The 121,896-nt window shown below is 39.5% G+C and overlaps 3 protein-coding genes across 6 annotated transcripts; 1 reads left to right on the top strand and 2 right to left on the bottom strand.

Moving 5' to 3' along the window:
• The first annotated feature begins 14,812 nt into the window (after positions 1-14,812).
• On the top strand, positions 14,813-23,763 carry btbd10b (BTB (POZ) domain containing 10b). 2 transcript variants are annotated; one of them, XM_084060705.1, is made up of 9 exons: positions 14,813-14,919; positions 17,702-17,837; positions 18,995-19,188; positions 19,488-19,803; positions 19,924-20,026; positions 20,842-20,962; positions 21,594-21,791; positions 21,925-22,035; positions 22,647-23,763. In XM_084060705.1, exons 2-9 carry the CDS (start codon positions 17,734-17,736, stop codon positions 22,976-22,978), a joined length of 1,479 nt encoding a protein of 492 aa, XP_083916831.1. In that variant the 5' UTR covers positions 14,813-14,919; positions 17,702-17,733; the 3' UTR covers positions 22,979-23,763. The 2 variants fall into 2 exon arrangements, with proteins under 2 accessions (XP_083916831.1, XP_083916832.1); XM_084060706.1 differs by lacking the exon at positions 17,702-17,837 and having other exon boundaries at positions 14,832-14,919.
• Positions 23,764-50,564: 26,801 nt separating this feature from the next.
• Positions 50,565-52,311, bottom strand: rassf10b (Ras association domain family member 10b). Its single transcript, XM_084053317.1, has one exon. It carries the CDS (start codon positions 52,287-52,289, stop codon positions 50,811-50,813), a length of 1,479 nt encoding a protein of 492 aa, XP_083909443.1. The 5' UTR covers positions 52,290-52,311; the 3' UTR covers positions 50,565-50,810.
• A 5,132-nt stretch (positions 52,312-57,443) lies between these two features.
• tead1b (TEA domain family member 1b) lies at positions 57,444-117,667 on the bottom strand. 3 transcript variants are annotated; one of them, XM_084052215.1, is made up of 15 exons: positions 117,488-117,667; positions 116,899-117,034; positions 100,213-100,258; positions 99,516-99,768; positions 79,662-79,726; positions 77,715-77,777; positions 70,711-70,722; positions 69,335-69,466; positions 69,003-69,049; positions 68,487-68,548; positions 67,443-67,567; positions 63,662-63,835; positions 61,337-61,477; positions 60,914-61,066; positions 57,444-59,727 (listed from the first exon to the last, which is right to left on the bottom strand). In XM_084052215.1, exons 4-15 carry the CDS (start codon positions 99,715-99,717, stop codon positions 59,614-59,616), a joined length of 1,290 nt encoding a protein of 429 aa, XP_083908341.1. In that variant the 5' UTR covers positions 99,718-99,768; positions 100,213-100,258; positions 116,899-117,034; positions 117,488-117,667; the 3' UTR covers positions 57,444-59,613. The 3 variants fall into 3 exon arrangements, with proteins under 3 accessions (XP_083908341.1, XP_083908339.1, XP_083908340.1); XM_084052213.1 differs by lacking the exon at positions 100,213-100,258; XM_084052214.1 differs by lacking the exons at positions 100,213-100,258; positions 117,488-117,667 and having other exon boundaries at positions 116,899-117,153.
• Between the last annotated feature and the right edge of the window lie 4,229 nt (positions 117,668-121,896).

Raw genomic sequence — 121,896 nt, forward strand, 5'->3', positions numbered from 1 at the left:
GCCACCCCGGGTGGCGGCACTTTCAATGTTAAATTCCAATATGGCCGCTGTGTGAATATGGTCTATAGCGTTGATTTATGGGAAAAAAAGAAGGAGAAAAAAAGCTGAAAATGGAGTTAGCTGGTTCCTGCCGGAAAACAACGATATACAAATTCAATATGAAGACCATAATCTGTACATAATACAGATCATCAACATGCACAGTCCTCTGTCTGTGTGTGTGTGTGTGTGTGTGTGTGTGTGTGTGTGTGTGTGTGTGTGTGTGTGTGTGTGTGTGTGTGTGTGTGTGTGTGTGTGTGTGTGTGTGTGTGTGTGTTATAAATATGTAACCAATATAAAGTATTAATAATAGCTTGTGTTGTGACACAAACTACATTGGATCCGCTGGAACACAGGTTATTTTTCCCATTTCCTGATAAGTAACTAGAAAAAGTGCTCCTCGGAGCACAGGTCTCCGCCAGGTCAGGTACAGTACGTTATTGTGGCCTCCTGGTGGCGCTATAATAGGCCAATGTGAAAAGGGTGCCATTTCTTCTTAGGCCTTTCATGGCAATCAGACACTGTATTCATGATTTGAGGCATTTTGTTACAAAAATGTGTTTTGCTAAATTAGACCTGCTGGTGGCGCTATAACAGGCCAATGTGAAATGGGTGGCATTTCTTCCTCGGCCTAGTGGCAATGTGCGCGTGAAATTTCATGGAAATTGCAAGCTGCGTTCATGATTTGAGGCATTTTGTTCAAAACGGACAAATCCTGCAAACTTTGGAAGCCAACCTTAGCCAATCAGGATGGAATATGGAAATCGGACAGATCCGGGTTGATCACATGACTATAGAGATACTGTGTACTAATTTGCATGACGTTTGGATAAAATCTGTAGGAGTAATGTCAAAAAATAGGTTTTGCACAAATCGGCCTCCTGGTGGCGCTATAACAGGCCCATGTGAAAGATTTGGGGCAGAGGTTCTGAATTGGCATTGAGGGAGTGTGTCTGCACAGTTTCGCAGCGAGCGGGACAACGTGCCGGAGATTAGCTGTAACACACGGACAGGACACACACACACGGACACACACACACACACACACACGGACGGACGGACGAACGGACAGGGGGTAAAACATACTCTCTTGCCAGGCCGACAAAAACAGTTTTGAACATACATGGTTTCAGCACAACAGTGACTTTATTCTGAATAGCCAAACGGCATGGCCTTTGCCATACCATTGCTTTTGAAATTATCTTAATTACTGTTTAATTATTGGGGAGCTGCACAGTAAAGTCCTTATTTCTAATTTAACGCTGAGAGTGTACAAATGGAACCAAATGGAGAGTTACGGGTCCCTTGGTTCGATTCCATTTGTACACTCCCGAGTTAAAAAAACACTCTCGATTTTACTGTGTGGTGTTTACTTTTAGTGAATTGGATTTTTCTTTTGTTTGAGCTCACCTATACCAGATCTTATGTGCACAAACTATTGGGATGCACAAGCAAGATCACTGCAACCACAATGTAGGTGTGCAGTTAGCAGCATGTTTGTTCACTATACCATAATACACGGTTAGAGAATGTCCTTTAATTGAGAAAGATAAAACACACCCCTCAGAACTGAGAGAAGAGTTTCATGCATGCTCAAGCGCAGCATTTAGATCTGCTTATTGCTTTGAGGTTTAGCCCAGACAATGCAGTGCAAAGCCGTAGTGAAATCAGGGCACATGGTAGTCTTAATTATGGATTTAATTAAGTAATAATTAACTCAGTCATGAATTAACTAATAGCATGCACTCTAGGGGGTAAATCTGTTCAGAAATAGTGACATGTAATTGTCATGGACATCACATTTAATTTTGAATTAATAATATTTGCCCAAAGCCAGGAACAGGAGAACAAAGGACTCCTGCTATGCTTTCACATGAACCTCACCAATACCCGCATTTCAGGTACCACCATAAGATTAGGTCCACTGCTTAAATAAATCAATGGCCACTTGACAGCATGGTATTAAATTTCAGTGGCCATAGAGGTTATGGTTGTCCCTGAGGCTGCCAGGATATGAAAAACAGGAATCTCGACTAGAAGTGTAATATCGAACTATTACATCAGACACTTTCTGGTTCATAAATGTCAGTTTAAAGAATTGTTAATTTTTTCAAGGATTAGCAAACACAATCTCAAGAAGGCAAGGATGGTAAAGACAGACAACAACATGCAGAAGTGAATTCTTTCTCGGAATAATTTTCATTCAGTATGTTTAGGCCTCCGAGAAGTGATAGTAAATCTCCCTCACCCTTATGTGCCCTTGATTGGATAGGCCTTTACTCTCATGGATTTATTCATTGTGTATCCTTTAGTCGAGAAAGATTAAGCACTCTACATCTCTCAGTGGTGACAGAAGAATTTCTTACAAACTCAAGACATCCAGTGCTTCCAGTCTGGTATTTGTCTTGCTTAAGAGATTAGCCTCAACATGTTACACTATTGTAGTACAAACGATCTGAAAGGCATTCAAGGATTTTGTGTGGATTTAGTGTAAGTGATAGTCTGTTATCATCTTTGTGAATTGGCATAGTCTTGCAGGAATGGAGGTCTTCTTTTTTTAATATTTTTGAATTGCCTCTTATCAAATGAACGCAGTAATAGAGACATTACATTATTTTTCCAGGATGTGGAAAGATGAGTCATTCTGTCAGTTCAATGACATGCCATTATAATGGAGTTTTAATCTCCACCTGCAGGCTGTTGCCCATCAGAGGGCCTGTTTTACAAATTACAATCATTGATTCAATACATGCCAGCCTCTGCCCTAAAGAAGCGCTTCACCTATTTTCAACCTTATCTTCATATAATTGGTCCTCTATTGGATGCATGCACAATATGTATTTCAGTGTACTATCATTCCAGAAAGAGAAAGGCTGTAGTTTCTTTTAGATTGGAATCTCCATCGATGATGTCATTGGTAGGCAGGCTACTGAACTGTCCATAGCCCACCTCTGAGACACAGAGCGGGTAAATATTTTGCAGATGCTTGTCTAATTTTTAAGGTTCTAAATGGGCTTGCACCTCCTCCACTGAAAGAGCGAAGGGAAAGTGGTGGCAGAGCATCAAGGGCAACTACCAGAGGGGACTCACAGTACTATTCAGACGTAATGCGTTTGGTAAAACAGTCTTCTCTGTTAGAACCTTCCATTACTGGAATGGAATAGTCTCCCTACCGAAGTAAGAGAGACCAAATATTTGACCTTTAAATTCAATTAAGGGATGGCTTAAAGCAAACCAAACTTGTAATCATGCAATTGTCAGCTCTATTTGTCACTGGTGTCATTTATCATATTTTACTGTAAACTGTTCTGTCTCCTGAACTGTTTACTTGTCTTGTACTGCATTGAATTGATATGTCTGTTTTTGTATAGTTATATCACTTTTAACAGCCTACAGGGACTACAGATGAAAATGTGTTTTTGGCTAACTCTGGCTCATTTGTATGTGAAAACTGACATGTTGATTAATGTGCACTGTCCCTGGTAAATAAATAAATATTGTGCCATCTAATAATGAGCCTCAATGAGGACCAATAATACAACAATATGGTTGAAAATGGGTGATGCGCACCTTTCATAAACGTTATGCCCTCATAATGCAAACGTTAACACATGAAATATTATTTTAACATAATGTATATGTTGAATATGTTAACATGAATATAAAGGTTTTTAAAATAATGGCTTTGTCAAACAAATATTTCATTTTTAACTAAACTTTACTTTGGATCCCCTAAAGTGTGTATATCAATTGTTTGGTGAAGACAATTTAGGGTTAAAGCAGCACTATGTAACTTTTTAACAACTATGTAGCATATTATGTCTCACAAAATTATGACATTACATGTTTAAGCAATCATCCTTCCATAAATGTATAGACTCAGGGGGGTCCCTGCTATGGGCTTGACTGTATTACTACGTAGAATATAGGGACTCTAGGGAGACAATAGTTTCATCCTGGCATTTGCCAAGGCACCAAGGCAGAGCTGCCAGTCAAAGCGAAGACTGGCCAATCACAGCCCGTCCTCGCTGGACATGCTTACAGAGACTCTTGGATAATGAAGTCAAAGACGTTGGCTGCCATATTATTTGTGTCAAAAGTAGCCACTGATACCCCAAACTACATAGTGCTGCATGCTTTAACATTGGACTTGAAAGCTGAGTGATGGTCGGGCTGCAGCACACCATATGATATACAATATGAGTATTACATATATTTAAAATATTAATGTCATCATCACAATGTTTTAAGGGGCCTGGATTGGTATACTTTCATGGGACCTATAGACCCATAAAACTGCAATGAACTTAAACAATGCAAGCCAATGTATTCATCCCAATTTCAATAATTTGTAGATATCTTTAAATTATTATTATCACCTCCCATCACCTTGTACTTAATATACATTCGCAATCAAATCTAGAATTTAATACTTGTTCAAAGGAGAGCGCTCATGTATTTGAGTATGTCATGGTAACAGTAAGACATGAGTCTGTAGGCTCATACTGACCTCTAGTGGAGAAAATATGAATCTATAACGGATAGTCATCAGTAAAGGTCACAAGGCACAAAGACAATTGCATGAATTGATTTGTCAGTGATGCTTAATTCACAAATTAAAATCTTTTTAATTTGTGAATTATCTTTGTAGTTATTTGTGGTCTTTGATTTTCTCTATTTCTTAGGCCTAATGAACCAAATAAACTTAAAGGAAGCAAAATATTGACCTCTAAAAGGTCTAAATGTGTAGGCTATATAGAAGTTAACTGAGTGATAATGCAACTTATGACTAAAGGCCCTCTCTCCTGTTTTGGGTAAGGTGGTTATAGGCTACTATACCCACTGCCGTAATATTACTATAGTGTACTGTAGTGTTGAGAGCAGAGACATTTCCCATAGCATACCTCCCCAAGCACAGCTGCTAAAAGCCTCATTTTCAGATTTGAATTTCTCTTCTGTTCTACATCTCATCTGAATATTTTGGTCTCTCACTTAGGCATAATTTCCTCTTTTCTGTTTCCCATACCTTGGTTTGTATGCATGCAAACTATAAGTTATCGTGACCCAACCACATAGTGCTATTACAGCCCAAGTGAAAAAAAAATATACTAAATATATTTTTCTGAAGTATACTTAATCTATTATTTTTGTACTTTATAAATTACATTTAAATTGTGTTATTTTGGAACCACTTAAGTAGTACTTAGTATATTAAAAGTTGAACTAAAGATATGCTAAAACATATCTTTAATATACTTTTATGTACTTTCCCCCCCCAAAAAAATACAATTTAATTACAACTTTACTTAACTGAAGTACAATTGCTGAAGTATACTATCATTACATTTATAGTGCATTACAAATACATATCAAGTACTAAATAAATATATATAGAGTATATAGCAATTATGCTTAAAATATGCAATCAATGTATTACAAATATACTTGGAGTATAAAATAAATGAATGTGAAGTATATTTCTAATAGTTTCAAGTATACTATCAATGTAATAATAAAGTATTTAAACTACAATCCAAATGTGCTAAAATATACTTTCAATGTAATAATAATGTATTTCAACTACAACTCAATTTAACTAAATGTACACAGTTAGTTAATTTAGAATATACTATTATTACATTGAAAGTATATTTTAAGCATAATTGCTATGTACTCTATATTTATTTATTTAGTACTTGATATGTATTGGTAATACACTATAAATTGAATGATAGTACACTTTAATGACATCAGCAAAACTGTACTTCAGATACTATAAGTATATTTGTAATTAAATTGTATTTTTTGTGGGGGAGAAAGTACATAAAAGTATATTAAAGATATGTTTTAGCTTATCTTTAGTGCAACTTTTAGTATATTAAGTACAACTTAAATGTTTCCAATCAACATAATTTAAATTGAATTTTATAAAAAAGTACAAATGAGTATATTCAATATTCTTCTGTGAAATGTAATTTAATATTTTTTCAAAATAAACCTACACGAATGGAAGAGCAATGTAACGTGAAGGCTTGAGATTTAGTTGTCTGTAAGAGCCATGACAACTCTCAATTGATACAACCTTCAACAACACACTCATGCTATATTTAATGATGTGAAAAGGGGAGAGAGACTGACCAAACAAACAGACATTTACACTCATGGTTTTACTAACAAATTACATAAAATACCATAAATCACCATATAGCACCACAACAAAACACTAAACTCAATAACCCATAACATAACCGCACTACGCATTCCCATATTCAAATAATAACACAAATAAGAACAATAACACAAATTTCCCAGCATGCACTGCGCTTCAGTGCATGCTGGGAAATGGACTCCCTCTAGCCACCATAAATGTAATGATAGTATACTTTAATGACATCAGCAAAAGTGTCCTTCAGATAGATACTGTAAGTATATTTGTAATTAAAGTATATATATATTTAATTGAATAAAAATGTGCTTTTCAAAAGTGTATTCATATAATGTTTATTTTTTGTTTAACTTAAGTACATTTAATGTTAAATATATTTAAATGATTATAGTAAGTGCTTTTACAGTATATTTATAGTAGATTATCCTCAATATGCATTTATTTTAAGATATACTATAATATGCTTATTAAAAGTATACTTTTCACAAAAACTATTTAAAATATGTTCAAGTATATATTTTTGTAAGTATATTAATGTCTATTTTATTGAAGTTTCACTTAAGTACTACTTCCTAAAAGTACACTTTTCTTCAGTGCATTTATAGTATAAGGCTGACAAAAATATACTGAAAAAGCATTATACTTAAAGTTTGCTTTAGTATACTTTTTAAGTATACTATTTTGAATATTTTCCTGGATGCTATTAGTAATATACTTCTTAACATTATACTTGTAATATACTTGTAAAAATATACCGAAAAAGCATTATACTTAAAGTTTGCTTTAGTATACTTTTTAAGTATACTATTTATCAATATGTTCCTGGATGCTATTAGTAATATACTTCTTAACATTATACTTGTAATATACTTGTTTTAAAGTGCATTCAATATATATTTCTACGAAGCACATTAAATACTAACATAAATGAATTTGTAATATAGCAAATTTCTTTTTAAGTTTACTAATGTGCTTTGTAGAAGTATATATTGAATGCATTTTAAAACAAGTATATCACAAGTATAATGTTAAGAAGTATATTACTAATAGCATCCAGGAGTAATATACTTCTTAAAAGTATACTTGTAATATAATTGTTTTAAAGTGCATTCAAAATATAGTTGTACAAAGCACATTAGTAAACTTTTTTGCTAAATTACATATTAATTTATGTTAGTATTTAATGTGCTTCGTAGAAATATATATTGAATGCACTTTAAAACAAGTATATTACAAGTATAATGTTAAGAAGTATATTACTAATAGCATCCAGGAACATATTGATAAATAGTATACTTAAAAAGTATACTAAAGCAAACTTTAAGTATAATGCTTTTTCAGTATATTTTTACAAGTATATTACAAGTATAATGTTAAGAAGTATATTACTAATAGCATCCGGGAACATATTCATAAATAGCATACTTATAAAGTATACTAAAGCAAACTTTAAGTATAATGCTTTTTCAGTATATTTTTTTCAGCCTTATACTATAAATACACTGATGAAAAGTGTACTTTTACAAATTAGTACTTAAGTGAAACTTCAATAGAATAGGCATTAACATACTTAAAAAAATATATACTTGAACATATTTTAAATAGTTTTTGTGAAAAGTATACTTTTAATAAGCATATTATAGTATATCTTAAATTAAGTGCATATTGAGGATAATTTGCTATGAATATACTGTAAAAGCACTTAAAATATAATAATTTAAAAATAAATTTAACATTAAATGTACTTAAGTTGAACAAAAATTAAACATTATATGAATAGACTTTTGAAAAGTACATTTTTATTTAATTAAATATATTTTTAGTTTAGTACACTTTTAACAAATGTGCTAAATTACAAATTCATTCATGTTGACATTAAATGTGCTTTGTAGAAATATATTTTGAATGCACTCTGATTATATTTGCTAAAATATATTTTACCAAAAAATGCACTGTTAGTATGCTTTGACAAAAGTTCAAATTGACAATTAACATACTTTTTGTGCTAAAAGTATACTTTAGCACAAAAAAAATACATTTTTTTTTCACTTGGGAGAACATAGCTTAATAGTTTAATTCGTTTTCCTCTATCCTATATGCTTTTGAACAGGTTGTAAATTGCATCTACCCAGTTACTATTTGTGTTTACAACAGAGTAAAGAGAATAATGCCGCCATGGTTCTGATTGCAAATTACCAATGGAAAGGAAATAAGAAAATAACAATACAATCTTTTACAGATCAACACATTTTATGACTTCTGAGCCTCACCACATATGTTTGACAATTGAGACATTAATTGGTATGATTTATGTCGTAGAACCAACAAACCATGAAGCTCTCTTAGGCTTAGGTTAACAACAGACTATATTTCCTGCCTAAATCATAAACCCTATATGGTAAAAAGCATTGAAATTAGGCGAGGGAACCGGTCCTATAGGCCAACTCATGGGTAATAGGACTAGGCCTCTGGCCTATAAACTGTAGCCTACCACTCTAGAAGGACTCCATCTCTCTTGCCCCCCACACATGCACATGCACATACAGTATGCATGAGTGCATGTGCACACACGCACGCACGCACAAACGCATGCACGCCCCCCCTCTCTCTCTCATCAATCATCAAGTATGTGTCTGCCATCCAGTCATTATTTCTAAGCCTCTTTTAAGAGCATGCATATCTAGAATAGTGATACTGAGGCAGCTCACTCTGAGCTGATTGTATGTTCTGTACAATGTTTTTCTTTGGTTTCGTAATTTTTTCCCACAAAGTGAACATTAATTAATTATACAATGGCCTTGTTGTACTTGTACACCATGCATGCATGCACCGGTAGGTACACAAAGATTCTAATATGACACCAATGCCACCTGTGCAGGCTAGTCAGCGGGGCATCGCAAAAGTACCGTATGTGATAGATTGATGTTGGTGTAGATACATTACGTTATGACATTTATGAGACTAGTGTTTGAGTCGGGTTAGTCATGACATGCTGTTGCCTCAGGGGGTAATACCGCCACATTCACATGATTTATTGTTACAATGGTCATTCATTCTAACTGGGGCTAAAGCAATAAATATTTAAATAATATCATTTAGATATGTATTCCATGTGTTTGTTTGATGACAGATAAGGTGAGATGATGAAGACAATCTAAAAATATCCTATTTTGTTACATGATACTACGTATATTCAAGTCGACCTCATTTCATGATAATAAGTAAACTCCATTTATAGATTTCAAGGAAAGCATTGCAGCTGTGACCTTCCATACTTTAGAACACACAAACCGGGTTAAAGTAGTGCATTCTACTTGTGCAACATATGACAATACAACAGTAAGAAATATGAAAGAATATTGAAAATACAGATAAACTGACAAGTAACTTTGCAGACCAAGTCCCTAAGGTAGCTAAATAGAATAACTGTGTGTGTGTGTGTGTGTGTGTGTGTGTGTGTGTGTGTGTGTGTGTGTGTGTGTGTGTGTGTGTGTGTGTGTATACATATATATATATATATATATATATATATATATATATATATATATATATATATATATATATACACTGTATTTTAAAAGAACAAACGCAAATACATAGCATACACCAGAAAACCATAACGTGCATAATAACAATTATCTCATTATGCCTATTTAGTTTAAAGAGACATGTATTATTTTTATGTGCATTGCTTACATTATGACATGGGGGTGACCCATGTAAATGATTTGTAAGCAATTCCTCACATGAACCTGTCGAGTTCCCCTGGCACCCTAGCAACATACCATTAGTGAGATGGTTAACATTGTGACCACATGAGATAATAAGTGTGACTTAGTTGAGCATGCTACAGTACGTGCATGCAAACCTCTTTGTCCAGCATAAGCCACAGGTGGTGCAAACTCCTGTTTACATCATGCATGATTAATAGGACTGAGAGACAGACGAGTCAGCATTGGCAAACTATATTCATAGGCACGTCTTATTTTGCATATATTTCTTCCATTATCAGCTTGACCTGCTCCAAGAGTGCTGCACAATTGGACAACCTTTCACTCTGACCTCTAGATTTGCATATGTGCAGTGCTTAATGTATGTATTTGCATTTATACTGACCTTTCAGCTTTGAGTCAAATATAAAATATTCAAGTGTCAGAAAAGTAAAAAGGCATTTGGATTGATGATTTAGGGACTGTGTGGCATCTTCCCTGCCTATTCTATGTAAACATAAGGTTAACATTGTAGAAACAAACCCTGTTTAAAGGGATGTTAAAGGGCAGAAGACACTGTAAAAACATAGCATGTAATGTTGGGGCCCTTTATGACAGCAAGATGTAGGTCCCTCTGTGGGACATATTCCTTCAGTCATGGCATAGCCATTCCTCTGCCGCATTTAGAAAACGCATCTCATGGTTACCTCATGCATCTTGTGACAGTATGACAGGGTTGTCCACTACTCATACATCATCTAAAGAACAGGTAGGCCAAAATGTAATGCTTCTAATACAGACACAAATGGTGTCTGTATTAGAAATAAAAAACATAATGGTATCTGCTTCATGTTTTCAAGTGGTGGTGATTAAGTTGTCTCCACTGACATAATGATGAGTGAAACTTGATGAAACCACAGCAGAAGGCTCAATGCACACTTGCAAGTTTGTCACACAGGTTCCTTGTTTGGAAATATGAAGCACTCTACAATTAGATTAGATATCCAGTTGCACTGCTGCTGAACTATAGCAATATGCATGACAGTACTTCAACAATTTATCCAATGTAAGTGAATGCTGTGGTACACATTTTTGCCATCATTGCCTAGAAATTTGGAGAAAGTGATGGCACACTGAGATAACCCTTGATTCAGAGAGTAATTTTGATGTCTAGAATCTCATCTATTAAAGACTAGGCCTAAATATCATCTCCAATGTGAAGTTCTCTGGTCAATGGTAATGATAAATCCTAACTTTCCCTTTCAGTTGGACCAATGGCACTTCTTCAATGCCTTACACTGTATATTTGGCACGCTTGCAGGACACGAACAATGAAATCAACAGCAATGTTATTGAATTGAAGTTCACTGAATTTCTTTTACAAGTATTGTAGTATGACAATTTCAAATCCCACCATCGAGTATGGTGAATGAAAATGGAATCAGTTAAAAAAAACACCGTGCCAGGAGCCCTGTTGTTCTCCTGGCTGAGGTGATGAAAGCTGAATTAGTAGTGAGTTGTGGTAGAGGTGCCGTCATGCACATGCTTGTCCCCATCGAAGCATTGAAAGGGTGACATCACCATCAATAATGAAAGTTTCTCATCGATGACCAGGGGAGGGCTATGCCATATAAAAAGGAAGGAGACTTTCTCAAAGTGCTCACACAAAAGTCTGATCAACAAGACTGACTCCACTTCTACATCCAAGCGACATTATTCCCAATAAAACCATCTGCAACTTTGTGGAAGTAAGGACGGAAAAATCTGGTAAGAATACTGTAGTATATATCCTATATATTGTTTTGTGTGTGGAAATCTTTGTAAATGCATATAGTAGCATAGAACTGACAATATGTACTGGATTATACCAAAACAGATTAGCTTCTTACATCATCCTTTATTTTGCAGCTGATCAACATGTTTTGTGCAAGATACTGGAGAACACTCCTTTTTATTGTCTTCCTGTCCAGTTTTCACATGGAGGCAAAACCAACGAGGTAAATTCCCTTGTTTGTGAAACATATCATACACAGTAAAATACTCAGTGTTGATTTACCCATTTGTACATTCTCAGAGTTAAATTAATGTGAATGATTTTAAAGTGTAACCTATCATAAAATAGATTAACTTCAGTCATGTTGTATAGTAGTATATTGAGTATGACATGTTTTGTTTGTTAGTCCCAGTGCGTGTTATTAAGTGTTTTGTCTATTTGGCTTACAGAAAGAGGTCAATCAGTGAGGTGCAGCTGATGCACAATGTTCGGGAACACAAGCAAGTGGGGGAAAGACAAGAGTGGCTTCAAGAAAAGTTAAAGGACATAACTGTCACACATGTCAAATCACAACACGAACAATCGAGGAAGATAAGAGACCTGTTTCCCTTTGATCGTTCAGGACCTGACGTTTAGTGAGGTTGAACACAACCATGGTTATCTGCCATTATGTCTTACACACAAGAGAAGCTGCTAACAAACCTGACTGTGATGAGATGAGCTGTTTGTCTTGATGCATTGAATATGTCTTTGTCTCATTTTTGTCAAAGTATTTTATTTTATTTATTTATGTATTTATTTATTCAAATTCGTTTTGACTTTTCTATTCACTTTTTATTTACCTTTTAATGTGTGATTTATTTAATCTGTTTTTCTTAGTTTTGTGTTTCTTTTATACATTTGGCAATTTATCTTTTTTTTAAGTTTACATTGTTGTTTGGTCTATTACACAGGCCAAAAGCAAGAAGTAGCTTACAGTATACATGTTGCTCTTTTGCACTGACTACAGATAAGGTCCAGCTAAGTCACGTCATAGTGTTTGTTTCCAATATTATTTATTCCTGGGGTTTTTTTCTTTCTTTTTATAAGTATCACTCCCCATGTTGTACTGTGTAATGTTTTGAAATAAGGACCAATTTTAATAACATATAGTCTTACAGTAAATGTGCCTGTTCTTCACTTGTACATCATCTTTGAATTAATCATATCATTATTGTTTAATACTGCAATTTGAAAAGGAAAAAATAACAAATAAACTCTTATTTTTAATGACAGCATCGACACTTTTACTTTATTTACCAATATTAATAATTGTCAAAGGTAACTTTTACTGAATAATCGATATAATGAAATGAGTATGTATTATTATATAGGCAAACTATTTCACAACATTTTCACAAATGCAAAAATAGATCTACAAGCTCACAGCAGGTGCCATCAATGCGTTTGATGCGTTGTGGAGCTAGATCAGCTATTTACGATGTGATTAATTATTATAATGATAATGTATAAATTATACATTATAATTAATTATTATTATACTGTATTATTATACAGTATAATAATTATTATTATTATTATTGTTATTATTAATTATTAATATTATTATCGCCATATTTGTAAAGGAAAGAATTGGAAGGAAGCAGCCAATCCCAAAAGAAATACTAGAAGAAGAATGGAAGCCCGGTTCATTCATACTTCGTCGCACAACGGTGTCGCGCGCCAAAAATAGCAGATCCACAAGCTCACTACGAGTAGTGGATGCGACGCGTGGTGAGCTTGTAGGTCAGCTATTTTCGACACCGTCGTGCGAGTGAAGCATAAATCAGGCTTTATCCGGCAGTAACCTCGCATCACCAGTCTTTCCACCTCGGAGGAAAGCCTGGTCTGCGTTCCAGAAGACAACATATGATCCGGTCTAGACCACGCCTACTGAAAAAAAGAAAAGAAAAAAGAATCCTCTTTCCGGTTCTGCCTATCCGGTTTTGCGGTTTAAATGGAATAGAATTTCCCCGTGGGATAATACCGACGCTAAATAGTCTCCGGATAGTGCACGCACATTTACATTTAAAAAATAAGCTAAACAATGCCGTATCAAGGATTTTATTAGCACGGACCTATTTTGGGGTGAGACGTCTTTCCGGTTCTGCCTATCCGGCCACTTTTTCTTTTTTTTCGACCGGATCATATACCCGAAAATGGAATGCTGCCCAGGCTAATCCGGCAGGAAGTTGGAACCAAACAAGCCAGGTAAACAACTATCGCGAGATAAACCGAGAACATTGTTGCCATGTCTGTTTTTATAAGCGACTTTGGGCTTGTTTTCTTCACCAAAGTTGCTGGTAAATATTGGTGCTTATTTGGGCCACTTTCCTAAGTGTTGTTTTAAATCAAATCAGTAACATTTCCACATCAGGACCCCCCCCCCCCCCCAATTAATGTACTTGCCACAGATCTGAAAAAGAAAAAAGACAAATATTTTGTGCCAGGGCAGCAGGGGCAGGGAGTCAGGTAGCCCTAGAATGTATGTGATCTTAACATACTTTCATGTATTTCAAATACACAGCCATAGATCGGACTTACCCACTCGCGGTTAGCAGCGCGATCTGCGCGGCATTAAAGTGCTCTAAACTGCGTGTGTACTCACCCAATAATGAATTCCTAAAACTTTGAGTCAGATATTGTCCTCTAGTTTCATGTCCAATTGAAAGTTCTGCCAGAAAATGTGTATTTGGTAAAATATCTACACTTTTCCTCCTTTTCCACGAGCTGCACACGGACGACTTTCTGTACGGGCGAGGGGCCCGATTTGAGTGAAGGACCTTTATCAAAACTTCCTTTGATCACCACAAACGTGTCATCACAAATTGACAGGGAAGCACAAATGAATGGGGCAAACAATTGACAGGTACGTTGTCATTGGTGCGGGGTAATGAATCACACACCACATGCCAATTGTGTGCCCCAAACATTTGTGCTTCCCAAAGGAAGTTTAGATATATTCAGTCCTGCACTCATTCGGGTCCCTCGCCCGGACAGTATACATACAGTGTATGGTTGAAAGTGTTCATGTGGCTTCTTTTGGGCTTGTTATCCTAGATCTGGTTGCTTGTTTCTCTCACTAAATATGGCAACACTGGCAGTGAAGCAGCTGCAGCTACTAACAGTAATGTCCTTTTTTGGACTCAACTAAAAGGACCCGTCTTGCTTGCTGTTACGTCCACAGACAGGTATTTATTTACACACTGTATATCCCTACACTTGTATTTATTTTAGCCTAAGTTATTGTAGTTATTTTGTGACTGTTTTGCTTGAATTGTAGTTTGTTAGACGTCAGCTGGGTAGTGGGTAGCTCCATAAAGAACCTCTCACTCATAGCGGAGTGAGAGGTTCTTTATGGAGCTAGGTAGTGGGTGTTAGCTAGCCTGGCTAACATTCGCCCAGTGTTTAGCAGGTTGTTTTTTAACATCAGAGTGAGTTGTGTTTATTAGTGTTGCCATATGAAACGTTCTAACAACACAAATGCTCCCTGGGCACGAAACACTTTATAATATTTGAGAACCACTGGTTTTAAATAATAATTAAAACATTTGGAAGGAAGCAAGCCTAATTAAGCAAGTACACTTTAGAAACGAGCCCAAAAACGGCAACCACCAATATTTACAAGCAGTGGCGTAAAGTAACTAAGTACATTTACTCAAGTAATGTTGAGGTACTTTTACTTTACTGGAGTATTTCCAATCTTCAATATTTTTACTTCTACTCTGTTACGACTCCCACCCTAGGGGTGATGGGAGTGCAACATATATGACTCTTTGAAACCAGTTTGCAAAAAGAATAGATATTTATTACAAAGTTCACGGTCAAAAAGTCATTAAATGTCCAAAATGTCCTTAGTCTATTCACAGGTTACCTTTTACCTTTTAACAATGTCAAAATGTGCCTTTCCTGGAAGGCTGAATGTGATTGTGGCTCAGGTAAATAAGCAAAACAAAAGGAAACAAAAACAAGTTAACTGGCCAACTGGAAAGGAAACAAAAGAAATAAAGAGACTGTTAAATCACTCAAAAGGGTTATCAAAACATTATGTCAAAGTCAGCCTTTCCTAAGGGCTCAAACCATACTTTAACAAACCAAACAAACGAGGGGTCAGTGGTGGAGAGGACAGGGAAGGTCTCATCTCCATGAGTTAGCAGCACTGCAGTGCTTTTATAGACATCACATGATGGGTGATCAAGTCCACCTGTGGAGCAGGCAGCCCATGAGCCAATTGCACCTCTCTAGTCAATCACAGTGGGATTTAGAGCCTTCCCTCACTCCTCCTCACCCATGACAGACACCTCCTGCATGATAGGGAAGAAACATGCAGTCAGTCACCTCTTCCTCATACATGTCAATAATATATTACTCATACATCATAATAATACATAATCATAAGGTCACCTGACCGTAACATGCTCCACATCTCAGAGGCAAATATTGTACTTTTACTCCGCTACAATTTTTTGACAACTTTAGTTGATAGTTACTTTGCAGATATAAAGTATTATATTATAAAACATGGTATTTGATACTTTTACTCAAGTAAAAAAATGTGAGTACTTTTTCCACCACTGTTTAGAAGCAACTTTTCAGAAAAAGAAGACCAAAGTAGCTTATAATAAGCCGACATGGCAACACTATTTATGTGTCGAGTTGTGTGTGGTAAATAACGTCTGACTGTAACTGACTGCCCGCCTTCACTGTTTTGTAACGAAGCGTCAGCCGTTATAGCTAACATGACTCAGTAAGGCCAGTGGTGGAAAAGGTTCCTGCATTTTTTGCACAAGTAAAGGCATAAATGGCAATGTAGAAATACTCCGTTACAAGTAAAAGTCCGGAATTGAAAATGTACTTGAGTAAAAGTACAAAAAGTATCAAATAAATGTAGAAAGTACCCATTATGCAGAATGTCCCGTTTCACAACTTTTCAACTGTATGAAATCTGAATGAAAATCGGCTATTTTCAAATGGCCGACATGTAGGGCTGAAGTGAAGTGTATGTTTTGTAATAATAATCAAAGCCTACAAAGTAACTAGTAACTAAAGTCTCCAAATAATTGTAGTGGAGTAAAAAGTACAGTATTTGCCTCTGAGATGTAGTGAAGTAAAAGTACTGACATTTTAAAATACTTCAGTAAAGTAAAAAAAAAATCCTCAGATTTTCACTTAGCCCAACGTTAATTGCATTAGTTAAAGTGTAGGGGTTGGGGTTATACTGGTATAGTCATATCAGTCAATGATATTTTAACGTTAATTGCATTAGTTAAGTAACTAAATGTATATTTTCTCTTTAGATGTTCTATCATTCATGTTTGCTACCCAACCCATGTCGTTTATATTGAAAGGGGTAGTTGGCATTAACTTATTGTAGTTGTGTTTTGATATGAAATAATGCTGGAAAGGATTAAGTGACTTAGTTGAAGAAGTACTCAGATATACCTAAGTAAAAGTAGCAATACCACAGGGTGAAAGTAATATAAAGTCCATTCAAAATCTTACTTAAATCAAAGTACAAAAGTATTGCCATCTAAATAGACTCAAAGAAACACAAGTAAAAGTACTCATTATGCAGAATGCCTGTTTCAGAAATCATATACATTTTATTGGACTATAATTATTATCTGCCACTTAATTTCTATTTTATACTTTGGCTATTCAAACATAGCTGATCTACAAGCTCACAATGCTGTTGATCACAACACATTGTGAAATTGTTGATCTGGCATTTTATTACGAATCTGATAAATCTACATCTGAAAAGTAATTTACTAATATACATACTAATATATATCAAATACAGTGGAATAAAAAGTACAACATTTGCCTCTGAGATGTAGTGGAGTTGAAGTAAAAAGTATGAAGAAATTGTAATGCTCAAAGTAAAAGTGCCTTGAACATTTTGCTCAAGTGCAGTACTTGAGTAAATGTACTTAGTTGCTTCACATCACTGCTTGTTGATGTTGCTGGTAGATGATGAAGGGTGAAAGATCCAGACTGGACTGATGGCAGAACGTCTACAGTTATATGACAGCAACTCCAGTGACACTGAGAACTGGACTGAACACAAAACAACCAGCCGACCTCGCAAACTCTGCAAGCATTCGAGGTGAGCCAACCAAACATATGATCTTGGCTTGGAGTAGTAGTAACCAGTGGTGGAAAAAGTACTCACATTTGTTACTGAAGTAAAAGTATCAATACTGCAATGGAGAAGTACTCTGTTACAAGCAAAAGTTTGGAATTCAAAATTTACTTGAGTAAAAGTACAAAAGTATTAGCATCAAAATGTACTTAAAGTACCAAAAGTAAAATTACTAAAATGTTTGAAAATAGCCTAGGTATAAAATAGGGCTAAAGTGGTAAATGCATGTTTTATAATGATGCAAAGTAACTGGTAACTAAAGTTTTCAAATAATTGTAAGTAAGAGTAAAAGTACTGATAATTGGAAATACTCCAGTATAAGTAAGTATACAGTAAGTACCTCAAAATTGTCAAGTACAGTATATTGCATTCTTGCAACCACAACATAATACTGTTTGCCACTGACAGAGTAATAACTGTTTTGTCAAAAGTGGGTCCCACCTGGTCATGACAACAAATTCTGGGTATTGACTGCAAAGAGTCATGTTCAGGACAAACAATGAGTTTTCGCAACTTGTATTGCATGTATTCACCATGAGGTGGCCATGGTCCATCTCGGTGGAAGAACGACATAGCAAGGATAGAAGTCCAACCCTGCGGTGCTTCGAAAGCAGACTTTAATCGGATGATGATGTAATCGCATCAATCAGCACTGTTGATGTCACAAATTGACTAAACATCCACACATTTGACTGTGGAATATTCATTAAGGGTAGGTTATCCTGTTGGCTGTCACACTGGTGGAACAGTGTACTGTATATCATGATATTGCTACTAGCATTTTGATGAAGCTTCACATCATTACATGCTTTTTATTCAGGTAATGCCTAAAGCTAACCAGTGATTCACTCTGTAGAGGGAGTGTAGGTTTGACATACTTAGAGTTGATTGCTCAAAGTCTTTGTAATTGCTCATATTTTGTTTGTATGACGTCCAATTGTCCATCCCTGGATGGTTATGTACCCCTCGACATCAAAAGTGGGTGTGCCATGCCAATAGGGTGGCTTCATTGCTGTTGAGCAGAACAATGAAATTAAAATTGAAATGCTCAGTGGGGCCTATCTCTCAGTAAGTATGTTAAGTATATCCACAGTTAATATTGAGTATGTCCTTCTAAACAGTGCTCAGGCCCGTGCATCTCGAGTGGAGGAAGACCAGGAGAAGATGAGCCTGCATGGTGCCAGCGGTGGCTGTGACCGCTCACGTGATCGCCGGCGCTCCAGTGACCGTTCCCGGGACTCCTCACACGAAAGAGAAGGCCAGCTCACTCCCTGCATTCGGAATGTCACCTCACCCACCCGCCAACACAACAGCGGTGAGTATATCAAAATAGCAGAAATAGCTGATCTACAAACTTACGACGCGTCACAACGCGTCAGGAAGTGACTTGTAACAACAACGCGAACAATCCGAATGAGCTTATTGCGCAAGAACATTGACACATTGAAGGAATTTGGCTTGGTATGATTCTCTCTCTCCATTTTCACAAAACGTCAAACAGTTGTAAGAAATATGAATATGATATGTTACGTGTTACATTGGATGTACACTTCTTTTTGTTTGAAGGTGAAAATTGTCCTCCGTAACCTTATGGTTTTGCTCGTTTGTGCCCAGACCGTGACAGTGGCCCACCGTCCAGACCCAGCAGCCCACGGCCTCAGAGAGTCTCTCCCAGCGGTTCCAGCAGCAGTGGGGTGGTCAGCAGTCGGAACAGCAGCCTGTCCAGTTCAGAGGGCACCGCCTTCAAGAGCTTAGGGGTTGGAGAGATGGTTTTTGTATATGAGAATGCTAAGGACGCAGGAGGAGGGAGCGCTGCTGTTGGAACCCGAAGTATTAGGACCTCAGAGAGGGTCACTCTCATTGTTGACAACACACGCTTTGTGGTAGACCCTTCCATCTTCACTGCGCAACCCAACACTATGCTGGGGAGGTATAATGCACTTAAACATCATCATTCTTCTTCATTCATTGATACTGTTGCTACTATAGCAGAAAACATTGCAGAATCAAATGACATAAATTATACTATACCCTGCTTTACCTTTAACAGAATGTTTGGATCTGGAAGAGAACATAATTTCACACGGCCCAATGAGAAAGGGGAATATGAGGTCGCCGAGGGCATCAGCTCCACAGTATTCCGTGCCATTTTGGTCAGTCCTCCACTATATTGCCTTCTACGTATTACCACTGATCATCATTATTTATTTTTCTACTAGGGGGACTCAAGATTAGAGTGCATGTTGAAATTCTGCAGATATTTGTGGTTTATATGTTAAACCACAAATAAGAGACAAGGTGGCCCATTGTAACATGAGGGGGGGGGGAGATTTTGTGTATGTAGGGGATGCCAGGGTAAAAAAGAATTCAGCAGGACATAAAAGGATGGGCTACTGAAATGCAATACGTCTTCCATACAGTATGTACACACTGTCTGCAAACTCACAATACCTCAGCACATATACAGTACACATTATGCAATTTAATAGGAAATGCATGTCAATGAACTGTTACAATATCCAGTGTTCAGCGGAACTGCGCTTGGCTATTCTTATTCAGTTCAGCAAACTAGTACATTACAGTAGACTTCGCACAATTATCACAATAAAATGTTGACTTTATGTTAAGTTTGAATCAATCTGGGAACTCATTCGGTAATTTAAAAAAAATGTATCCTTAGTTTTTGCTTCTGGGGGCACAACCTTAAACATTGGCCATTCATCCACAAAAGAACATTTTAGTTTATCAAAATGTGATGTTGACCTACAGCATAAATAAAACGTAATAATTGATATGTCACAGTTCTTCGAGTTTGGAGTAACTCTTACAAGGACATAAGTACTGAAAATGATGTTATATGAAATTGTTACCAGTAAATTAGATTGAAAGCTAATGCGGTGGTGTAGGTTTAAGCTAACAATGGCATGTTTATACTTTGAGTCATTTTGTAACTTTGTGCAATTGGCAGGATTACTACAAATCTGGAATGATCCGCTGCCCTGATGGAATCTCCATACCGGAATTACGAGAGGCATGTGACTATCTGTGCATCTCATTTGACTACGGCACCATCAAGTGTAGAGACCTTAGTGAGTATCCCTTCTGCATCACTTTGTTTTCAATGGATGTCATTTTATTTAAAAAGACAAAATTACTTATGAAGCAAGTTCAGTAAAGTCATTTTGTATAATGGGTGCTTGTCCCTGTTATGTTCCTCCAAACAACTAATTTTAGTTGTCTTTCTACCCAGTCAAGTATAATTTACAGCCAACAGATTAGGCTACTGAAAGTCTCTGTAGGTGCAGTCAGTAGGTGCAGTCATGTCTTAGAATGCAATGACAGTCGAGGTGTAGAGTAGACACGGATGTTGCACAAAATTAACATCAAATGTTCTTTACATGGCTTGTACATCATATTAAACAGGTGTTGGTAAACAAATACCAAATGTGGGTGATTAAAAGACAGCCACAGTCGCTGAGCAGTGTTTACAAGTGTGTGATTAAAAGATGGTCACATTCAGTGAGCAATGTTTACAAATGTGTGAATAAAAGGCAGTCGCATTCAGTGAGCAATGTTTACTAAAGAGCCAGCCTGGCATGAAAATGCACAAAACAAAACGTATAATGACTCTGCTAATTTGGCAGCCTTCTTGCTATGGTTTCCATAATTTTGCGGGATTCATAGTGGCATCCTTCCTGATAAAATCTGTTCTTTTATCAGGTGCCCTGATGCATGAACTGTCTAACGATGGTGCGCGTCAGCAATTTGAGTTTTACCTGGAAGAGATGGTTCTACCTCTGATGGTGGCTAGTGCCCAGAGTGGAGAAAGGGAGTGTCACATTGTAGTGCTTACTGATGACGATGTGGTGGACTGGGATGAAGAGTATCCACCACAGATGGGCGAAGAGTACTCACAGAGTAAGCATGCTTTTTTTTGCCCCTTTTTTGTATTCTATATCCCCCCCCCCCAGTTTGATAGAAACTGTAGAATGCTGACAATGAATAGCAAGTTTTAATGTCCGACTGCAACCTTTTCTTTATCTTTTTGCAGTTATATACAGCACAAAACTGTACAGGTTTTTCAAGTATATTGAAAATCGTGATGTTGCCAAATCAGTCTTGAAGGAGAGGGGACTGAAGAAAATAAGATTGGGCATTGAAGGTGAGTTGCACCATTAAATAACCATACACTACTTTTGTTCCTTGGACAGAGTCGTTTCTGTTGAAATGTTAAATGCCGTAACACATTCACCGCTAGAGTTTATTCATAATGTACTCACCCACTGCCAGCGATTTGAGTTTTTATAGCCTTCTGAACTGGTCACAAAAATGTTATATCCATCAAAGACGACGGACGTACGAGCCCTCATAGGGTTTAGGTTTCGCTTTCTTCTTCTTCTGTGATTTCAGCGGCTCAAACAGGCTGCAAACGTATCCGTTTGGCTGTGATGTGATTTCTGCTCTTCCCCACCGGCCATCTTAGATTAGCTTAGCATCCGATCATCTATCAGATCGGAAAGTACACTGTGTTGGATTACTTATCTCTCAAGGAAGTAATCCAACACAGTGTACTTATGTTTTGAAAGTAAAGTTTTGTATATGCGGTCAAACATGCACTACTACTGGTATGGTGACTTAATATCAATTGCCATGTCCTTGTTTACATGATCTAAAATAACTGTTCTCTAAACTAGACTCTTAAAATGTGGTGGTCACACAGTGGAATGCCTATTGTTCCTCTCCCCGATCACAAATCGTATGTCCTCTCCACAGGCTACCCCACTTACAAAGAGAAAGTCAAAAAGCGTCCCGGAGGTCGTCCAGAGGTAATTTATAACTATGTCCAGAGGCCCTTCATTCGCATGTCTTGGGAGAAGGAAGAGGGTAAGAGTCGTCATGTGGACTTCCAGTGCGTCAAGTCCAAGTCGATCACCAACCTGGCAGCGGCAGCAGCGGACATCCCCCAAGATCAGCTGGTGGTGATGCACCCCGGCCCCCAGGTGGACGAACTGGACATCCTGCCCAACCACCCCCCCACTGGGAATCACTACAGCAACAATTATGGCAACGAGCCTGACCCTGACGCCCCCTCCCCTGCTCTCTGAGAACAGACTACGGCTTGATCCATACAAAGTCGAGCGTGGTGTCACGTGCAGAAAAATGGCAGATCTACATGCAACAAAGTATAGATCAGGCTTACTCTTTCAATGCCTCTTGCCCATTTACTTTCCCACTTATTCGCCACTCCCAGCATGCTGCAGCATGGAGCGCCAGGGGCAGCATAACCATATTGCCTTGACACCTCCTTTGCAGCCTTAGAGCCTCAACAACCAGGTGGACTGTACAGAATAAAGAGGGACACAAGACTGGTAAAGGAAGATTTCTCTGTTTTCCTTTTCTTTTTTTTACTTGACCAAAGGAATTTATTTTTCTGTTCATTATTTGAATTAAACTGAGAAAACACAATTTGTTATTAATATTATTATTATCATTATTAACAAAGGCTATTGTTATTTTTTTGGTGAGATTGAGCAGTGAACTTTGTGGTCACACTGTATTTTCTCCCTGGTTTTTATTTACCGTAACTTGCGAGACTGGACATGATTCTGGGAGGCCTAACTGGTGAATTGTGATGAGTGCTTTGAGAGTAACATCAGAGATTTCTGGCCATAGAGTAAAGCCTCTGGTATTGCTATCAGCCTTCGGTGTCGTGATTTCCAATCAAACTCTCCTGAGATAAACAGGGGAGATAGTCATTTGCCGGGTCTGATGCAGTGTTGCGCTTTTCTCATAGCCAAGTACTTCAGGAGAAAACAGGATGTTGTGGTCAGAATTGCTTGAAATCAGTTTGAAATGAAAAATGCTAAAATAAAGAGACAGAAATGATGGATTCTTGTGGTTTCTTTCATCATTAATCTAAAACCTCTTATCAGTTAATTTACATAAAAACTATATCAGAAGTTTCCCACTGCTTGCAATAACGGTAGTTTTAAAGGTAGGGTAAGTGATATTCTTTGGTTAAAAAGAAAAAATGGTCAAGGTTAAAGCACTATTTTCTGATGGTAATCATTGCTATAGATTGTTTGTTCCGTAACAGGAATCCCCCACCCCATCTCTACAGTTATGAACATAACATCCGAATTTGTATTTTGTTTTTAAATGACCAACACAATATTGTGACCTGTCATGAGCTGATTATTAAATTAAAGACAATTAACTGCAATATAATACTGCCTTTAAAAATATATAGAGGCTCCTTTGTTAAGCCACAAACGTCTTTCGGTTTCATTTAACCAATGGTAAACTCTGCCATTTACTAAATCATAACTCAGCAGCTGTTTTTAATTATCAATAAATACAGGAAATGTATTAACCCCTGAGCTGATGCAATGCAAAATGTAAGGCAGAAATGTAGTCTGTACTGTACATCTTTAATTGGTCACTGAGATTTTAACAAGCTGAGGACTCGGTTGATCAAATTCATGCTTCTGGTTCTGGAATCAAAATTGTGTCTACACGTGAAGTCTGTACACTAAATTGGCTTACATATGTTGCATGTAAACGTGTTTAAAGGCATTTTTATTACTTTGGCCTTCAATACCCACCATTCGTCAAAATATCTAGATGTACTGTTACTCTGTGTGAGGAAATGCAATTATGCATTTCTAGATCATTCTTGGACATCCTAACCATCAATGTGTATCCAAGCCATGTATTGCTGCCACTTTATATGAAGTTATGTGGTCAAGCCATGCATGTCAAGTAGCCATGTACTGTAGCTTTTAATGTACGGTATAGTGTGGATAGTGCGACCACATTGCAAACACCTGCCACCTTTTAAGACCTAATGCAATGATTGATTATTTCAGACTTGTACTTTTAACATTTTAAAGTGTCTCATACTGCACCTTATCCTAACTGGACATTACAGCAGCTGTTAGAAGCAGAGATGTGTAAGCTTCAGAAAACTGCTCTGTTTGAAGTCTCACACGCGCACACACAGTCTAGCTATCCTTATACCCTATTGAAGTATCATTTTTTAAACCTTGGAGAACATAGTCCACTGGAGCCTGTCAGGTCAGCATATCCCAAACACAGGCTCTCCCTCCAAGTGGCCATAATGTACTCCATAACCCTATTCAGTATGATTTATTGCAGCATCAGACAAAATATGCACTTGTCCTTGCTTGCCAGCTTTCTGAAATTCACAATGCGAGCAAAGAAGCATCGATTGGATCTAGGTTAGACTGTAACGGTATACAGTAGTTCAGCATTTTATTGAGTAAATGTGTACAAAAACAAATATAATATGCACATCACTTGGCTGAGGTGCTGGGTTGGAAAGTATCATGAATAAAAAGAATAAAGCCTCTTCATCAGGTTTGACCCGATGAAGAGCCTATTGGCTCGAAACGTTGTCATTAAATTACATTGGAGCAGATGAGTGTGCAGGTTTATTATTTTCTTTATTGAGTAAATGTCCCATCAAAAGTGTTTTCTTATTTTACAGAAGACCATGGACCAGAATAATGTAGTTGGGAATGTGTCCCCCTTAGTTAAAGATGCCTACATGACCTTAATTAAGCGGCCTCAATGTAGGGAGCCCTGTACTAGCCGTTTATTTGCCACCTGCCACCTCTGTGGCTTATGGGTTCCTCTGACACCAGAAGGTTCAAACTTCAAACACATTTATTGTGGAGGTGGAAATGGTCTATCTTGAGTATGTGGGGATGGCTGATTTATCCTGTGTGTTTCCATTCGATCACACCACTCTGCTCACACCCAGCTCAGAGTCTAAGTTGTTTGACTCAGGCCACATGTGACCGTTTGGACCGTCCCAAGGAAGTTTTTGCAAATGACCAGGGATAGGGGAGCAGTGGAGGTCAAAAGTAAGACATGCCTATGATGCCTCCAAGCAAATGGCTGTGACCATCTTCTCATAGTCAGCTCCTGCCTTCTGGTGCACAGAGATTTCCACTGTATTGATATCAAGCATTTTCATGTCAAGGACCCTCTAATTGATATATATTAAGTTGTGGACCCCCATCTGAAAATATTTTTTGCCAAGAACTCCCATAAGAGAAGATTTGTGTTAATAACGTCCAAAATCATTCCAAAATGTTCACGTATAAAAAATAGAGAACACATTGTGATAAGTACTGTATAAAACAGGGTTAAAGTACCTAGAGTACCTAATTTAGCAATGGACTCCACATCTGCCCTTTGTTTCCAGTCATCTTCTGAGGGGTCCTCTGACAGTATTCCACTGAATGAGCAGCAGTGCTCTGGCTTTCCTCAAAGTATGCTCTCAGACAGGCCCTACAATAAATACTGGCCAAATGTATATAACTATAAGTTCGGGCCGCTACATGGGCCGAACGTCTAGCGCCCACACAGTGCCCACTTGGCAGCACCGATCACTGGCGTAGCGTCATGAGGGCCAGTGGGGCAACGGCCCGGTTAGTGAAGGGGACACACACACACAATCGCTTTTGGGGTGGGGTTTAGCGAAGGGTGACCCTTCGCTAAACCCCACCCCAAAAGCGATTGTCCAATGCCAGCTTATACCGTTGTTAGCCTGGCATAGGTCTGGCAAGCTTTCGTCACCTGCCATAGCTGTCAATGTTATTTCGCCCGCACACAGAATACAGAATGTCATACAATCCTACGTTTCTTCCTACAGTGGAGGAGCTTCACATTGATTGATTGATTAATTGATGTACTTTATTTAGTAAGACATGAGAACAACAGTACATGGAAGCACAAATTCACAATACAAGGTCTACTAAACTGGAAGACTCATTAAGCACTGAACTTGTTTAAGATGAGATCCCCATTCACAAAAATCATGACAACATATACAGTAAGAGACAGATATACACACTACTATACAGAATGTCATACAATCAGCTTACAGGTTACTGGTATGAAGAGTGACAGTGATGTACAAGAGAAGAAAAAGAAAATGGGGGGGGGGGGGTAGGGGGGTAGGTTAAGACTTAGACAGGAGCCATTTTCGAATTGCAGCCTCCTGAAGGTGTATCTTTAGGGCAGTTTTGAAAGTGAGTAGGGTTTTACACTCCTTTACTCCTTTTGGTAGGGCATTCCACATTTTTGATGAATAGCATGAGAACAAGTTCATTCCCTTTGTTGAACCCTTTATATTTTTTCATAAATGAATGCCCTACTTTGTCATATAAGAGTGTCACGCAAAAGTAGCAAAAATAGCTAATCTACAAGCTCACAACGCACGTTGTAAGCTTGTTGATCGGCTATTTTTTTAGATTAAACAAGTGAAATGGACCCTTCAAGGGTCCATTTCACTTATTTAATCTGTATCCTGTCTGTATCCTTAATAAAGAGCTGGAGAGACGTGGAGACTCCTGTTACTGCACAAACAATCAAAGCAATGAATACTATCTCAGAATATAGAGCTATTTAACACTTATTTTAACCAAGGAAAATCACTTACCCTACCTTTAAATATGTATAAAACCCTCAGACAAACTTAATCACTTTAGCTTTCAAACATTAAAAAAAATAGCCGATCGACAAGCTTACAACGTGCGTTGTGAGCTTGTAGATTAGCTATTTTTGCTACTTTTGCGTGACACTCTTAAATGACAAAGTAGGGCATTCATTTATTAAAAAATATAAAGGGTTCAACGAAGGGAATGAACTTGTTCTCATGCTATTCATCAAAAATGTGGAATGCCCTACCAAAAGGAGTAAAGGAGTGTAAAACCCTACTCACTTTCAAAACTGCCCTAAAGATATACCTTCAGGAGGCTGCAATTCGAAAATGGCCCCCTGTCTAAGTCTTAACCTATACCCCCCATGTTTTGACTTAAACACTGCTGATAAACCTACAATGTAGGCGCATATTATCACCTACAGTGACTGGCCAATGGCCACCATTTGACATCCATGCATGTGACTAATAATATTGGAGCAAAGTTCCAAGTTCTTATAATCAAAAATAATGCGGTCACCTTTCATAAAAGATGTATGAAAATGTTAATGTGTAATTACCATTATTCCCCAGTACATCACAACAACAACAACAACAACAACAACAACAACAACAACAAGAATGGTAGGTTTCAGAGAGCTCTCAATCAAACAAAAGTGTGAATCAGTAATCACTAATGCATATTACATTATAGTCTACTCTAAAATAAGCTTCTGTTTATGCAACAACAACAAAAAACGTTTAACATTTTTCTAGTTGCTCTTCATATTCTTGTTTGTTCCTTTTAACTGCACATATTTGTATGTATTGTACAGTATAGGGCAGGCTTTGTATAGAGTGAGAGCTGCCAGACATTTTCTGGATCAAAGCAAAACAAAAATGTCTTCAACAATTGTACTTCTCACCACAGGTTGGCAGTAGAGTACAACAGAAAGCAGTTGACATAGATTGTCCTACTACACAGTAGCTCATATTTGTGATTATTAGGCTACTATGTGGTTTTAAACAAAAAAAAAGTGAGCAATAGTCATTCTGAATCTGTTGCAAATCAGTCGTGTGCAAATATTTTTTTAAGTTTAGCCCGGTTAATTTGGTAGGATGAGGGAGAGGTTATTATGAAAAATTGATGAATGTTATGTCTGAGAGATTCCAACACATTTCTTTTGATAGTCTAACTATCAATTAATTTACATTTACAGTATGCATTTTGACCTATCCACAAGTTTCCTAGGCCATGGTGGACATCACTTCCTGTCGATTTGATCAGCTATCAGGGATCGAATCGACAGGAAGTGATGCCCACCATGCCCTAGGAAACTTGTGGATACTCAGAATTTACTTAGAAATTAATGATAAGTATAAGTTGAAGTCTTTAGGCCATACACATGAACAAAAGGGTAAGCTGGAAGGAAATTGTGCTCATCTACCATGACAGTTTAAGACTGTCTAATGAGGTTGTTGGTCGGTGGATGATATTTCGAGCTTTGAACGTAAATGTGACAATCATTAGTCTAGCTTATGCCCCTGGTTCCTGTCCTTTGCTGATTGACAGCCTCATAAGAGAGTTAAGCCTAATTGAGCTGTTCTTTTTTTCACAAGCGACACCCTTGCACGAGTATAAATTCATGCTCTTTATCCATCATCAGCCATGATTCAGCATGCCTCTGAAGGCAAGGCAAAATTTAGCCTGGGGGCTTTTCTTCCCAAATGGTTTAGGAAGACTTATGTTGATGGATTACCTGATTAATGCCTTAATGTTAGCATGTATTCTCTATTTTAAGCTCCCCTCTACCGCTCTGTCCCATGTCCACACCCATACCCTAAACCACACACACTCACTTGCACGCGCACACAAACACATACAGATAGTGCATGTGTGAACGTGCCGCAATATCTGTGAAGTGAAGCAATAGGATGTGTTTACACTGTCGATAAAACAATAACGAAGGATGGGTGATGGATCCAAAACTATCTAGCAAAATGTAGACAGAAACATCTGTACATCAAATAGCACCCCTTAAAATCTGCAGGATTAGTGACATTTCGAGCAGTGAGACTTTCTGAAGTCTGAGGAAGAGCCTGGTTGCTCAAAACATTAAAATGATTCTGTCTCACTTTTACACTGCACCATCTGCATCAGTTTATGATAGGAAAGACATGAAAACATTTTTAAAATCTTTCTTCTTTTTCTTTGCATGTGGGCTTTATTCCAGACAGCACAGTGTAGAGAGACAGAAGAGTAAGGGTTGCTGTATGTTACTTATTGATAAAATGCAGTATGTATATGATATGGACAATGGTCAAATTACTCTTAAAAGATATAGACTAAAGAAGAATAGTGTACTAAAAACAACTAATATTTATATTCTCTCTCTGTGTCTCTCTGGGTGTCTCTCTCTCTCTCTCTCTCTCTCTCTCTCTCTCTCTCTCTCTATGTCTCTCTATGTCTCTCTATGTCTCTCTATGTCTCTCTCTCTCTCTCTCTCTCTCTCTCTCTCTCTCTCTCTCAACAGCTGGGAAATCACAGGCTCTTGTATCTTCTAATTTAATATTTTCTCAGCCATATTGGTGTGAACAGGTAACATAATACCATACCTAACTGTTGGCTATTTACCCATCTGCTCTTTTTATGAGATAATGTTTCATTCTACCACTCTCCTGCAAGGGTGAAATCCAGTTAAAAATGTGGAGCTTCTGTCAATATAGGATTAGCTATATCCTCGAATAACTCTATGATATATGAAAATAACACTAACAGTTGTGTTTTGTAAAAACATTAGTGCATTCCCTCACCCCAAAGAAATGTGCAGATGAGGTCCAGTCGTTATAAAAGACATCAATGTCTAAATCAACCTGACAATAGCCCTATTTCAAAAATAGCAACCGTAGCTGATCTACAAGCTCACAATTTACTATTTTCGATTTAGGCATTTAGCAAACGCTCTTAATCCAGAGCGATTTACAGTAAGCAAGGTAAACAATGGATCATGTTGTGAGCTTGAGGATCTGCAATTGTTTAGATTTTTAAAACTATTTTACCTATAATGACATGCCCAAAATAGGGATGACAGTGTTAAAGTGGTTAAAGAAAGGTCATTTTTGCAGTCCCTCAACAATCTTCATGTGATCCAAGAGTAGGCAAACTGTTGTTAGAGGCAGTCATTGTTGTCAATAAAATCATCGCAGCGCTGCACAACATGTAACTAGAGAAGAGGCAGGAGCAGAGAAGGTCAAGTGTTAAAATTTGACAATGGTAATCTGAGACAGATTCTCCTGTCTAGAATGGTCGTCTTTGCAGAGAATGAGTTGACAAAGTCAAACATGTTGAGCATTCAGGATGTCCTTTCTCTTCTCTATAAGGTTGTTTTCATGAAAAGAAGAGAATGCCTTTTGGCCTAGCCTCTAGAGGGACAGACACAAAGATGTCTCTGTGTGCACGTTTATTTGGTAACACCCAAATCTGAATAAAGGCTTGGCATAGTGTTGCATCAAATTAATTAATATCCATATTGTTGATATCATTTAGTTGACGTCACTCTCTGCATCATGTTTCAAGTGGACTCAACTAAAATACATTATTTTAAAAGCCTTTTTTATATATATAAAACTCACATCTGTATGAAAGTACATAAAATCACCATGGCATTCAGAACTCTCCTTTGTTCAGTTTTGATAGAATAGATAGAATTTGTGTGCCTACACATGCATGTATGTACGTACGTACATACATATATACATACACACATACGTACGTGCTTGCATGTGTGCACTGAACAAGCAGGCTCCCAGCCAACAGGAATTATCAAGTGGTTTCTCCAGAGCCCTGAGTTGGTGTCTCATACTGCGAGAGCATGTTGATTGATAGAACATTTTATTAGGCAAAAGAATGTAAAACAACGGTTACATTTATAATGCTTTTGTCTAAAAGGTCCGGCCAAAAAAGTCCTTGCGGGCTTGTTTCCGTTGAGGTCCTTGATGTGCAGTGCTTTAGTGTGTCTCAAAGACTAAACTGTCTCTCTTGTTGCAAAGAAATATTGTTGGCGTTCAAATCAGGCGACAAGCATGTCGTCTTGAAAATTAAGCCAATGAGGGAGTCGATAGGAAATTCCAAGATGGTGGATTTGACTTCATGGCTCCCTTCAATTCTTTTTTACAGTCTATGCTACAAACATGTGTTGTTGGCCTACTTACTTATATATCAGCACTTCTGATGTATAATAATCAGTTAATGACCACATCAAACCTCCTCATGGGTATCAAAACTAAACACAACCGTATGATGCAATATGACCAAGTAAAGTAGGGCACAGTATATACTTATTAACCTTACCATCACTTACAGATATAGATTTCAATAATTTCTCGTACAATTAAGGCATCAAATGCAAGAGTCACTAATGACAAATCAGGCTGTATCAACACACATGCATGCACGTTGAGTTGAAGCGGGCCATATCAAGTTTATGATATTCTGCCACCATGCTTTAATGGTGATGGCAAGAATAGACACTGGATACATGCCGGTATGGTATCTTTATTAAAGCGAATTAGTGATGAATCGCCCTCATTCATGAATCATACTGTGCATCAATAATAGCCTAATTTTATGCATGATCCATATGATGAAGAGATACAGTAAAATAGAAATGCATGGCAAAAATAGCATATTGTCAATATTTTAGAGACAAACCTACATTTCACAATTCACATTTTCAGGGGAGCTCATGTCTAACTAGAAAAAGTGCTCCTCGGACCACAAGTCTCCGCCAGGTCAGGTAGGTTATTATGGCCTCCTGGTGGCGCTATAATAGGCCAATGTGAAAAGGGTGCCATTTCGTCTTAGGCCTTGCACGGCAATCGGACACTGCATTCATGATTTGAAGCAAAAATGTGGTTTGCTAAATTAGACCAGCAGGTGGCGCTATAACAGGCCAATGTGAAGAGGGTGGCATTTCTTCCTCGGCCTAGTGGGAATGTGCGTGCAAAAGTTCACGGAAATCGCACACTGCGTTCATGATTTGAGGAATTTTGTTCAAAACGGACCTATCCTGCAAACTTTAGAAGCCAATGTTAGCCAAGTAGGATCCTAGATAGTAGGATATATGAAATATCGGACACATCCATCTTGATCACATGACAATAGAGATACTGTGTACCGATTTGCGTGATTTTTGAACAGCATCTGAAGGAGTAAGAGCAAAAAGTGTGTTTTACAAAACTCAGCCTCCTGGTGGCCGTGGCGCTCTAAAAGGCATATGTGAAAAATGCAGGGCAAAGGTTTTTCCTTGGCCTCTAAGGACTGGGCATGCGAAGTTGCACGCAGATCGGTGCAGTTATAGCTAAAAATGTGAATCGGCCTGTTATAGCGCCACCATGAGGCTGATTTGAAATTTTAAGTGACATTTCTTCCTAGGCCAAGTGGGAATGTACGTGGAAAATTGCACGTACACACGGACTGTGTCTTGTGTGACATTGCAGCACTGTATAAAGTATGCAATACAGCCATTTGCTTGCCGTATAGAATGACATGAAAAGTTAAATTGAGTTATAACATTTTGTGTTTTTGCCAAACCTGTAGTACTCACAGTAACTTTGGCCCATCTTCTGAGGTTGTTTGCACCTTTAGATGACAAATTGATTGTATCTCGTCAACCCAAAGACAAACATTCATTCAGGGAAACCTCCCTCACAGTTTGTGAAAAGGTCATTGTTGAATTACTCCTGATATTATCTTTGCTTAATCTCTAGCACGACTGCCAGTGCACGCATTTTCTGGCTGCAGTGAGTCATTATCAGACTCTTATTTTGGGAATATCCAAGGACATGTTGGGATTTTAAGAGTCTGTAGATGAATCCCATGGAAGCACTTTAAAGCTGCACTATGTAACTTTCCTGTTCTACCCTGAATTTGAACCCTGGTCTCCTGTACAAGTGTTAAATTGAGTTACAGCCTGCCTGCTTGCTCGGGGCAGGAATTGAATTTTGACCTTCAAACCAGAAATAGGATTGTGTCAAAGGCCGTGTCAAACCAGACACAGGATCTAAATGTCTCAATAGAAGAGCAGGGAGACCAACTACAACCACCCCAATTGTATATGTAAAATGTCTTTAGCTTTGGTAGAGTTCACTGCATGGCTAAATTATACACCCGACACCAGTATGCCGGCAAGAGCATTTGGACCAGACCAGGATTGAGAGTTGAAAGTGGTTTTATTGCCAGTCTGTGTACAACACATATGATGATGATGATGATGATAATATGGTGCTGATGATGTTGATTTTAAACTATAATAGAAACAAACAAGGGGAACCAATCAAACAAAGTACACAACAATAAACTTAGGCAAGGTGACTTAACAAGTGATAAAAACTAAGGCATAAATGTCAAATAAACAAATAATCAAAAGGAACATTATGTACTAATAAACAGGAAACAAGCATACTAATAATCAAAAGGAACATATGTACTAATAAACAGGAAACAAACATACAAATAATCAAAAGGAACATATGTACTAATAAAACAGGAAGCAAACATACTAATAATCAAAAGGAACATATGTACTAATAAAAAGGAAACAAACAGAACTTACTTATAATGCATCAAGTGGACATACAACATGGGAGCACTAGCCAGCAGCACCTCTTCCCCCTTCAGACAAATGTTTGGTCTGACACTACTACCTGGGCCTATATAGACCTACCTCAGGTGTGCCAAATTAGGCTACAACCAGACTACGCCCACCACTAAGTGAAATGATTAGAACCACAGGGTCCAACTCCACCCACTCCCAGCAAGAGAGTGAGAGGATTTTCTACAGTATAAATTACAATGTATTAACCTACTCTGCCATACAGATTAGACAAAATAACATTTTATTCACAAAAATGCTACATAATACAGTTTTAATAAACACCCCTAAAATCAATTATAAATGCTGCAACTGAACATAATGAGGACATGAGCATGTGGTCTTTTTCTTCTTCAGTCAAAGGATACAAAATAAGATTGCACAATTATCTATTATAATACTTTTCAGATCAGCATATTCTTTCAAAATACTGCCCAGTCATTAGAATCTGCAGCTCCAGCCTCTTGAAGGTCCTATAATCTGGGATTAATCTCTCTTTTGATTAATTGGACGGCAGTGGCTCAGGGGTAGAGTAGCTGGTAGAGCGGCCGGATAGGTAACGCAAGGTTCCCAGTTCGATCCCGGGCTCCCAAGAGTTGGTGTCGAATTGTCCTTAGGTAAGACACTGAACCCTACATTGCAGTGTGTGAATGTGGGATAAGTGAGGACGCTGGCGTCGACTGTTCGCCGCTTCACCTCCCAATGCCCCCCCCCCCCCTGTATCAATGCATGAACCATTGTAAAGCGCTATGAGCACTTGGAAAAGCGCTATAAAAATGCAATTCATTATCATTATTAATGACAGGTAATACCGGTAAGGTACTGGGTGTCACTTCCACTGTATCCACCTCGGCTGGGGTGAGGGCTTTGACAATCAATTGACAGTGAAATGAATCTCACGGTTAAATGTGTTAACAGTGTACGGCTTTCAGCAATTATGTCAAAGTTATATATATATATTTAATGGATAAGGAAAAGGAATGATCATAACTGGTGGGATAATGCTATGGGCTCCTTACACTTTGGCAAAATGTGAAAGCCACAGGTATGCAGCAATGAATGAGTAAGATTCGTTATTATGTCTAGTTTCAGATCAGATAAGACATACACTTCATTGTTTTTCATCATCAGGTTTCCTAAAGTAGACAAAAACATAGCTCATGGATAATATATATATACAATGTGAAAACCACAAGTGTGCAGCAATGAATGAGTAAGATTTGTCTCAATTATTATGACTAGTTTCAGAGTAGATAAGACATACTCTACAATTCATTGTTTTTCATCTTTAGCCACAAAGGTTTCCTAAAGTAGACAATAACATAACTTATGGTAATTTATACCTTCTCGTAATTATAATGGTTATTTGTCTAAAATACTCCTTAAATGTAATCGGAAATCACTTATGTGTCAGTGAGGTTTTTAACCTCAAAGAATAAAGCAAAGCAAAGAATAAAGTGTTGATGCTGGTTTATTTCCGAGAAGCAATAGCAAACAAGCTAATTGAATTTAGCTTGCCAGGTAAAGCAAGAGCAGAATTTGTGATTTGCACAACCAACAGCAAATCAAATTCAAAACATTTCTATTTATGTATTTCAAAAAAGCTTGTAGACCGGCTATTTGAGCTATTTGTCATATGGCAAAGTATAAAGGGCTTAAGTGGTATAGTTTTATATTTTCTTAGATTGGCATTAAAAACATGTAGCATGTAACATGTTCTTAATTATGCAATGTCTTATGAGGTGAGGTGTCTTCTTCTGTATTTGCTCTATGGCTGGCCCTGATGGCAGCTCATATATTTCTATAACCATACAAGATCGGTTCAGAACATGGGCACTTGTTGTAGAACGGTAATCAAATAATGTAACCTTTTCTCCATTAAGTAATGCTTACATACCATAACGTTTGGCTTGAAAGAGCGTCCTCATCAGATAGAGCAACATGTATTGTAGATTGTATCGAGTCCATCAAAGAACAGGTGTGTAATTACAGTCATATACTGCAGAGGAGTGCCAAAGGGCTTACATTCAACCTTTATTTTTTAAGGTCTATTTTTCGGTTGCTTTCTTTATGTTATTTTTTTCTCTTACTCTCATGGGCATATAAGTATTCACTGGCTACAGTATACGTCAACGCTTTTGAATTGCTATCCCCTTTGTCTTTCTGAAAATACAGGATTTAGGTCAAGATGGCTGTCATTAATGGACTTCCACTGCCAAATACAATACATCCTACCCTCTTATTCAGTCGTTAATAACCAGGTTGTTATTACTATACATCCCTCCCCCTCTAGCTATAATTGCTGAATGCCACAATCATGGTTAAAATTACACAGACACACGCAGATCACTCAGGTTCTCTTTGCAGCAATAAGGACCTAACATCCATCTAGACTTCCTTCCTAGGCCTTATTGGTTTGACAACTTCAATGTGTGCAATGGATGTGCTGATTAATTTCAAGGAACCCCAATTTGATATGCAATAGGCCACAGACCTGCATGCATTTGCTAAACGTTTTTGTCTCTGGGACCCCAATCCACATGGTAATATCCTGAGTGTTAATTTAACTCAGTGTGTACAAATGGAACCAAATGGTTTGGTTCCATTTGTACAATCTCAGAGTTACACAACCGTAATGGCCCTTTTGGTTCCAACTATCAATCATTTAGCTGGGGACTCCTGGGGGTCCCCGACCCCTTGTTGAGAACCAGTGTTTTAAACTTTGTATGTCAAAGGTCCCCAAACATCAGCCATCCTGCATACCTGCAAGACGGCTGGACAAGTGAAGTATAAACCGCTGTGCTCCGCTATCTCGTCCTTCTTTCATCCCGTTAAAATGACAAAGATAAATATTTATATTTTAATGATTAATATGTTTTGATGTTAGGCTAGCTCACTGCTCTATGTAGGGAGTATCATTCCAACGTGATGTCAGATAACTAAATAACACAGGATTACTAGTCTGACAACATGGTAGAATGTGTAATGCAATATGTATCTTTGTTGCCTTTATAGTTTTAGTATATATAAAAGGAACAGCCAGAATCCTTTCCAATCAACAACCTTTATTATTATTTCAGCAAACGGGATAAAAAGGAAGGCAAACATGTATATATTTAAGGTGTTAATAAACTCCACTGGTAATTTATCCATTTGAACTCTGAGAGTGTACAAATGGAACCAAATGGACCTGTAAAGGTCCTCTGGCCTTCCAAACATGCCCAGGGCAGCCATGTTCACATGACTGCTAAGGAGCCTTCAGTCTCCAACAGTGATCTTTGTTACTGGCTCCATCTGTTGCCCTTAAATGTTACTTAGAATACAGTTGTCGAACAGGAACACCCCATCTGTGCGAGACAGAAGGCTTTGGTTTATCATTTCTCTTATCACACTGCAGAGGCCGTAGCTTAGTGGGTAAAGAGGCTGTCTGGTAATCAGAAGGTCCGCCCATGTCCACATGTCAAAGTGTCCCTGACACTTAAGCCCTAAGTGCCCCCACACCCCCCACCCGAGCGCTCATCATGACCATTTGAGCATCATCAGCTGGGTGGAGCTGAAACGGAATTTCCCCCACAGAATTCAACAAAAGGTTCTTCCCTCCTCACCTATCCTGTCCGTATAGCACGATATGGAAACACCTCAATAGAAGGACAGACATTTTCAAAGCCACTTATCTTTCCTAGTACCATTACAGTTTCATAGTTTGTTCATTACTTACATTTAATTAAGAATGTAACTAGCTGGTGATTTAGCCAATTATTTTCATAGGGTGCTGACAAGTCATTTGTTATTCAAACTGTTCCCCAGTGAATGTGGCAGTGGCTGGTCCAAAGAATTGACCAAAGTACTGTTAACAACTAAAATTATTCAAGATGTTCAACGACAATTGCTATTTTAATTTCCCCAAAAATAAATGGCAGAAGCTTAGTGGGGTAAAAGTACATTCGTTGGATACAGCATGTCTCGCAACACTGGTTGACGGACTAGGGAATAATATTGCCATTGAGACTTGCCATTAAAAGATAAAGCAGGCGCCTTTAGTCTGGTCGACAGGAATCTGTGCCCTGCCCTGAGTAAAACCAAGGACAAGGATGACCAGATAAGAAAAGTAATGATGTGGCCTATGACTCATCCACACAGTCACAACTATTTAACATCTTGAGCCTCTTCTACTGCTTTTCTATAGTTGTTTTCTTTTAATGAAATATACTGAAGTATTGAAGTATCGGAAAACTGACGGAAGTTAAGTGCTTTAAGTGTTTATAATAGTAAAATAAATAAATAATATAAAATAATAAAACATAAAAACAACAAAATGCACATAACTATCAACATGGTGAATGTTGAATACTGATTTGGGTAAGACATAGCCGAATCTTTCTTATAATATCACTAATCCACAAATGTGGTCACACGAAAGATTTGTTCAACTGTCGTCTAGTGATGTAGTGATGTGTTCGGCAATATATCTCAATAAATTAGCATAAGTAGCATAACTAATAATGTTTCTTCTCTGCCAAGAGCTGGATTATCTTGCTGCATTGTGTGTGTGTGTGTGTGTGTGTGTGTGTGTGTGTGTGTGTGTGTGTGTGTGTGTGTGTGTGTGTGTGTGTGTGTGTGTGTGTGTGTGTGTGTGTGTGTGTGTGTGTGTGTGTGTGTGTTCAGATCAGGAAAGAGAGTGACCCACAAACTCCTGCAACATGATCTACGTCTATTGTATGTGAAACCAAACTTTCCCATTAAGTGATAAGCAAGGTGCACTGCGGCAATTGTTAAGAAAGCAAGATCTTGTGAGTTTGGCCTCGGGCAGAATCCATTCACTTTTATGGAGAGGAAGATAATTCTATGCGATTCAGAAACACCCAGACATTTTCATGGTGTTTTGTAACTGATCCACCCATTAAATCCTCTGTTATGCATGATAAGAAGAATACCTCAACGTTGTTGAAGGAGATAACTGAGACGCCATGTGCAGCTGTAAAATACTACAGCCATGTCTTTTTTTGTAACTCATGGGTGTGGTAAGTTAGTTTTGTGCATCACTCAACTAATTACACCCCTTCTACAAAATATTTTGTAACGTGCATACCTTCAATAAAACTTCATAGTTTTCTGTTACTGTTCTCACACTAATAGAAGCTTAAGCAAATGAAGACCATCATGCAGACCGTCTCTCACACACAGTGGCGCTAGAGGAAAAAGCCATTGGGTCACCAAAATCAGTTGGCTTCAGCCTTGCTGAGCGCATTTCATGGCACTCTGCCAACTAACCACATGAACCGTAGCATCCCTATTCTGGGGGCGAACACTTGGCAAAAATAGCCGATTTACGTGCTCAATGCGACGCGTTGTGAGCGTGTAGATTGGCAATTTTTTTGTGTTGAGCGAAAACAGGAGTGGTCCTAGTAAGGGCTGGTCAACTAAGAATATAGGTTTTAAGTAGATTTTGAAATATTGTGCGTGCCATTGACACTTTTGGCCTAAGGGTGGGGCTACAGTAAGGCCATTGGGACACCAGAGTGACTAAGGGCCATCCTCTCGGGACCATGAATGCACTCTGCAAGTTTCATGTCCATCTACAGGTATATGACCTTCAGGTTGTTGCGGTGCGAATATCATCAAAGTCGGACAAATTCTTTCGTATGCACTTTCATTTTATTTCCTATACGTTTAACAATATGTGACAATGGTCACTGTCCTATTGTCCATGAAGTGTCCTAAAGTGCTTTAAAAAATTACATTTCATTTTCCACATCTATCTTCAACACAGGCACATGTATGTATTTATGTATATATATAATTTATAAATCACCCAGGATAAATCCTGCATCAAACATGCAGGTATATTTTTTCTTTTTTCTCTGCATTAATCCTCTCACACCACAGCAGAGACACGTCTGTGAATAGAGACTAAACATTCAGAGTGGCCTTTTTTTCTTTTCTTTTCTTTTTTGGTAACGGAGCAACATTCCTGACATGCTTACCCATCCCCATGTCAATGTTTGGGTAGCAGAAATGTCCCAAATGGGATCAGGGGTCAGGGTCAGACGATAATTGCAATTCAACATGAAGATAACAAAGATTTAGCTCCTGTCTAGTTTAATGGTGTATTTACTTTTCAGCATAGTGCCTGTCATCCAGACACACGTATTCGTAGAGTGTAACCATACATTGTTGTAGTGGAGCAGAGTATACTTTTAAAGATAAACTTTTATTGATCCCAGGGGAAATTCAGGTGTCTTAACAGCACCTGTAGGCATGGAAACGCAGATACATAAGATAAGAGTACACATACGTGTAGAGATACAACATAAGTAAGACAATGAATAATTAAAAGTAAGATAAAAATATGAAATAGAAGACAACGTCTGGCATGACCGTCTGCACTTGTACTGACCAGGTTAGCATAATGTAATACAGTGATACATGATACATAAATCCAAACAAATCAGGATAGAGAAGAAGAAGAGTTTCTCACAGTACCCCATACCCTGAGCCGGCATGATGTTGTGCATGGCTTATCCCTATCCCTGTTATATCCCCCCCCCCCCCCCCCATACATAAACAATTAAATAAAAATGTTAGGTTAGGTTTCTGAGGTGAAACATTTATCAATATGATTAGGTCTTACCAAGGGGGACAAAAAAGTTCCCCGAGATCATCAGGTACACTGTACAGTAGCATTTGAGGGTAGCCTATACCCTGTCCATCTCTTGTAATTACAAGAAAAACAACCTCCTCCACTGGGGCCCATGCAAGGGTGATAAGCCTTTTGGTGGCAGGTCTGGGCAGTGCCTGTTAATGAATGTGACAGCCCCTGTGTGGCTGGAAGAGGGGCTGTACAGTACCCCACAGGCAAGGGTCAGGGGTCGCAACCCGGCCGTGAAAGATTAACACACCTGCCGCAAGCACAACAATGTCTAATGAGAACAATCTACTGGTCCCAGTCTGCTACTGGCAGACTAAGTGCTTTCTGAGTGGCTCACACCTCAACGCTGTTATTGGACTTGAACTGAAGGTCCGGCTCTCAATCCAAAACCTTCATTAGTGACTTCATGGCAGAACTCTTTCAGATTCCTGACAAAGGCACCCAAGAGTACAAAGTGACACATTCCCGGGAGGCAGATTGTACCCTTGAAAGATATGCAATTTAGTCTGACATACAAAGAGCTTGCTTCAACAATAGAAAAGTACTATATTTTGATTAATTTGAGGAGACAGCATTTCCCCATTCTACTGCTGTTTAACAAGGTTAAATACGTTACACCACCCTATTGGAATATCAAGTGTTTATGCATACAGTGGAAAACTACCATACTGTAATTTTCAAAGCTCTGTCAAGGAGGTTATTAATGTTCCTGCCCTTGTTTGTCTGTCAATTTGTGAAGGATTTATCTCAAGACAAATAAATGATTCATTTGTAATGGTAATTCCTCCATCACAGCATTATGAGAACATCAGCTATGTTTTATGAATGGATCTTTTTCAGAACACATTTGTGCTGTCTTGACAGAGGTCTGTGCAACTGAGTGACTAGTGTGTGCATGCTTTCTGTCACAGTATCCTCAGTCCTGTCCAGCAGGATGCAGGAACGCAGGAAACCTGTCAGATTAGGGTGTGGTGTGTGAAGTTTACCTTCTCTCCCTCACCTTTGTGTATAGCATCTAGACAAAACAATAGGCTAAATGATAAATTGCCACTTTTATAGATTATGAACAGTGAAAGTCTAAGAGGATATTCTTTAACCACTTAAGCCCTATATACTTGTCATATGACGGATAGTGAAGATAGCTGATTTAAAGGCACACACAACACGTCGCAACTCGGGGGATTAAATAACTTTTATTTCTGAAATATTGAAAATGATTAAATTCTTTGAAATCTTTTGGAGGGTTTTAACTTTTTTTTAAATGTCTCCTATAATGGGAGCCAGGTTAAAAGTAATTAAGTTGAACTTTCCGTTAGACACAGTCACACAGTAGTAGCGCATAATGGTAAGGCTCTCATTGATGGAGTTGATTAAGTCGACATAATGATGTAGTGCCCATGTGGAGACCTGTGGTCCCCAGAGGAGTCAGTGTTCATGCAGCACCACAGGTCATCCATATGCCCAGCCCACAAATAGCCAGGGCGAGGGATAACTGGCCCTGCATCCCAACTGTTGGCCTCTATGACCACTCTGCATAATGAGCCAGAAGGAAGTAATACATCAGTAGCATTAACCTGTGCTAATATGACCCCTGAACCAGTCAATGACCCAAAGAACAAAAGCCTGGGTCATTTCCTTTGTTAATTTCTTCCATGTGTTTGTTTGTGCGATGCACGTTGTGCATGTGTGTTTACTTATAAATGGAAAGTTGGATATCTGAGTTGGTAGATTTTTCCATTTAAGCCTTATGTCGTTTGACAAATAGCTCACAATGCGTATAGCTCACAACACACCCTAACCTTTGTAGATCTTCTATTTTTGCAATTTTGGAACATTTTGAAATCTTTGTGAAATGTTTCAAAACTTTAGTAAGGAGGGAAAACCTTTACTAAAACTTCCCACATTTGACATAAAAGGTTTTCACTGACAGTTCCTGTGAATAGAGCCATGTGAAAGACACTAATACAGAGAGACATATACACTGCAAAATCCTGAGTGTTCATTTAACTCTCAGAGTGTGTAAATGGACCCGTAATGGGCCTGTAACCGGGGTGCATGAAAAAAGGGCCTGCCATACTTCCTCTTTTATCAGCACAAAGAAGACATTTGCCCCAGGCTTTCTGAAAGCCCTGGGGGCAGATTTCTCCCTTGTGCCTTTTAGCACCTCTGCACTTCCTCTCGGTGCTCCTACATTCTGCTGGGTCTAAGGCCTCAGCATCTATATATTTACATATAACAGGCAGGAAAACTGCGATTCAAAGCCTATGTGCAGCAGCCTACAGTACTTCCCATTGTCTGTGTGTGGTGTGGTAAGATATGTAATTTCTTATATCTGTGTCCAGTACACTCAGTTTAACTGCACCCATAGGTGCAGTTTCAGTCTGTTATTGAGGGTGGTAAACTGATGCACCATATATAGTTAAATAGATAGACCTTTATTGATCCCATGGGGAAAATTCCCTTGTCAATGACATTACAGCAGTAAAACAAAACACACAGATGGACAGATGCAGAAAAAGGAGAAACAGTTAAGGGTAGCAGCACCTCCTACTATAATTCTAGTAACCTCTGTCTGTAGTGGTGAGTGAGTGAGTGAGTGAGTGAGTAGGTGAGTGAGTAGGTGAAGATACCCGGTTCTCCTCAGTGGCTGGACCAATTGCTCTGATTTTGCACACAGCCATTGACCATTACCATCTGAACGCAACTGTGAAGCCCGTTTTTCAATTTCATCAAATCTCAGCTTCTTATTAGTGTTTATGTGTCAAACAATGTCGCCATGGTTACGGGCCTGCCCAGCTATGGGACCAACTGCCTCCCGGGTTGCCAGATCATGTGCGCATATCCCCCCACGGATGCGCTGCGCCGACCGGGTATGGTCTAGTACTAATAATAATGATAAAGATGCAAAAAAGGGTCAGCAGGTAGCAACACACTGGGACTAGGAAAATAGTACCAGACCAGGTATATTACAGTAAAGACTTGCCTGGCCTTCAGCACTTGCACTGTATATGTACAGTATTGTCATAAAAATAGAGGCTTTAACAGCAGAGTAATAGAAGGAATAACAGTCTAACCACCACGGACAGAGCGGAGCAACCGTTTGCGTTATTGAATGGCCAACAGGGATGTTGTTGTGACATGATATTGGCTGGGATTTTGGATACTGTAATATTGTAATACAATAAATGTCATAACCCCTGGTTTTAATCACTTATGCCCTATTTTGTAGAAATTAGCAGGTCTGCAAGCTCACATGCAACACTTTATGAGCTTCTAAATCTACTATTTTCGTTATTTTGGAAAATAATTTATTTTATTTTATCGTATTTATCCTTATCGCCGAGTGGGTGTCTCCGCAATATTCACTCACAATTTGCAGGTTTGACTAATGCATAAGCGCCCATGGTGGACATAACGCTGCAAACACATATTATGTCTTTCCCTTCATTTGGAGAACCTCGTAGACTGGATAGGGTGCACAGACTAACTAAAATGCCAACATGAAATGCAATAAACAGCAGTGTTCTTGTCATTTGTTGTTCCTTTTCATTAGGCCAACCTTTTAATCTCTTACTTTGAACAAGAAATATTTGCTCCTCGGAGCACAAGTCTCTGCCGGGCCACGTAGCTTATTGTGGGCCAGCAAAGGTATAATTTTTTAAACTAAACATGGCGGAAGATCTTGTCAGGTGGAAATGGGCGTGGCTTATTTGAGGAGTTACATAATGATCCAAGGTTGTATGACCTATGGTTCAGGAGTTATAGGCCAAAACGTCAATAGGCCTGTTATAGCGCCACCATGAGGCCGATTTGAAAAGGGTATACTTGCATTTCTTCCTTGGCCTAGTGGGAATGTGCTGCAAAGTTTCATGGCAATCGGATGCTGCGTTCATGGTTTGAGACATTGTGTTCAAAACAGGCCACTCCTGTAAACTTTGGAAGCCAATCTTAGCCAATCAGGATGGAATATGAAAAATCGGACAGATCCTTCTTGATCACATGACTATAGAGATAATGTATACTGATTGGCGGAATGTTTGGAAAAAATCACACCCAGTGTGAAGTGGGCGGTGTGTGGTCATCACATGACTCACTTTAAAAAGCAGTATGGACTTTTTTTAAAGTCCATACTGCTATTCATAGGGCTGCACATGTGTCATGTGTTTCGCTAGCCAATCACAGTCCTGAATTTGCAAAGTCAGCCAATCACATTACAGTTAGTGGTGATGACACTAGCTGTAATGTGATTGGCTGACTTTGCAAAAGTATCGATTTGCATTAACAATGGAAGGGTTAGGGGGTATACAAATCTTTTGGTCGGTGTCCAAAACTCACTTATAGGGGGCGGCTACACCGCCCCAAAAATCTGTAGGAGTAATATAAAAGAATATGTTTTGCAAACATCAGCCTCCTGGTGGTGCTATAACAGGGAACAGAGACGTTTGGGGCTGAGGTTTTTACTTGGCCTCCAAGGAGTGGGTGGGCAAAGTTTCAAGCCGATAGGTCCAATGGTGCCAGAGATTAACTGCTCACGGACGGATGGACGGACAGACACACGGACGGACAGGGGCGAAAACATAGTCTCGGCCATGCCTTCGGCCTGGCAGAGACAACAACATGGACGTGTGACTTTAGAATATTACTTTTCAGTTTGTTTATGATCAATGGGTTAACACTAACCATAATAACCTGCTACAGAAGCTACTGTACATCTGACAATTGGCTGCTATGCAAGCAGTGTCCACATTATTACGGAGATTACAGATGGTCAATGAAGAAACTCAGCTTTAGACTGTTTGGAAGATGTCTTGCCTCACTAAGAGAACACGCAAGAACATGTTTAAGTCCACGATGGTGTTCAGCATTTGCACATGCGCCTTTGCAGTTTGTCCTCGGCTGTCAACTGAATTTGGCATAGTGTTCCCGGCCAGCCAGCTAGCCCGCCACCATGGGAAAAACAGAGACACCACATTCCCTCGAAAGGCTAGAGTAAACAACTTTTTCAGAATAATGTTAAACACTTCCCCCATTGACACAAAAGGTGTCCATCATCACTGGGTGTCTTATGTTTGTTCTCAAAAGGTGGGGTGCCTTGGTATGTTCATAGTTATATATAAATCAAGTTTGAGACAGCCAGAGTTGCTTAGTAAAGTAAACTGTATTACTAAGTCGAATGTGAATTCAGTTGAGTTTACAAGCATGAGTGATTACTGTAGCTTTTGTATTATAACTTTTAGCTTCCTTTTAATGATTTGTTCTCTGTCTTTTCAAATCAATACAACTTTGACTGTGGTTGCAGGTTGTTAGAGTATTTGCTGTTGCTGTTCATTGACTGGAAACTGATGAGGAACATGGCCAGGCTTTTCATAGAGAGAAGAGATTGTTGTGCCCTGGCTTGAAGAGAGCCATGTGATCCTCCCTGTGTACGGCTAGTAATTGGGCCCTGACAAAGTGGTTTGAGGACTGGAGCTGACATGATGATGTAATTGCCTTTGTGCTGTTGCCATGAACTACAGTTTTATATGCTGTTTTTTTCGTGTGCCTTTCTTTGAATGTCCCAGCTGACTCAACCAAGCATCAGAGAGATGTACAGAGCATCTTGGTGGCACCATTGAAAGCCTCTGGCTTTCATGCAAGTGTTTACTATCCAGCTCCCTCCACCTTGTACTTGCTCTGCCTTTGCTTTCATAAAGAAAGAGCTGTTTGTACTCAGATATGTTTGTCCTCCCCTTTATAGGTGTTTTAAAGAGAGCTGTCACAAAGACATCAGCTGCCAAGCAAGACATGTTGGAATTTCAACATGTCATAGCTCCTGAAATAGCAGTGTATGGAGCTAGCACAACTAGAGTGTTAGTTTGTCCTAAACCCTGAAGTGAATTAGAAATTAGTTACCTACCAGATTTCCAATGTTATTTTGCACGGTCAGTAACTCAATGATGCTTCAGGCTGAGTGTACTGAATTCAAATGCAGCTGATGCTCATTCACATCTGTCTGAGACTTCTATAAAGCTTTTGGTGTTAAATAGCTCTATATTCTGATAGTAGGCCTACTCATTGCTATAGAGTGTTTGTTCAGTAAAAGGAGTCTCCTTGTCTCTCCAGCTCTTTATAAAACAGAACATTTTCAGTTTCAGTTTCATTTCCAAGTTTATCCAATCAGGATAGAGAACTCCATCAGGATATAGATTAAACAAGTGAAATTGGAAGTGATGACAGTAAGAAATGAGCAGGCAAAATTGGAACTGGAACACTATAAAAATGAAGCTTAAAAATGGGTACTTTCTCCTGATTGGCTGAGATTTTGACACCTACCGGAAAATGTATTTTGTGTTTATTAAAGAGCTGGAGAGACTGGGAGACTCTGTTACTGAACAAACACTCTATAGCAATGATTACTATCAGAATATAGTGCTTAACCTTTTAACAAAATTCTTTTGGTTTTAACCAAAAAATATCACTTTTATCACAATTATTTCTTTTTACCACATGCAATTAAAGCCACTTTGGCTTTGTAGCAGAGGTTATTGATTGCAAAGTACTGAAGACTGACAAGCTAATCAGCGAAGGAGTACACCAAGCTAATACTTGATCAACAATAATAATATTTATAAACATAAAGGGGACACTGTCACAAATGTCAACATTATCTCTATAACATCTGGGCTAATGTTGTATTAGCAGCCATAAAACTGATATCAGTCTTCTGTGTGGCTCTGAAACACTGTTCAGTTGTGTGCTAAAACGTTTACTCCAGTGATGTCACAAGGGTACAACCTATTACTTGCTGTTGTTTAGCTCAGTGGTTCGGTAGGGCCGGGGGACCCCCAGGGGTCCTTGAGGGGGTTCCAGGATTCCCCGCAAAATGAGGAACAGTTAGCCCTATTATATTTTTCAGCCATTTGAAAATAGCAGATCTAGTAGCTCACAACACTTGTTGTGAGCTTGTAGATCTGCTATTTTTGAAAGGTTTTGATACATCTTCTCTTATGGAGGTCCCTGGCACAACATCTTTTCAAATAGGGGTCCACAGCCAAATACATATCAATTTGGGGATCCTTGGCATTGTCCTTGTTCAGTCTTGAGATCAGAAAACGTGAATCAGGTTGATGTAATGGCAGCCATAGACAATGGGCGTGCCAGGCCAACAAAACGCATTGTGGAATGTTAGGAACACGTGCTCGGTCAATTATGGATTGCATCGCACATATTGTTGTTTCTACAGACTTGGAGGATAATTAACTGAAATGCACATCAAAAGTGCTATAGTGTCCCTTTAAGGGACTGTTCTTACATCTGGTTTTGCCTTTCTGCCTGGTCTCAGTGTTGCTTGCTCTTAAAGTATCAGATCTCGTGTATTGTTACACATCTTTTTTATGTTTGACTTTTATAACTACAACTCAAAGGTCATGTTATATGAGAAGGAAACATAAAACTGTTCTGATGTCCCCATCCTTTGATATATATACATTTGAATACCGCTGTAAATTTACTACAGTGAAAAGGTGAGACCAAGGAGAGCACATTAAGATTTTATGAATTGCATTGAGTAAACAGGCAACACCTCAGCCTTTGCGTAATATGGTATGCTTGGGATAGAGTATATGCCCTAAAGCTACTTTTCTATTAATACATCATGTATCTACCCGTCATTGAAAGATTTTGCACCCTCAACTATTATGTCAAGATGTCTCCAACTAAAGTGTCCCTTTGTTTTAATTTGTCCACACATCTAGGTAGGTGAATACTAGATGTATTGATACTTTTACTTAAGTAAAAAAGTACTTTTTCCACCACTGGTGGTGCTACAGTGCTACAGTTTGTAATCCTAAAATCTGGAAGTGAGTTCACAGAGGGTTCCCTAATCCCTTGACAGATTTCCAAAGCTTTTTTCTATTTTGATTAACTACGAGTTTCAGGTTTTGTATAAATTATCCCAATTAATATCTCAATTGTGAATTTTGAAGCTGTTATGTGCTTTAAAAATGTTATATTATTTCTGTTTAAAAAATCCTAGTTGATTTGTGGAAATGATCTTGTTGAACAAGACATGTCAATATCATGTAGTATTTATCAAGTATTTGTTCGCTAAAGACCTTATTTTTGTAATTTGTCTAAAACCCAATGTAAATGACATGCCTGTAAATTGGCCTACAACAAAATAATCTCTCTCAATCCTGCAGCACAATTATTTTCTGTTTCCTGTTTATCTGTATTTGAATAATCTTGGGCTTTGATCCTAAATCAGGTCTCTTTTCCAGATATTTTAGAATACATTTGGGGCGAATTAGATTAAGATTATATGTTTCCAAAAGCAACAAGACTTGTATTATGTTCAAACCCCATACAGCAGCAACAGTATGCAATGGAATGTTGAAATAATGGCGCATGCAATCTCCTCTGCAGAGATTTCAGAGCCCCCCCTCTTCCAACAGCCTTGTTGAAGGTCATCACTATGTCAGAAAACCTATTAGAGAGGGGTTGGGTGGAGCTCAGAGAGAGATTCAAGAGCAATCAAAGAGATGGAATTAATTGTAAGATGAATTGAAGATGAATGACTGTGACTTTGACCCAGTTTTCAGAGTAAGACATGCAATGTCCTCTCAGGTGAAGAAAACAAAAAAACTAAAATGTTCTTACTGGATTCAGTGGTTTACAATTTCTCATAATAGTGAAAAAACAACCATACCAGCCTTTTTGACACGTTTTCTTTGGTAGAATTTCATTCCTCAAAAGCTTTTTCTATTATATCTTTCTGTTATTGAGATATAACGGCTTATTCATGATTGTTATTGAAGTCTGATGCCTCTCAAAACATATCTTAAACAGCTCAAATTGAAATTACATGACACTTGCCACACTTAATCAAAATCCTATTCTGATGTTGATGTTCTCACTTAGATTTTATAATTTAGGTCCATTGTGCCATAGGCTAATCCCCCCTCCCACCAGTCCTATACAGTACATGCATATAGGACTTACATATGGATTACATAATGGTTTCTTGTGATTTCAAAATGTTTAAGATACTGTATTGTTTTGACAGGCATCAGATTTCAATAACAATCATGCGTGCATCTCAATTAATTAAATCCTATCCAAGTTAAGAGTGACAAAGGACCCACATATGAAAAGGTCTGGTATGATCATTTGTTTTTAATAATAATAACAGTAATAGTTTGGTCTGCACTCCTTTGCGGTATTTGTCACTGTATATTTGCATATACAGTGAAATTTGTTCTGCATTTAACACATCCTAAGTGTCAGGAGCAGTTTGCTCAGGGACACTTCGACACATAGACCGGGGCGGGGATGCAAACCGGGGACTTTCTGTTTCCCAGACAGCCTCTCTACCCTCTCTACCCATTCAGCTATGGCCACCCCTCAATGAAGGGTGTGTCCATTAAAAAACACAATTTATCACAAAAATCAGATGATGTACATAGATACTGTTACTCATAAACAACTTTCAAGTATATTTATTTTAAAAAAATATCAAAAACCTTTATACCATACACACTTTCTCCTTTTCTGACTTCTGCCTCAGTCAACAATACTAACATGACAGAAAGGACAACTCATTTGTTGTGCCATGTCATTTCAAACAAACTTAAAGAAAGAGCAGGTAACAATTTCCAAAAGTGCACCTAAATGCATACTATATATGTTGATTAAACCCTTGCATTTAACTTGCTAAATGCCCATTATCCAACCAATGCATAATCAAATCATAACCTATTCCAAATGTAGCCTATAAAACCTACACCAGATCCTGAGAGTAAAATTTCAAATTCTGCAAACCTAAACAATTACCTTTCATCAATACAAAATAATATTTTTTGGTAGTGAAATGCTATTAGGCTCCACTAGTGTAGGGATGGGCGATATAGACAAAATATAGCTCTATTGATATATTATCAATTTTATTTTATTTATTTTAATTCTTTCAGAAATAACGGAAATAGCCAATCTACAAGCTCACAACATGTCCCGAGCTTGAATACTGTCTTTTTTTCGCTATCTATTTATTTTTGTCCCTTTTTGAAAGTATAAAATAAGGCTTAAGTGACAAAACCAGGAAAAGACAACATGTATGCCATATCATGTTATTACGATATACAAAATCCCAGACAAGATCCAGTTTCATATTACGATATTGATATCGCTATAATTGTCCAGCCTTGAGGCTAAACTAGTGACTCGCAAATGGGGAGGTTATCTGAATCCTGACTGTGCAGGGAACTCAAGCCTGTGTCTGAGGAGTCGTCATCATTAACATTACAAGTCTTTGAGAGACCTCTGGCTTGCTCTACCCATTCAGTTTTGGTGTCTAAAGTGCACATAACTTCTGTCTCGGCAGCCAGCAGATTGCCTTTCTCACTCTTCAATGACCCTTCCTGCATATCCAAAGTGGTGACTTTCTCCAGCAACTCCGTTATCTCCCTTTCCTTTTCCCCCCAGATCTCCTGGATCAGGTTTAGATCGTTCCTAATAGCTTCCAAATCTGTATTCAAGCGAAGGCCGATATATAAGCTTGTATCTAGTTGTGTTTTGATCCTCTCTTCTTCCAAAAGCAACTCGTTTTCTGGTGGTGTGTCTGTCCCTGGACTTAGACAGTCAGTGTCTATGCTTTGGACTGATGATGATGATGATGATGATGATGATGATGCCCTCTCACAAGTCTTTTTGCCAGAGAGCTCATTTTGCCTCCTCTCCATCCACCTTTGGTTCAACTCCTCTTGGATCTCCACAGTCACTTTTTCCATGAGTGCTTCATGCTCGGTTAGCTGCTCTTGTAGCTGGACCACCTCCTCACATCTCTGGACATACTCTTCAAATCTGGCAAGACCCCCTACCACCAAGCACAGCTCCTCGCCCTCACCAGTACAGAGCGTGTCAGTGCCAGTGACATCCACACACAAATACGTGTCTTGCACATAATTAACACCATGTCGCTTGATTCTGTCAAAGTGAACTTTTGCCTCACACCTTTCGATCTCTGCATCCAACTCCTGGATTCGCTGGATCTGTTGACGAACAGCGTGGTCTTGGGAAATCACAAGGTGAACTAACGTCTCCATCTTCTCCGCAGACGACGTGTCCCTGGATGTTGTAGCCATGGCCCTCTTCTTCTTGTTGATCTTATCCAACTTTCTGAAAGCTTTCCTGACAATCCGACGTTGCTTCTCTGGTGAGAAGCCACCCATGGTGGCCCTTGCTGTCCCCTCTGTGGTGTCCCTGGCTGTCCCCTCTGATGAGAAGCCACCCATGGTGGCCCTGGCTGTCCCCTTGACAACACTCTCTTTGCTGATGGCATGGTGCTCCTTGCTGAGCACCACGCGCGCCTCTGCGCTCCGAGGTCCATGGTTTGGTAACTTAGACGCCTCATTTTTAACCAGGACAAACCTCACGTTCTCCTGCTCCTCTCCCCATGCGCTCCAAAGGCGCAAGATCTTCGTTTTGTGCGGCAAGATCCTCTCGAAGCCTCTCCACTTCTCCACGATGCAATAACAGGAACGTGGCGATCCTCCAGAGAGGTTCTGTTGGTCCTCCAGAAGAAGCGCTCGCATCACGTCGGCGCAGGTGGTGCGTCTTGACAAACCGGAGACAAGTTTTTCCTCTCGGCAAAACCACACCGAGATATGACTGTCTTCTTCTGATTCCATCTGGAATTAAAGTCCAAATCGTACTTCGTTATGAGTTGTTATGGTGAGAAACGTACGCAGCCATTCTTAAAATAACTTCTTCACGTGTCTGAGAGGCTGAGACTGTTGATTTTACGCACGGATCATGTGTGACCAAAGTGTCCTACAAGCATCCATCATCCTATTGGATGCTGAGACTCGGTGTTGCCATATTGTGCGAGAGAAATAAGCAACCGGGACTATGAAAACAAGCCCAAAATAATCAACTAGCTAGGCCACATGAGCTTTATCGGCTTGAAAATTGCCGATCTACAAGCTCACAAGGCGTCGCGACGCGACGCATTGTGAGCTTGTAGATCTGCTATTTTCAAAAACTCTTGGACCAAAATGTGGAATATGTTTCTTTCAACAGAAATGCCCCTCTGGGGGGGGGGGGGGGGGCACAAAACATGTTCATGAAAATATTTGAGAACCACTGGTTTAAATAATAAAACAAAACATTAGGAAGCAAGCCTAATTAAGCAAGTTTACTTTTGAAACAAGCCCAAAAAAACGCAACCCACAACTAACAATTTTTACAAGCAACAGAAAAAGAAGCCCAAAAAAGTCGTTATAATAAGCGGACATGGCAACCCTGAGACTGCAAGGACAAGACTGCCTCTGCTGTGGTCACGTGACTGCTACTCATATTGTGTACGTGAAGCTTGGAAAAACTTCTATAATATTTTCAAATATTTGACTTAAGTAAAAGTATCGATACCGCAATTTACCTACTAAATATACGTAGGCCTACGTTACGTACAAGTTTGGTGTTCAAAATGTACTTGAGTAAAAGTACTTTTACGTATATTGACATCAAAATAGTTAGGCTACAGTATGAGTAAAAGTTCTCATCATGCACAGTATCCCATTTCACAAGTTTTCAAGTGTATAAAATGTATACAAATCCTTTGAAAATAGCAGATCTACAAGCTCACAACATGTTGCAATGACCTTGTGAGCTTGTACATCGGCTATTTTCAAATTGCCAAAGTTTAAATAGGTCTGAACAAAGTGGTTAGTGTATGTTTTGTAATAATAATCGAAATGTGAGTAACTAGTAACTAAAGTTGTCAAATAATTGAATTGGAGTAAAAAGTACAATATTTTCCTCTGAGATGTAGTAGTGGAGTAGAAGTAAAAGCACTGGAAATTGGAAATACTTCAGTAAAGTAAAAGTACCTCAAAGTTGTACTGAAGTACAGTACTTGAGTAAATGTACTTTGTTACTTTACACCACTGCGTGGTTGATCTTATCATGTTCCAGCTGAGTATTGTCAGTGAGGCCCTAATCCAAAATCAATCTGGAGACACCTCAAATATAGTCCTGCCTACATTTTGGGCTTTCTCCAAAATAGAAGCAACTCACTGCAGGTTAAATATGCCACAGATAGTATTGTTTAATTGTGTAAATTAATGATATTGTCAAAGAAGAAAGAGCACAGGTCTAGTAGACCAGTACATGTCGTTATTTATTTACCACTGGCTCCCTCTGTTGTTGACGTCCAGCACTGCAACTCTGTTCATTAAAATAGGCCAAGATGAGTGAATGGCTCCACCTACTGTTTATATAGTGTTTACACAATCAATGAGATAATGCTTCAGTGTCCATTTGTTAGTCGTTTTAATACACAACTGACACTTCAAGCTATAATTTATATCTATGCTTCACAGGGGCAGTGGCGTTCCCAGAAATTACATTTAGGGCAGGCGAGATTTTTTTTCTCTACCTACCCCCCCCCCCCCCCCCCCCCCCCTCCGGCGGGGGGGGGGGGTAACAAGTTAACAACGCAGCACTGACTACAAAACTGAAAAACGTTAATAAAAACAATATGCAAGTATAATCAATCAATCAATTATTCAGCAGTGGTCTCTTCATGTAGTAGTATAATGGTTCAAGCTGCTCTCATACTCAGAGCCCCTTTTATGCCTGGTGAGTACAGGTGATGGCCCAGAGACCCCCACACCTGGCACTCCTGGCACCCCATGAAGATAAAGGCAAACATTTGCATCACTATAGTATAGGCGACGTCGCTCTGCTGTTTGGATACGGTAGTGATTAGCTGCCTGCCTGCCCGCGTGAATGGACGAGGTCCGACGGCCACTATTCTCTTTGGATTTTTTTCACTGCCTGTTTTTCAGTCTTTTACTTTATTTTCTAGGGGAGGCTAGATTTTAGTTGGGCAGGCGGCCGCCTGCCCTGCCTCTATGGTGGGTACGCCACTGCACAGGGGTCATCAATATCCATACACGAACAAATGTGTCCGTGGCAAAGACTCGGTCTTGTCCCTACGGTGCAAGGACCCCCCCATAACTCTGAGAGTGTAACCAAATGGACACCATTTGAACACTCTCAGAGTTACAGACATGTTGGTCATTCAGGGCTAGTGTTTTTGGTAATAGTATTGTCCACTTATCTTTTATGTCCGTGGCAAAAATTTAATTTTGTAAAAAAAAATGTCCACGAGCCAGCATGGCGATGACCCCTGGATGCATTGTCCATTTGTCATTATGCTTCAGTCAGTCCCATACCTCAAATATATTTGTGGCTGCGTGAATACAACTTTCTTTTCATCTTTGCTTTGCATATCTTTCGTTTTTATAGTGAAAAGACCACAAAAAAGGAGACGGTATTTTCCAGATTTATTAAACTTCAATATTGCATACCTACAAAGTATCTAGAAAGCTACAAAATACCTACTATTATCAAGAAGGCATCATCATGTTACGAAGCCAAAACAATATGCAGTAACACATACACATAGAAGAGCTTTTTTTTCCTCCCTTGCTCCCAGACTTTACTGTCCTTATGGATATGAAAAGATATCACACCTCTGTACCAAGAAAAGCTAGGATATAACTTTGTTTTTACAAAAGCACCTTTTTACATATAATAAAAAGAAATCTGCACACAAAACTCAATAGCATGACACCATCTGAGCTGTGTGAAAGGTCTCTTTAAAGCCAACATCTGAAAATTGTAACAAAAACAAAATATGCTTAATCTATACTCTGTCATATACGACAAAGTATAATTCAGGCTGTAAGGTACCAGTACCTACATTTAGACAGAATTACATTAACAAAAAGAGCTAAACTGCTGGTATATTTCTGTCATGATTCCTTGACTCAGCTGTTTTGTGGAAATTGATTTTTATTCAAACAGTTCCAGTCAAGACGTTCATGAAGTTAAAAGATGTCCACTTGTCCCAAGATTGTGAGAGTCATGTGGAAATGACATTTCCAAATGTACCAGCAGTCTAGCAATAACATCATTACCATCCTCTTGGACTTGCAATATTACAGACAATGTCATCACAAAACCAAGTACAATTGTATACAAATACAATAATAAAACAGGAACATCTCACTAAGTGATCAATAAATGTGAACAGGTACACAGGGTAAACATAACAAGACATACAAGAAAATTACAAAAAATATATACGGTATGCCTATTAAAGTATTGAGTAGCTATGGCCTTGAATGTGAAACATATAGTAAGCCTCTATGCACAGTAAAGTCCTCAGTGTTAATTTAACTGAAAGCGAACCCATTAAAACCGGGAAAGCATCTGTGTCATTTTACATGTTTGCGTTGGCTATTCAAAAATAGCAGATATACAAGCTCACAGCGCGCCACTTCCTGCCGCGCTGCAAGCTTGTAAATCTGCACATTTTTTTACATTTTTGAAAAATCTTGAAAGTGTGAGAACTACTGATTTAGAAGGCATTTGTAGAATCGGCCTCAAGTCTTAACGGGTTAAATGAAAACTGACGATTTTACTGTGGGGCCTCGGACAGTCTAGCAGCTTTTCAAGCTCTGAGAATGACATCAATTCCTTGAACCTGGAAATCTAAAGGGCTTGATTTTGTTGCATGCGGTGTCACACATTAAAAATAAATTATCTACAAGCTTACAACGCATCGCAGTGTGACACATTGTGAGCTTGTAGATCAGCTGTTTTCGCCATGTGCAACTGCAACTAAGTCCGGCTTAAGGGGGGAATGATGCATTGTACTTTCACAAACGTATGGTCTAATTTCATAAAGTATGTTGTAGTACAAAAGCAAAAAACAAAACACTTCATGAAAATAATTTATAATGTATATTTGAAGTGAGAAACAAATTAGGCAGATTAAGTTAATGTGATATTTGATGCCTTATCAGGTCTACATTTTAGGCAAAACTTGTAGTGTTTTCAGCTCAGGGACCAATGAGGAAAGCTTTAAAATGCTGAACCATCTTATGAGTTTGGAACCTCACTGCCGACAGAGCTATATATTGTCAATGGCAATATTCTAGAAGTATGAAATAAAAAAAAATACTGTATATATATATATATAGTTTAGAATTTGCTTCAAACGTTTGAGCAAAACATATGATTTCTTACAGCCCAGTTTGAGTCAACATCTTGCTTGTAGTAACTGTCAGCGTGGCTGTACATACATGCCAACAGGTCGTTCAGACATTGATGTTAAACAAAGAAATAGGTTTTCTTTAAATACTGTAGATTCATTCTCAACATTAAATTATACTGCAGTAAAAAGCAACATGTATAACTTATTTGACCAGTCGCCAGATATCCCCTGCCAACATTACAGACCTTCATAAAAGGCAATGTGGTGATTAGTTTCACGTATGTCAACTTTTTTGGTCTAGCAACATGCAATTTATAATTTTCTGTTTTGAAGCTGGAAATTTAAACCCAAAGGCACTTTCTTGCTACAGTGCAGGACATGACAAGAGATGCAGTTAATCTCTGTATTTTTGGTCTTTTATGATACGAAAGGCAAAGTCAGTTCTTGTACTGTATATAATACACTCTTTAGAAAAACAGATTAGTGCTGTCAAGGGTTAGGGCTAAAAACATTAGTCTGTATGAATCAACATATTACGTCCCTTAGAGGTGTTTAGGAGTTCTGTGGTTGAAAAACTAGTTCAGCAGAATCCCATATTTCTAAGTGTGTACCACGTAAAAGCAAAAGGTAATTCATACTTTGTCATACAACCCCTTTGACAAGGGTCACCCGACAAAAATGACGTATTTACTTGCAATTGTCGAAAGGATCGTGCAACAAAGTCAAAATGAACACTGATGTCTCACAGATGTGGTCAAATGTAACAAGTCATACATTGGTGAGTTGGTTTTTACTTATTTTTCTGTTCTCTCAATGCAACTGATTTTAGACAAAAGAAAACATGGGATACTGTTACATTATACTCTAAGGCACTGTACACTTTGGCAGATTGTGTTGTGAACTTCTTACACAATGCAAACATATCAAGGGTCTTCCAGCAAGGAGATCACAGCTTTAGTGGCAGCTTTTGTTATTCACACAAACTATAAAACAATATATCATGCTTAAGGCTTGGAACTGGTGTAGGCCACAGAAAGACGGGGCAGTGTTAAGCCGGATTTATCCATAGTTGGTTGCTGGAGTCGCGCACCGGAAATCTACTTCTACATGCTCACAATGCATTGCAGCGCTGCTGCGAACGTGTAGATTGTCTATTTTCGGTGCACGACACTCACACACAACTAAGTATAAAGGTCCTTACACACCAGGGGGTGTTTTTTTTCCTTGTTCGATTAATTAATCTGAAAATATAGATTTCAAACTGTTGTTTGTGTCATGATTAGATCCACGCAGAACAAATATTATACGGCAATAGGGATGCGTTTTACTTTTGGAATGAGGTCGACTTTTCACCGCAAATATAGGCTACATTTGCATCAACCTGTATGAATTAGGGATCAACTATATGAAAAGTTATGATGCGAAATTTCTTATTAGTTATTCGTCATTCCCCGGTGTGTAAAGACTAACTCAGGCTTTAACATAAAGGCAGCAAAAACTCTGTCTTGGACTTTTTACAAATTACACTGCAATGACTAGAGGGGGAGGGGGGGATCTGAGATTGAAAAATGCATCATTCAGGGGCAATGCCACTGCATACTGAGCAAGGCCTGCTGTCTACAAGTGATGTATTGTCTCATGATTTATGTATTATATTCTAAAAACCACAGATCTAAAAGAAAGGAAAAAAAAGTTAGCATCACTAATGCATGTCCAAGAAAAGGAAAACAAAGTGCTTTGGACATGCTGACAGTCCAATCAGAGTAGTTTAAATAGTGCTTTCACTATAAAAAATCTCAACAATGTTCTAGTCCAGTGGTTCCCAACCTTTGCTGAGTCAGGGCCCAATTGAAAATCTCGAAAGCGGCCCACCCATATGACCACTTAGGTGGTTAAAGTGGTCACATTAGAATGATCAATCAATTATGTGTTCCGGCTTAAATCAATGGAACTAACATTGCATACTTATCCTATTTATCAGTATTATTTTTTCAATCTATTTTAATATTAATGCAATATTGTCATTAACATCTTTTGCCAATTATTTGGGGGCCCTGGTCCACAGGTTTGGAATCGCTGTTCTAATCATTTGTCACAGGAGAAAGCCTCATTTTGCAGCGCAGGGATGTGTAACAGGTGTTCCCATAATGCAACATGATTCTTCCTAGGATAAAAAAAGAAAAAAGAGATGCAAGTAAAACTACAATCTGTAGTACTTTCACAGTGCAATCCTTCTGTTGTTAGTGTTCAATGGCTAATTTATACGACTGTGTCGCTCACATAAAATAGCTAGTGAGTGACCCTGTTCTACGTCAAAGTATAAATTAGGCTGAAGACGTGGAGTGCTTCAAAGGGCTTGGTGTGTTCCTGAATCTTTTTTTTTTGTATAGTGATGATCACTATAACCTCTTAGTGTTGTTATATTTTTTTGTTTCTTTGGAAAGTCCATTGGCTGTGTGTGTATGTATGTTTGAATATCTACAGCATGTATATACTCACAAATGATCCACTACATACAAAATACACTCATACACATTACATAGACCATGTCAGCCCACGGGGAAAAGGGCCAACATATTTTTTTTTCCTCTTACATAAAGCAGAAAACGTCAACACATATATTTATGTTTACCAAATTAATCTTCACCAATGTACATCCACATGTACTGTATATCCTACAGAGATCGACTCTACATATTTAAAATGAGAAGTTACTCCTGTATTAAAACATAAAACAACTGTACCGCAATTCACAGCTGCAGTCAAATAACATACACATCCATTAAAACAAAAACACAAAATAAACAACTGACATCAGCATAAAACAAAAAGATGATGAAAAAGCATCGCATACGTGATTTTAAGCTAGAGGCACTGCCACTTGTTTTGAGGTTGGTAAGTCTATGAAAAGGGGGATCGGGAGGGTGGGGGGGGGGTTCAGGTGTTCATTCCTTTACGAGTCGGTAGATATGATGCTGGGCGCCGTGCTCACTGTTTGACACTTCAAAGACACACGCCATACATAGCAAAGTCTCCTGGGTGTCCCTGTTTGTCACCACCTGGAAGGTAAAGAGACAGGTTGCGTGTCAACTAGGGCTGGGCAGTTAACAGAAAACGTATTATATCAAAACCAACATTTAGAACATGTAGGTTATTATTATTACTTCATTTAATAGATTTTGTATAATTGACTAAATCGATTAGTCTGATTAACCACTTAAACCCTGTATTAAACTTTGTTGTAGAATGCTGGTGTGCAAAAATAGCAAAGATAGCGAATCTACAAGCTCACAACGCGAGGCATCGTGGCGCATTGCTTGTAGATGTGCTATTTTCACCCTCCCCAAAGAAAAGAAAAAATAATTGAATTCATCGTAATCGAGGCAAAAGTTTGAAATAATCGTGATTATTGAATTGAAGTCATATCGCACAGCCCTAGTGTCAACTCCGTTGCACAAAAGAAGCATGGTGTTGTAATGTCTGATTTACATGTAGTTGTGCGACACTGGCGCACACAGAAAATAGTTGATCTACAAGCTCACAACAGATCGCAGTGCGACGCGTTGTTTTGAGTTTGTAGATATTTTCAGAGTGTGTGTATTTTTGGAGTGCAATCGGGCTCAGGATTAATAGACGTTGCTATGCGTTACACACATCTCACACAGGTTGTCAATCAGAGGGCAGTGCAACATGACTGATTGGAAAAATCTGAAGAATCTCGAGGGGCAAAGAAAAAAAAAAGACAAAGCAACTGAACAAAAGCCTAGGCACTATTTTGAGAGCACACATACCCACATATGATTTAGAGAAAAGGGACATTCTGCTTCTTCCTGCCGCCCTTTCGGCAGCAGAGAATGAGACTTTGAGCCCCCATGTGATGGCTAATAACAGGGGTTCCCGCCCCCTCTTACCCTCCCTCTATGCCTGCCTCCTCCCCTGTAGATAATGAGGCTCCTCGCACTGACTTCCATCCCCTGTGGAATGTAAGGAATGCAGGACCAAGGAGAGGAACTCATCTCATGGCCAGTAACATACCCCCCCCCCCCCCCCCCATTTTTTCTTCTTCTTCTTTTAAAGCAACTACAGCCACCAGGGCCCAGCAATCCACCCTGAAGAAGTAGACAGAAATAATGATGGTTCTGGAGAGGGTCCTGGCCCACTTAGTAGACAAGTGAGGTACGGTGCAGGAGGCTTCCGGAGGGAAGAGTATGTGAGTGTGAGGGAGCACACAAGTGCAGCGATTACCAATAAGATAGTGAAGTTCTCCAGCACACTGTTCATCATGTATTTCTCGGGCAGGTGTTTGAGTTTATGGATGAAGTTGATCATGTATTCGCACATAGGTGACCGGCTTATCCTGTAGACGAAACGTCCATTCTCAAACCGTGCATATTCAGTCTACAGAAAGGGAAAGAATGAAGACAAAACAGAAAATGAGATAAAAACAAACAAAGAAAGAAAACATGTTAAAAGCTCAAATTACCAAATGACATTGCAAATTATAACCACCCTGATTCATGGTTGTTCTGGTGCTATTCACATGGCGGTCATTTCGCTCTAACTTCATACTTAAGGGGGCAGGGGTTCTCACCACCCCAAGTATGAAGTAAGAGCAAAATGGCTGCCGTGTGAATATCACATCTCAACAGGTAAACATGAAGTACTTACTTCCACTTTTTCGACCACCTGCTTGCCAAAGGAGCACACTTTTGTAGAGCAGGTTATGGTCATGTTCTCTGAGCTCTCATACTGGCTGGTCACTCCATAGAACGCTCCTGTGTCATCCTGAATGTTGCAATTCAAGTCCGCCTGTGAACCAGAGGAAATTGGAGCCCTTTCGTTCACCATGTGTTGAAGAACAATTCCAAATAGGGGTAATTGTGATTGATTAAGATAATGTTGCTGTCGGGCAGAAACCTCATATCTCCATATTTCTTCCAACTTCCCCCCACCCCCCGTAAAGTAGTAAAAACAACCAATCTGCAAGTTCACAACACATCATAATGCAACAAGTAAATCTGCTGTTTTTTCTGTAAAACAATAATTTTAAAATAATAATAATATTGTGTGAAATTGGTTAAGTCTGTCAGTGGGTTTTATAATATTGAACCGAGGACGAGCTTGTGGATAGTAACATATTCTTTTTTACTTTTTCTGTAAAGTAACAGTTTTCAACATACAAGGATTCCACCAGACAGTGCTAATATGAAACTTTGCATCCATTCTTATCGCAGGGTTACAGCTATAGCAATGCTGGAACATTACTTATTTTAATAAAATGGCCACACTGCCCTCTGGTGACAAGAAATATTTGCTAGACAATTGGAGCAGGTGTACGTATAAAAATAGCTTCAACTGCTTTGACATAATAACTTTTATTATCCCTCCAAAATAAATTGTGAATCCACATCTGGTGCCATTATTGGTGTATATATTCGGATAGCGTTTGAAAAAAGATGCTGTCAATTACTAAAATGTATTATTAGCTACAAGTCTAACCCATCCATGTAGATCTAATATTAAATTAGAACATCCCTGACACATTTGAATTAGCATGTAAATGTAGCCATTTTTGTAAACGAGATTCTGAGGAGGATAAAATGAAGTTATATTAAAAGGATGATTTGTGCGCATGAAAAGTGTGCTCCCAGAGGGCAGCCTTTCTATGCCCAGAACATGATGTTCATTATGGATACAAAAAGGGGAGACATCCTTCGACAACATTCTCCTCCTTCATTAAGCAAAGCAGTTGTACTTTCATTATTGTGCAGATTCTGCCTCCCATTTGAAATTTAGATTGGTCGGTCACTTCAAAAGGAATTTAAAGGGACTTGGTCCAAGTGCATGCAGCCCCACTTTGTTGACTGCCGCTAGTTAGCATTTTGCATCAGGGAGAAAATACATGCGATGTTTAAACAGCCAATGGGACTGCAACCGGGTCAATCTATTGTTTCGAGATATTACACTGAATTAGAGAGTGCTTTGATCACAAGTTCTCTAGAAATTCTTCTCTCTAAAAATAGCAGGGAACAGTGCAGTGTTCTTTGTTTAGACCAGTGATTCTCAACCTGTGGGCCAGGGCCCACTGGTGGGCCGTTAGGATATTGCAAATGGGCACTCAAAAACAATTGGCAAAACACAAAGATTTTAATGATAATATGACATTATAAAAAAATTACGTAGAAACAATTTCACAGTATTTTTTCTTTAAAACCGTGAAGAAAATTAGTTTTCATTATGATACCGATAAATTGGAGCTTAAAGTATACAGTACTATGCGAGTTCCATTAATCAAAGCCGGAACACAATCAATTGATTGATCATTAAAATAAACATGCTCTGAAAATGCAGGTGAGTAGGCTTTCAAGGTGGGTGGGTGGTCTTTCAAGATTTTCAAGTGGGCCCTGATCCAGAAAAGGTTAAGGACCTCTAATTTAGACCATGATAACATTCATTCTCTGAAGATAAACCTGAACGCTGTTAATTATTTCTATGCTTCTGTAACAACATTTTTGGTCTAGTAGTTGGTAACATTGGGTTTAATAATATAGAATGGAATAAGTACATTGATCAAATATGAGTACAATGATCAAATATAATCAATTTGAAAATGTATGCTTAATCTGTGAGATTTGTAAATTATATTTATAAAAGAATATTCTTCCTGTTTCATCATATTAATGTTCATGAAGAAAGAAACATACTGTACAGCAGTGGTTCCCAAACCTTTTAGCTTGAGACCCAAAAGAGATTTTTTTATGTCTCCCTGGGACCCAAAATTGTGAAAATCTGTAAACTCACAACTGTGACTGTGAGATTGTAGATTGGCTATTTTCAATAGTTCTTTAAAAAAGTTTTTTACATTGGGGGGGGGGGGGGGTATTTCAATAATTTGAAATAATTAACAGAAATAATTAACAGTGGGTCCGGACTCCCGACCCACTGTTTGGGAAACACTGCTGTACAGTACTTTACAGGTACAATGATACTCACCCAGAATTTTATGAGGAAGAAGGAATTCTGGGGACCCTTGCCAAAGAGCTCTTTCAATCCTCCTTTCTTTTCAGGGAATTTGTCATAAATCTGACGAATGTCCACCGCCTCCAACAAGGCATCACTGTAGGAATGGTTTGTCTGCCCAATATGCACAAAGAGGTGCTTGTTGTACTGGAAGAACAAGTACAGTTTTAGAAACATGTTTTAAAAATAGAACTTTTAAAAGGTAAACATACGGTAAGCTGACTACTGAGTTATTATGCATCTACATCTTGGTTTTAATAATACAACTGGCAGGCTTATCTTTGAGGTGAAGTATTTGTTTGGCAGTTGTGCAAAAAATATTTTTGCAAAACAATGAGTTATGGTGTGATTCAAGTTCAAACGTTTTAAATTCCTTTTGCTGTAGATGTGAAATATGTGCCCTTGAAAGAGGATGGAATAAGTCTAAATCTAGAGGTATTTTGAAAAATCGAAAGATATTTTGGTTTATTAATGATGAGAGATCGCTATCCTTTATAATTCAAAAGAAAGATTACGGCAAATAAAGAATGTCAGATAGCCTACATATAAGGCAATGGCAACTTGAAATAAGAACAGGTCCCTTACGAGTGTGAGGGCGGATTCAGACTGGGTCCGATTGCTTCGAACCGTTCCCAAGTACGAATGGCCTCTCGCAGCTGGCCAGTATTCACATTGGCCAAGATTATTCCGCACTCGAGACCATTTAATTTAACAGTAATGGTAAATATGTGCCTCATGGGGGCGCTGTGGACAATGGGGCTTTGGGAGATACAGAATGTCATTCACAGAAGAAGAGTCACTTGTCAGAGTGTAGAGTGAATAATAAAGTTTGACTGTGTTCCTGACGTTGTCTTGAGTTATAATAATAACAGAACAACAATACACAACCAAAGAAGTGTGTGCGTTGTTCTTTGAAACCTCAAAATGTAACGTCGTCTCTCGCGTCTGTTATTATCAATATGATCGTGATGTCACTGATGCATCCTTGGTATTTTAGCAGTGACGTCACAGACTAATCCTTGGTATATTTATCCTTATATACATGTTTGCTATACATGTGTTTTTTGTTTATGTTTTTCCACGGCTCGCGCTACTCAAACACTAGCGGGATTATTATTTCTTGTCAACATTCAAGTAGAACTATGAGAAGGTATAACCAAGGTAAAATAATGTGTCATTATAAATATATATAAATGATATATGATTAGCAGTCCACTTCCTTCTCTTGGTACGGATGGATTCACACTGCCCCTCCCCAGGTGGTTTCGGGTGCGGTACGGTGATCCGTTTCGGGGAACGATACGCAACGTTCACAGTTCACACTATCACAACATCAGCCAAGTGGTCCAGGGTGCGCACCCGGAACCATAGTGTGAATCCACCCTGAGAGTAGCTGTATTTTTGTTTTTCAAATAATTCTTCATCGGTATTCACTGAAGATGTCTATAGCTCTTTTCTTTACATTCAGCTTTTGCCTGTTCCCCTTCTCAAGCCCAATGGAAAGTGACCAAAATGATGAACCTCTCAGATGTTTTACTAAGAGTTCTTGACATCTTCAATGATATTCATGAAAACAAGTGTGGGTCAAAACCCAGTGTATCGGCAATGTGTGGATGCGCTCTCCATTATAGGGCATAGCAGTGGTGGCTATGTTAAGGATAAGGATAATTCCTTTTAACAGGTCGTTCATGAAAGTCCTTGCGGTCTTGTTTCCAATGAGAACCTGTGAGCAATTAGGGGTTAAGAGTCTTGCTCAGGGACACATTTCATTTCATCCACACATATGCTGGCCTGGCCTGGAATCGAACCTGGGGCAACCAGGGCCTCTGGCTCCCTAGGCGGGCTCACTAACCACTCAGCTATGGCAGCCCTGTGGTGCTACAGATAGAAAACCCATGCATTTTTCCCATAGAGATTTCCAAAAATATTTATATACATTATATTAAGCCTGGAGCCAAGCAATCCAGGCTCCTGGTGAATCATGAATCACCATAAAACATTTGATTTTGTGTCAAAAAAAAAATGTGAACATTTAATTATTATATACTATATTTAATAGATACCCTTTTTTGCGGTTTTCAAATATGTTTTGACACAGAATCAAATGTGTTATGGTCATGATTCACCAGGAGCCTGGATGGCTTGGTTCCAGGCCTAACATAATTATATAAATATTTTCGTAAATCTTGATGGGAAAAATGAATGGGTTTTCAATCTGTGGCACTGCAAAATGGCCCTCACTCCTATGCCCTATAGGCAAGTGTACTAGTTGCACTGTATATTTGCATACCAGTGAAATGAGGTATCTGCATTTAACCCAGGAGCAATTGGGGGTTAAGAGTCTTAAGAGTCTTGCTCAGGGCCTGGTATCGAACCTGGGCCAACCAGGGCCTCTGGCTCCCCAGGCGGGATCCCTAGCCACTCAGCTATGGCCGCCCTCAAACTTTAACCATATACCTAATATGCTTAAAACAAGGTTGTTCTGAGAGGAACTTATGAGGAATTTGGTTTAATTGAATATTGTGGACCGACTAAACTGAACATGCATCACTCAACTAGAGGTCCCAAAATATAATGCATGATGTCCAACATTACCGCATTATCTGATCGACTAACTAAGTTCTGTTGTGATCAGCGCTGAGCAAGAGCTAAATTACTAAATCACATAAGCAGGCAGGTGGAGAGACAATTGATCTGTGATTGGCTAGTGGATAGATTACATTCCATATCCTAGACCTAGAGGGACAATTGGCTAGTCGGTTATTAGGCCAACCGGCCAACCAATGGTATAACTTAATAATTCCGTGAACTTCATCAGTAACTCAGTCAGTCAGTCAGTCAGTCAGTCATTGAAAGATAGATATATATGCATATATGGGGCTGATCCTGCTGGTCCAGCCAAAAATAGATACATATTTATTTAATAGATAAAATATGTTTTATGTGACAATTCTGATTACAAATTCATTAAAAATCCATATCTTAACTGGAGCCACATTTTTTTTTGTAGTCTTACAAGTTTCAACCAAAGGTATTGTGATACAATAGACACACTTAATGGAAACCATCCTCTTCAGAAAAGAGATACATTATATTGAAACATAGAGTAAATATTTATTCTGCATCATTATCACAGGGTTTCTGCAGCAAATGTAACACCTTCTATTGCTAGGGTTATTTCAAAGTCACTTCTACTCTTTGGTGCAAGAGCAGTTTCAGAGCAGCTTGTTTTTTCTGTGTGGCCTTTGGGGCTCAAAATATTCAGCTAAATGTAAGATTAATGGCTGTTGTCATGTGGTATCAATAGCAAAATAAAATTCTCAGGGGAATGTAGACAAACATAGACAGATTACTCCCATCAAAGGCAAGCAATAAAAAATGTGTGGTATGGGTTTAGAGTTGCTGATTTGTGTGACTTTTCACATGACATTCAAGGGGTCTGTGGATTGTCTCATTGGCGATATCTCAGTCTACAGTGTAAATTTAGTAAGGAATGTCCTTTGGGATACCAGCACTATTTAGTCATTTATTATTGCTTTGGGGTTTCAAGGTTATTGTGAACGCCATAGGTCAAGCATTTAACAGATACATCAACTGAGAACTGTCTTGTTGTGTACTTAGCTGACTCTACAGTACACCTGGAAACTGTGCAACTGTGTACCTGGTGTATTCAAAGATGTAGGGATTGGATGATCAGAGATGGGGGATACTATGGCGTAGTGATTTAGTTCTTAGTGTGGTGCATTCAACTTACTGAGTCTGGATCTCTCTGTTGCTCTAGGAAGGCAGAGAATTCCACCAATCGGAGTTTGGATGTACCTATGGAACGGCCCTGCCATGCTGGTACGGTGGGGGTTGGGGCTGTTGTGGACTCATAGCCTGCAGTCACATCAAAATAAACTGACCATCAAACCCATTTTGGGTGGGAACCCCTTTTTGTAACTCTACCTTTCAGGACCCCTTTTGGGGTTCCTGTTGCTATGTACAGTATATAGCAATATATATTTTTTGTAATTTTTGAATAAATACGTTTTTCAGAAAACTTAGGTCAGGATTTAGAAGGCGTTTTTAGAATTGGCCTCAGGTCTAAATGGGTAAAATCACATAAAGAAATATAGATTTATTGTAGAAAAAAGTATTGGCCCAAAACCGGGAGAGTTTAATGGTTAATGTGTTTAAAATAAGACCTTAAAACATTAGAATACAATTACTAATAGCATGTGATGTTAAAGGTAGGGTAAGTGATTTGCTTTGGTTAAAATAAGTGTTAAATAGCTCTATATTCTGATAGTACTCATTGCTATAGAATGTTTGTTCAGTATTAGGAGTCTCCTTATCTCTCCACCTCTTTATTAAACAGAACATGCATTTTCGTTTCAGTTTCAGTTTCATTTCCAATTTTATCCAACCAGGACAGAGAACTCAATCAGGATACAGATTAAACAAGTGAAATTGGAAGTGATGACACTAAGATATGAGCAGACCAAATTGGAACTGGAACACTATACAAATTAAGCTTAAAAATGGGTACTTTCTCCTGAGATTTTGACACCTACCGAAAAATGTATTTTCTGTTTATTAAAGAGCTGGAGAGACAGGGAGACTCCTGATACTGAAAAAACACTCTATAGCAATGATTACTATCAGAATATAGTATTTTAACCTTTTAACAAAATACTTTTTGTTTTGACCAAAAAATATCACTTACCCTACCTTTAAAGATGAAGCTTGGGTGTTTTTAAGAATGTGCAGTTTTTTTCTCCCATTAATGGTTAAATAAATATGGTAAAAATCTCACTTGAAATGGCTGTTGTGACTGCTGGCTGGATAGGATATGCTTGCTGTGCAAAAGGCTTAATACTGAAACAGATAAGTAGGGAACCATCAGAAAAACCCAAAGCTCATAATTTACCACACAGATTAGTTTTGACATACAGTACTGAAACATAAGGCTGCTTAAAGCAAGTTTTCTTGAGCCTAATTATTCAACTACTTCCAAAGAATTATCTTTTGTTGTTTTTTGAGTGGTGCCAACCACTCCTACATCTGACTTTGTCCGTGTGTCCGTATGTCCGTCCGTCCGTATGTCCGGTCAAGCTTCACGTGACACGTGACAACATATTGTTGCTGATTGCAACACAAGGATGCAACCAGTTACACTTTCAAAGGCACCACTCTCTTCACACTGGGTGTGTTTTTTTACCAAACATTCTGCACCCACACATACAGTTATGTCATTAATGACAGAGTGACTAATGGGACAGATGTATGACTCAAGTTGTTGTTTGTATTGAGAGTACACTATTATACTCACTCTTGTGATGATCCTGGCTGACCGGTCGAGATCATACCCTGCCAAAACTAGAACATTTGATAAGTAAATACAAAAACAAAAAACGATGCATCCAATTATTCTGCACAGCTGTTGCCAATCAGAGATCAAAATGGGACTTGGTTACACCTTCAATAGATGTAGTTATCATGACTACCATTCCTTTTGATCTTGCTTATCTGATAGGGGCAGTTGTGCAAAGCTGTGGTGTGTAATGCGATTTGGCCAGGGTGTCAATGCAGCTGGCCCAGTGGCAGCCCTCCGTGAAGGCGGTCAAGGTGGATCAATAATATGTTTGCCGGTGGGGCTCTTACCCCTGCTCCAGGAAAGGCCGGGCGCGGGATGCCTGGCAAGCCCAGCTTGTTGTGAATTGCCGTGGCAGAGACGATCTGAGCTGAGGACATGGAGGCCATGCTCTGGAGGGCTTTGTCCTTCACGGTCTGATCCTTTAACAGCACAGTCACAAAAGGCTTAGCACTCAGACAGGAGATGTGGGGCGGGGTGGCATGATGCACAAGTAACACCACCATACTCTCAACAACACATTCAAAGCACTACCGACCTCTCTCCCATGACAATTAACAGCAAGCAGTTTAAAAGAGACGTTGTTGCCAAAGCAATTTAAGTGTATTTTCAAAGAAGGAATGTGCCGAACAATGAATATTGAATTTCAATACACAATGGTTAGAACAGGTATGCACTTAAAATAAAGTTATTTCTTGTTGACCAATCTACCACCACCATCAGCTCCCAGATATATTGGAACAGTGACATGTTTCTGGAGTTTGCTTTCAATAAAAGCTCCTTCAGTAGCTCTTAGATCAAGGCTGTGAGCGTTTTTGCAGCTCTCATTCATCCTTGGACGAGACGAGAGGAGCTTTTCAATTAAGTACATGTGTTGAATGTGTTCTGTCAAAATAGTCCAATATGAGTTTCATTCAAACGCAATAGTTGTATGGTTGCTGTTGGGCGGAATACCTTGTATGTCCAAAACCATAAAAAGGAATGGAAAAAAAAGGAAAAAAATAACCTGTGTTCCAATCGATCCAATGTAGCTATTATTTAGTCACAAGCTCTTGTTACTTGAATACTTTTCATTGGTTAAAAATGTATAAAACCCACAGACAGACTTAACCACTTTCAAACTGGTGTCCATATTTTGGGCATGTTGTCATAGGTCACAGTTTGTTTGTTTTTATAGAGAATATAGCCAAACTTGTAAATCATCTATTTTCACTATACTGTCATATGACAAAGTATGAAATAAGGCATTCATTTATGAAAAACATAAAAAGGTGAAATACGAAGATACAAGGCTTTTGCCCGAACCACAATCATTCTTTCTTGGATGTGTGTGTAAATGCAATCATATAAAGTCAAAAATACAATACATGTACAGAGGTCATGTGCTCACTTGGACCACCCCTATAGTAATGGTGACCCTGTGGCAGATTGGTGGCAGAAGCTGAAGGCAAGCATGCTGGCAACACTCACTGGTAAAGTGGGATTAAGTTATAGTATGACGACAGTATGATGACACACAGAGATGGTCACAAACTGGGAACATACTGGACAGCAGCTAGGGTGTCACTATGGCAGAAGCATGATACTAAACCAGCAACAGTGCTGTCTGGTTAAAGCGGAGCCAGAAGCACAGGCAAAATAAATGAGTAGATAAATAAATACTTACCATACTGGTAACCTAAATACAAAGAAAGAAGGTTTTAGTCTAAATGTGCAATCTGTCTGTCTGTGACAAGTTATCCAGCAGTTGAATTATGTAAAAATCTGGGCTGAGCACAATAAACAATTAGGGGTGCAATAGTTAAACAAACTAATCAGTTTAATTCATCATTTAAAAAAAATCAATCAGTTTTACAAAAAATAATCAATTGGGGTTGTTTTTGTTATTTTTTTGTTAATAGCGGAAATAGCCGATCTACCAAGTTCACAACCCATCCAACACGATATGAGTTTGTAGATCGGCTATTTTAGTTGCAGCCCTATAATAATCTGGGCTGTACACAACAAACAATATTGTCACATAGATTTAACAACAATTTAACAACATTAGTGGGCTTGCCAAGCCCACTAATGTTATTCTTGCTCTTTATTATTCCGCCCACAATTTTGGACCTCTCTAACTACCTCTTACTATTTACCTAGAAACTTCATTCAAACTTTAAATCGTTCAGCTACCTTTGGAATTGAACAGATCTAGTTGAAACGTTTGATAAGTTATGCTATGTGTGCTTAACCTGACTCCGCCAGATGGAAGAAGCTTGCGTCACATTTGTTTCACAGGCTACTTCCATCTGGGACCTCGGTAGCACAATCGATGAAGAAGCAGTCCCTTTTTTTCAAGCTACTTGGCAGGTGATTGGATGGGACCGTCTGTCTATCACCGTCTATCAACCAATCATATTGACGTGTCTACATGACGTATAGTAGCTGCGCCAGCAGTAGTTCTTTTGTATACTATTCAACCATGATTAATCATGAAAGAACTACAACGCAGCTAGAAAAAGTGAAATCGCAAGCTGCGTTGATGATTTGAGGCATTTTGAGGCAACGGACAAATCCTGCAAACTTTGGAAGCCAACCTTAGCCAATGAGGATGGAATATGGGAAATCGGACAGATCCGTGTTGATCACATGACTATAGAGATACTGTGAGTGTGTACCGATTTGCATGATGTTTGGATAAAATATGTAGGAGTAATATCAAAAAATGGGTTTTGCACAAATCGGCCTCCTGGTGGCGCTATAACAGGCCCATGTGAAAGAGGAACTGTGTGCGCACAGTTTCGCAGCGACCGGGCAACGGTGCCGGAGATTAGCTGCTCGCGGACGGACACACACACGGACGGACAGGGTGCAAAACATACTCTCTCGCCATGCCTTTCGGCCTGGTGGAGACAATAAGCGCTTCTCGATGGCGTCACATCCGGTCTCGCCAAGATCCCACCCCTAGCAGCCGCTAATTGGTTCGCACACGCAGCGGTGCGGAGTAGCTCTACTCTTTGAATGCATTAATATTCAATATACTGTAGGTATGCTGGTTCTATCAACATGTACCGTAGGTTTTTACACCATATCATTTTGTTTCCTTCCTTTATTTCTTTCTCACTTTTTCATCCTTATCTATATATTTTTTAATTCCTTCCATCCTTCATCCATCCATCCATCCATCCTTCCTTCCTTCATACCTTCTTTCTTGATCCCTTCTTTCCTTTTTCCTGCCAACCATCCTTAATTGACTGTAAATTGTATAGATGCTTGTTTGTCCTTTCATATTATTGTTGTTTTATCAGTTACTACACTGCTACAATCTTAGCCTCACCCCCTTTCCTAATTGGTCGATAGTTAATTACTTTTGAACCACTTATTATACAGTTGGATACCCCCTCGTCCTTCACTGATGTTGTCCTAGCAACTGCCTGATACACTACAGCAGCCACCTGTTTTGCCCTATCAATGCCCTAGCAACCGCTACTTATTACACCACAGCAACCGCCTACCAACACCCAATGTGACTGACTGCTAAACTCCTTTTAGTTTGAACAGTAACTGTAAACAACTCATTGTTTGATTCTATATTTCAAGTTCAACCTCTCATCATTTAAAAGTTTAAGTCCAATCAAATGAATTAATGCCTTTTAAGGTACATTTCATTTCATTCCACTCAAATCAATGTATGCTTTTAAAAGTGCATTCCACTTAAATGATGTCTACTAGACATTCTTTTAGATAGATTTCCTACACAATAACTATTTCTATTTATACAATTTGTACCTTTTAGGACCCTATTTAAATGAACTATGGCACAAGGTCTAAAGCGCATGGCACAAGTGTATTTGGGCGTGTCCAACTAAAATGTTGATAGTAACAGTGTTTCTTAATTGCTTGAATGCATTTATTGAAACTCTGCTAAAACCATGCTCTTAGCAGTGCCTCAAAACCCCACACCAATTGGCCAACAGTTGTCATAGAGTAGATGCAATTCTCATTCCACTTTGACATTCCAGTCAAAACAGATTTTCTTATAGGCTCTATGCACAGCAGCCATATTGTAAAGAAATTGGGCCTCTTCCTTTCCTTCACAGGTGTTACCCAATGATACTAATGAAGGCTCTGTTCCATTCTGGTCAAACAGAGTCAGGGTGCTGATATTGTACATGTTGGCTCACTGGAAACACTGTCAGGGTTCCTTGAGGGGCTTCCAAAATGGCCCCTTACGGGTGTGTACATTTTGAGAACCACTGTGCTACACTAAATGGAACGGAGCCTTCATTAGTACCATTGGTAACACCTGTGAAGGAAGTATGTTTTTTCAATATGGCTGCTGTGCATAGAGCCTTTTTGGCTATGTCCATTTCCCATTGACATTGATATTTGTACTTTTTCTTTAATTGTATTCTTGCTCTGTAAAGCACTTTGAGCTGCATTTCATGTCATGAAAGGTGCTATACAAATAAAGTTTATTATCATTAGTTGTTCATTGGGTAAATCATTGCATGCAAAATACTATGTACAATCACAATGAGCATCATGATTGTACAAAAGCTGAGGCCAGCTTGATGGCTGGTTGGATTGAGTAACGTCCCTTCACACAACTGAAGAGTAATGGAGACTCCATCCCACATGAGAGAATTGTGAACACATTACTCAAAAACATATATAAAAGCTTCCAGTAAACAGTTTCTACGTAAAAATGGAGCAAGAAGCAGGTGCTAACCAGGGCCACGAGCACGGTTAGACAGGGAGGAGAGAATGGATGCCCAATGACAGTCAAGCAGAACTTGTCTGTACTGGGCGATTGGTTGTGCAGCAGTGAAAATAAATAAATAATACTAGATTAAAGAGATACAAAATAATACACATTTTATTATCAATTTATTTTTACATTGAAAGCAACACCATGTCCACAGTCTGTCCAATTTTGATTCAAATAGGGTTGACACAATGATCAGAAGGCGCAATACATTTGTTGACACTTGTTGTAGCAATTGACTGACTTGGTTATCATTTTGATTGCTATAGATTCTTAAGCACAGGTGGTATAGTGTTATGAGAAAGGATTGTATTGTCCTGGGATTCCTTTCAGTTTTGGGAATGAGATAAAAGTTTCAGGAAATGAATCCAAGTGATTGCAAAAAATTGTAAACGGCATATAATCTGGGCGCAAAGTAGGGCACAAGGCACAAAAGGGTTGGAATTAATCTCCAAATTAGTCATGGGTGTGTTTGGGGCACAACATTGATTAAACCAATAAGAGTGCTATCTCCCATTCCCTTTAATCACATGAACCCTAGTATCCCTATTCTGGAGCGAACGTTGAGCAAAAATAGCACATTTACAAGCTCACAACACGTCTCGTTGTAGCGTCATGTGATGTGACATATTGTGAGTTTGTAGATTGGCAATTTTCAGGTAATCTATTTAGTGTAGAGGGGAAAAAGACCTAGTATAGATCCCTGGATTACTTCGGTCAATGAAGTATATGTGGTTAAGAGCCAGGTGCACCTGCATCTTGCACATTGCTATTTACATGATGGCAAGTTGAAGAAGCAAACGGTTTTCTGCTGAGGAAACAGGTATGCTTGTGTGTATCCCAACTTCTCGCATCAAAAGAACGGCCGCACAATGCCGAAAGTTATAGAATAATGTCAAACAACAGCTTGCAGAAAACAAAAAAGTGCGACAGGAGGTGGACCACCCTCAATGGCATATTTCCACATGCAGTTCAGAATCACACCTTTCCTGAAATGAGTCCTCATCTATGTCCTAGAGACATTTGTGATATCTCGACATATCAAGTTAATAATCACATGCTCATTCTCTTAGTGAGGTTCTTTATTTTTACTACCTATGCCAGGGATGCTGCACACTCCAGCTGAGTCCCTAAATGGATACTGATGGCCTGTTACTGTACGTTGAGCAGAGAAAGAAAAAGAAGGATATGAGTCATAGTATTCTTCAAATATGAAAGTGTATTATATTTGAAATAAACAGAATCTTAGTCTCTCTCTCCTCGATGCTCTCCACTCTCCGTGGTGCTGAAAGACGTACTGAAGCAGATACGTTTCAACGGTTTTCTTATGCTTAAAGAATAATGAACCAAGGGCTTTAAAGAGGTGGTGCCATGGTTTTGCACTTTTTCTGATTGCCATGTGTCTATGAGGTTGATAGAACTTCATTAAGCCCCCTGGTGGTGTTTTATGTCTTCTCTGACTATTTTGAGTTTCTACCTGGAGGCTGAAACCTTGAGGGTCAAATGTGAAAAACAGCCCTTTTGTGACATAGTAAAAATATACCCTCCCCCTCATTATCATAACACAACAGGTGTGGGCATGAGGAGGAGGAGGGACTAGGACAGGTGGGTGGTGCTAAGGTGGTGGAGGAGGTGCTAAGGTGAGAACCAGGTATACTTAATGAACTGGAGGCGTGTCCACATAAAACATAATTTTAACAATTTCTGTACACTTTTTTGAAAAAAATCTTTCTCCTGGTATAACCATAATACCTGATGATTATGTTTTCGGCACCCCGTCTTAAAAAATCTGCCATTTTGACCACACACAAAAATTACGTTTTGCATACCTCCCAGCACCGAAAATTGGCTGGTGATGCTACTGGGCATTCGTCCGATTCAATATATTATGGATAATCCCCTAAATATATTTTTTTTACTTCAATGATGACGAATCTCTCAGTGATGTCAGAGACACTGAAATGCGGATGGATTCTGATTGCAAGCAGAGAGTATGTGTGTTGTGAACCTACTGTATATACAGTATGTAGGCGTGCATCTTAATCTGAATGATGCGCTCTATAGATAGTAGGGAAATGAATATTGCGCCACCAGGTAGGCCAGGTTTGAGCTGGTCTAAGGTGTTCTACTTCTGACTTTTCTCACTCCCCTTAAGATAGTGATGTGCCAATATTGCATGACCACAACTCATTGTAAGACCAACACACCCATGGAAGCACAGATGGTCGCAAGTGCATTTGCTACTTAAACGTAGGAAAATGACAACTGCATTGGTTGTAAACTAGCAATGACACTTGTGCTGTGCTTTGCACCGTTTTGTGCCGGGTGAAAGATTAGGCCTTTAACTTATCTTCTACTCAAAAACATTTCTACTTAAACCTTTTGTGTACTTTTGAAGTGCTATGCCACCTTCATAATGAGCTCATTTCTAATAAATCATGTGTCCATTAAACGTAAAGGGAGCGGGGGGCACTTGGATATTTCCTTGCCAATGAACTCGAAATTGCTTTAGATGAGAATAGATTTCTCTCAACCGTTTTCACTCAAACCGCTGCTTGTGACCCCATTGAAAGCCTTTATGGTCTTACTGACTTTTTCACACACACACACACACACACACACACACACACACACACACACACACACACACACACACACACACACACACACACACACACACACACACACACACACACACACACACACACACACACACACACACACACACACACACACACACACAGCTAAATCCACACTGAATACTGGGAGTAAGTGGAAAGTGTTCAAGTCAAAACGTATAGTTGTTTCCTGGTGAGTAAACATCATTTTCTAGCAGTCAAATGATTGACAGGAGACTGTTGTGAGATGACTGCATCTGAAAGAGGAGGAAGGAATGCAACTGACAGCCAAGTCAATGTGTGAGCCCAGAGTTATCAACAGATTACAAAGCAAGACTAGAACAACAGAGCAGAGACAGCCTTTCAGAAACAGCCAGCATCGCAGCCACCCTCCACTCGGAACTCTAAATGCCTTTGATATGGCGGCTGGAGAGAATAGGGGGGGGGGGGGGGGGGGTATTCTTTCAAAGGAAGCAGAGGTATAAAACTCCTCTCTGTTATTTTAATATGAACCCATTCAGCATGCGTCTTGACACCACCTTTACGATATAGCTTGATAAGAGGTGTAAGCAGACTGCTGAACTCTGAACTAGCTTTTAGCCATTCACCCACAGCCAATGCATGTTGCCAGCATGCTTCCCCACATGAACATAACATACAGAACCAACCTTTGACTCAGACATTTAGTAACGCGTAAACATTACTGACATCACCATTTGCTTTGAAGTGTTTGATACAAAACATTTGTATTCTTTATACTATTATTTGTATGCAGAATTTGCATCAGGTTCAAATCATGAATGTAATGACACCATATATATATATATATATATATATATATATATATATATATATATATATATATATATATATATATATATATATATATATATATATATATATATATATATATATATATATATATATATATATATATATATGTATATATACATTTCTAAAAGCAAAAGATTTTGAGTGTGCAATTGATCAATAAAAAAGGGAGGTTAGACATCAGAAGCCAACTACGACTAGCAGTGGGTCTGGGACTGGGTTAAGGGAATCAGAGCACCAGGCATTCACTCTGTCACCATGGGAAACAGGAAGTAAGACGCACAGCAACCACAAGCCCAAAAGCAGAAAAGCGCATACCTTTAGCTTGGAATGAAACTCACGAGATTTCCTTCTGGCAAGAACCTGAATGTGACTAGACACCTGCGGGGTAGGGGAGGGGAGGAAAACAAAGGAACAGCCTGTAACCATGGCAATGAAAACCCCCCTGCAACTGGGCAAAGCCAAACGTACCTTAATGGCTGCTGAGATTTCTCGAACTTTCTTTCTTGCTAAGACCTGTATGTGACTAGACACCTTCATTACGAAAAAGAAAAGAAAAGGAAAAAACAAGAAAACCAAAGAGTACAAAGTGGATTACACATCGGTGTTGAAAACACTTGAGGGAGATAAGCCCTCCTATAGAAGCATCTCCAAGCCACACATCAAGCTTACAGCCAACAAAGCATTACACTGTCTGTTGTTGTCACTTAAGTGAACTGATTAAGGAGGATGCAGGCCCCTTTAGCACACATTAACAGAGCGCAGATGTGATCTGCTGTGTACTGAATGAAAATTGGCCAGTCTAGTATTCTTTGGGGGATCTGGGTAAGGCATTTCACTGGCCAAGTTTGCCTTGAACATTCATATAGTCCAAAAACATTTCATGTTCTCGTATGAAATATTCATCAGTGCAAATGGTAGAAGGGAAGTAATGTGTGTGTTCCTTCGCCCTACATGACGGGATATTGCATGTGTATTTTTATTTCTTTGGAGTGGATTCATTTTCTGTAGTGGTATTAATCAAGCAAATCACACCCATGTCGTAAAGAAGCTTGCGCGCACGCCGTGCGTGTGTGTGTGGGTACAGTACATTCAGTATGTAAGTGTGGAGAGTAAAGTGGGTAATTGGCAAAGATCCGTGCAGATCACCACAATCTAATGGCATCTGCAGTAAGGTCTTTGAAAGACGTGAAATTATGTATTATTGTCCTTATATAGATAGTTATATTTAAATGTCATTGTCACATATCTTTGCATAAATGGCTGTAAGTAAATGTCATGGTCACATACATGTAAAGTAACTACAATAGCACTCTGCTGAATGCATGTGGGAAAACAGCTGTGATTATTCTGTATTGAGAGGGAGAATCACAGAGAGACAAACCACATGGCCTTTCTGGTCATATGCACACACTGATCAATGCACACACAGTTATCAAATGTCACTTTGTTTCACGTTAATCATTGCCATGAGTCTGTAACCGTATAAGGAATTTCCTGCCTATACTGTATGTATATATGTTTTATTAATCAATAGAATAATCTCTAATAATCGATAGTTGCAGCCCTAATCGGTACAGCTGCTCAATGATAAGTAAGAGAAGGTAATGCTTAGATTTGTTGAATAGCGACAAATCTCAAGGCTGCTATACCGTTAAATCTCTTAAGGTGTGCATCTTTTACAACTACACATATTGCAACATATTGTTTTGGAATGGGTCATGGGTGTTGGATAAGTTCATTTTCCCAGCCACCCCAAGGAGATTATTTCTGTTACTAAATTAAAAGTAAGGGCAGTTCGAATGCCCTGCTCCGTGTGTGTGTGTGTGTCTGTCTGTCTGTCTGTCTGTCTGTCTGTCTGTCTGTCTGTCTGTCTGTCTGTCTGTCTGTCTGTCTGTCTGCCTGCGTGCGTGCGTGCGTGCGTGCGTGTGCATAAGCATGTTCTCTAAATAGTGTCGCTTGACTTTTGCAGCAGCATAAGCAGCAGTCATAATATATTCAGCTTTAAAAATGATATTCATGTTACATGTTACACAATGATATTCATGTACACATATGGTCACTGTCGGACAGAAACCTTGTATCGCCATATTTAATCTTTTTATGTTTCGTTTTTTTTCTTAAATGAAAGCCCTATTTTATACTTCATAGTATAACCGTGTCAAGCTAAAGGAGCAAAAGTAGCAGATCGACAAGATCAAAACACATTGTGAGATTGTAACATACCCAAAATAGTGATGCCAGGTTGAAAGTGGTTATTTCTGTCAGTGGGTTTTATAAATATCCTTAAAAGTAATAATTTTGGACGTATACAAGGTTTCTGCCCAACAGCGACGATATTCAGGTTTTAACATATTCAGTTTTTTGTTTTTTTTATACGATATTCATATCATTCAGACATTCCTCCTATTGTCTTACCTGCTTTCGAGTCCTCGTCTTCCCCGTCCGAAGCTTGATGTATCTGGCTATCAGCTCATTTCGACCTGCATAAACAGAAAAAGAAGACTTATTAATTATTATTATTATCATTATTATCTTCCTCATACCATGCTGGAGAATCAAGACTTTGCAGAAAGATTCATAATGGAATACTGTACATACTGTAGGCTCCCCAGCAATCACTAATAAAACTGATGGGAAGTCCTAGACATTAATTAAAGATCAAAAGTTTAAAGGGACAACACTTTCACAACCGTGGCTGCGCAGTCATATCCTTGGTTTACAAATTTGCCTTTGGACTATAGAGGCTAGTCTACTAGTAGTAGAAGAAAATAGTTTTACTTGTGACATGTCTATGTCATTCATAAAGTACACAAACAGAGTCACAATGAACTAAAGAGAGGTGGCTTATCATAAAACTGAAAGTTGACATGTTAACAAGGCTCACATTATCTACTTAAGCCCTCTATACTTTGCCGGGGGTGTCATTAACATTTTTGGGTGAAAAAAAAATGTATATAAAAATACAATAATACAATATTTTTAGCTTTAATGACATGCCCAAAATAGGGACGACAGGGTTAATGTGGTTAATACACTTACACTTAATACTATTCTATGTATTGTATATCTTGAGTACAATAGAAACAAGCCCCCCAGAGCTTTTTGACTGTACTGTACTGCCCTACTGTTAACATACATGTTAATAAAATATTCAATCAATCAATCAAACAAACAATAAATCAATCAAACTTCAAGCCAATATAAATCATCCAATAGGTGGAAGAGCAAATGCAAAAAAAAAACTAGATTTAGAACAATTCCGTTAGGGCTCAATAGTCAGTAAGAAGTGAAGGTTAATTTTGAGATGTAATGTTATGTAATAACATTTTCGCAAACAAATAATCAGTTTAGTGATGTAAAAATGTGCTATTTATAACTCCAGCATGCCTGTCTTTGTTTCTTATTATACAATTATGTAATGTTTTTGAGTGATTTTACCTCCATAGTTGATGGAGCAATTTCAATATATTTGTTTGCGCTCAGATAACCTGATGCCTTTACCATCCTTTTCTGCTATACCTTATTTTACATACATTTTAGGGTCTAAAGTACTTGTATAGATTAATCAGGAATCAACACTTGCTATTGTATTCACAATGTATCGTTATATTAAATGATACTATATGAAAACTGCAAGTTCAAGTTCCATTATTCACAATTCATGTTTCAAGTTCATATCATAGCAGGCTCGTGCATCTTAACAAATGAGCAAACCGGATTAATTTTCTTGTGAGAACACCATGTTACATTAGCATGAAAAAGCCTTACATCAATACAGCCTTTCAAATTAATTTAATTTTGTCCCATTCTCTTCAAAGACTATGCTATGAAAGGAAACAGACCTAGACCTTCATACTGTTACAGAAACTAATGGCGACGGAAATATATTCGTTTAAAACAGTGCTGCTCTCACTAATTTATAATTAAAGCATAGCTTTGTAGAAATTTCTAATTAACAGCGGCTCCAAACATTCTTCTGCCCACTACTCTGCTCTAATTGCTGCAGCAATGCACAATGACCCCTGCTTAGCCTTTTCATATGGTAATAACATGCCGCCAACCCCAAACTATTACACAAATTATAGGTAAAGACGCACTCTAATTATGTGTCCAGCTGTAGCCAACCACTGCCATGGATCTGTTTTAAGCCTGAATGTAATGCACCTCAACATAATGAAACGTTTTTTTTATTGTACTTTCACATCATAATCAATTAAAGGCCCCTACGCTTACATTTTTACTTAGGAAACAAAGTACACTCTATGAGGGTTAATACAGACCATTAGCGGTGCTTCCAGCATTATGGATAGCGTAATGTAAGAACACAGCACATTAAAATCAGTAAACTGACATAAATCAGCATAGCAGAGGTGTCAGTCTCTATGCTGGGTTCGCTGGCCCTAGAACAAGGCTGAGTGATGTGCAGCCTTCCTGTTGTTTGTGTAATGGAAACATGAAGGCAGACAGGCTGAAGCCTCCGCCTGCTGTGCGGCCGGGGATTGCACTCTGCTCAGGTGTGCCAAATGAAAGGCTGGGCCGGTCGGAGTAATGCTGCTTGAATTACTGCCACTTAACACTTGTCAAAGGGGAGGGAGAGACCGTGTCTCCGCTTCCCTCCAAATCTCCCCCTTGCTCCATCCCCACTCTCCCCTTCTCACTTCCTCTCTGCTGAAGAAAAAACGTTATCTGGAAGCCATGGGACTTTGCAAAATAATTATTCCACAAAAAAGGGCAATTATTTAAAAAAGGGAAAAATCAATGTCCATAGAATATTTGTCTTTATTTCTACAGTTCTTGCTTGACCAAGAAATGCTTAAGTCCTTCCATGAAAATCACTATTTTACAGTTTTCAAAAAGGGCAAAAAATAGCAGTCACCAGAAGTAGGGAGGGATGTGTGTTTTCAATGGGCATGGTTAAAATGAGGTTTGAAGTTCAATGGACTAAAATAGGAGGGGGCGTGTCTGATCAAGTGAATATCAAAAATATGTTGGATCAAGCAACTATTTTGTCTGGGGTGCATACAAAAGCCAGAGTAGATGTTAAAATGACCCCAGAAGTGTTTTAAAGTGAAATACCCCTTTAAGCTACATGGGCACACGCAATGTCACACGGGAACACAAGACCTGTTTTGTCCCCGCAAACACCTGGCTGTATGCATGCATCTGCCACACCTAGACATCTGCTGTTCAGCTCTGTGTGTGTGTGTGTGTGTGTGTGTGTGTGTGTGTGTGTGTGTGTGTGTGTGTGTGTGTGTGTGTGTGTGTGTGTGTGTGTGTGTGTGTGTGTGTGCGTGCGTGCGTGCGTGCGTGCGTGCGTGCGTGCGTGCGTGCGTGCGTGCGTGCGTGCGTGCGTGCGTGCGTGCGTGCGTGCGTGCGTGCGTGTCTGTGTGTGTGCGTGCCTGCGTGCCTGCGTGCGTGCGTGCGTGCGTGCGTGCGTGCGTGCGCGTGCTTGTGTGTGTGGCTGTTAAAGGTAAGACCTCTCGGTTGACCCCACAGCTCTCTTCTCCTGAAGAGCGTTTAGGTGAGGCCAGCCTGTGTGAACCCGGTCATGTGATCTCTTTGGACAAATAAACAACATCTGGGGATTTACAATCGCGGCCTGGTCGCCCAGTACGCCTGCAGAGTAAACTTTACCAGATGAAGCTACGGCCCGCACTATTTTCAATAATTCACACGCTGTGTACACATAACATGACAATAAAGGCATTCATGCAAACGCCTGAGTCCAAGATCAAAGCACACAAATGGCCAGCTGAAAGCTTGCTTACTGTTGAATAATTCATTCTTTTCACCAGGCGGCAGAAAAAAAGCTCAGCGGGTCGTGGCCAGCCTGTATTGTTTTTTTCTTTCCTGTGTTTGCACAGAACACTTTTTTTGGTGACTGTTCACTTTCAGGCCTGATTTATACTTAGTTGCGCGCTAGTGTCTCGCAATGAAAATAGCATGTGTCACGCTGCGATGCGTAGTGAGTTTGTAGGTCTGCAATTTTTTGTGAGAGACACGATGCTCAACTAAGTATCTGTATTTAAGTATTTGTTAAGGACCAACACTTGACATGACAGACAACCAATCTTTCTGTTACAATTAATACGTGGTAGAAACTGTGCTTCTACACGGCAAAATCCCCGGTATTAATTTAAGGGTCCATTTGGTTACATTTGTACACTCTCAGAGTTAAATTAACAGTAGATTGTACTGTGTAGTGTGATGGATTGATATTGATCTAATTTTGGTGACTCCACTGCCAGTCCTGATTTGTCTCAATATTTTTTTGGAACATTTCAAATATTTTATATTGGGTAATAAAGGAAAACCAGAAAAAATATTTTCAGTTAAGAATGTAAAAAGAAATTATTTTAAAATGGAGTCAGGAAAATCTGGCTGCAGATCAATGTCATTTGAATTATTGTAGCTTTATTTCAGAATGATCCACTCTGTGTAGTAATATCATCATCACAATGTATTGGATTTCACTGTTGTATGAGCAGTTCATGTTTTAAATGTTCTTAATTCTTGTAGAAAATGTTTTGTTCAGAGGAATGTAAATCACTCAGGAATGTCTGTGATTTAGAGCAGGTTAAAAAACAGACATTGGGGTTTCTTATTTATGTTGTACAGTGGTTCCCAAACTGTGGGTCGGGACCCACATGGGGACCCCAAATGATTGGGGGGGGGGGTCCCCTAAGATGTTTAGCTTAATGTGCAACATTGTTTTCTCACTCAACAGTAAACTAACCAACATGAATATACAGTATGTATATAGGGTATCTGCACATTTCTAAAGTTACAATTGAATGACTTTTAAGACCTTTTTAATACCAAATTGGCCAAATTGTCAAATATTGTGAAAGGGGCAAACATTGTGAAAATAGGCAATCTACAAGCTCACAACGCCTCGCAGTGCAAGGTGTTGTGAGCTTGCAGTTTGGCTAGTATTTTCACAATATTTATCTATGGAACCGAGTCAAACTAAATGTGATTCCAAGTACTTGTCAGGGTGGGACGTCCCTAGTTCAAATATGATTATTTTGGGGGGTCACGGCACTGAAATGTTTGGGAACCCTTGCAGTAGTACTCTACAGTCACACCATGCTCATAGCATTAACTTCTCTGAAACAGGTTAACAAGTTGGCCTTTTAAGCTTTTAATGTAGGCCATCTACAGTGACTAAAACATACTAAATAAAATAATTTAGCCAGGGAACGAAAATGAATTGAGGCTGAAATAAATAGTATAATTAGTATCCGTTATATTATTAGTAACTATTAATGAATTGAGACTGAAATAAATAGTATAATTAGTATCGGTTATATTATTAGTAAGTATTAAGGAGTGTTCTTTTTATTAAATTTGTTTGCCTTTTTTACCCCTTTTTCAGCCCAATTTTAGTCGTTATGCCAATTGACTCACTGTGTGTTGTCTCTGCTGTTGTATCCTACTGACTCACCTGCCAGCTAGGAGCCCCCACCGGGAGAACGTAGCGCCTCTACTCCTCCCGCCCAACACTCCCCACTGACAGGTTCCGCCCGTAGGAGTATATGCATTGACAAATATCACCCTCCACAATTGTGTTTGTATAGACGCTCGACAAAGCTGAAGGCAACAAGGTGGATTCGAACCCCTAGACTCCACGCTGGTGGGCAGTGGTGTGCCACCTGAGCGCCCATTAAGGAGTGTTCAATAATTATTAGTAGTAGTAGTAGTAGTAGTAGTAGTAGTAGTAGTAGTAGTAGTAGTAGTAGTAGAAGAAGTAATAATAGTGCAATAAAGCACTGAAGCTTTGAAACCCACACAGTAAATGTTGATTCAACATCAAGATTATACACTCTGTGAGTGAAATTAACACTGAGGACTGTACTGTGCACAGTGATGTGAGAGCCAGGAGCTGTTCATCACTCGGCAAGGTGCTGAAGTAGGATGAATTACTGCCACAAAGTGTGTGAGGCAACGGCCAGTGACCTCTCATTCCATCACGGCCTCAATCCCATGTATTACTTCATTGTCTGTCAACATACCGACTCGCACCTTCTCCTAAGACTGGTTATGCCACAAATGGTTCCCCGTATTCTTACAACCCTGCCTGAAATAGCTGGCGGGTGAACAGGATTGATATGCATTGATATGCATCTAGGCTTATTCCAATGTTAATTCGCTAGGTGTGAGTCGGGAGCCTTTGAAAACTTTGTTGAGGTGCGAATTTAAAGTAGTTTTAAATCTATGCGTGTGCCTGCGTGGGCTCCTGGTCAAATAGGTACCGGCACGACGTGCAAGGCCGTCCAGTGAGCATTGCACCCCTGGTTATACTGTAGCTAGGCAGTGTCTACTCTACTTGAAGCAATACTATCACAATATGCTCACAACTTAGTGGATTGTTCACAGTTAATCCTAAATATTAGGTGGTTTGGGGTTACGGTAATCCTGTAGTTTATTTCCCGGTAATAACTTAAAAAATGGCGAATGCCGTTGCTCTAATATGGCTGTCGTACTGTGGCCAGCCTGTGAAATCAGTCATCTATGTTTCACTCCAATCTGAGCCCCACTGACTTCCATTATAAGATTAAAGTTAAATATTTTGAATAATATAAAACAAAATGTAAAGAAAAACTAAATGAGTGGATGTACTAAGTTAGCCTACTGGTAACAAACACAAGAAATGTGGCACTGATTGGTCCAACAGAGATTCGAGCCGGACAAACACACACACTCGCACACACAGACACGCACACAGACCAACCCTCTTAAGACGTAGCACTGCACTGCTACAGTTGAGGTAGAGACCTCTGGAGTTTTGACAAGGGATACAGAAGTGAGAGTGTTAACTCTTTAAGGGGCATTCCTGTTGTCACTCAAAGCAGCAGGAAAAGGATTAGATATTTATAACATGACCCCAAGAGGAGTCCTGCTGCTTGGCAGCTGGAGGGGTGTGTATTCCTTTCCCAACCCAACCACAGTGAACTCTCCCTTGAATCCCAATGACCCTGGAGGTTCTGGGGACATATGAATGGCACTCTAGCGGCAGCCCCACAATGAGATGGTGGCTCAACTCTTCCCCCCGGATTGTCCCCCAAGCAGCTGATTCCTCATTCAGTCAGAAATCCAATTTGGCTCTTAGCATCCTTTCTCCAAGGATCCTAGGACAGGCTCCCTCCATCCCTGTTTTGTAACTAACAATAGCTCCTCCACGGCAGAGCCCACCGCAACAGTCAACCACAGACCAACCACCGAGGTAAGGAAGACTCTTCCCTAATCAGCACATTACACTTTAACCACTTCCAACCTGGTGTCCCTATGTTGGGCATAGAAATAAATAAATACAGTACATATATATACAGTTTACTGTATATATTTATATATACATATATAGACTTATAAATATATATATATATTTTTATATATACATATATAGACTTATAAATATATATATATATATATATATATATATATATATATATATATATATATATATATATATATATATATATATATATACACATACACATACACATACACATATATATATATATATATATATATTATAATTATATAATAATAATTATACTGAGATTGATATCTTACAAAAAATGTGCGAAATCTCTGTGTGTATGTCCGTCCGTGTGTAGTTCACGTATTTCTAGAACATCTGACTGACCGACCGACCGACCGACCGACCACACGCGTGCCGAAACTCGGCACGCGTGTGGCCGGCGATCCGAGGAATTCCTGGCGTCGAATTGGATAGGCGGTTGTCCAGAACTGCCGATCCGACTGATTTACCCATATATAAGCCTATATGGAGGTCCGGTTGTCCAGAATCACAGATACAACGCGTTGCCCATATATGGTCATGCCGACTTCAAATGTGCATTGGCGATAACTTGAGGGAGTGCGGTACCCGGCATCGAAGCAGACAGACAGACGGGTACAACAGGTACTCTGACAATGGGGTATTACAAAACTGGGTGGGGCATGCATTCACAATCGTTCAGCACAGTCTAGTATAATGTGTACAAACATTTCAAAATAAAACATTTGCTAAAATAGCTGATCTACAAAATGCATTACATCACAATGCATTGTGAGCTTGTAGATCTGCTATTTTTATTTCATCCTTACCGCATTCATTCACACGCATTCAGCGAAATCACAGGAGAAACAAGACTGAGATTAAGAATCTCATTGTGTGACAGGCCGGCCATTGAGAAAAAATAAATAAATCATGTTTTTTTCATAAACACCACCCGCCCGGGACGTCTGGGGAAACAAAACTATGCGAGCGGCGACCCTTAACAACACCCCCCCCCCTCTCACAGACAATGTAGACAACAAAAAGAAGCGAACCCCAGACTGTAAACCGAGAAGAAATCCCCTTGTCAGATGGTAATCTCGTTATATAAGTTATATAAAATAAATATAAAACAAAGAAAAACCTTATAACTAAATGGACGGCACAGCGGGCACACAACTAAAAGCGTCCTCTGTATAGGTAGTCATTTTGGCATAAATTAAAAAGTAGTGTTTTATTAAAAAAAACACATTTATATTGAGTAATTATTGTGGAAAATATACCAGTGAAAGACTACAGTATTAAAAAAATACTTTAGTTTAATTGAAAAAGTTACATAGTATGACTTTAAGATACATTGGTACAAAAGAAAGCCCTAAGTTATTCTACATATGTTACTGTATGTCCATAATCTTTACACATGTAAACCTGTGATGTGACAAATAAAGTTGATTCTGATAAGCAGCAGCTTTTTTAATTTGGGGAGGATGGTTTCAGAGGAAGGTAGGTGATGCTGTAATATTGCCTGCCATGCCACCTGTTTGTCAGAATATCAACATTATATTGCACATCTAGGAAAGGTTGTGACATGATTAGCATTCACATTCAAAACATTCCACCAGACCAGATAACATCTAATGTGGAACTATTTAGGGCAACACAAACAGAAAAAAGTTGATCCAAACAACATATTCATCAATACTGACACGTTAGTAATGAGCTCCACTGGCATACTAACAAAAAGGTTCCATATGAACACAGCATCAAGGCTTTATGCATCCGCATATGATAAACACCAGGGCTAATTTAAGTAATGGCACATTAAACATTTTAACTGCCTTGGCTGTGTCTTCTGACTGGCAAGAACGATATACTCCTGCTTTGCTCCAGTATTTTTTTCTTTTTCTTTTTAAAAGCACTCATTTCCTGTAACAGCACTTTTGTTTAACGCAGACCCAACCACAGTCACATCTGGTCGAGCGGTCTGCCATGATGTCAGTGAATGGGAGACAGAAGCAGTGGGCCTGGCTTGGAAGGCAACGGCAGTTCGCCTGGTCATACACGCAAACGATCTCTTCATGTGGTTAGCCCTGCTCTGCTCTCTGTAGCACACAGGACGACATTACCCTGCTTTGCTCTCTCTGTAGCACACAGGACAGCATTAGGCTGGACTCACACATCTGCGGCAGATGCTTCAGACGCAGCCGCTAGCTTTCCCGTTCACTTCCATCATATGATAAAAAAAGAGGCGGAGTGTCTCGCGCGTTGTAGACACTGAAGCGTGTGAGGTCCGACGCACAAGAAGCATTGTGTTCAACTATGATGAACCATTACCGCGTGCCAACCAATAGGAAATACGTTTCCTATTGGTTGGCACACGACCAGAGTTTAGGCTTCACCCAAATCAAATCAACTTTCACACCCAGACATTTATCTCATAAAAAAGGAGAGCAAGATGTGTCATTTACTCATTTTGGACAAATCAAAGAAAGTTTTGTGAAAGGCCAACTTCTCATGCTTTCTGACATCTGTGTGTTCAGTAGTTGAAAGCACATACTTTCCTGACCCAGATTTTTAAGATTTAAGACAGAACACTGGGCTAAAACCTTTATGATAAAAATGTATTATGCTGTCCAGTATACCATATATTTAATACTAATTAAATATATGGTATACTATAATTATCCTCAATTGTGTCATTAGTTGTGGTGTGTGTTTAGGTGTGTGTGTGTGTGTGTGTGTGTGTGTGTGTGTGTGTGTGTGTGTGTGTGTGTGTGTGTGTGTGTGTGTGTGTGTGTGTGTGTGTGTGTGTGTGTGTGTGTGTGTGTGTGTGCATGCGTGTGCATGCATGCGTGTGTGCGCGCGTGCGGAGTACTGATTCCAAACAATGGCCCTGGATTTCCTGGATTTCCTGTCAACCGTGATAGATGACTCAAGGGTCTGAGGCAGGTATTAGCATGACAATAGACTAAACCAACAATATGAAGGCATTCATCAGGACGGTCCTTCGTCTCTGGTATTGGGAATAGCATACAGGTGCAGGAAGCCAACTCGCAATATTGCAGAGGAGTCGCTGCTTGCCAGGGGCATGATAATCTATTTCCTAGCACTGAAGTCAACTTGTTGCTATGATTAGGAATAATAGTCTCTCTCATTTGGGATGGAGGATGCTGTGATATCAGTCCATTCTATCTGCCTATGTTGAGTGCCCAACAGGACTACGTTGACTCAACAGAGTTCTGCGTTACTAATACATTCACTTGAATGATTCATGTGTAACTGCCAAGTTGAAAAGATAAATGATAATAATAGTTTGGACCTCTGATCATCTGAAACAATGTCAGCTATAAATAAAGTAAAGCGGCTGCTGTAATACTGCAGGTGTTTCCCATGTAAGGTGTGGTTCTAAAAGCTCCATGCCATAACCTCAAATCCCTGTTCTCTCAATAAGGGTCATGCCTAGTCAGAGCTCACACCCGTATGCCACTAAAATCCATTTAGAAAGACAGAGGATAAAGTCTGCTGTTCCCAACATCTGACTCCTGCCAACCAGCGTCCTATTGCGGGTGGCTTAACTTCCTGTGCCCCCCCCCCCAAACACGCACGCACGCACGCACGCACGCACACACGCACGCACGCACGCACGCACGCACGCACACACACACGCACACACGCACACACACACACAATGGAAGAGTGAGTCCCTACGAAAGACTTCTCGGCCAAAGTTGCATGCCTGCAGACTTAATGATCACTCACCCTAGTGCTATTCTGAGAAGCACAATAGTAAACACAGCCTCATACAGGCAGTGGTGGAAGTACATTTACTGAAGTACTGTACTTAAGTACAGTACTTAAGTATTTCCAATTTCCAATACTTTTACTTCTACTCCACTACATCTCAGAGGCAAATATTGTACTTTTACACATTACATTTATTTGAGTACTTTTACTTTTGGTACTTTAAGTACACTTTGACGCCAATACTTTTGTACTTACTCAAGTACATTTTGAATTCCGGACTTTTACTTGTAACAGCGTATTTCTACATTGCAGTATTGATACTTTTACTTAAGTAAAGCAATTGAGTACTTTTTCCACCACTGCATACATGCGAGTGCATGCACATACACGCTTGCTGCATGCTTGCTGACATATTATTTCCAACAACTGTCTGCGCATCTGCTACAGTGCTGTCTGCTGGGAGGGAAGATCACATCCATCCTATAGTCTCATGTGGTCACTGGTCAGGATCACAAACTCCCTAGTTTCATGTGGTCACTGGTCAGACCCACCATCTTAACTCAACAATTCTAGTAACACAGGGTCTGAATCACAAGTCAGCATATCTGTGTTTTGCCAGAGAAAACTACAGGTATGTCTCTGATTGGCTGGACTGTGACGCTAGTCCATGGTTGGTCTAAGGAGGTCTGTGGTGGGTTTTATTGTGTATTGTGATGGCATTTTTACTTACAGTAGCATAGTCAGTATGCAGACTATGCACTGGTATGTCTGAAAGGAGTCAGACTGGTATTCATGCCTAAAGACTCAATATTGCAGCCACATGCAGTGCAATAATTATACATAAGCTAAGCTATTGTACTTGGCTGGTAGAAATAAAATAAAATACACGCACCCACCCACCCACCCACCCACCCATACACACACACACACACACACACACACACACACACACACACACACACACACACACACACACAGTATCATTGTATAATATATTCCCCCAGTGTTAATTGACCAGTGGTTCTGACCTTCAGAAAGTGGCCAGTTATTAGGCTTTGCAAAATCTAATGATGCACTTCCATAACTCAATTGAATGGAAGTAAAGGAAGAGACCTCACTGTTGTTTAGACTTCAAGTTGATTAATGAATACAAGATTCATTAAATGACCTAAAAAAGAAAAAAAAACTATTGATAAATGAATTAACTGCTCTTTAAAAATCCATCATTTTCTGTCTCTGGACACTGAAAGAAATCAATACTTAACTTGAAATGACCGTATTGAGCTGGATAAAAGGCTTTATTGCAGCGGTTGGGTCAGAAGTGGTTGAGATAATGTATTAGCAGAACAATGGGGGACTAAAGGTGACATGTTCTCTCAAAACCTTACAAGACATCAGAAAGTAGCAGGTCACTAAACTGAGCCTTCCTGGAGACAGAGAGCATTACAGCAGCCAACCTCTGTTGAACTGTGCTCATGTTCAGACAAGGGTTAGGAGGTAAAGGCAGCCTCTTTATCACTCAGCAGGTCCTGCTTTGTCCCCGGTCTACCTTTGTCAGGGAAGACTACGGCTGAAGCCCGCTGCTCCTTCCAGCTCTATGCAACACACTCACAGGGGACCAATTCACGCAGCCAGCCCTTGTCTGAATCACTCTATCAATTAGGAGCCACTGAGTTTATCATCACTGCATTACTGCCTAAGCTGGCCTGGTCATTGTGTTGAGGTGTGTCTCTCAGGAGAGAGAGAGGGTGGGGCGGGTGGGGGGGGACAAAAACGACAAAACAAACGACCGTGGTGTGGAGCTACAGTTGGACAGGCCGGCGTACTAATCTGAGAGGATGGCTGTAATTATGAGTCCCCTGAGGAACTGGCTGTGGAGCGAGACCATGTGTGAACATGACGGTGACAGGCGGCAAGGTACAGCCCCCTCCTTTCCCCACAACAAGGTAAGGCACAGAGTCAAATCAATATTTTCAATCTCTCAGGATCAATTTGGCATCTGGGAACAAGGGAAGAAGTGTTAGCACTGACCAATGTGTATAAATGAGAAGTCAAACTTTGTGATCGTGATGTGCTCACTTTCTCTAGAATGAGAGGTACACCATAGTGTCTTGCCTAGAAGAATGGAATTCAGCCGTGGCCAGTTTAACAATCCAAAATAGTAAGGTCCCTTCCAGCCTATAGTGAAAACAACTATGTTGCATCAGCATGATAAATACAGCCAATGTGCTCTGCTATATCATAACAATCTATGTTATGACATGGCCCACATTCCATTCATACCAAGAGCAATGAACTTAAAGGACCCTTGGGCCAGACTACAATGTGTTGAGTATTCATGATGAAGAAATAATCTTCAAATGGCTTTATGTGAGCATCCTATCTCCTATATGTTCGGAGTTTGAGAGCCAGTCTCTTTTCCATGACTGGTAGAGGAATAGAAGACATCAACACTCAAACTGCAGTGTAGTTTCAGAAGAGCACTAGATGACAGAATAATGCAGTCATTCAGATACCATTCTCACGTTGATTATACAAAATGGTTCCATCAGTGCAAAATGATCTCATCAGTGTAAAAGTGTTTCATCAATAGATGGTGTCCTCGGTACGAAACGGACAATTTCTCGAACAGAGCACATAAGTGACACTGCATCTTTAAGAAGCCCAGAGTTCCACTGTGTTTTAGTCAAACAAAAGCAGCCAATTGGGACTGTGCAACCTGAAACCAGAAGCTGTGCACTGAGGGCCTCACACAGACCTCAGAGCTGGGACACACCCCATAAACTCCTGATTCAGGCAGAGAATTATGCCCTGCTAACCAACCAGCCCATGCAAACAGCTCTGCAAAACAAAACAAAAATGTTTATAAAGTGTGGTCAAATCACAAAAGCATAGATTGATTCTTTTTATTTTTATTTTTTTCTAGCCTTTTTCCTACAGTATTCTACAAGGCTATGCTAGAGATAGATACATGAATGATTAGACACTGGGTTTAGACACTAGAAACCCAGCAAGGCATTACTGTTGAATTTAAAATCCAACATTTGGAACACAGCAGACAGTTAAAGAATAAAGTTATCTGTGAAAGTCACGTTTACTTTCACAACAGTTACAGTGCTGCATGTTTTAGCTTAAAGGCGTATTTCAATTTTCAGTGAACATACAGTATGTTGACAGTTTTAATCAAAACATTTTCACCACTTAAAGGGATGATAGTCTGGATTCTGCATGAACTCTGTTATATCCCTGACATAAATGCACTAAAGAAATCCAGAGAGAGAAGACTAAAATCCAAACCAATGCAGATAACTTTGCATTGTGAAACGTTCCACGGCGCTCAATTCAAAACAGTGGGAATGGTTAATTTTTTGTAATATTTTTAATTGTACTTGATCTCATTGTACAGTACAGACTTTCTGAAGAGAATATGAAATCATGATGTATTATTTTCTCATCTAATGTGGTGACAGCAGTAAGCCAACCAATGCCAATGGCATTTCATCACAGCCTGGTCAACAAGTAACAACAACATGAGCAGCCATGCGTGGCATGAACCCCCTGATAGCCTTGGGCTGTGGTTAAAGCAGTGTGCAAGCTGGACATGGAATCTCAGACAACTAAGTGACAGCATGCCAAGCTTGGTCATATTGCTCAGATTGACCATATTCACACAGCAGCCATTTTGCACTTACATCATACTTGAGGGGTGGGGTTACATTCTATGACATACAGTAAGAGCAAAATGGCCGCTGTGTGAATAGGATTAATAGGGTCACTAGCAAAGTGAAACATGTTGCTAGACCCTCAAACAGTGCCCCCAAGCAGACGCCTGTCAAATAATAAGCTCCGCACATCACACATAATGCTGCTGCTCAGCAAAAGTTATGCAAATGTTTTAATTAATTTCTTCAACAATCTAACAGGTGTCAAGACACACTGAAGATACAGTAATTCAGTCACTGTTACGGAGGGGCAGAATCGAGATCTCAAATTGTTTACTGTGGCACCTGGATGATTTTGTCACCTGTACTCCAATACAAGCTCCTTGACTAGGCTTATTAGACACATGTTCCTCGCCTCCGTGTATTGCCCGGGGTACAAAACAACAGGTGCTGACAAGCCCCAGTAGGACTGTCAGCAAAGAGCTTTGTTTAAGGTGACAGCATAAAGACCACATGAAATACGTGCCCTCCTCGAATTTTACACGCTGAGCTGTCATGTGCCTTTAAGCCCTTAATAATGCATCAGTGCAGTGTCTTTGAAAGGCAACCTAAATTATAAAGAAACAAACACGTAAAGGCTTTGTCTCCAGTACAAAATAAAGCATTCAGGAAGTTGGAAAAAACAATTTGAGACTAGGAGATAGAAAGGAAAGTATCATTGCAATAGTGACCCATGATGACACAATTACTTTATTATCACAGCGGGATTTTTTAGCCCATATTCAGCATGACCCATCCCAACATTCCATCACCAATCCTGTTTATGTGGAGTGAACGTGTGAGTTCCTTTTAGTGAAAAAAAGACAAAAAAATGAGTGGAAACATGACTGTTACACTACCAGTGTTACACAGGCACAATGACATAATGGCCGAGGAACAAATAAGGGATTATTCTGGAGGAGTGCAATGTGTCTCCTACACTGAAGTTCCTCACTCCATTCTGAGTGAATGCAGGTAACTCGGGGAGCCTGAGCTGATCCCAGAATTCCTCATTATCCACCCAGCAGGGAAGCTCAAGTCCGCTCGCTCTGTCTCAGAGCATACTCTGCCCAGCAAGATGAGCCCAGAGCTGGGCCACCGAGGGCAAGCCAGGTCTCCTCATTATAACTAACTCATCCTTGGCATCCCTGCAAACCAAGTGCCACTTAGTTCCCACAGGAGGGGTCTAGTCTGGATCACTGATGAGATGGCAGAGCAAACAGCACAGTAGTAATAGGAAAGCTTTACATAAACGCATGGCTTCCCCTGTGTAATCTGTAGCTATGGATAGCAGTTTGGTGTGCACTTTGTGCTGAACCTTCGGCACAGCACCAGATACGTGATGAGATTGAAATGCACGGACAGTGGACAGCACCCTCTCTCCTGCATGCAGGCATCCTATGAAGTGGATGGAACAGCCAAATGGGGATAGTCTGATTCAGGACATGCAATTAATAATTTTCGGACACTGGATGCATAGTGGTTATTGTTGACAGGAAGCAAAGCAGAGCCAGGCACACAGAGAACACCACCATATTCCACATGCTGATTCATGAGTCACTCAATATGTATTTTATATGATGGATATTTCGAATGCTTTATGACTGCCTTAGTGCTTTATCCATAGCAGTGTAGAGTGTGAGCCTGTATACATACACATTGGCGGTGGTTCAGGTTGAGGGGAGTTTCCCCATTTACTGTGAAGCACTAAAGTGCTTATATAAATGTAATCCATTAATATTAATGTTATTATTATTAGATATGCGCCCCAGTGAGCGCCCCCCTTCTAGTGTATATAACAAACTATTAAAGCATATTTACTCAATATAACTACAGTGCTGAACTAATTGCAATGAAATGCAAGGAATTGTAATTACATTAAATGAAAAGGAAAAATAACAAAAACTGTATTTTTAGGCGTGAATTTGTCTCAGCAGATTTGTTAGTCTGCAGAACAAAGAAGATAAGAACAAAGGTGGGGGCAGAAAATGTCACCCAGCCTGCAGGGCAGGTGCAAATATACAACACACTGAATAAACATACAATTTGAATAAAGCGTGTCATTCCACATATCAACCCTATTTCTGGGATAAATGGATGCAGCCTTGCACAGCAGGTGAATTCTGTAAGTGCAGAGTCTTAAGGCCCTCGGCCAGGGGCCTCTACTCCGTTTCCCCTGTGCATTATGATACACTGATTGTAGCCTCAGTAAACCCAAGGGCCCTGGCAAAGCCTGGGTAAAGCATACTATGCAGCTGTTGTGTTTTCCATCCCAGTTACAATTAAGTCTCTCAAAATGGGCACGGTGCCAGCCACCACCTCAGTCTCAGTAGATCAGAAAATACTTCAGGTAAACACCACAATAAGCTAAGAACCAGAAATTAGACATTGTTTTGTACCTCTAGACAGTTGCTATAGAGACTGTTGCTAATTAACTGCGCTCTGCCCCAGGGTAACAAAGGGCTTAAGGGCACTCAGGATAGCTTCTCTATGGATGGAACACTGTGCTCTCCAGAGGGTCTCTCGGCTACAAAAAAAATACCTCTGTCTCCATCCACCCTCCTTTCATCTCAGATGCCATGAGAGGTTTTGTGTGTTGTCTATCTGTGACAGTAATAATCCCTGTGGACCTTCAGCCTCACCATGGTCAGGCAACCCTCTTAAAAGAGAAATCACTGCCATGTTTTAGACAAATCAATGCCTTGTATCAGCATCAAGGACCACTTCATGGGTTTCAAATTATCCCTGATTTTTTTATTCCTGGTATTCTGGAGAGTACTGCTGTTGGCAAGGCGTGTACAGCGCTCCCTTCTAGCTTTCTAAGATGGCAATCTAAGGCATGCAACAAAGGACACACATATTAATATGGTTTAAGAAAAAACATTGCATTTGACGGAAAATGCACAATGGAAAATAATGTGTTATTATTATTTACTATTATTACTACTACTATTATTATTACACTACTATTATTATTACTATTGTTATTATTGTTGTTGTTGTTTTGTAACAATGCAACAGGCATTCTATACAGAAGCCCCACTAGGAAGGCAGGTGTGAGATTCCTGAGGGAGATGAAGATGCCTGCCTGTGAGATTCCTCTTGGCTCTCCTGTCAGACATGGTGTCTCCTATGAGGCAATGTCAGCAGCACTGTTTACCTGGCCGCAGGTCCCCAACACCTGCCACACCAGTGGTTATACATACACTTGGATAGTTTTAATGTTATGTTCCTTGAATACTCTATATTTCAAACAAGATCTATTCACACTTGCCCTGATACATAACATGAGACAATTATGAATGAATTGTGCATTTAGTTCAAATTAAAACAAAAAATCATCGCAAGATCAATTCATTAGAATGAAATACAGCCCAATTTGTGTTTAAGAAAGCCCCACATCATGTTTAATGCTTCATTGGCTTTGGAGAGTGTGTCACAGTTCACGCTATGATGAGTTTGGCACTAGGACCCAGCGACAGCTGCAGGGCTGAGCAACAAGCCCTGCCCCCCCAGAAAAATATAAATAAATAAATAAATACTAATTTACAAGACCAATTTCAACCTGTTCCCAACCTCACAGTCCCACCAAACTTTCTGTTGTAATTTCAAATAGGACTGCAGCTAAATAATGTATATCTTCTTAAAAATCTGCAGAATCTCTCACCGTCTTTAAAAAGCTCTATAAAAGTTTAGCACTGACATTGCTCAACTCTGTTTAATTAGGAGGAAATGAATAGCAATCACACTTTGCCGTGTCATTATGTTTATACGCAGATCAGTTTTCACACTTAAAATGGTCTGCTCGGCTGGCACCAAGCATTTATTTCCCTACTAGTGGACTACGGGAAACACCAGTGTTGAGTACTGTGCTTCTGGTGGGTAAATATGCAACCGGATACCCAGCACATCTGGTAGGACAGACCTCTGCTCAATCCCTCTGCTCTCCGGCACACACAAGATTCATTCAAAATCCCCCAACAATAAAAACTGAACAGGATAGCAGCAAACACAACACTTTGTGTTAAATCACTCACCTAGCCACTCAAATTGTTGAAACTTGAAATGTTACAAAGAAGGTTTTTGATACATAGCTGTTCTTAAAATATGTTCTCAAGAAATAAATACATGGCATCCATCAGTACTGCATTCTCTGGCATGAACACTGTAAGCTGCTTTTTTTTTGGGTAGATCCATTGCTTATCCTTGAAGTGCGTATTCCTTCTGTTAATACGTCATTTTCATTCTAGCTAACATTGGTGTTTTTGTGCTCACACAGACAACAGATAAATTGTTCCTAATGAATCATGATGCAGCTTGTTGCTGCAGTCATTTCTAACCATGATAGTTTGCTTTCTTACAATAATTAGATCCATTGGGATATCTCATTTGATTGGGACAGTAAGGACCAGCTCTTTTGCAGTGCCTTGCAGTGCGTCTGGAATCATCATTGTGTAGCAAACATTACAGTGCTCAGTATCCATTAAACTTAGAAATGACACTCACAAAGTTCAATAAACACTGAGGATTATTAAGCTTAGCTCAGATCAAAGAGTCAAAACGTGTTTTTTTATTACCACGATGTATACCTCGTTGTACGACGGTGTTGCATGCTGAACATAGCCAACCTACAAGAGGTTGAGGATGTCCGGCATTTCAAAAGTGAGTCTTGCACTGTAATGTGAATCATTTAACAAAAAAAAAACTCTCCAGGAAAACCTATTTGTCATGCCCTAATCCAGAGCAGAGGGGCTGTGACTCAGTTGCTTTGGCGCTCACAGCCTGTATTGAGAGGAGGAGAGGAAGGCAAGGAGATTAGGAGGAAAGCAAAGGAGACGAAGAGGCAGCGGGGAGTGGTCTGTGCGGCTGGTCACCTCTTTGTAGTGGCAGCTGAGGGGCTTCACTGCAACTCTTCACAATTTACATTTTGTTTGGCTGGAGGGGGGTCACATGACAGCTGCGAGTGAACACCCTGAGGGGGGCTTTCTGCTTTCACTTGACACTGACAGGCTGTGAGAGAGTCCAACACGGCAGAAAGAAAATATTCCCTCTTTCCATGACATCACCCAGCCAGGAATGGGGGAAGTGGAGGAAGGGGCGGGGGGCACAGCTGGTGGCAGCCGCAGTACCATCTGCTACTGGCTAATAGTTGACAACGCTTTACTTATAGACTCTTACTACTGCAGAGTAAGAGGTCTGGACGTAATGACCCCCGACCACAGAGAAAAGAGTGTCTGGCTGGCCACTTCCTGATGGGCAGTCTCTCATGTGCGTTACTTTGGTTGACACACATTTACCACCTTAACCCTGCCGTCCCTACTTTGGTCATTATAGGCATTATAATTAAAAAGTATATATTTTTGCAGATCTACAAGCCTATAACGTAGCGTGATGTGCCACATTGTAAGCTTGTAGATCGGCTATTCTCAAATAGCTGATGTGCTGTATACAATGGTGCTTAAGGGGTTAAGCACATTATGGCCAGTGGCACACAAATAAATACAGAATAAAGATGAACAACATGCCAGGCCTAACACTTACCATACATCTTTCCCTCGTCAGACAGGATGATCTTCCTGCGGCCACAAGGAGGGTAGATGGCCAAGGCCTCCTGGAAGCTCTGCTCAATGTCAGGGCTCCACACCCCTTCCGCATCATTGTCCATTGGCTTGTCGGCAGAGTCACTCATCCTCTCCATGTCCTCGGCAGGGCTCTCACTACCACTCCAGCTGCTGGGATCCATGGTGGCGGCTGGGCTCTCCAAGCCGAAGCCTGGAGCAGGCTAGGGGGAGACCTGGAATTCCCAGTAAACAAACACGAGCCACCAGTCACTCTCCACACCAGGGCTGCACACACATCTGCCTCCGAGTAAACAACGTACACACAGCTGCTGCTGCTACACACCCAACTGACAGCACAATATGAACGGTGCGAAGCAAAAAAAAAAGTGTTTGCCAAATATGTCGCCGAGTTGATTTACCAAGGATGTTACAGCTTCAAACAATGGTAATCAACCTAGCCTCCTTCATGGATGGCAACACCTTCTTTACAGAACTGCAGTAAGAAACTAATATAGTGTCATTCATAGAAGCATCGACTTAATTAGAGAAGTTTCCCTTCTTTTAAATCAAATAATGAAATGTCTGAAAACTAAACAAGACGAAAGTAACATGCTTAATTTCTTTCCACAAATGATGGTTGGCACAATATTAAATGTGAATAATGTTAATAAACTCACTTTCTGCATGTGAAGTAGCTGGCCACTGCCCACTAGGATAAAAAGACTGAAGCATGATTTATACTTGGTTGTGTGCCATCAAAAATAGCAGATCTACATGCTCCTCGTGACACATTGTGAGCTTGTAGATTTTTGGTGCCCAACCAAGTATAAATTAGACATAATGGAGACCTTTACAAAGGGAAAACACAATGACAACTAGGCTACTATGTACAGTACATAATGTGGTCCTCATTGGTAGCCTATCCGTCTGTGTTTAGTTGTCATTACACTGGCAAATCTGTTACAGTTCTTTGCCTGAATTGTTAGGTGGGAAATGTTCTTCTTTCTCCATAGCTCTTATTTTTCGTTTTCATTTTTGAAGTTATTTTCTGGCAGACAAAAAGATCCTCAATGCCAAAGGGATTTGTTTGAGGAACAGGACTGTTTCGTTTTATTTGCTTTCCTGTCATTAAGGCCTGATCAAAACGTTTTTGCTTTGGTCAGCCCTCTCGGTACAAACAAACTTAATTATAATTAATTTATTAAGGTTGTTATTATTATTATTACTACACATTCCTTTTCTCAAGATTCTGTAAAGCAAGAATAATACGACACCACCAAATGATATGCTGGTCAAAACAAAATACTACAAATCACACCAGTGGAGAAAAAAAAAACGTAATACACTAATATTACACACTAATTACAGAATCCCAGATTTTTGTCTTTAACTGAAATCTCGTATTGAAATTTCACTTGAGTTTTGTCTCTATCCACACACTCCAGATTCTAGAGATCAAATTCAAGCAGCACAAGTTGGTGAGAAGTGGGACTAGTAGCATATGTTTCTTCTAGCATGTCGGTTCATGAGGGGGAAAGGGGGGATGGGACCAAGCTGTTGGAAAAAAGAAAAAAAAACTCCCAGAGAGAGGAGAGCGCTTTTACTGAATTCCGTTTTTGTGTGCTGACTGCTGACACTGCAGAACTAAGTCACAAACTGATGAGGCGGGGGGAAAATTCTCATTTCAACCACTAAATGGCTGGGACTCTCTTTTCTAGATGTGCTCCCCTCGTCCCAACTGAATAATGAACTACACTGGTAATCACTTCCAGCTTGCACTTCACTACCATGTTGTGAGAATGATTTCTAAAGACAAAAATTGTTCCTTCCATAAGTAAAAACATTAGAATTTGTATGAATTTAGGGGGCTTCTAAAACTGGTTTATGTAAGTCAAAAAAATGTGTCCCAAGTCCCAAATGTTTCCCATAATCTGTTAGTTCAAAGAGGGATTTCCCCCTAAACTAAACCTAAAACATTACTCATACTGTAGGATGGATAGTCCATGCACTATCAGAGTTAAAGTAATTATCATTCTGGTAGTGTGTACCCAGGGGCATGACAGTGTGATGTCATGTTTATATAATCCTTTTTGACACGTTCTTTCAGATATATTTTCACAGTTATCACTTCATGCATCACCACCACATAATTTAAAGATGAATCCATATTGTGGACATTTTCAGAAAACTATAGATTAGCCATGGAATAATAAAGGCTTTTAAACTTTTGTCAAGAGCACAGTATACCTTGGACATTCTTTACGTTTTCATTAAGTCAGGCCAGGCTGGTTTCTTGTGCACTGATATTTTGCCTTCTCTTTCACAGGTGGATTCCTCACACGTCACACCAGGAAATGAATACTGTTACTGTGATGCATGTAATAAATTATTGAACCCTTTGCGCCACCCCTGTCCCATCTGAGAAGAAAACAGGCAGTAGGCACTGCCACTGCAACATATAACTACTAACTACAGTCAATCCTTTCCTTACAGTATTGTAACAGTTATTATATTAATAAGGGCTAAAGTTGAGGAACAGTTATACTTGTATTATAATACAAGGGGCCCCTAGAAGAAAGATAACAACCCCAGCTTGAGAAAGTCAATGGAGTCTGCATGTCTGAGAGGACACAGAACCCCTGGCTGATTCATCAAAACCCAAATTGTCCTCTCTCTTTCTTCAACACTCATTCATCTGAGGGAGAGGAACGGTGATATCCACCCCAATATAATCACATGGATTTCAGAGACAGAAGAAGGGAGTTAGTACAGCCATATTTAGTGGAAACATCGACATGTACTGTACAGGTACAGTAAGACTACTGTAAGATCCCTTATATGCATGACAGACATCTTACTGTCATTCACAATAATATTTGTTTGAGTAAATAAAGGTCTTGTTACTGTAAAATCACTTCCATATGAAAGGTTTAGGAAATGTAATGGACATAATCTCACACTGGCTGATAGTAATCATTGTTACAGAGCGTTTGTTTGGTCATAGGGGTCTCTCAAGCTCTTTACTAAACAGAACATACATTTTCAGGTAGGTGACAAACTTTAAGCCTATCAGGAGAGAGCACTGAAAATGCATTTTCTGTTTATCAGAGCTGGAGAGACATGGGAAACTCCTTTTACTGAACAAACACTATATAGCAATGAGTACTATCAGAATATAGAGCTATTTAACACTTATTTTACCCAAAGTAAATCACTTACCCTACCTTTAAAGAACAACAAAATTCAATCATTTTCAAGTAATAACTTAATAATTGATCAACTTGAAAATGTACTTGAAGTTCCATTATTGGAACAATGCAAGTCGGGAACAATGCTAGTTATCAATGCATGCCCCAGCCAGTTATGCAATACCCGTTGTACCCGTTGTCAGAGTACCCGTTGTACCCGTCTGTCTGTCTGTCTGTGTCCGTTTTATGAAATGGAGATATTTGTATCTAATCTCGGGCCTAATCTCTCAAGGCAGATTCTGCTAACAGCTGAATCTGTCAGCACTACTGCCTTAAACATGTAATGTTGTTGTTAGTAGGAATAAACACAGAAGCACCCGGGAAGAAGTGGACTAAGAGAGGTGAGGAGCCAAACCCAAGTTCCTGGTTTACACAAAAAGGGGGTCGGTGCCCCCAGAGGCAAAAACAAAGAAAACTTTTTTTTTTAAATCCGAATGGGTTCCCAGATTGGTATCTGTCTGTCTGTCTGTCTGTCTTGCTGTGTCCCTTTTATAGTTTTAAAATGAAAAAGTCCACTCAAGAGCTCCGTGCAGTGGTAAAGTCCCTGCCCTCCACCGTGGTGCATCCGACTTTGTCGGGCGTCTTCACTAACACAATTGGTGTTCGGGAAGCCGAGCGTGGAGGGTGATATTTGACATTGCATGTAATCCTACGGGCTGGGCCGGCACCTGTCAGCAGGGAATGTTGGGCGGGAGGAGTAGGACGAAGGCGTCATCCTAGTGGGGGCTCCTCACTGGCAGGTGAGTCAGTAGGATACAACAGCAGTGACAACACAGAAATGTGTGTGGAGAGGAATTAATTGGCATAACGATTAAATTGGGGAGAAAAGGGGGAAAAAAATGATTGGCTACTCTAAACTAAAATAAACAAGAAATGACGCAGCAAGCTAAACCCTTTGAAATGTACTGTCAACTCACGACCCTTACAAACATTACCAAAAATATATATATTAAAGTTAAAGTTTTTTTGGGTGATAAAACAGACGCAATGATCACTGAATCCTCATAATAGTGTTCCCAAGCCGGTCCGGGTTCTGTTTACCGTTCAGTCGGATCCGATCATTTCCACTCACACACACATGAACACAAACGAGGGACACTACACCGCCGCGGCCGGCAGCTCCTAGATGCCATATTCTGAGAGGACATGGGGGATTTGGAGAGCCCTCATTGGCTGGCCTTTTACCGTTGATTTATATATGCCAAAATGTGAAGTGCACTGTTAGAGCGTCACCCTGTGCCAGAGATTAGCTGTTCAGACACACAGACAGACAGGGGCGAAAACTTAATCTCCGCCTTCCGGACATTCCAGCCTTGTGGAGATAATTATTGTACTAGTATAATAGCAAAGGACAGTCAAGTAGTATGGGTTTCATTCCTCAACAAGATTACACATTTACTAGTATTTTAATGACATAGACATGATGACCTGACATCTACTGAACCCAATACAGGGATTTGAAAGACTTTTATTACACTACTGTTTAAAATGTTCTACTATTCAAATAAATATGTACACACTATATGAATGTGCATAAGGAAGGTCACACATTTGTAAGACACAATGCCTGCACCAATTCGCTCTATGTGGGTCATGGGTGTTTTCTCCTCCATGGGTAGACGGGTCCGTAGAGAGAATCATTATCATCCCATCATAGAAGCTGCCACTAAGCACCACAGCCTACCTCCTTAATGCCTTTCACTTATTTTCCCAGATTCCACACTGTCAAAACTACAACGTTGTTCAGAAAATGTCAAATTATCACCAGTCCAATGTGGGACTTTTTGGGATAGCAAAGTGTGTGTGTGTGTGTGTGTGTGTGTGTGTGTGTGTGTGTGTGTGTGTGTGTGTGTGTGTGTGTGTGTGTGTGTGTGTGTGTGTGTGTGTGTGTGTGTGTGTGTGTGTGTGTGTGTGTGTGTGTGTGTGTGTGTGTGTGTGTGCGTGCGTGCGTGCGTGCGTGCGTGCGTGCGTGCGTGCGTGCGTGCGTGCGTGCGTGCGTGCGTGCGTGCGTGCGTGCGTGCGTGCGTGCGTGCGTGCGTGCAGTGCATGTGTGCTAGTGTGTTCTCCGTTACCGATACTTATCAATGTGTGTGATTGACTTCATTTAAACTATTAACAACTTTCAAACTGGCATCCCTATTTTGGGCACGTCATTACAGGTGAAAAAAATTACAAAAACATAAAATAAAATAAAGGAAAACATAACAAGATAAATACATTTTTGTCAACGTCTACAAGCTCAAAATGCATTGCGTAGCAACATGGTGTGAGCTTGTAGATCAGCTATTTTCGCTATTCATTATGATGAAGTATAGGGTGGTTAATGTAATAACCACATTAATTCAATTTCGTTCTGGTTTAGTCAAGAACGACATAACAGGCATGTAGCACAGTCACAATGATTCCTCCAACTCTCTTGGACACATTGCTTCCTTTGCATGGCATGGCATCAACCAGATGCTGTTGTGTGAGGTGTAAAGAACCCAGCAGAGTTTCCTATTGAGTCTCCGTCTCTTGGTGCCTCAGAATCTGAAGACTAATTATGACTGCCAGAGGAAGCTATGAATGTCACCTGTAGATACACTAGCTGCTGACAGATAATTGCATACTCCTGTCTTTGCAGTGTGTGCACCGTGGAAATGGCCCTATTTGTGCGATTGGAGGGGGGGGGGGGGTGCAGTGCCTAGCCTGCGCTGCAACAAGTGAATGCAGTAGCCGGGAAGGGTGGTACACAGCAAAATGAGAGCGTACAAATTTAGCATTACATGGCTACATTTGTACACTCTCTGAGTTACAAAGGGATAAAATAACACTGAGAATTTGACTGTGTACAGTAGCTGTAACATGACATTATGGGAGATAACAATTAAGGTAAGATTACATAAACCACACACCAAGCTGGAATCGAGCTCCTTAAATTAAGCAAACCCATTTCACTGACTGAGCAAGGTAATGAAATAGCAGATGAGAGGTTTCAAATGCAATTTTCCACGTGGAGTTCTTTTGTGCCGTTATCTCAGAAGGTGCAATAATGATTCTGTGAATGACTTTTGGGGGCCTATAGTACTTAAGGCCTATACTACTTAAGGCCATGTTGTGGAAAACTATAATTACTATGTGATTACAAAAGTGTTTTGTGTTGTGACGTACTGTATTCTGGCCTTTTCTTAATTACTGCATTCCACTTAATGTTTGAGCAATATGTTACCAATTATGCACACTGACAATGGCAGACATTACACATTTCATTTACAGTTTTGGTCATTAAAAGTATTAATTATGTCTGGAATACCATGCCCATGAAAGAATGATGAGCACGACACATCTTTGTGCGAGGTCCTTGAGATACAAGGAATAATCCAAAATGCATGCATGTAAAATGTATACATATTCTTTGAATTACATTCATTTACAAAGTATTAGTTTTCACAACAAAGTTCAGGACATCCCGCCACCATCAACCAACATAAAAAGGTTAAAGTAAATTCCAAAAGGAAGTGGTGTCTTATTTTGATTCATTTGATTGCAAAAATAGTGGAAATAGACTAATAGCTATTTTCCTTATTTTTGGTACTGTATTTACAAAAAAATATATCATTATTTAATATATGCCCTGAAATCCTGAATAAACAAAACTGTGAAGAAAAAAACTGTTATTGGCAATAGCTTAGCATTTACGTAGCCGGCTGATGTGTTGTGAATCCGTCTGATATCATCGCACTCAAACCTGAGGCCTGGATCCCCCCCATACGGCAACAGGCCACACATGCATCAATCTCTGTTTGCCAGTGAACAGGATTGATTTACAGAAGCTGTCAAACTAACTCTTTCTACCTGCCTCAGACTCAGAAACAGGTGGAAAAAAGTGAGTGAGTGAGTAATAATGTATCTAGATATATCATACGTATTGTTATGCTCTAATCTGTAACTATGTTTATTACTATTTACAGATGAGTATTAAGAATGAATCTCAGTGAGTGAGTGAGTGAGTGTGTGAGCGAGCAAGTATAAATATCATACGTATTGTTATGCTCTAATCCGTAACTATGTTTATTCGTATTTACAGATGAGTATTGAGAGTCTGACGCAAATTGGGTGAGCTCAGATTGACTGGACTAGGAACTGTTATAATGGTTGACCAGTTTCAGGTCGGAAGGATTCAGTGTGTGACACACAGAGACTGAGTTACACTGTGGAATACAGAAACTCGTAGGGCACTATACCATGGGAATGTGGCACGCCAGTGGGAGGATTGTATGGGAATACTCACTGGCCACACCTGACGACCCTTTCCCCCCTAACCAGCTTAGTTTAGTCGTTCGTCCGTGTGAGCACTCAAACGAGAGCAAACTGATGGCAACAGCGTAGGGCTTGGCAGTATATTGATATTGTCTGGGATTTTGGATATTGTAATATCGACATATGGCATAAGTGTCGCCTTTTCCTGGTCTTAAAGGCTGCATTACAGAAGAGTGATTCAGTTTTCTGAACTTACCCGACTGAATAAATATTTTGTATAAGCACCAGTAGTCAATAGTCATCCCCACCGTATCGATAGAGGTATTAGGTCAAAAATATAATGTCATTTGATTTTGTCCTCTACACTCAGACCTACAACAGTGTTGCAAACAAGGACCGGGGCTAGCCGGAAGGCGATAAAGAATGTCGTTCCGAGTTTGGAGAGACAGGTGCCCGGGGTGCCAGCACAGCCATGAGAAGGTGGTACTGTAGGCACTAACCATTGCCTTATATATGAATTTGAAATGCCAGGTGACGTTTATGAACAACTGAAGTGCTAGAGTAGGAACAACTCAAGGAGTTAGCTGGTTGGGCTTAGTTAGCAATAACAGACGCATTGGGTTGTAGCATAAACACGTGTACAGTCAATGCAGAATGCTCAAACGCCCCAGACAACGAGAGCTAAATCGTTAAATAATAGTAGCACCTGGGATTCTGAATTGACCCTAACAGTATACATGTCATTTTCTGTCAAGATGAAACTGATAAATAATTGCTCACAAAACCAAAGAAGCAGGTGTCACCAACGTGACCAAGTGGCATTTTAAAAGGACTTCCACTATGGATGTCAGTCGTAAAATTAGCTGTCAATTTTTAAGATAGGAAGTCCCCATTATTCTCTTCTGTTTCTCACACCTCATCCTGTCATACAGTGACACAAGCGAGAAAAAGTCATTAAAAGGCATGTGCTTCAATCAGACTGTCCTGATGTTCCGCAAGTAACAGCACACAACGCAGCGATGGCATCCACCCCTCAAATATTAGCATGCTGTCTCTATTTGAGCAAGTTTTCACAGCCATGTTCTTGGGCCCACCCCAAACAAATTTTATTGGTGGAGATCTATTCTGCACACTACTTTGTGCCCATTCTGGGAATACAGCTATTTTGATTGTCATTACCTGTATTAAAGAGTGAAATAAATTCGATGTTCAAATGGTATCGTGGACCAACAACACAGCTTCTCAGACTTTGATGATTGCAGAAACCATCATCAAACGGTATAGTGAGACCCTTTGTTACTTCATATTTATATTTCAGGATGGTTCAAACAGTCAAACAATATAGTGAGACCCTCGTCTATTGGTTGTTTTTACTGAAGGAAGGGGCTATAGCGTCTCATATTTAAGGCATGTCTATGCACACTGCGAATTTGTGCATGCGTATGGAAGAAATATCTAAGGGTGTGTGTGTGTGTGTGTGTGTGTGTGTGTGTGTGTGTGCGCGTGCGTGCGTGCGTGCGTGCGTGCGTGCGTGCGTGCGTGCGGGCTAGTCTCAGTACGGCAAGCAACGCTACATATCTGAACAGTTTCACTATTTTGTCAGAACGAGTGTGGCGTTCGACAACAGAAGTTCTATGAAATAAAATACAAAGAGGTTAGCCATACATACATGACATATCTGACGAAAGCTTAAAGAATATCTTCCTTTCAGAAATATGCAGTGCATTCCAGACTGACTGCATACACCCATGTCACCGTGGTCTGCAGAGAAAGCGGCACACATAAAGCTCAGGAAATTAAAGCTGTAAATAAAGGTCCGTCAGATAAAAGATCTCCTGACAGTTATGAGAGCAGAGCCGGCTGAGAGCTGGCCGCTGGCTCAGGCAGGACACGTGCGGATGAGCATGAAAAAAAATAAAAAAATAACAGGGATGAGCATGAAGGCCACCATTTCATCACTGTCTGGCAGAAACCTTGTATCTCCATATTCCATCTTTTTGTTTTTTCATACATTTATGTATGTAATAATCTGCTATTTGCACTATTTTAGAAGATTTCCAAACTTAGAAGATTCTCGCTTAAAACAGGGAGGCCAAATTGTTAAAGCCTCACTATGTAACTTTTTTTAATGAATAAAATGTAATTTTGTCCAATCTGTATGGTAGAGTATGTTAATACAATCTAATTTATACAATGTCAGCACTTGCACAGGAAACTGGGTTCAAATCCGGGGTAGAAGAGGAAAGTTACACAGTGCTGCTTTAAGTCTGTCTGTGGGTTTTAAAAAAATGTATTTGATGAAAAGTATCAGCAAGACCTTGTGACTACATAATAATTACGTTGGATCCATCAGAACATAGGTTCTTTCTTTCCATTTCTTGAAAAGTAACGGTTTTGGACATACAAGGTTTCTACACAACTGCGACGATTTGCATTTGGCTCTGCCAATCCACACCGACTCTCCTCTTCACTTCTCTCCTGCCCTCTGGTCTTCCACACTGCACTTCTACACTGCTTTCTTTCTCCTCTCCGATCGTCTATATTTACGGTCACTTTCTTTTGTATGACTCCTACATGCCTGATAGGATTTCCATCAGCAGAGTCAGTAGCACAAATGTCAAATGCATTTCTTTAGAAAACATTATGTAGGGTTTAGCAGACCTAATAGTGCGTCACTGTGTCAACCACACAATTGGAATATCCTGGTTCAATTCCTCCTGGACACCTCTGTCAAGTCTTTCCCCATTTCTGCCCTCACCAAATTTCCTGTCTATCCACACTTTCCTGTCTAAAAAAAAGCAAATAAATGACAAGAAATTATCTTAAAAAGAAAAGAAATGATTGTTTATTATCATAATTATTTATTTATTAAGACCAGATGTGACACTTTGTACTGTCTGTACCTAAGAAGATGCAAAGTTACTTGATAGAAAACTATTTGGGTTGTAATTGCATGACCATTAAGTCACAGACGTCACATGACCTGAGACGCTACTGTAACTCTAGACGGCTTGTTTATTGAACAGACGTGGTGATATGAAAATATCCTCAATTATTTGTAAGTAATTGCTGGACCGTAGTCATTAGTTCTAGCAGTAATTCCATTTAACTAGTGTATATCAAGGTTTTACCTATTCATGTGCCAATCGCAAACACACACAGTTAGCTATTTATGATTGGTTTGAGGATCCTTATTTGGAATTATTTGACATACATCATAGACTAGCAGCAGAGATCATTCACACAGTAGCCTTCATCAGTTCCTTGCTCTCATAATTTTATAGGGAATAGGGGGGTCAGTCAGATTTGAAACCCTCAGTGGCTTCTTGCACACGAGGACTTCAAATTCGAGAAAGAAAGAAAAATATTCTTAACCATCTCTGTCTGAGTCGTTAGCCTGATCTAGACTTCCAAAATAAACGGCCAAATAGGTTTTGCACACAGTTGGAGCAACAAAACAGTTTAGAAGACGTAATGATTTTACACACTGAACATTACCTGTAAACATACTCTTTCTATACATAGAACTAAGTTAGGAGAAGAGCCCTGTATTGCTGTACCCCAGCTAGTGTCCAACATTATTCACTGGGCACAGTAGTCTGCATACTAATGTTTGGAGCTAACCTTCAGTCTATTAGTGCCTCAGCTGAATCCAGGGCAGCTTCAGGGCAAAGAGAAGCTGTGTGATCTGTGTCGACCATGATAACAATACAGCAGCCATTGATGAAAAGCCTAGTGGGGATTTATTACAAGCAAGCAATAGGGAATACGGTGCCAGAGAGCCTGGATAGCCCACATTTGAATACAGGCCACAAATTATAAACAGTTTCAGTAAATGAAGTGACTGAATGTCTTTGTTCCATGGGCGTACATCTTCCCTTCGCTAGTGGGAAGCTGCACACTCTAAACCACTACCGCTACCACGCTAGCACTGGGAAAGGAAGTTGTTGAAGCCTGGATTTCCTGCTTTGACTGTGGCCAAGAGCGCAAATGTTTATAGTGGTTTCAGAGACTGACTCATCTAATGATTCAAGGATTAGATGTTGCTTTTCATAAATGTCTGATCATTTTAATGGTCTCTTTGTCCACATAACAATTAGGGGATGAAAAAAGTGAAAGATAGAGTGCATGCTGCTTTGCTGCAATAACCCACATCTTGACATGTAAATAATGGTTGATAGTAACATTTCTGTGTATATTATTTTAGTTTCTTGACTGAGGTTGCCTTATGTTATGAATTATAAGCCTATAATTGTAAAGCTGATTCAGGGGTTTTCATTACTGTGTGATTTTTAAATGATCCAACAACCACTGAAATATTCTGCTTTCTATAAATCTTAGCAGCAGCTGAATTACTTCAATGAATGTGGTCAGATCACTGGCTTCTTTAAAATGAAGAGATAAAAGTTGATATAGTTCAAACAAAAATGTTATATACTCATACCAAGTCTATTTACTATTATTATACATATACAGAGAAAAGTGGTATCGCACTTGTTAAGCTGGTTGACAAGGCCAAAGTGCACTCAGTAGCTGGCAGTCATTTTATGGCTGCAGCACTGAAGCAGATTTACTTAGATGACGTCAGTGGCTTTGAGCCAGCTTTTCCTTTTTGGTGGCATTCTACACTGGCCTCACCGGGGCCTTGCTGAAACTGCTGAGCAGCAGACCATACTCAAAAATTCCCTTTCTAGACTAGAGTTTACCTCAGGGCACGTACAGCCTGGAAGCCTGCAGGAGTCTCCTCCTTTGAGCATGCTTTGACCATGAAAACCGCTGTTGTCGTTTTGTTCTGCTTGTGCCACTGCAAAATGTCTCATCTAATTAAAGAAATAATGACCCTATGTGCACACCAAATGACAGAACACAGATCTTTTATGAATATCTCAATTTTGTCCGTTCGATTACATCATGGAATACATTATGCATTAATATATTCCCACGGGGAATTTCACAGACACTTACCACACAGGAAATAGAATATTTTCATGCAAGTATAATTGTACTTTAATCAACCAAAGCTTTTATTTCTAACATCTGTTTCACGTCCATAAAGAATGCAACAAATCTGAACATGGAGAACAATAATAGAATATTTGAACCATGAATACATTTGCTAACTCTTAAGAACGATTCAGAAGGCAAACCTGCCACGCAACAAAATAAAACGCAGAGATGTCTTGATAAAAAACAAGACTAGGATAGAACTAAAGTGCAACATTCTAGGGTAGGAAACATCCTACGGCAACAATAAAGCCAAAGACCAGTCTATTGCTGGAGTCTGTTCCTTCAACTGTTGCAGTTTTTAGGTGGGTAAATTATATTAGTGCTAAAAAAATGTTTCCTCTATAAAGATAGATTGGTTTAAGGGCCATTCACACCAAGTACTATAACTATAACGATATAACTCAAGTGGATGGCAGAGTTCACACCACAACTATAACAAAGACAATGGTGAACGATATAGTTATAGTCAAATCCCCACTTCCCCACACAAAGACTGCACTCAGGAGGTTATCCAATGTGTAAATGTATAGGATTCCCCTGCTCTTGCAAAACCAAAGATGATACATTATTGTTTTCTTTCACCTGTTGCAAGGAGTAGAGTACATGTGCCTTTGACTTCAGGAGGGACATATTGTCGCAGTCGAGCAGAAACCTTGTGAAAATATCAGATGTACAAGCTCACAACGCATCACAATGCATTGTGAGCTTGTAGATCAGATTTTTATCTTCACCTTTAATGAAAAATAGGGACACCAAGTAGAAATTGAAAGAGGTTAAGTCTATCTGTGAGTTTTATAAATAAATTTAACCCATGTAAAAAGTGCAACAAGAGCTTGCGACTAAATAATAACACTGGATCCATTGGAATACAGGTTATTTTTCCCATTTCCTGAAAAGTAACGCTTTTGGACATACAAGGTTTCCACTCTACAGCAATGTTATCCTTCAAAAGTAAAGCCAATGTGGCACACACAACCTGTATCTTTATCTCTCCTTCTCTTGCCTCTCACCCTCTAATCTGTGTGCTATGTATAGAAAATCAACAGTATGCTACTTCATGATAATATCATTGGCTGTAGGTTTGTACAATGTCTTGTTAAGTAATAGTTTGGACTTCTTTGACAGAAGAACTAATTTATTAATATATCAGTCATATATCAGTGTCATTTTAGAAGCAGAGCATATTCTAAAATAGAAATAGGTTTAGGGCCCTGATATTGCTGGTAAATGTAATAATGACACCTTTGTATGTTCTAAGGTAAATATATAACAGTCATTTCACAAGACAATTTCACAAAAGCAACCAAAGACACGCACAAACACCGGTTAGTGCAAGGATCTCCTAAGTTGCCAACTTAATTCATATTATACTTGTCTGTCTGCTTATAATGTCAGAGACATATATCTGATCTGAAGCATACAAACGCAATATGGTGCTATAGTCACACCAGTCCGTTTCTGACAAAAACGTAGCACAGATTGTGCAGGTACTACGTGTGTGCAGCTGATAAGCATAGTTTGATCTGTGTCATAAAATCTGAAGAAATCCCTTATATTTTCCTCTATACACACAGTCATGTGTATATAGTCACAAGTTCAAAAACAGCGCAGTTTGACTTTTGCAAGTAAGCAACACTAATGCCTAATTGATGCTCTGTTGTACGATGATGGTATCGTACACCGAAAATAGCATATCTAAAAGCTCACAACACATCGCATCCCTGACGCGTTGTGAGCTTGCAGATCGTGTATTTTCGGTACGCTGCACCGTTGCATGACAAAATATAAATCAGACTTAAATGCGGACAGTTGAAGGAATGACAATGGGTGTCTCTTTGCTCCCAGAAGTAACCCAATCCACTGAGTGCCTCAACGATGCACATTATGCTGGCCAGATTTCTCAAACTAGACATTTTTCTACACCCATACTCCCCAAGAAGGGACAAAAAATGTCAACTACAAAAATGTGTACATATGCACTTGAATACTTAGTATTGTAGAGAATCTTTCAGTATACCTGTAAATAATCATGCTTTGACTATCCAAAAGCCCACAATTCCCTATGTTTCAGATAGATACAAATCTAAATCTGCTTGATTTTTTTGGGTTAATATGATATTTTTTAATTACATATTTCATAAGATTGAGACAAAGATTGGTACTACTGTACATGCTTATCATAATTAAATAGGTATAGTTGGGGGTGAGGTTATGAAAACCAACATTTTATCCTACTTTCTAAAATTACATAAAGATACAATGTTACATTAGATGATCAGTGAATCGAATAGAATGTACTGGTTCATTTTAGTTTATGTATTTTGCAGTGATTGGAACATAAAAAGATTAGGAAAATTGCACTGATGATTAGCTAATATATAATCCCTGTTGCTGTAATAACGTTATAAGTAGAGTGGATATTCATAGGGTCAACTCAAAGACATTCTATTATATTACATGAAAATGTTCTGCAGGCCACAGTCCAATAGGTCCACTAGTTGCATAATCTGAGACAAAGCATCTATTGCTACCCCTAATTTAGTTTCACTCCAGCAAGCAGATTTAATTCACAATAGTGTGATATGTCTGTGGTAAAGTGTGACTTGAGTCAATCTGTTTAAAGGATGTACACCATGAATTAAAAAATAACAATAATAATAATAATAGCATATTGTTTATGTCCCTCAAACGTTTTCAAAAGGTTTGAGCCTAAATCAAGCCTCAGATATACTCATTCCAACTAACTTCTCTCTGGCTTATAAAGCACTTTCACCTGCAATACCACATTGTCCAGTTTGGCACAGGGCTCTATTGAGCCAGTTTGTATGCACATGTTATCTCCTGGTTCTGTGTGGAAAACGTTTAAAAAAAAAGATAATAATAATAATAAAAACAAAGATTTCTTTTTTTTTTGGGGGGGGGGGGGGTTGGAACTGAAAAATGGGAGGGATTGTACCCTGACGTGACTTCACGTCACGTCAGGGTGCGAATCAGTTTGGCCTGTTTTGAGACCAATTTACATTTACTTTAATGTAAATAATAATACCAGTGTTTGAGGAATCACTGAAAGGTGCCGTCTCGTTCAAATTACATTTTGCCACAGTGAAATTCAAGACAATAATTAACTGCAGGAAGCAGTGAGCTACTGTATATAGCAGGGGTCTTCAGCAGGGGGTCCGGGGGCCCAATGGGGTCCTCAGAGTTACTATAGGAGGGCAGCGGTGGCCTAGTGGTTAGAGGGGCGGCCTTGATACCGGAAGGACCCTAGTTCGATTCCCCAAATCATCACATCGATCATGAATCACCGCTGAATAGCCCTTGAGCAAGGCTTCCATGCAGGGTCCGGCTGGAAACAAGCTTCGTGCTTAGTCCGACACCCTGGGTAAACAACAAACTTTGCTTTGCTTTGCCGCCAAATCTTTCTGTGATAGGATTTTTTTTTTTTTTTTTACATTAACCACTTGAACCCTAGCATCCCTATTCTGAGGAGAACTTTAGCCAAAAAATAGCAGATCTACAAGCTCGTGCGAGGCGTTGTGAGCTTGTAGATCTGCTATTTTTGGCAAAGAGGGAATAGGTGTAGAGGGGGAAAAGAGCACACCAAGTAAAAAAAAAAGTTTAATCTGAAACACAATTTTATACAATAGAGAGGGGGCCCCTGCTTCATCTCTCTCAGCTAGGGGGTCCTTGACCTAAAAAACGTTGAAGACCCCTGGTATAGAGGAACAATATTTTCAGAGTACATACACTCCACAGCAGAGAGCTGGCCCTGACTAAGTCTCTTTCCCAACAAGATGGAAAGAGTGGGAAATAGCAACCACCAACCTGCATTTAGTAATGATGAGTGGGTTTTGTATAAGTACCCAGCTGGAATCAAGTATTTCCACATAATGTTACAGTATATCACTCAGCTGTGCCTGGCTAGTGAGACTGAACACTGTCACTAATTAAATGATTTGCTTGTATTGAACTCCTCTTAAAAACTGACTGATGAAAAATCCCTCAGATTATTAGACTGACCTACTACAGCTAATTTAAGGGGGTATAATTTTCTGGGCTAAAGATTTTAATAAGTTAAGGAACTGCAACAGATTGCTATGAAATCCAGAAGCAACTTGAAATAATACAGGCAACAACTAATTTGATTCTCACTTATCAAAGACCCGACAGACCAGAGCAGCCAGCCACACATGCAGGCACAATAATTAGAAAATAATCGGGGTAACTGTGAAAGTTTTTTTTTTCTCCAAGATTTTCTTTTTTGATTTTATGCCTTTATCTTAAAAATAAAAAAGTGAAAGTCTTTGTGACAGCGATGACTTCCTATATTCAGGATCCAGGATCCTTCAGTTTTAGCTGAGCAGGCAGATCCAGAGAAAGGCGGATATGGAAAACATGAAAGGAAGCTCAAGCAAAATACTGTTAAAATAAAAAAAAATAGGCGCGTCAATATCTAATTTAATAGCCTACTGGACCAGGACTTAGACCAGATCATCTTCAACTAGACTCAACGCCGCCTGCCTGGCTCCTCCAAATGCATTGTATAGCCTACTTTCTAGTTGCAACATAACGCTTATAGTTCTATTGTTTTTAAACCACCCCATGATCACTCCAAACCCATGTAGCTGCTGCTCTGTTTAGTTAAAACTGTCTTGGTTATTTAACCAGACATTAGGGGGTGTTGTAAACCAAACGCCACCAATTTCACTGTAAAGCATAAACAATAATAAAGGAGTTTGGGTTAATAATAATAACCTTTCTTGACTGGGGGCATCGATTTTGTAGCGAAAAACACAAATCACACAGCAATTGGCATTCCAGTACCTACAAATGCGATAAATAACAACAACAAAAGCATTGTATACTCACACAAAGTTCGATGACGATTTAAAAAAAAGATGCACCGTCAAACGTGGTGGAGCAACAAGTCTTTCAACACAATGTTTTTGCAGGGCTCCGAAAAAAATGCTCCAGTGAAACCTCCAACTCCCGGTGGTTGATCCAACTATGGAGAAGAAAACACCACGGTTTTTATCCGTCATCTTGTCCAAAATTGCCATTCAGTATAATAGTTTACGTTTTTAATATCTCCTGAGCACAGATCATAGTCATTTGGCTCCTGGCACAGGACTTATACTGCATTATAATAGGGATCGGGGTCGGGCTTCTTCTAAAAAATGTCAAAAATGTCAAAGATTTTTCGTGCTATGTCAATGCAATAGGGCTCCAACACTGAGCGGACAAAGTGCACCCTGTTGCAACAGCGACAAGGATCGCCCATCCATCTCACCGCTAGAAATACTTCAAATATGTCACATAGTGGGTTAAACTGTACACACAACACACATTTGTATTTTGATCATCACAATTCTCCAGTATTTCGAGAGAATAAACTATAACCCCTCACTGAGAGAAGTCTGCGATCATTTTGCATATCATTAACTACATAGAAACTTACCTCAAAACACCTCCCGTTATTGATATTTATGGAGAAAAAAATCTCATTGCTTTATTTCTGATGTGTTATTATCATTATTAATATTAATAATATTATTATTATTTTGTAAACTGTGTAAAGTTTTCTGGGCCAGCCAGGATAAAGGTATTGTACGTGAATCGCTGATCGCACTGACAGAGATGCGAAGAATGCTCGGAATGAGGAGCAGGAATGAAATGAACGCAGGGAGCGAGTTTGCATCGGGGCGGAGCGACGGTGGCGTCATCCCGGACTCAAAGCCTCGATTCATCGTAGCCGTAGAAAATAGCAGATCTTGTAAGTCTGCTATTTTAGCAGCACGACACCGTCGCACGACGGAGCGTAGATTACAGGCGCTCAGTCAGTCAGCCAGCCAGCCTTCATGGCAGAGCACAGGGGCGAGGAGGGCCCATGGTAACCGGATCTCTCGCCCCAAAACACACTCGCCTCCATGCGGTTCTTGTACATTCGTTTTACTGAGGTTAAGGTTAACAATAAGTTTAGGGCTAGGAATAAGGTTAGGTTTTGGCATCGTTTTACTCAGGTTATGTTCAGAAATAAAGTTAGGTTTAGACATAACTTACTGAGGTTACGTTTAGGAATGAGGTTAGGCTAGCCTAGTGCATAGTTTCACTGAGGTTACGTTTAGGAATACCGGATGGCATGGCATTGGCAACCGTTCCGAGGTGGATTTTGGGGGTCTCATCTTAAACAAGCTCAGTGCTTAATGAGTCTCCCAGTTTCGTAGACCTTGTATTGTGAATTTGTACTTCCATGTACTTATGTTCTCATGTCTTACTAAATAAAGTACATCAATCAATCAGGTCGCCGGATTTGCCACGGGGTGAGCCTGTTTTGGGGCGAGTGTTCTTGTATTCAGGCCGCACCACCACCAGACCACACACAAAAATACATTTTCAGTAGCCTATGACCTCAGAGGACACGCTGAGTTTAAATGGTACTTTGATCAAGTAAAACCTCACTTTCAAAAATGTCAAGAAAGAAATTGAGCTAGCCTATATTGTCATGAACTGACTCAAATCATGACAAAAGTGAGAGACTACACACAGGATTTAACTTAAAAGTTATTTTATTATAACTAAAACCAACAAACTTTACAAAAATGTACAACTTGGTGTGAGTAGTCAGCGGTATAAGTGTACTAGTGTATGTGCAAGTGCAAAAGCAACCAAATAAAACTGTTGCCTGGCTGGTAGGAGAGAGAGAGAAAGGCCTTGACCAGCCTGTTTAAATACTCCATGATGAGTGGAGTCAGGTGTGTCTCATCCCATAGACACACCCCTGGCAGGCTGGCCCTATCCTCCTACACAGGACAGAAAAGAACCAATCATAAGGACCAAATGCAAACCAAACACAGAACAGAACCCATGACCACAAATGTAGTGAAGGGGTCATCACATATATATAACTTCTTAAAAAAAAAAAAAACGTTAGCATAAAATTAAAGTTATTAAAACCAATACTGTGATCCAAAATGTTTTCATTTTTTATGTTTATAAACCTGTACACACAGACTACGTACATGCATAATGCATGTATGTAGTATGTGTGCACAGGATGCATACATACATACATACATACATACATACATACATACATACATACATACATTCACAAAAATGTAAAAACTGCACACCTGCTCATTTAAATAATTAGGCTTAATATAAGTCAATCAAATAAGTGTGTGTGTACAAACAAGGCATCTACATATTTACAAATATCATATATCCATCCATGGAGCATACAGGTTTGGTCTGTGTGGTCAGGTCTGAACATGCCATAATTTAGAAGAAAGCTGATATTTAATCAAGATTTCACACATACTGTAAATAAACATGATGGCAACAAATAAGCCCAGTTATAAGCATAGTTCACATTAAGGTCAAGTAAAGACATTCTTTTATTGTAATGAAAATGTTATGCAGGCCACAATGTAATAGGTGCACTAGCACACAATCTGAAAACGAAACACCAATACTGCATAGCAAAAAATCCTGAAGGGACGTCAACAAGTGTCATTTGGTAGCGCGGACATCTTGGTGGGGCATAAACAGGTTGACTTAACATTGACTCCCACCAGTATGTCTGCAGCTACTATATGCCACGCTCCCCGTGGTGACGACACGTTGCCAAGCACTATTGCTATTTTAGTGTCACAGCAAGCAAGTTTACTTCATGACATTGTGTCTGGGGTTAACTTGAGTCAATCAGTTTGTAAAGTAAATGTAAGTGATAATAGCTGTGTTTGAGGAATCACTGAAAGGTGTCTCATTCCGATCAATTGTATAAAAAAAAAATAAGGCGCTCGAGTGGCGGCGCAGTGGTAAAGTAGCTGCCCACCACCATAGAGTCTGGGGGTTCAAATCCACCGTGGTGCTTCCGGCTTTGTTGAGTGTCTATACGAACACAATTGGCCCGTGTTCGGGGGAGGGGAAGTCAGGCGGGGAGGGTTATTGTTATGTCACGTAATCCTACGGGCTGGTCGGTGCACATGTCAGCAGGGAGTCTTGGGCGGGAGGAGCAGGGCGGAGGAATTCATGTCCTCCTGGTGGGGGCTCCTCACTGGCAGATGAGTCAGTAGGATACAGCAGCAGCGACAACACACAGAAATGTGTGTGGGGTGGAAATAATTGGCCTAATGACTAAATTGGGGAGAAAAAAGGGGTAAAAAAACACTTTTAAATTATTGTCTCACATTTCAGTGTGGCATTATTGAATACAATATTCAATAATGCCACACTGAAATGAGACAATAATTTACAGTAGGGAGGTAATTGTGACACTATATAAGAGTTACTTATTTTCGGACTATAAATGCTGTATTTGAACATGTCACGACCATGTCACCTGTCTGAACATGCCATCCATTAGAACATGAACATGATCCTGTCTGAACATGCCATCCATTAGAAGCCAGTGTTGTCTTCAAAAGAAAGGGATCTATGAAGATGAATGATTGCCCTCCTGAACACATCCATCAACACCTGTAACACCTGTCTGCGCATGTTTAGCTGAGAGAGAAATAGAGGGAGGTGCATGATTCGAGTGCTCTTTTTTTCATAGCACCAGACTGTCTTTCAATGACGCTCCCCTTTGCAGTTGTTTTAATTGTTTCTAGACAGTGTGTACCAAAAGTCAAAAGCTCATTGATTCCATATGTCTAGGTCAGTACATTCTTTGACATGTTAGATCTTGTAGCTGCTTTGCAACAAACTGTTGTATTACGACCTTGTCTATTTTTGCTGGGTAGTGTCAGTCACCTCAAGAACAAATTATTAACCATCAAAAGGCAGCAGTATTCATACAAATGCAACATTGGCCACTAAAAGTTACACTCATTTTCCATCTGCGGGAAAAGTCCACCATTTATGCAGAAAGCCAACGGTACCAACAGATCACAGCGTAGTAAAGTAGAAATACTTCAGGCCAGACTTCCCACTCATCACCTTGTCATGTGTCAGGATTCGGAAATACAGTCGTATGAAAGGCTCTGTTTGAGTGCACCCAAGTGGGATTGCATTTTGTAGGTTACTGAGCCAAATGATTAAAGCTAAATTATGGATACATATGAATATTTAGCCTCTTATCTTGGTGTGCACAGCGCCGTTACAGCATTCCTTCATTCCTTCATGCGACAGTGTTGAAAAAGCGATGCTTGCATCCACTGAACTGTTTACCCCAAAAACAAATAGTTCACCCACCCACTAAACCCTATTAACGCACAACCTCCAAACTCTTTTATGGCTGGGTGTGGTCACAGCACTGTAAGCTGCAGGGACAGCAGCTGAGAGAAGGCAAGGCTAAACAACAATGTCAGCAGGGAAAGAAGTCCCACATGCCTGACACAGCAGGAACATCTCCATAGAAAGTGCCATGCCCCGGGGCACAGTGAGGTGGGTAAGATCCACATGTCTGTAAATATACTGTATGTACCTTTACCTACAGTGGCGTGCACAGACATTTTGAGGGGCAGGTGCTCAAGTAAATTATACTTTTTTTTGTTGACTTGGTCTGCTCTTTTTTCCCTCTACACCTATACCTCTTTGCCAAAAATAGCCGATCTACAAGGCCACAACGCCTCGCGCTGCGAGGCGTTGTGGGCTTGTAGATCTGCTATTTTTGGCTAAAGTTCTCCTCAGAAAGGGATGCTAGGTTTCGAGTGGTTATGGTAAAAAGAAAAATCATATCACATAAAGATTTGGCGGACCCCCTGTAGTAACTCTGAGGACCCCCTAGGGGTCCCGGAACCCTGTTGAAGACCCCTGCTGTAAACTGAAAAAAGGGCAAAAGGGCACTTCTGGTCAAGAGGGCAAAGGGCAGGTGCTCTAGCACCACCTAGAGTCTATATGTGCACGTCCCTGTTTACCTAA

Source organism: Gymnoscopelus microlampas (assembly GCF_963454915.1).
Source record: "Gymnoscopelus microlampas genome assembly, chromosome: 1".
Lineage (NCBI taxonomy): Eukaryota > Metazoa > Chordata > Actinopteri > Myctophiformes > Myctophidae > Gymnoscopelus > Gymnoscopelus microlampas.

Coding starts and splice junctions, on each gene's coding strand:
- rassf10b (XM_084053317.1), bottom strand. CDS start 52,289: ATGGAATCAGAAGAAGACAGTCATATCTCGGTGTGGTTTTGCCGAGAG.
- btbd10b (XM_084060705.1), top strand. CDS start 17,734: ATGGCAGAACGTCTACAGTTATATGACAGCAACTCCAGTGACACTGAG. Junction 17,838..18,994: donor AAACTCTGCAAGCATTCGAG/GTGAGCCAACCA, acceptor CCTTCTAAACAG/TGCTCAGGCCCGTGCATCTC. Junction 20,027..20,841: donor CAGTATTCCGTGCCATTTTG/GTCAGTCCTCCA, acceptor TGCAATTGGCAG/GATTACTACAAATCTGGAAT.
- tead1b (XM_084052213.1), bottom strand. CDS start 99,717: ATGGATCCCAGCAGCTGGAGTGGTAGTGAGAGCCCTGCCGAGGACATG. Junction 79,727..99,515: donor TGACGAGGGAAAGATGTATG/GTAAGTGTTAGG, acceptor CTGTTTATGCAG/GTCGAAATGAGCTGATAGCC. Junction 67,568..68,486: donor AGTCACAACAGCCATTTCAA/GTGAGATTTTTA, acceptor ATGTGACTGCAG/GCTATGAGTCCACAACAGCC.